This window comes from Magallana gigas, chromosome 2, assembly GCF_963853765.1.
Source record: "Magallana gigas chromosome 2, xbMagGiga1.1, whole genome shotgun sequence".
Classification (NCBI taxonomy): domain Eukaryota; kingdom Metazoa; phylum Mollusca; class Bivalvia; order Ostreida; family Ostreidae; genus Magallana; species Magallana gigas.
In genome coordinates this window covers 26,792,587-26,936,765 of record NC_088854.1, presented here as the reverse complement: position 1 = coordinate 26,936,765, position 144,179 = coordinate 26,792,587, and the positions used below count along the sequence as shown (strand labels likewise).

The 144,179-nt window shown below is 32.9% G+C and overlaps 10 protein-coding genes and 1 long non-coding RNA gene across 20 annotated transcripts; 4 read left to right on the top strand and 7 right to left on the bottom strand.

The window, feature by feature from the left end:
- Positions 1–10,684: 10,684 nt before the first annotated feature.
- LOC136272238 (uncharacterized) lies at positions 10,685–14,740 on the top strand. The gene is made up of 4 exons (XR_010710203.1): positions 10,685–10,968; positions 11,169–11,247; positions 12,089–12,250; positions 13,866–14,740. It is a non-coding gene; the product is annotated as an uncharacterized lncRNA (long non-coding RNA).
- Positions 14,741–38,870: 24,130 nt separating this feature from the next.
- Positions 38,871–41,820, bottom strand: LOC105317311 (uncharacterized). Its single transcript, XM_011413923.4, has 3 exons — positions 41,596–41,820; positions 40,121–40,271; positions 38,871–39,630 (listed from the first exon to the last, which is right to left on the bottom strand). Exons 1-3 carry the CDS (start codon positions 41,693–41,695, stop codon positions 39,066–39,068), a joined length of 816 nt encoding a protein of 271 aa, XP_011412225.3. The 5' UTR covers positions 41,696–41,820; the 3' UTR covers positions 38,871–39,065.
- A 339-nt stretch (positions 41,821–42,159) lies between these two features.
- Positions 42,160–45,732, bottom strand: LOC105317310 (uncharacterized). The gene is made up of 3 exons (XM_020062821.3): positions 45,565–45,732; positions 44,800–44,944; positions 42,160–43,017 (listed from the first exon to the last, which is right to left on the bottom strand). Exons 1-3 carry the CDS (start codon positions 45,677–45,679, stop codon positions 42,474–42,476), a joined length of 804 nt encoding a protein of 267 aa, XP_019918380.3. The 5' UTR covers positions 45,680–45,732; the 3' UTR covers positions 42,160–42,473.
- A 1,569-nt stretch (positions 45,733–47,301) lies between these two features.
- On the bottom strand, positions 47,302–49,822 carry LOC105317309 (uncharacterized). The gene is made up of 3 exons (XM_011413919.4): positions 49,664–49,822; positions 48,319–48,439; positions 47,302–48,108 (listed from the first exon to the last, which is right to left on the bottom strand). The coding sequence occupies exons 1-3, from the start codon at positions 49,755–49,757 to the stop codon at positions 47,571–47,573; spliced, it is 753 nt and encodes a 250-aa protein (XP_011412221.3). The 5' UTR covers positions 49,758–49,822; the 3' UTR covers positions 47,302–47,570.
- Positions 49,823–52,406: 2,584 nt separating this feature from the next.
- LOC105317308 (low-density lipoprotein receptor-related protein 1B) lies at positions 52,407–70,917 on the bottom strand. Its single transcript, XM_011413918.4, has 22 exons — positions 70,712–70,917; positions 65,681–66,152; positions 61,660–61,912; positions 61,291–61,438; positions 60,847–60,960; positions 60,190–60,438; positions 59,689–59,848; positions 59,177–59,317; positions 58,432–58,549; positions 57,927–58,074; positions 57,704–57,826; positions 57,354–57,590; positions 56,726–56,906; positions 56,322–56,452; positions 56,074–56,230; positions 55,592–55,713; positions 55,071–55,202; positions 54,755–54,931; positions 54,018–54,209; positions 53,501–53,698; positions 53,194–53,341; positions 52,407–52,918 (listed from the first exon to the last, which is right to left on the bottom strand). The coding sequence occupies exons 1-22, from the start codon at positions 70,785–70,787 to the stop codon at positions 52,774–52,776; spliced, it is 3,822 nt and encodes a 1,273-aa protein (XP_011412220.3). The 5' UTR covers positions 70,788–70,917; the 3' UTR covers positions 52,407–52,773.
- Positions 70,918–75,722: 4,805 nt separating this feature from the next.
- On the bottom strand, positions 75,723–100,215 carry LOC117681786 (uncharacterized). Of its 2 annotated transcripts, none has more exons than XM_066075900.1 (3): positions 100,066–100,215; positions 78,304–78,891; positions 75,723–76,994 (listed from the first exon to the last, which is right to left on the bottom strand). In XM_066075900.1, the coding sequence occupies exons 2-3, from the start codon at positions 78,803–78,805 to the stop codon at positions 76,528–76,530; spliced, it is 969 nt and encodes a 322-aa protein (XP_065931972.1). In that variant the 5' UTR covers positions 78,806–78,891; positions 100,066–100,215; the 3' UTR covers positions 75,723–76,527. The 2 variants fall into 2 exon arrangements, with proteins under 2 accessions (XP_065931972.1, XP_034303632.2); XM_034447741.2 differs by lacking the exon at positions 100,066–100,215 and adding an exon at positions 83,421–83,773 and having other exon boundaries at positions 75,725–76,994.
- Positions 88,198–95,421, bottom strand: LOC105317758 (uncharacterized). 2 transcript variants are annotated; one of them, XM_011414488.4, is made up of 3 exons: positions 94,889–95,421; positions 89,107–89,694; positions 88,198–88,720 (listed from the first exon to the last, which is right to left on the bottom strand). In XM_011414488.4, exons 1-3 carry the CDS (start codon positions 95,103–95,105, stop codon positions 88,254–88,256), a joined length of 1,272 nt encoding a protein of 423 aa, XP_011412790.3. In that variant the 5' UTR covers positions 95,106–95,421; the 3' UTR covers positions 88,198–88,253. The 2 variants fall into 2 exon arrangements, with proteins under 2 accessions (XP_011412790.3, XP_011412791.3); XM_011414489.4 differs by lacking the exon at positions 94,889–95,421 and adding an exon at positions 90,871–91,012.
- Positions 90,944–105,060, top strand: LOC105317756 (uncharacterized). Of its 5 annotated transcripts, XM_034447738.2 has the most exons (6): positions 90,944–91,082; positions 91,162–91,199; positions 102,324–102,521; positions 102,813–102,908; positions 103,837–103,855; positions 104,847–105,060. In XM_034447738.2, exons 3-6 carry the CDS (start codon positions 102,359–102,361, stop codon positions 104,920–104,922), a joined length of 354 nt encoding a protein of 117 aa, XP_034303629.1. In that variant the 5' UTR covers positions 90,944–91,082; positions 91,162–91,199; positions 102,324–102,358; the 3' UTR covers positions 104,923–105,060. The 5 variants fall into 5 exon arrangements, with proteins under 5 accessions (XP_034303629.1, XP_011412788.3, XP_011412786.3 ...); XM_011414486.4 differs by lacking the exons at positions 90,944–91,082; positions 91,162–91,199 and adding an exon at positions 100,224–102,208 and having other exon boundaries at positions 102,813–102,874; XM_011414484.4 differs by lacking the exons at positions 90,944–91,082; positions 91,162–91,199 and adding an exon at positions 100,224–102,208.
- A 331-nt stretch (positions 105,061–105,391) lies between these two features.
- Positions 105,392–113,610, bottom strand: LOC105317759 (lariat debranching enzyme A). Of its 3 annotated transcripts, none has more exons than XM_034447735.2 (11): positions 113,453–113,610; positions 110,951–111,156; positions 110,557–110,681; positions 110,216–110,296; positions 109,625–109,710; positions 108,959–109,183; positions 108,414–108,488; positions 107,953–108,095; positions 107,592–107,785; positions 107,030–107,203; positions 105,392–106,496 (listed from the first exon to the last, which is right to left on the bottom strand). In XM_034447735.2, the coding sequence occupies exons 1-11, from the start codon at positions 113,462–113,464 to the stop codon at positions 105,823–105,825; spliced, it is 1,995 nt and encodes a 664-aa protein (XP_034303626.2). In that variant the 5' UTR covers positions 113,465–113,610; the 3' UTR covers positions 105,392–105,822. The 3 variants fall into 3 exon arrangements, with proteins under 3 accessions (XP_034303626.2, XP_011412794.3, XP_011412793.3); XM_011414492.4 differs by lacking the exon at positions 113,453–113,610 and adding an exon at positions 112,954–113,037; XM_011414491.4 differs by lacking the exon at positions 113,453–113,610 and adding an exon at positions 112,762–113,034.
- Positions 113,611–113,766: 156 nt separating this feature from the next.
- LOC105317144 (multiple epidermal growth factor-like domains protein 6) lies at positions 113,767–137,543 on the top strand. The gene is made up of 33 exons (XM_066071440.1): positions 113,767–113,886; positions 116,171–116,398; positions 118,900–119,151; positions 119,558–119,695; positions 120,070–120,207; positions 120,634–120,774; positions 121,327–121,464; positions 121,665–121,805; positions 122,359–122,496; positions 122,743–122,883; positions 123,437–123,574; positions 123,775–123,915; positions 124,469–124,606; positions 125,473–125,610; positions 125,811–125,951; positions 126,505–126,642; positions 126,889–127,029; positions 127,583–127,720; positions 127,921–128,061; positions 128,615–128,752; positions 129,619–129,756; positions 129,957–130,097; positions 130,651–130,788; positions 131,655–131,792; positions 131,993–132,133; positions 132,687–132,824; positions 133,025–133,165; positions 133,720–133,857; positions 134,724–134,861; positions 135,728–135,865; positions 136,066–136,206; positions 136,760–136,897; positions 137,533–137,543. Exons 1-33 carry the CDS (start codon positions 113,814–113,816, stop codon positions 137,541–137,543), a joined length of 4,599 nt encoding a protein of 1,532 aa, XP_065927512.1. The 5' UTR covers positions 113,767–113,813.
- Positions 137,544–143,580, top strand: LOC117692237 (uncharacterized). 2 transcript variants are annotated; one of them, XM_066075898.1, is made up of 6 exons: positions 137,544–138,235; positions 139,250–139,345; positions 139,950–140,727; positions 140,841–141,389; positions 141,824–142,064; positions 142,180–143,578. In XM_066075898.1, exons 3-6 carry the CDS (start codon positions 139,951–139,953, stop codon positions 142,671–142,673), a joined length of 2,061 nt encoding a protein of 686 aa, XP_065931970.1. In that variant the 5' UTR covers positions 137,544–138,235; positions 139,250–139,345; position 139,950; the 3' UTR covers positions 142,674–143,578. The 2 variants fall into 2 exon arrangements, with proteins under 2 accessions (XP_065931970.1, XP_065931971.1); XM_066075899.1 differs by lacking the exon at positions 139,250–139,345 and having other exon boundaries at positions 142,180–143,580.
- The last annotated feature ends 599 nt before the right edge of the window (positions 143,581–144,179 follow it).

The window sequence follows — 144,179 nt, the reverse complement described above, 5'->3', positions numbered from 1 at the left end:
ATGGGGTAAAAATACTGTAAATTTCTAATTAAATGCGAGGAATTAACATCCTCGTAAAATCGCGAGAAGCATCCTTCGCGGATTTTAAAATCTCACCATTATTTTGTTAGAGTTGAAAACTAAAAGAAATAAGGAGAAAAATTCATCGCTCGCGATTTTATATTCTCGCGATTTAATACAAACCAGCGGGATCGCAGAATTAAGTACTCGCGTAAAATAAGGAGTTTTACAGTATCATTCAAAATTTGTATTGTGTGAACTAAAGACGCCTACAAAAAGGAGACATCATAATGACATTATATCATTTAAAATGTTCCTGTGTGTAGCAGCTATAACAATTCAAATGTGTGCAAAGCGGGAGGAAACCGCCTAAGCAATTAACAATTTAAGAGTGATTCATCTTTCGAGACTATGACGCAACATATATACATTATCACCAAGATGTTTACCGGTATTTCTGTTGTTGATTCATTCAATTTTTTATTATTTTATTTTTAACTTATTTTGAAAAACATTTTGTTTTTAAATGACTAAACTTGTGTTTCCTATGAAAATCTCATTTCAAAATTATATAAATTACATTTATATATTAATAAGTTACAAACGAATGGAATTAAAGTACTTGACTAATTTTGTTTAATATAAACTGGCATAAAATTACATTATTCGTACTACATATATGCATTTAGGTATACATATACAACATACCTCATTAAACTTAAACTGTTTCGTACATGTTAATCTTCGTGTTGAGGTGGTATGAGACTTGTGTCAATATTAAAGTTGATAAAATACAATACACTCAAAATGCTTTTATCAGCTTAGATTTGTCAAATTTTACAATATTTATCAAATAAATAGATTTAAGGTGGAATGGGACATCTGTCGATATCAATGTGGATTAAAGCACATCATAATTAAATTACTTTTTCGAACTTAACATTGCGGAGTCGGTAGCCGAGTGGTTAAAGTGCAGAACTCATGACCGAATGGTTGTAGGTTCGAATCCTGGCCGCGGCAGGTCGACGTTGTGTCCTTGGGATCCTTGTGTCATTTGAATTTCCTCACTCCATCCAAGTGTAAAATGGGTACCTGGCTATTGACAGTGAAAGTTCTTGTTTGAGCGCTTTAACGGCTGCCGCACTGAGAGACTCTGGAATGCTATAAGGTCTGCTGGGGTAATAATTGTAAAACCGCTTTGAGATTACTTCAGCATAATAAAAGCGCTATATAAGAATTGCAATTATTTATTATTATAACATTATTAACAATATTTAACAAAAATAGCTTTAAAAAATATTTGGAGAGGTAAAAATTGTAAACCCCAGTGGGATTCGAATTCAGGACTTACAGATTTATAGTAAACCATCTTCTATTTTTTTTTTATCGTATATTATATTTTATAAAGAAGATGTTTCAAAGAAAAAGTGTTTGAAAGAAAAATTACATTAACATTTCAGGTTTCTTATGCAATATTACATACACCAGTGAACAGCTGAAAACATCGAACATGGTATGTACTCCTAAAGGATTCTTACCAGTGCTTTAAATAATGAGTTCTCTCTCTTTGGATAGAGTACTTTGTATCGAGAGAACAAAACTAGACACACATTGATGAACGGTGTTTTATCGTGATAGAACATTCCGTTTTAAATATAATCTTATGCAAGTTTATCTGGTTTATGGGTTCCATAAACATATCCATATTTTGCATTGTATATTAAATAAATATAGATTTTGAATACATGAATAACAGGCGTTTTATGTTTATGTTGAAATTTTCAAAGTACTTCTGATTTGTGAAGATTAAAGAAGCTTAAATTTTTAGATTCTTTTTTAGGAAAAAACTTTCTTTTGAGAAAAGCACTAATTGGGTGTAATTTTTCTTATAATAAAATCTTATATATACAGGAAAAGGTGTTTTAAAAAAACTTCTCAATCCATGAAAATCCTGGTTGATCTCAAAACCCATATAACTACACTTAATACACTGACACAAAACAAGGCAAATATCATAATTTCTTAAATCAATGGACTGACTGGCTTTTTCTCATGTACATGTAGATCCTGACCATTGACATTATATTTACATATTTGCACGATCTATGTATACCTTGTCTGAATACAACAACTCGACAGGACATATTTTGATTATGCCAATTTATTTGTAAAATATTTCTGACATGAAACATGCATTCTCACAATTCCCCCATCTCTCCCCACTTTCTTACCACCTCTCCTTTTCCTACCTTCCCTCTTTTTCTCTGTCTTAAAATTTCTGAAATTGATTTCGCCAACAGATCTGTCAATTGTGCTAGAAATGCTTACATGTATTTATATCATATGTGCAAATGAAATTCATCAAGTTAAAAAAAAAACGTTTCTGCTGTTGTGCATTTGCATTAAGCAGTGATATATCAAAGCCGTGGTGGTGTCAAATGTAAATGCAATAATTTGTAGCAATAGATGTTGCAATTGCAACGATTAATGCTGTTTACTGTAAATTCCTAATAAGAAGTGAGGAATTAATATCCGTGTAAAATCGCAAGAAGCAGATATCGTGGATTTTAAAATCTCGTTTATAGTTTTCAGTCACCTGTAAACTATAAATATTGATGATCACAGATTACAAAGCTAATCATACAATTTTAAAAAATTGTATGATAATCATATGTTTCAAACGGTATTATAAGATACAATGTTTATCAATACAATAATATGAAATACGATATTGCATCCTAAGATACTTACAACTTATATCATGATATATAATACTATACATAACTATATCATGATACAATATCATATCATAATGTACAAAAAAATTGATACAATTTCATATGGTATCATTTAACTTTTATATCATACAATACTATTTTATAGGAATCATGTTATATTATTTAACAACAAACACATCTGTGAAGCAAGTTTCAGTGAGGTAGGAGATTTTTTTTAGCATCCTTGATAATGGAAATCAGGCTCTGCATCTAAAACTACCTATGCAGTTCATTTACTCAGATTCCGCATTCAAGCCTGTCTCGTTTATCAGTATCAGAAAACGCATCATCCATGCAAGTTTGGTGAAGTATGGACTAGTAATAACTAAGATATAATCATCAGAGGGCATCTACTCCAAAAAACTTTAACCAACTCTAAAAATCTTAACCTCTTCCAGCATCCAAAATCTTTGTCTTACATTCAGCATTCATGCCTGTCAGGTGCATCAGTATCATAAGACGCACCATCCATGCAAGTTTGGTTAAGTTAGGACTAGTATTAACTAAGATATAATCATTAAAAGGCATACGCACCTGCTTAAAATCTCTAACCAGCTTTAAAAACTCTAACCTCATCCAGCATCCGAAACCTATGGCTCAGATTCCGCATTCGAGCCTGTCTAGTTTATCAGTATCATAAGACGCAACATCCATGCAAGTTTGGTAAAGTTAGGACCAGTAGTAACTTATAAATTGCTATCAAAGGACACCTGCACCAAAAACTTACCTGCTCCAAAAACCTTCACCTCCTCTAGCATCTAAAATTCATGGCCCAGATTCAGCATCCAAGTCTTTCAAGTCCATAAGTAGGTCCAGATGCATCATGCAAGTTTGGTGAAGATAGGACAAGTAATAACTTATATATATGACCTGCAACAAAAACCTTCACCAGGTCCGGCCGCCGACACCGACGCCGTGGATATAGCATAAGCTCCCCTCGACTTCGTCTCGGTGAGCTAAAATGTTATGATAAATATTCGGCCTTTGTGATTTAACATTCTCGCGATTTGATGAAAAACAACTGAATCGGGGAGTTAAGTACTCGCAGAAAATAAGAAATCTACAGTATATGATTTGGCGGCATTGTATCATTAACGGTTGATACAGGTGTATCCTTCTCTCATTTTTCTCATCTAAGGATCACCTTGTATTATTTGATCGCAGATATTAAAAAAAAAGGATATACCCTAATTAAGAATAAAAATATGCCTGCCATTGTTGAAACAATAACATGTTTTATTGATCCCAATATGTATTTTAATGCAAAACTCTGAGAAAACAGATATATCTTGGTAACCTTTAAGTCCTGTATCAGAGATTGAAAGAAAATTATAGATTTAGAAAAGTAGCCCAAGAACACTAAATGGCATCTGTCTATATACATGTAATTAAAATACTTAATTGCTTTCAGATGACACCATCTTTGTATAGAAGTGATTTATTCAAACACATTAAAAGTTTCAAATCTGGTTGTTTAATTTTTTTTCTTTTGCATTTCATTTGTAGCCCATCATGTATTTCTTTAACAATAAAGTATAACAATGAATATTGACAGAGTTCAAAGCACACGGCGAAAATGAAGGACTTATCTTACTGTCTGTTCTTTCTCTTATTGCCGGGGAGTATGATTACATTTATAAAACTGTGAAGCTCAACCTTACAAAGAATCTCCAACTCCTTTCTAATATAAGGACTTTTAATGGTTTTGATGAATAAAAGAAACATGATATTCTTTAAATTATGGACCCGTTGCGGATACATACATGTATATGGTATTTTCAGTCTTTCCATAATAACGTAAATTAAATGAATTAATGTCCACGTACATTCATGTGTTGTATACATGTATCCCCTCATAATTATCCAATCAATTTAAACAATAAAAACTTTCACATAGGTAGAGGAGGCCTGAGCTTCCGGTTAGAGATCTTTACCTTTGAATGTTGTCAATATTAGTTATCTTCATTCTCTCCATCAGTGCCAAGCATGCAACATTCGGTCCAATGCGTTTATTTGCAAGGTCTTTCCCAGAAGCATCTATATTTGCGTCAGCCATGTTTGTTTTAAGTGGAGATACATAGTTGCCTGTGGAGAAGTTTGATTTCGATAACGAGATGGAAAACGCCCTACATACGCATCATTTAGGAAATCGGCCATTAGTACCAAATGCATAAGTTTTAGACCCTTTTCAATTAGTAGATATATTTTATTTGTTTTATTGTCAATTTGCCCTTACAGGAACTGTGACTACAGCAATTCAGCAATATTAACAAAGAAATACAAAAATATCTTTCTTATAACAGTTGTGGTTTACAGCGAATTACAGAATACCGGTAGAGTTTTCAATAGCTTGTTGGATTGCTCAATAGGGTATTCAATTTGGTCAGCAAGGTATCACATCAGGTTTAAATCTAGGTCCTGTGGTTACCCAAGTGTAGATTGTTATTTTGCACTCAACCAATTCATTTGGCACAAAGAAAACCTCTGGAACACTCTCTCCTATTGTTAGCTATTCTATTCATAGACCTTTAAAAAGAATGTTCACCTGGACAGCACTGGATTCTATAGAGCATCAATTCTGCTTGGAGTAATTTGAATTTTGTTTTTCAAAAAAATGTTATTCAAAAGACATTTCTGAAGAAACAAAGAAAAGAGAAAAGCATAACTTTAAGAATTATGGAGATATTTTTTTCCTGCAATAAATCATTAGACATTTTGGTACCCCAATTCCTGGTGCAACATACAGCACTAAGAGTATTTTTGTGCTGTGACTGCTTAATTAGTTAAGACTTTTATAGCAGTAATGTAGGACAACAGGGAGAAACAAAAAAGGCCCAAATGTGCAAATGTTTACTAGATTAACTCACTTTATCGCTGTCATACCTGAGTAATCACATGACCTAGATTTAAACCTAATGTGATACCTTGCTGACCAAATTGGATACCCTATTGAGTAATCCAACAAGCTATTGAAAACTCTACCGGTATTCTGTAATTCGCTGTAATTGATTGTCATTTGTTACTTAGACTGAGAATTTATATGCAAAGTTTGTTACATATTTGACTATATTCATGAAGCAAACATTTTTCCTAATTCAGCATTTTCGTTTGATAAACTCAAACAACAGTACATTTTGTCATCAAGGGTTTATAAGGAAATAAAAATACAGAAACAACTGTTCATATTTCGATAAAACAATGTAAGAAAACAGTTTTCATACGGTTTTAATGTTTCTCATATAAGCAGCGTTGACTCCGTGACGTCACAGATCATCTCGTGCCAAATCGACTTGAATCAAATTAATAAAAACCGTTCATGTGTGAAATTGGGTTTTCCCCATATATATTTCGATAAGTACTTTTGCGATTGCAGTAAAATTTTCAGGATGATGTTTTTTAACATAGATCTCCAAAATATAAAAAAATAGACCGGTGTAACGAAGAATATTGACCCGGGTTGAAAATTGACCCGGGGGTCATTTTTCAACGTTAAATATTGACCCGGGGGGGTCATTTTTCAACGTTGAAAATTGAGACCAAAATCGTGAAATTTATACCCGGGGTAATTTTTCAACGGTATGAGAAAATTTTTTCTAAACTCTGATGACCTCGACACGTTGAAAATTGATCCTGTTGAGAATTGACCCCAACTTCAGAGTTCTGATCTGAACTGGAACTTACTCCACACGGTTTAAATGTACAATCATGCACATATTTGAAAGTTTCAGTTTTAAAAAGTTTATACTTTCCGATATATATGCGGACGTGGCTAATTTCTTTTAGGTTGATATGTCCGATTTATCATTTAAATTTGAGACTGAAAATATGATATCTATTTATTATTACAATACTATGGAAATAAAGCTAAGAAGATGACCGTTTGCTTCTGAATGGAACAGGCTAATAGGGCTAGAATACTTTTTGACAAAGAATTGGTTTTCATCCCCTCGTGTGACAGAATTTAAAGTTTAAACTTGTCATAATCTCTGATAAATATATCTAATTAAAGTATTGCCCGTTATCGTCATTTTTCAAGTAAATCAACAGAGCTCTGACGTTGTATATTTTTCTAATAATTTAAATTTATAACCTCTATACTGTTTTACTGGATAAAGGGTATATATATTTATATTAAGACAAAAGGATATAATGTCATATACCTATGCTAAATTTTAAAAAAAAGTCAGAATATTTCCCTGACAAAATAATAAATGAATGGTTGTCAAATTTTCATCCTTTTTTATATATACTGTGTTATACATATATACACAGCATATACATATCTATACATGTTTTAATTTTTTTTACGACTTAACAATAATTTTTCATAAACTTGTCAGATTAACTTTATTTAAGCACCATCTAATCTGCTTATGCAGAGTCATAGTTCTTTTTAAAAATGCAATTTATTTCTATTACTTTGAGTTTCCATTCCATTCTTTACCTGTAAATTAGAAACACAGGCAACTGGCGTAATATATTTTTTCAAAATTAAAAACATATACCCTCTACAGCAAAAATGTTATCAATTTAAAAAAGTAGGTTTGCATCTAAATATACAGTCGGAGGATGGTTGATCTAATTATATTATATTATCTCGAAGGGAAAAACATAAACTAATTATATTCTACAAGATTATAAATGGTTTAGCACCACAAGATACGTTAGATTGAATTCAATCATATTTTCTTAGGTCGAATGAGCTTTTTTACTATCTACTACTATATACTTATTACAATAGCTTTGCTCCGTCTACATGTAAATTATGGAATAATCTTCACGCAGAAAAGAAAATTTCATCAACTTCATCTTTCTTTAAGTCAAAACTTAAAAAACAAAATATACCTAGAGCTTACAAACATTTCAGTTAAGGCAATAGGAAATATTATTTTACGTTAATTACGGAATAAAGCTAGTAAAGCTTACTTATTTAAGGATTTTTTAACTGATGAAAGTCGATGTTTATACTGTGGGTCTGAATCTGAAGGAACTGAGATTTTTTCTTCTGGATGTCCAAGATACACTCAACAAAGAGACGAACTTTTTAAACAACTTATTGACATTAGCGTACCTTTTTATATGAACTATATACTTTATGGTAGTTCTGATTTTTCATGTAGATAAAATTGTTTCCCATGTTATATTTATATTAGAGCGTTTTTATTCTTTTCAGGTACACTGTTTAAACCTATTTAAGTATTATACATGTATATATACTTAATATATAGTTCCCTTTTATTTACTGTTCTTATCAAATGGGCTGGATCATGAAAATCTCATTCTTATGTTTGTATCTCTGTAAGTATAAATGAAGGTGATAGGTTTGTTAATGTAGGTGTGAGTGAACATGTCTACCAACAATATGTCTTACAATCATATATGGTATATATTCAGATAATTATATAATATTTAAGTATCCCCTGTCTTATATATACACATAATATCAATGATATTCTGTATATACTTGCAAAACTATATTCTTATGACCATAGATAATTTCTTCTTGACTTTTTATGCTTGAAGGGGTTTACATAGGATATGACTGTTATCCAATCCATTCAATAATTTGAACATTCCGTTCAATAAAACACGTTTAAATTAGATTAATGATGTAGGTGGCTGTGGTAGGAAGGTCAACCAAATACCCAAACGCTATTGTATGATCTTCTACTACATATTTCTATTAAAAAATGCAATTTACCAATTTAATGACGAAAACAATTACTGTTAGTAAATTAATTTTAATTTTTTTTTGTGATTAAAGCAATCTAAAATCTATTAAAGCAAAATCATTTTATTGTCATCCTGTACAAAAATTAGGTTTCTAACTTGCTACAGATTCCATAAAGTAGAATTGTTTATGCCTAGAAAATTTCTCAATTTGATGATAATTAGTTACATCAGAAGTTATCCGAACGGAACAAATAAAACAAAAAAAAATATCGGCTTACAAGATATAGTTACTAGTGCATTGTTCATGAAAGAGTACATGTTAGCATATCATCACTTTGTAAACTGTTATTGGCTGGATGGGTGTGAATACAAAATTCAGATAGTCTCAGTTTTACCAAACTGAGTTTGTGCAAACACGAAAATCTCAATACGACATACTGTAAATTTTGTATTTACACCAACCCAGAAAATTTACAATGAACAATATAAAAGTTTCAATTTACTGGGTGAACGTAAAACCAAAATTGAACAATATGACGTATTGTAATTTTTTGAATTATTTATATTTGTACACTTTTCCAGCGAATTAAAAAAAGGAGTTTTACTAAATCGAGTATTTTAACGTGTAACCATGTATACAAATATTCTGAAAAACATATATTTTAAAAAAAATATATAGATATCACACAAAACAGCAATAATACGCGAAAAGCTTATTATGAATAAAATGGTTATCACATATTTAAAGGGATAATATGTAAATTAAAAAAAATATGATTCATGTCTCATTTTTAACCCCCCACCCCCACCCCCCCCGTAGAAACGTGTAAACATGTAAACATGTAAATCTAAAGAATAAACATGTAAATCTAAAAAATAAATATGTAAAGACTGATAATTTTTATTTAAATAAACTCATGTTATAATATTGATTCGTTAATTTGTGCTTCTTTGAATTTTGAACCGGTTTCATAATCAAAATTCCACGATGCGGGTCAGTTTTCAACGGATTAGGGTCGTTATTCAACACCATTGGTCTCAATATTCAACGTTGAAAAATGACCCCCGGGTCAATTATCAACCCGGGTCAAAATTCTTCGTTACACCGGCACTGCAGTTACCCTTTCATAAATCATTAAAAATGTCGCATTCATTGATAAATCATGTGGATGTATTGTTAAACTGTAATTGCACAATCACACAATTATTGTTAGCTCATAATTCTTAATTTGATCTGTTATATTTATTAACGATGCAAAGCGAAGGTTATCAATGATTTTCGAGGGATGTCAATTTCATCGGTTACCTTCAAAAACAGGCACTATTTATTTTATTATCCTTGATGTATATATACTTCCTATAATTATCAAAAGAAAACCCCATGTGAACAAATTTGGCAACAACAAAATTTTGAAGCTATATCTCTAAGTATTCTAATACGTCATTATAAGTTCAACAATATCTACTTTAAGATAATTGGAAACATAAACAAGTACATTTTCGTGTAAGGAAAAGAGATCAAGCAAATCATTAAATTAAAAAGTATTTAATCCCTCACCAAATAAATTGATAAAAAAATATTTGACACGCGTTAATACTCTCTTCTTTTAAATTAAAAGACTCTGGTGGTTAACTTAATGCCATTTGGGGTTGATTTGATTAAAAAATATCTTATTAAACCAAAAACATCATTAGATTACTTGTAGGTAGCAGAAATGACCTGGCTTAGCTGTTTCTGCAGACCATTTTTTCTCCTCTTGAGGTTCCCATGCATTACATATACTAGTATTTGGAAGTAGATTTTCTCTGAAACATAACTGACAGTCTAGGTTATATCATAATTAAAAGAGATTAAAATACTGTGGCCTCAGTTTAAGCAAATGATTTGTTTTATTGATCCCAATGTGTATTTAAACGCAAAACTCTGAGAAAATAGATAAGTCATGGTAAAAATCATGTCGCTTCTGCATCAGAGAATGGAAGAAACTCAAATATTTGCAAAACTGGCCGGACAACATTAAATGGTTTCCGTCTATATAGTTACAATACTAAATTGCTTTCAGATGAAACCATACTTAGATAGAAATGCTCTATTCAAACACATTAAGAGCCCTGGTTTCATAACAATTTTTGTTTTATACGCCTTTTCTGCAGCCAATAATCAATATTGATGCATTACTTTTACAACATATATAAAAATGAATACAGACATATCTTAAAGCACACTGCAAAGATGAAGGTCTTTATCTTACTGTCTGTCCTGTCTCTTATTGCCGGGGAGTATGATTACGGTTACCGCGTGGATAACCAACTACTAAAGTCATTTAACAACGTTGGAGAGAGATCTTGTTGCGAAGAATGTATAGCTTACACAAATTGTCAGTCTGTAAATTACAACAAGAATAACTATTCTTGTGAGTTGAACTATCAGCACATTTCTGGTCCTGGTAAGGCTATTCACGCCGAATACGTCTACATGGACAGATCTCACTGCTTCTCGCTGGCTTCATGTAGTGAGGTAAGCAGTGACCCAAGTTTGGCATTATAACATCACTTTTTCAAACGTGCACGTTATTTTTTTTTCATATTTGCAGTTTCGTTGCTATTGTTTAGCGAAAATATAATATTTTTCTAAGGTATCATATTTCTAACTATATTTTTCTTATATTGAATGTTAAAGACGCATTTGGTAATGATATTTATTTCCATTTTCTCTAGAGATTTTGCAATCTGTCTTGCAATGCCAATGAAAAATGTGCTTTGACCTCAACGAATCAACCTGCTTGTATAATAACAGGTAAATAAATACACGTAACAGTCTGGGATCTTGCTAAGACCTCGAATTGTTTTGTTTGTTTGGCAGATTCTCCGATACGCAGCCTCAAAGTAATTTTTTCATCATAAAAATGTTCTTTATCCTTCAAACTTTGTAAATGAAATTAAAAAAAAGTGTTTGATGATATCCATGAATTTTACTGTAACAGTTATTGCATTTTGGCCACAATGAATATAATGAAATAAATAATGTACTCGTATTCATACATGTGCTTCAGTATACAAGTTAAGATCAAATCAGAAAAAAAAACCCGGTTAAACCGGTGCGTCGGTGTCTCGAACATCTTTACCTCTAGATGATAGGTCTCCGTAAAACGACTAAGCCGTTATTCTTTCAATTACTTTGCGTAAGATTAACAGTACAAGACTAATTAAATTTGTCTATATAAAAAGCAGAATTATGGTACGAATAAAAAATATTTGTTATTGCTGAGGATCGGATATCATAATTAAAATTTTTATGCTGCAAATATCAAAACATGTCGGGTTGATAAGATAAAAAAAACAGTTTGTTAGAAAAATAGAAGTTAACATTTTAAAGTGTATCTGAACATTTTATCACACATTGTAAAAAAGAATACATCATAATGGAACATTAATGTTGTAGATGAACAACGTGGTACAGGTACCTACCAAAATCTTTACCAAATAATAACAACATTTTGTTATACTGAGAAAAATATTCAAATTTTTGCGAAGTATACATGTAGGTAAAAACAACGCCTTAAAATTCCTGAAATGTGAAACAGCAATAATATATCTGGTAACTAATAAATATTATTTTTGTCCCCTGTTTAATATAGAGTGCAACCCGACTTCTACAATACCAGATATTACACCAAAACATGTCAGAAGAGAAGTGGGTCTTTCATGGTGGCTGTGGTGTACGGTACCACCCACTACCAGTATACAGTTATTCACATGTGATACAGACGGACAATGGGTCAAACATTACAGCAGTTGCGGTAAGTAATTAACAGCTCACTTATATGAAATAAATACAGCAATAATAGATGCAGAAAACTTATTGTGTCAGTAAAGATTATTTACTTCAAAAATAATATTTAAAGTTCGTCGAGATAAGTGCTGTGGGAAACATTTTTGAAAAATGTTTATTATGCAAAGAAAAACTTTATTATATTCGTCCCGTCCAAACTTTATTTTTATCAATTTATCAATAATGAATTTATAAACATACAGTTATCCATTGCAGTTCAATTTTTATCTGCAACTCGTTTAATATTACCTCTTTAAACATGTTTAACAAATTCTTGTCGGCAAATACTGTAGATCCCTTAGGAAACGCGAGGAGTTACATGTAATAACGTAAAATTGCGAGATGCACACAATTTTGATTTAAGACTCTCGCTTGGAGTTTCTGGACGGATATAGAATTAAAGACACAAATAAAAATTCGGCATATACGTTTTTTTAATCTCACGATTTGATGCAAAACATTTAGATCGCAAAATTAAGTGCTCGCGTAAAACAAGGATTCTACAGTATTGTCAAGCATAGATGACGGATCATAAAAATATTTACAAATAAATTACGTCACTAATGTAAGAAGTACATGTACTGTGGGTTCTTTTTAGAAAATAAGAGAACAGTGTTACATGTACGGATGATTATATATCAGTAATGAACTGATTAAAAAAACCCATTAATAGGTTATGATAGAATTGTCTTCAGTCTAATGTTTATAAGGGTGTGAGGAAATACATCACTGTTTTAATGAGACAGTTAATCTCTTAGTTTTGCTAAAAATAATCCAGTCTTCATTTGTAAGTTGTGCCATCAATCAAGAAAAAAACTTATATTTTCTTGTGAATAAAACATACAAATCTCAAAACAGTATACGCCTAACTCAATAACACTTCAAAAAAGTTTCCATTCAATTGATTTTTTATAGTCTGTCCCAAGTTCGCATTCTATCAGGTTTTGTTGATGTTTTGTCTATGAAATACACTTACTTTCGTTAAAAAAAAATATAGTTAAAAGGGCATAACCAATCCAATATTTTTTAATAATTAAATATCACCGTTTTTCAGCAGAAAAAATGAAAAGAATGAAAACATAGTTATTTAAAGTGGCATAATCAAACATCTTTATCAGACTCGGATGTAAAGGAAACATCTCGCACAATTACTTTTGTTTTACATAATCATCCGGGTACTTTCATGTCCTTTACAATGCAAATTGCCATAAACTTTATTTATAGCTGCATATTGAAACTTTTAGCGATAGAGGGACATTTCAAACAAAATTACCTTTTCCTTTTTTCATTCCAGTTTAAATATTTAGTTTGGACTCAAAGGTATCTTTGGATATCAACATATTAATTTCGGATATACTTAAAGTATTCTTTTTTATAATACATGTAACTTAGCTTTTTCTAAATATACAAATATTTTCTGAAAACATAAAAGTAACGAATGGTATTAAGACAGAGTTACAAAACTGTAGTTTATCGAAAAATGAAACACAGAATTTTTCCACTGAAAGATGTTACTAAATATTCTTTTTCGGAGTGTTTAATTATCCTCAAAATTGAAATGATTCCTTGTTTCTAAATTTCAGTATGTTGGTATGGAACATACTTGGATGGTAATTATTGCACAAAATGCCCTGCAGGAAAGCATTTACCATACTACAACAAGATAGGATATAGTTCTTGCATTGACTGTCCTGCCGGACTTTACACACCAGGTCCAGGCTATGGCTGGTGCTATAAATGCACAATGGGGTCTTACCAAAGCAGCCCTGGTAGATCTTATTGTGAACTTTGTCCACCCGGTAGTTACAGCATTGATGAAGCAGCAACATCCTGCATTGCATGTCCTGCAGGGCAGCACTCACCAAATCCAGGATCCACCACTTGTATTGACTGTCCAGAAGGACACTACACACCAGCTCCAGGTCATGGCAATTGCATCGCATGTCCAGTTGGATATCGGCAAAATCATATTGGCCAAACAACATGTAATCCATGTCAAGTCGGGAAATATAACGATGCTGTAGGGAAGAAGAATTGTAAACATTGTAAAGAAGGGACCTTTAGCGATTCAGAAGGAGCAGCATCCTGCAAGAAATGTCCTTTATTCACTTACCAGGATCAAACTGGACAATCTTTCTGTAAATCGTGTCTCATAGCATTTTCAGAGGGGTCAACATCTTGCTAATCAACATTTTTTTGCTTCAGATTCTTTTTCTATTGAACATTCTTGGTCTTCATCTGATTTATTAACTTTGTCATGAATTTATTTAGTAGAAATGTAACATTAAAGAGAAAAAAACCAATTCAATTCATTTTACTCGTCAAATAATACGGACGATTCCGATTGGTTTATCTTAATGTCGTTGACGGGAAATAAAGTGGTCCAAAGTTCCCGGTTAGAGATCTTTGCATTTGAATGTCATAAATGTTAATTGCCTAAACTCTCTGCATTATTGCCCAGCGGTCTGCTTAAGGACGTTGTTTACTCAGGGTTTGAGTTCTCAAATCCGGATTGTTAAAAAGTTCAATTTCATGGGTAAAATTTGTTTTAAATACAAAAAGTGTTTATGTAATGAATTATTATTAACATATCAATCGATATTTTTACTAAATTATGGAATTAGGCTCTGACAAAGTTTGACTTTTAGCAAAACAGAGGAAATTCGGACTAAATTTTTCAGATTTTGTTTTCCACTGAAATAGTTTTGGTAGTACTATGATATTTAAAGTTAAGATTTTATTTGTTAGTCAACATAATTTTGCATATTTTCTGTTGGTTTTATCTTGCTTTTTCGTTTAGATAATCGTATGGCACACACTACAAAAATATTGAAAAATGCTTAAAAATGATATGACACCATATCTCAAAATTTTGATCACTGACCTCATATAAATTATATACCAGCAGAGATAGGTCAATATACTTCGTTTAATACTATAACTGTTTTAGCATTATCATTATTCAGTTTTCTGTTATATTGAATCAAAAATGGGTAGTAATTTGAAAACTGATAGAGGAAATTCGGACTAGCATATCTATAAAAATTGTGAATGAAAACTTAATGCTTTGTATCTATTTAATGTCACTACAATTCATAAACTGTATTTCATTTGTAAAAGCGTTAAGCAATTTGTATTATTTTCACAATTAAAAAAATCTGAATCATAGTGTAAAATTTTTATGAATTTTTCTTGAATTTCCCAAATATTTTCAATGGTCATTAACTCAAAAAGTAGGTCATTGACCTACTTTTTTTGAAGGTGAAGAATAACACTACCATGTAAGGTCTATAACACACAATAGTTGGTTTTTCATTATCATCAGTGGAATTTTTTTTCAATCTGACACGTCATCCTGTTGCTTTTACAGCTGAAAGAATAAAAAATTAAATATTTAAATTTGTTACGAGTTTTCTCTTTTAGAATTGAATATATCATGTGGTAACGACCACATATTGATAGAACCGAACTATGCACTCATTTATGGTGAGAAAGAATAAAAAAAAATGACAAACCGTGAACCATCTCAAAGATCCATAAAACGAAATACAAATTCAAAGCAGAGCAACACGGACCTCTAAACAAATAGAGGTAGGATTAAGTGGAGGAGTGAGCATCCACTGCTACTTTAAACTATTTTGTCTGATTTTATGAACACCAAAGTGGTATTTCTCGTTATAGAAAGTTTTATGAATCTGAACAAATTTGTGCTTTGAGATATCTACGTATTTTCATTCGGATCTGAAAATTTTAATGCATTATAATTAATTTTTCTGAAGATATTATATTTTGTAGAGCGTGAGGCAAGGATAGTCGCTGCACGCTAGCGATGTCAATTCTAGATCATTGGCCTTCTGGCAGAATTTCATAACTTAGTACTCTATACAAATATGCCACATTGCTCTATTTGTATTTTTTTTAAACATGTTTTTCATAATGTAACTAATTACTGTTTTTGTAATCTATGAAGTAGAATATTGGATTGTTTAATGTGCGATCAGTTTGTCGAGGTATCTTCAAAAAACCATAAATGTATCTTTATAATATAGCCATTGACGTAAGAGCCCAGCTTTAACTTTTCTCCAGAGCGTATGTCTTATGTCTATATATATCTTATTTATTTATATAAATGACTTTTATAAGACTTTAATAAGATATTGGAACCACATTAAGGGTACCTCGTTCACTCGTTCTTAATTTTAGGTTGATATATCAATTCAAGTACAATTAATAGTGATTTCTATCCATCGAAACAAAATGGCACCGTATCACCATACGCATGTCAAGCCTTTTTATTCTTTGATCTAGAGACAAAAGGCATTGCGTATATATCCGAAATAGACGGTAACGGTCCCTAATATTTTATAACAGAAAAGTTTATAATATATTTGTTTTAAAATATTGTGTTGTTTCGGGCTTTTTTTTCAATTTTTGAAGCTTATAATTTATTCATTAATACAAACCTTAAAACAAGACTTAAATTCATGACGCGGCGTTGTCACGTATATATCATGCTATAAACATCAACGTCTTGTTCGGTGTTCAACGAATTTTAATTTTGATAAGGAAAATTTTGATGTATCATTTTATACAATAAAGCGCCAGTAAGAAGTGCGGTGCATACCAGGGATGGGATAATTGAAAAAAGTATTTGTAATTGAGTGTAATTAATTACATTTTTCAAAGTAATTGAAAGTAATTGGTAATTGAGTCTGTCTTCAATTACAAGTAATTGAATGTATTTAAATACATTCCAAAAATATTGTGTATTTTCAATTACTTTTCAATTACATCTCAATTACTTTTCTCCAAGTTTAAGATATAATAAAGGTGTCTTATAATGATAAATAGATTTTATACATGTTTGCATGGACTTTTGTTTTTACAATAATTAAATGTCCCATAATGTTTCATATGTTTATACAGTATGACACACTGCCCAGAGCATTAGGTAAAGGTCTAATTTTGTGGAGGTGTGAACTCCTCCAATATCCAAGAACCCCAATTGATTTTAGACTGAACTGAACTGATTTTAGACTCAAGGGAATCAAAATATCCCATTCTTGTGAATTAAAGCAATTATTATTTATATACTGGTATGCTGTACTGCCAAAAGTTGTACTTTCTCAATAAACATAGTTTTAATATGTGAATAAAAATAATTCACTACAGAGAAAATATTATTCAGAACCAAAAATGAACTCAATGGTACTTAATGAATTTAATGTTAAAGAAAATTTTCAAGAAATCTGTTCTGAACTGAACTATACAACCTTAAAGAAAATAACCGTACATAATGCCCTGTATATCTTAATGTCGTTAATATATGTATATGTTCTCAAGATTTAAAAATATAAAACTAAAGTAATTACATTTATCAAAGTAATTGAGAGTAATTAATTACATTTTAAAAAATCAATGTAATTGTAATTGCAAGTAATTGATAAAATTGTCAATGTATTTGAAAGTAATTAATTACTTTTCAAGGTAATTGACCCCAACTCTGGTGCATACTGTGGCTTACTTTTGTATAAATACTCTTTCATTGTGGTAAAATATATTTTAGAGCAATTCCGGCTTTTATAAGTAGATGAAACAAATGATGATAAGATGGATGATTTTATACCTTATTCGAAACTTATCAAGGCAAATGTGAGCCACATCCACACTTTTTTAAAGTATAGCATTGCATTTATAATTTTATATGTAATAATACGTTCTTGCTTAAGCTTCTCTTGAATATCTCATAAGAAGTTTTTCCAGCATTAAAGCAATATTTAATTGACACTTTTGCAAATGAAAATTCTTAATTTCAAATGAGGTATAAATGCGTGTTAAAATGAATTAATTTAACGATATTCATGGTAACAGAAGAATATGTATTTTGAATTCAGGAAAACATAATACCTTAAACAAGTTTTTAAAGAAACTTGGAAGAAAATACATTATTTTGACAAACACTTTTGAACTTGCCACGAGCCGTAAAGTGTAAAGTACGTGTATAATTTTGTATTTATTTTATTCGTCCGTTGCATGGAAAGTTAGAAAAGTAGACTTTCGACAATTGTTGTGTCTCATGGAGGTAGCCATTTATATACCGAAACAGCACATTTGAGGATTCATTGATAATGATGGCAATATTATGAGCTATTTAAAATGTATATAGAGAGGAATGTCACTTTTTGAAAATGGCATTTTTCAGTTTACACCATGATACAAGTAGAGTAAAGAGAACCTTTGGAAATTGATTTCTTTTTATCCTTATGAAAAGGTACCTGCAGCCAAGACGATGTGAAACATGTCAAAAAGTTAATTTACCAAAATTTAATGCATCAAAATGCATCAAAATCGATGCAAAAATAACGGAGTTACGCCACTTCAAAGAGGCTATTTTTACCTGCTTTGTGAAGTCTAATCAAGAGAAAACAAAATTAGGCGATAACGAGGCTTCAGCGGCGGAAGTGACGTCACGAGGTCAACGGAAGGGAAATTTCTTTACAAAACTATACAAATTAAATTCGATTTTTTTGACGTATCTAGTTATTTTAAGCATTGTAGTTTTAGAAATTTGTATTCGTAATTATTTCATTACAGTCAGTTTTTTTAAAAGGATTTTAAAATTTGCTATTCTCATCGCATTTTTACCGATGAATACGATATCTTCAAACGCTTGCATGGGCAGATTTATGTTCATTATTCATTTTTTTGATTACATAATATCCTTTCACACACGAGTGACCCGAGACAATGACAGATAAACAGGTAAACTAACGAAGCCACTGCTCCAGACACACGTGTATTTGGGGTATGTATACACATGGTACACGAGTCTGGTGAACAAAGTGTTTGGATCGGGACATACTAAAGACCTCAAATACTATAAAGACCTGAATGACATTTAAATGTATATAAATTATTATAATATATTTTAATGTTTTGCGTCAAATAAAATGACTTTGTGCGTGTGATTATTATATTTTATAATGAAAAGTGGTAGAAAAATATCATAAAATGACAGCCATTTGAATGATTAATGCAAAAATATGAAAGACTTGAAAATTTAAATTGAACAGAAAATTTCAGCTGACCTAAATTTTATATAAATGAAACCTTTCTATGTTCTGCGTCAAAATAGATGACTATTGTGGGGTTTTACCATACTATAATGTAGCTCGGAATTCTTCTTGGAAAAGCCAAAAAAATTCATATCAGAAAAAATGTGCGATATTTTATTATTATACAGATAAGAAACTAATTGCCATTCAAAATAACAGATCGTTGATTTTAGTATAAAAATAATCGATAAAATCAACTCCCGTCAGTACTTCAGTACTTTGATTCCTTGTGTTTTTACCTCTAGGAATGTTAATGTCATTTAAATTTTAAACCATTTCAGTTCTGCAGTAAAAATCGTGCCTCGTGTTTATAGTATATTTCATAGAATCTAGGTTTTTGTAGTCAAATTAGACATTTATTGATTTTAAACCTTAGTCTTTATTAACTGATGGATAATATCAGTTCTAGCAATAAATGTAACAAAAATAAAAAGGTTTTTTTTCTGCTGTTGCAACAATTAACATGCTTAGAAGCGATTTCTCCCTGAGGAGATATCAATTTTCGATCCGCGCCTGACGTAATTATTTTTTTTTTTTGTAATAGCATCAATAGTAAAACAGACTAATAGATACTATTTTATGCAGAATTTTCCTTGAAAATGGCTCGATATGCTATGTTATTTTACAAAACAGTCGCACATGTTTTAACGTGGAATAACACATCGTCATAAAATGGCTGACCTCTGATCTAAACGACATTTCGTCAATCAGTGATTAAAGAATCATGCATGAGACTATCAAATAGTAAAACTAATGTTCGAAGTACATGTAAATGCCTTTATTGTTACTTATGTAATCACTTAAATAATGACCGAATTTACAATTCAGCAATTTAAAACCTTAAATTATGTGATTAAGTATTGATTTTGGAAGTAATTACGTTGGTCTTATTTTCTTATTGAATAAACAGATAAAGTGCAACTTTCTTTCGAGCGCTATAGCTTAAACTGTTATACTGACAATGAATCATTATGAAATCTGAATAAACTTGAACATTTTGACAAAGGATGTAAATAAATGTAAAATGAAATTTCATTATCGTATTTTTAAAAGAATACGAGACAGACTTAATCATGCAGCCATCTTGGACTTTCGCCTTGATCCGTTTTTAATCCCGTGTTTGTTTGTTAAAGAATGCATACTACTTTGATTGTTATTGGTCCGATATCAATATTATTGAATATTCGGGCGACATCATTTATAATTTTATGCCTAATACGAGGAATAGATAATATTATTAATCATTTAACAATGTCACGGAAAAATCATTCGAAAGAGTGACAATATTAACAAAATATTTTTCTTATAACAATAGTGGTTTGATAAATTGCATATGCTGTGCATTTTATATGCAAAATCTGTTATACATTTGACTAAATTCATGAAGCAAACAATTTTCTGAATTCGGCATATTATAAAATACGGGTTTAAACTCAAACAACAGTATATGAATCATCCAGGGTTGATGAGTAAATAAAACAACAGAAAAAAAATGTTTATATATCGATAAATCAATGCAAAAAAACGAACAGTTTTCATACGAAATTCCTGTTTCTCATACAGCGGCGTTGACCCCGTGACGTCACATTTCATATCGCGCCAAATCGGCTTGATTCAAAACTCGTTCAGGTGTGAAATCGGGTTTTCTCCAAATATATCGAAAACAACTTATGCGATCACTGTAAAATTTTCAGGATGATGTTTTTAAACATTGATCTCCACTATATCAAAAACTGACCGGCGCTGCAGGTACCCTTTAAATATTAAAAGTTTATTTTGAGATTTTTCAGTAAATTCTGTGTTTTAGTGAAATAAGCTTTGAAATTTTAGATTGTCATGGCTATAACGTAAAATAAAAACTAGAGAGATTGGACTATTTTAGTTTCGAGTTAATATATTGCATTACAGCAATAATGCAATATTTGATGAAGGGGATTCAAGTTTGTTAAAATGAACGGCCATATCCTCTTTCAATGGGGGATAATGAAGAATTAAAAAAAAAATTAAAAATATTTTATTTTTATACTAATTTGGAAGACAAGTTTATTTGCTTTTGAGTAAGTTGAATTCGAAATTCTGCCAAAAAGTATTGCTGGTGTAATAGAGGTTTTAAAAAGTATGATTTTTGTACGTGACTTTTCATAAAATTATACATTTCCACAACAGTAGTACGTCTGTTGTGTAATTTATTTTAAGTGTTTGCATGTATATACAAGGTGTTTTGATACAGGCAGATACGTCTGGAAAATGTTAACGCCCCCCCCCCCCTTCTGATAAACTCTTTTTTGTCCTGCAAAGTTTGGTAGTTTGGTATTTGGTGGTTAATTAATTGTCACGATCTCTCCGTAGTTTGATTTGAACATATTCTATGAAATTAAAATCATCATTAGGTTACATGTGTGTGTGTGGGGGGGGGGGGGGGGGCAGGAATTGTATGTACATAAAGAACCCCTCTCTTCATGTCCTCCTCGTGGGATTTCCTTCCATTAGTCTTACAAAAATCATTTTACATTTTCTTATAAGTTTGACTATACTATAAGACATTAAATACCCGTGCTCTAGTTAAACAATAATATGTTATACTGATCCCAAAATGTATTTAATCGAAAACAGATAAGTCGTAAAACTAAGTTGTTTTCTCATCAAAGAATGAAAGAACATCAAATATTTGCAAAAGTAGCCAGAGGACACTTCATGGCCTATTTCAAAGAAGTTCTAAAAAGTCAGTTGTTTTCAGAAGAAACCATATTTATACAGACGTTCTATAATTAATATATCAAAGGCTTCTCGTTTCACAAAGTTTTTTCTTCACATCCTTTAATTCTGTAGCCCATTAATTTTGGCTCGATGTTTTCTTTATATATAATAAAAGTAGGAATTTGATATGAATACGGTCGACATAATTTGAAGCACAGGATGAAAATGGAGGTATTTGTCCTACTGTCTGTCCTGTCTCTTATTTCTGGGGAGTATGATTACGGTTACAGCGTGGATAACCAACTACTAAAGTTATTTAATGACGTTGGAGAGAGATCTTGTTGCAAAGAATGTATAGCTTACACAAATTGTCAGTCTGTGAATTACAACAAGAATAACTACTCTTGTGAGTTGAACTATCAGCACATTTCTGGTCCTGGTAAGGCTATTCACGCCGAATACGTCTACATGGACAGGTTCCACTGCTTCTCGCTGGCTTCATGTAGTAAGGTAAGTGATGAACCAAAAATACATGTAGCATTATAACATTACTTTTTCACATGTACACATTTTTTATTTATACTGCTTGTTTGTTTTTGTTTTTTTACCAAGATGTACTTTTGTTACATATTAGCTCTGATTGAGTTTTAAATACTCTATTGATAATGGTTTTTATTTTTATTTTTTCCAGAGATTTTGCAATCTTTCTTGCAATGCTAACATAAAATGTGTTTTGACCTCTATGAATCAACCTGCTTGTATAATAACAGGTAAAAAAAAAAATAACGTAAGAGTTAAGAATCGCTTGTTGTTGTTCTATATTTTTTATACTAATGCAAGCTCTGCTTACTGAGTAACGAAAAAAAACTCCACTTAATATGTTATAAAAATTTGAACATCTAGTCACACAATGTCAAAAGGCATTTCATTATCAAATTTTACATTTACAAATGACAACGGGCACCTGGTGTTATAAATTTTTTATTATGAAAATACAAAAAATTACAATCCCTACCAAATGTAATAACATTCTCTGATTTTTAGAAAAGATATAACGTCGGATTCTTGTGAGGTTAACGATAGTTTAATAAACGCAACCCATTGTGATTTCCCGAAATGTAAATCATCAATTACATATCTCGAAACCGTTAAATTTTACTTAGCTTTGTCTCTTTTGTTAATGTAGAGTGCGACCCGACTGCTACGATACCGGATATTTCGCCAGAACATGTCAGAAGAGAAGTTGGTCTTTCCCACTGGTTATGGTGTACAGTACCACCAACTGACAGTATACAGTTATTCACATGTGATACAGACGGACAATGGGTAAAAAATTACAGCAGTTGCGGTAAGTAACAAAATGAATACACCATGGTTAAGTATAAACACACTTTTTATGGCACAATATTGATCTGACATATACATGTACCTTGAACTATTCTGAGTATGTAAAGAAAAAATACATAATAAGCGATTGAATTTCTTGATTTATTCTTTGTTCTGGGATTCATGAAAATAAATACGATTTCCAGTAATAGTAGATGATAATTAATTGATTTATTGTATAACATAGTTTTAGTTTCGTTTCACTTTAAATATGTTTTCTATTTTATGAAAATCAAATTTGATATCCTGTGCAGTCTATACTTGTAGAAATAAGATTTATGTTTTTTGTATGCATTATAAGTGAAATTGTTAATACTATAAAAGATTGACTCTTAAAGACATTCGGGTCTCTTATTACCCAAAGTTTACAATTTTTTGCCCCTGGAGAAATATATTAAATAATCTGAGATTGTCCTGACACTCTCCCTTATAAATATCGCCATTTACTTTTGATAATTGCTGTTTGTCACCCATTAGCAATTTAAAATTCATCCTGACTCTTGTACCCCCCCCCCCCCCCCTTACATTTTTATGAATTAATGTTTTTCAAACATCGAATGATAAAAGCAGAGCAACAGTCAGAGTAGTCTCAGATAAGGTTTTAGACTTCAAAATGAAGCTAAAACTCCGACATGTCAATTTAAGGGCTATGGTACTCAGGTTACCATCAAGGACTGTGGGCTTCTTGTAAAATAAAACAGCTTATAATTTACAAATATTATTATTTATTTAACTAACTACAAACAACCAAAATCTCTGAAATAGGGAGAATCCAACAATGATATGGCTTTTTGAACCAATAGTATAACAGGTATACTTGGAACTCTCTTGAAATTAACCAAACAGTTTTACAGAAAATTGTATCAGTAATAACGTAGTTAAACAGTATAGACATCAGATGTAACGACATGTTTCATTTATATTTACGTAAAAGTTAACTTGTCTGTTGCGCGTAGAACGTAGTTAAACTCGTTTTGTTTGTTATTTTTTAAATAAAAAATGAATTTATGAAGAAGACTAAATTCTTAAGTGTTCATCCTGGTGTTAGTATTATATGTACATTAACTTCTTTTAAACAATTCGAAAGAATTGTTAAACACCTCGTCGCCATTCTCAGTTTTTAGCATTACTTTCTCATTTCATAACTCATTATTCTGGTTTTAAATTACTTCCGGTGTCATCATAGACTGATCTTTATGTAATGCTCATTAAGAGTGTGAAACAGACGGAGATTCATGTCTTATACATATATCATAAAAATATGGTGTTTTAGTTTCATTTTAAAATAATCTGGTTTAAAATTTCAAAACATTAAATATATGTAACCCGATATTACTATTTTTTTGTTGGTTTACTTAACAAAATTAATACACAAGACATTCGTCGAACGACAGTTGAATAGATACATAGAAAATGTTGCAACATTCTTCCTCTTTTCAACTGAAGAATTTGGAATTAAATATCCAAATAGAAGACTATCATATAAAATGAAAATATAGTTCTGTATATACGTGGTGGAAATATTCACGATGCAGGGATAAAAAAAATGAAAATATTATAAAAAGGTCATGTTCAACCTTAACACAGAATACCCTGACAGTTTGTTTAGCTCACCTGAAGTGAAAGCTAAGTGAGCTTTTCTTTCTGATCAGTTTTGTTCGGCCTCTGCCTGTCTGTAAATTAGTTACATTTCCGACTCCTCCAGAATCACTGAGCCAATTTCATTCATACCTGACATAAAGCATTTTTGGGTAAATAAGAAGATTTCTCTCTTTTTTTTATTGTTTAATTGTTACAAATTGAATTTGATTCGTGTTTCTATATTTCAGTATGTTGGTATGGAACGTACTTGGATGGTAATGTTTGCAAAAAATGCCAAGAAGGAAAGTATTTGCCATACTACAACAAAAAAGGATCTAGCTCTTGTATTGACTGTCCTGCTGGATATTATACACCAGTTCCGGGCCTTGGCTGGTGCACGGCATGTCCAATCGGATCTTACCAAAGCAGCCATGGTAAATCTTTCTGTGACATTTGTCAAGCCGGTAAATACAGCGATGTTGAAGCTGCAACATTCTGCGTTGACTGTCTAGAAGGGCACTACCAACCAGATCCAGGTCAGGGCAATTGCATCGCATGTCCAATGGGATCTTACCAAAGCAGCCATGGTAAATCTTCTTGTGACAGTTGTCAAGCTGGTAGTTACAGCGATGTTGAAGCAGCAACATCCTGCGTTGACTGTCCAGAAGGGCACTATCAACCAGAATCAGGTCAAAGCAATTGCATTCCATGTCCAATCGGATTTTGTCAGGACAAAGTTGGTGAAACGAAATGTGACCCATGTTAAGGATAAAGAGTTGTAAACACTGTTAAAAGGGACTTACAGCGACTCAAAGGGAGCAACTTCCTTCAAGAACTGTCCAACATTAACGTCTTAAAATCGCTATGATCAGACTTTAAAAATACTTTAAACTGTGTCTTTTCAGTGGGCTTTACATCATTATCTGTTTCATTATTTGAATTATTCTTTTCTATTTTAATCTAAATCTTATAACTGGCAAGCATCTTAATCAAAGAGATGATAAATATCCTGGCTTCATGACTGATGCATTTAGTACAAATGTAACTTTGAAAAGGATATTCCATTGTCAAATAATTAATTATTTGGTTTTCATATTAGGGACAGATAAAGTTTTTGATTAGAGTGTAACGAAACTGTTAGACGAAAGGCATTAAAATAAAAGTAATTTGACATAGGTCCATCTTGTACAAGTTTTTTTTAATTTCTATGTGCATTTTTTCTAGGTAGCTTTGTATTTACAATGTTACTGGGAAAATGTGTTAATGTACATGTAGGTCACGTTTATAAACTTGCTCATTAGGAAGTGTCAAATGTCGCCTCTCTGCTAGTTCAGGCCTGTAATGAACAGTGTGTTACTATAAATTTATAAACTGTAACATCATTTCACATATGCATTTTTTATGCTTTATTTTGTTTATTTGTTTGTTTTCTTTATTTGTTTTAGTTTTTTTTTTGCCTGTTGAAACCTGTTCAAACAAACAATTTCACATTTATGAAATTGCAGATGACATGGACCATCTGTGTCAATTTTAATGTGGATTAAAGTATATTAAAACACTTTAAAATATTAAAATACTTTAATTCAGCGGTTTAGAATTTTCAAATTTTACATATTTTTCGTTTTAAAATTTTTGAGAAAGATAATTTTTTAAAAATCCCCTGCGGGATTCGAACGATGACTTACAGATTTGTATTGAAACTCAAATCCATTGCGCTAAGCTGTTAGGTATTAATTGTTGAAAAGAAACTATTCACAAAATTACAGTTGAATTTATTATTTATTACGAGAAATAGTGCGTCACAACATGGATGTTTCCATTAACACCTGAATTGAATTTATATCTTTTTTCTAATAGTGTTGATTTGTGTCGTTGATTAAGAGAAGCATTTGCCTACATAATAATAATATTACCTAAATTGCAATTAATACATTAATTCAGTTTTTCATTAAACATTTCAATGAATAGGAAGTACATTTAAGAAAAATGGTAAAATGTTAACACAAGCGCGTGTGCCCAACTTTTTTAAGAGCAGTGTGAAATGTCTATAGATGAAGACTTCGTTTACACGATTGTTATGTAACTGGCATGGGGAATGAATAAATAAACTGAATACATATCTTAATATAAAGTTGGCGTAGTATATAACTTCAATTTCAATCCTAATTTTCTTATTTTCATATCAATTTTACACATCCTCCAAAAAAAGTGGGGGGGGGGGGGGCCAACTCCATGATAATTCAATTTTTTATATGTAAATTTTAAAACATAAGTTGCTGCGTGAAAAAGTGGGGGGGGGGGGGGGGCAGCCCCCCCCCCCCCCCCGCCGATGCTACGTGCCTAGTTTTGAAGATGTTCAAAGGCAACTTAAATGTTCAATAGTAAAATTGTTCGTTCTCAAGGGTTTCAGAGGGGGGGGGGGCTACAGACCTGGAGGTAATAAATTACACAACCCCCGATAGCCACGTTAGTTCCACAACCACCTTCTCCTAAAAAAAAAACCCATCCTCATCGTTTCTTACCATATAGCAGCAAAAACACAATGCACCTAATTTTATAATCTGTAGGTTTGCTGCGTTTCTCTTTGAACTTTATTCGCAAAATGTTTGCGTTAAATTGCAAACATTAGGCTTTTATTCGCAAACCTTTTGCCGAAATAGATGTAACATTTTTTAATACATTTGTATTAACACTTAAAACACCCCTGCAAAAGTGTTTAAAATGTATCTTTATCGTTGCTTAGTATGCCATAGATCCAGAGGTGCTCGAATGAAAGTTCACGAGACTTTCCCGCGATTTGTTCAGTTCCTGTGAAATTTCGAGCGAAAGTTTATTAAGTGTTCGGATAATATTCTCAAAATACGTAAGTACTGGTCATTTTTTTAATCATATCCTTGTCTTTGTTTTAAAACTTGAAAATCTATTAAGATATTTGTCTTATTTCAGCATCTAGCGGTTATTAAAATTAAACGATGATATTCAGAACAGAGTTATCGTTCGTGTTCAACCACTCAACCCGTGTGTGAAAATATAAACATTGTGTTGTTTAATAAAATCATAGTCAAGTTTGATGCTTTTGGTGTGCAATACTATGCTTTAAAAATGTGCGTCTGTTTTGTATAATAACTTAGTATATCGAGCCATTTTCAAGGAACATTCTGCATAAAATAGTATAGTCTGTTTCACTATTGATGCTATTATTACGTCAGGCGCGGATCGAAAATTAATACTTAAGGGGGACATCGCTTCTATTTTAAGCAACAGCAGAAAAACCCTTTTTTTCTTTTCTTACATTCATTTCTAGAACTTATATTATCCACCCGTTGATGAAGATTAAGGTTTAAAATAAATAAATGTCTAGATTTTATATTTGACTACAAATACCTAGATTCTATGAAATACATGTAGACTATAAACACGAGACACGATTTTTACTGCGAAACTGAAAGGGTCAAATAAAACCTTGTGGTCTAAAATTCATATGACAATAACATTTCTGGAGGTGAAAACACAAGGAATCAAAGTTTATCGATTATTCTTATGCTAAAATCAACAATATGTTATTTTGATTGGCATGTAGGTTCTTAGCTGTATATGAATAATATTGCGCACATTTTTTTCTAATATGAATATTTTTGCTTTCTTAAAAAGAATTCCGAGCTACATGTATAGTATTGTAAAACCACAAACATAGTCATCTATTTTGACGCAGAACATTTAAAGGTATTATTTATATAAAATTTCAGGTCAGCTGAAATTTTCAAGTCTTTCATATTTTTGCGTAAATAATTCAGAAGTATGTCATTTCATGATATTTTTCTACCACTTTTCATATCAAAATATAATAATCAAACGCACAAAGTAATTTTATTTGACGCAAAACATTAAACTATATAATTTATATACAGTTTAAAGTCATTCAGGTCTTTATAGTATTTCAGATCTTTAGTATGTTCCGATCCAAACACTTTTCACTTCCGGTTTGCCAGAGTAAGTGCATAGGAGAGTTGATTAAAATCAACTCTAAAAAAGTTAAATTCAACACTTATGACACATTTATTCTTTATTATCATTTTTGATGACTCTGAATGTGCTACGAATTTTGTCAGTCATGGCTCTAGTGGCTGACTGTAGCGTTAAAATCCGTTTTGAAGTGATTGAGATTGACGTTAGATTTGCCTTTTGTAGGTGTTTCGTATAAGATTGTTCGGAGATGGGTTGCCGCTCGCAACATGCGATGTCCGTAGGTATAGTACTAACGTCTCATGATTATCGTGTAACAGACGTACTTCTGAATTGCGAACGTCCTCTTTCTGTGCCTAGCGACAGCTTCACAGACAATTCCTAGTTTTTACATTTAATAAAGAATATTTTTCTTTCTTTAGAAATGCACTGAAAAAATCTACCGTTAGCAAGTAAATATTGAAACGTCAAAAGAATTCGAAAAAACTTACTATTTAAGTCTGTAACCTCTGCTTTGGTGATAGGACTAGTTAAACTGTACGCCACAATCACAGGAAGAACGTTTTGAAAAAAATAATTTCTTTCGCATCTGTTACCTTAAATGATTAAAATTTTCTTTGAAATCTAGAAGAAAATCTGCACAAAAAACAAATTACAGTAAACGAATTATTAAATGATAATTTTCCTGGCCAATGTTGATATATCTTTGAATGTTGTTACATTTTAAATTTTGTTAAACGTATCTTCGTGAAAGCTCTGACGAAAATTTTCATTGGAAGTAAAAATCCACATCAGCTTATTTCAATTTTGCAAATGTTATTATCTAAGGAGTGACATCATCTAAACTTCAATCATTCTAAAATCAAAATCTATAAATTCTTTTTGGCGTAATGATTTTGATTTCAAATTAAAAAAAAAATAAACAGGTTTTAATATAAGTAAGAGATAATAATCAATATTTTTCATTTATTATCCTGAAATCTTTAGTCATACCCTAATTAAAGAGATTCATGAAAATACTCGTGCCCCTGTTTAAACAGTAAGATAATATGTTTTATTGATCTTAATATGCATTTAAACTAAAAAAAAATATGAGCGTTTCTCCACCAGAGAATGAAAGAAAATCAAATATTCGCAAAAGCCCAGCAACATTAAATGTCCTCTGTCTATATAGTAAGAATACCTAATTGTTTTCAGAAGAAATCATATTTATACAGAAATGCTCTATTCAAACACATTAAGAGCTTCTGGTTTCGTAACATTTTTCTGTTCTGTACTTTTGTAACCAATCGATTAATATTTTATGTATTTCTTATACAAAAAAGGAATAAAAGTGAATACGAACAGTGTTCGAAGCACACTGCAAAGATGAAGGTCTTAATCTTACTGTCTGTGCTGTCTCTTATTGCCGGGGAGTATGATTACGGTTACCGCGTGGATAACCAACTACTAAAGTCATTTAACGACGTTGGAGAGAGATCATGTTGCAAAGAATGTATAGCTTACACAAATTGTCAATCTGTGAATTACAACAAGAACAACTACTCTTGTGAGTTGAACTATCAGCACATTTCTGGTCCTGGTAAGGCAATGCACGCCGAATACGTCTACATGGACAGATCTCACTGCTTTTCGCTGGCTTCATGTAGTGAGGTAATCAGTGACCCTAGTATAGCATTAAAATATTACTGTTTTTCAATTATACAAATAGTTTTAATTTTATATTGCAGTTTCAGTTATTATTTATTATTATTTTTTGCCAATATGTATTTTTGTGAGATATTTTCTTTTGATAGAACGTTAAATACCTTTGGTAATTGATTTTATTTTTATTTTTCAGAGATTTTGCAATCTTTCTTGCAATGCTAACGAAAAATGTGTTTTGACCTCAACGAACCAACCTGTTTGTATAATTTCGGGTAAATTAATAACTTTTTCAGAGTCAAGAATTATTTTTGTTTTTCTTTGTATTTTCTTATGCTGGAAATAGTCACCACAGCTATTGTTGTTTAGTTATGATATTACACGCAATAAATTGGAGGAAAGGATAATTAAATTATTGAATTCATACGAACACCTAATAACACAATTGAAAACAGCTTTTAAAAGTGTTACCAGGTCCGGACTCCTACGCCGGGGTATATCAAATTCAAACGACCCCCCCCCCCCCTTTTCTTGAGGAGCTAAAAATCATTTTATTATTAAATGTTATAGATGAATGACAGGCACCTGTTGTTATATATTCATACCGTTATGAAAATACATACAATTATAATTTATACCAAATGATGATAGCATTCTCTTATATTCAGAAAATTATAAAGTCAGATATCTGTGACGTTAAAGAAAAAGTACGTAGTGCGATTTTTCAACATGTAAGGTAACAATAATGTAACTGAAAACTGTTTTTTTTAATTACTGTAGAGTGCGATCCGACTTCTACAATACCGGATATTACACCAAGACATTTCAGAAGAGAAGTGGGTCTTTCGCGATGGCTGTGGTGTACAGTACCACCAACTAAAAGTATACAGTTATTCAAATGTGCTACAAACGGAAAATGGGTCAATGATAGCAGTTGCAGTAAGTAACAACACACGTATATGAAATGATTACAGCAATAATAAGTGAAGAACTTTTTATGTCAGTAAATTTTATTTCTTTATAATTAAAAGTTTTCAAAAGTAGTGGGGGGGGGGGGACGCTGTTAAAAATATTCTTTGGGGTAAGTAATGAAAAATTACATAATTGTCATCTCTTACAATTTTTTAATGCCTATTTGGGTTTTGTAATAAAAAAAAATTATCGACCTACAATTATCCGTACATTTCCAGCCTTTATAACTAAGTTCTTACGGACGGATATTGTAATGTATTACATGTTATAACGAATCATAAAACTAACTACAAATACATTAATATATTTTTGATTGGGAGATCACAAACAAACTCAACTTATCAAACAAATGATGTAAAAGGTTCTGTGGGATCTATCTAGAAATGAAGAAAACAATGTTACATTGAATTGTATCTGTAATAAATTAGTATATGTACGAAATAGTTGACAACAGTGATAGGGTTTTCTCCTTTTGATTTAATTTTGATAAAATAAAGGGAACATATACGAAGTTATGCCAATAACCTTAACAGCGCATTAAATGAAATGATCAAAGCAATATAAGCTGCAAACAGTCTTTTCGTGTCAGTATTTGATTTGATTTTTTTAAAAGATAAGATTTAAAAAGTTTATTTTTGGCTGTTTTTATAAACTTAAAGCGATAGAGGGAAACATTTGAAAACCGAATAATCTGACATTATTGCATTCCTGTGTATTTATTTAGTTAGGACGCAAAGATATCCATGAATAATTTAATTGTGGTTGTAACGTGCTTTCTGATTGCCTAAAAATATATTTTATATCGTATAAAGAAGGTTGTCTACGTCATAGTAAGACTAACGTCAAAAACGTATCAATCCGCCTAAGGTTACGTTTGAATTTTGTACAATTTTATGTCATTTTATAGAATAATGACTGTTTTTATCAACAATTGATAGCAAAAGAATTAAATTATAAGGAATGAATTCAATATTTATTAGTTTTATACGATATATAATGGTTTGGAACAGTTTTCGCTTTTTTATATACCGCTTCGCGGTTTATAAAGCGTAAACTGCCCCAAACCATTTTATATCGTATAAAACTAATAAATATTGAATTCATTCATTAAATATCAAAAAATTTGTAACAATGTAGTTTTAAAGTTAACTTGGAATAATTTAATTCTGGTTTTAAAGCGCTTTCTGATTGGTTAAAAAATAATTTTATATCGTATAAAGAATGTTGCCTACGTCATAGTAAGACTAACGTCAAAAACGTTTTATTTGTTTTATACGATATAAAATGATTTGAAACAGTTTACGCTTTACGCGTAAACAGCCCCAAACCATTTTATATCTTATTCTACTACAGTTATTGCCGAGATCAAAGAGATGCCGCGGACATTATTCTCCAATATACCACGAACGTCATCAGTAAATTATCAGATCAGAAATACCTATTTGTCTCGCACTGATCATGAACAGTCGTCAAAATGACCTATATCGTCTCTCTTTAGGAGAAATACTGGGCTGTTAGTAGAGTAGAAATAAAGTTCTTGTTTTCGTGAATGTTGCAGGGTAACCTCCTCGGTCTCGAAATGTTGTTTGAAATATAAAAGCCTCGGCTAACGCCTCGGCTTTTATATTTCAAGACAACATTTCTCGATCTCAGAGGTTATTCTGCAACATTCACGAAAACTCGTACTTTATTTCTTAATTAATGAGGGTATTAACTCGTATAACCTGGGTAGGAGCAATTTACGCTTCTTCATAATCCGCATCGCGAATTATAAAGCGTAAATTGCCCCAACCCAGCTTGTACTCGTATAACTTGGGTAGACATTGAGTTTATTTTTTAAATAGACAAGAAGTATTTTCTTATTATAATTATTTTTTTCAATTTACATATATGCCCCGAAAAAGTACATATATGTACCACATAGATATTAAAACATAATTACAAAAAAATAATACTGAAAAATAAAACAAGATTTTTTCATAAAAATGGGTTGCTAATAATTATATTTTAAAGAGTGTAGCTACCCAAAAATGAAATTGGTTCCATGTTTCTATATTTCAGTATGTTGGTATGGAACATATCTGGATGGGAATGACTGCAAAAACTGTCCAGCAGGAAAGCATTTACCCCACTACAACAATGTAGGACTTAGCTCATGCATTGACTGTCCTGCTGGACATTACACACCAGTTCCAGGCCGTAAATGGTGCCAGGCATGTTCAATCGGATCTTACCAAAGCAGCCGTGGTAAATCTTCTTGTGACCTTTGTCCAGTCGGTAGTTACAGGAATGTTGAAGCAGCGACATTTTGCTTTGAGTGTCCTGCAGGGCAGCACTCACCAAATCCAGGATCCACTTCTTGTAAATACTGTCCAGAAGGACACTACACACCAACTCCAGGTCATAGCAATTGCATCCCATGTCCAGTTGGATATCACCAAAATCACGGTGGTCGAACACAATGTAAACTATGTCAAGCCGGGAAATATAACAATGATGTAGGGATGAAGGACTGTAAACATTGTAGAAAAGGGACCTTTAGCGACTCGGAGGGAGCAACGTCCTGCAAACCATGTCCTGCGGGGACCTTTAGCGACACGGACGGAGCAAAATACTGCATAAAGTGTCATGTGCGAAGTTTCCAGGATGAAACTGGACAATCTTCCTGTAAACCGTGCAACAATGCGTTATATGAAGGGTATACATACTGCCCTTTCAGCTTATTTTAGTTTTTATATTTAATTTATGATATGAGACACACATTTCGGCTGGAGAAATTATTTTCAATATTGTATATAATATGGTTTAACGATATGAAAATTCTAGCCAATGCATGCGGTTACTTTTTGAATCTATAAAAAAAAAATACAAACATGGTCTCTGCCTTGCAATGAACTATTCCTATCGTCAAATGTTACGTAAAGACAATTGTTCGTCATACCAGGGCAACGATATCTAGATTCGTGTGTAGAATACAATTACTATAGATAATGACAATAGATAACTTTACCACTAAAGTAAAAAGCTGCTTGGAAAAGAACGTTTGTCCATGTGAAAAGTAAACATTTATTTAAAGTTCTAACTCACTGACATACGTACATGTATATTTTTGATCGTATGTTTAGAGCATATGACTTAATATTTACATTTTCAACTGTCTTTGTCTGTGATAGCATTACGAATCAATTTTGAACCCTAAAACCCAATAACTTCATAAAACATGAGTGACAGAAAATGGGGGTGTCTTATACATGTAGAATAACCGAAAATGGTATTTGAATACATAGCATATGCTACATAAAAAAGGGGGTTTTAAAATAATGTTGTTTTAAAGTTTAAAAATTGGAAATAATATAAAATAAGTAATAAGGAATCATTTTTTGAATATTATGACGTGATATTTCGGTCGGAACGTTGTCAAATCTATCATAAAGCCCTTCGAGCTTTATTGGATTTGACCACGCCCCGACCAAAATTATCACCTCATAATACTCAAAGAATGATTCCTTATTCCATAAATAATAATGAAACATAATCTACTTGTTATAGTACACATAACAAAATGGTATTTTAGACATTTCTGAAATAACCATATTATGGACATTTCTGAATTATGGTTGCACTAAATTGCCCTGTTCAATCACACCAAATCTTAACGTCTCTGCCCTATTGCACACAGGACAATTTTTTCATGATATTTTCATCATTTTATTACTACATGTATTTGCAGGTAAGATAAAAAATATAATAAACTGATTCTACAAACCACAATATTGAACAAGTTTTTTTTTTAAATAATAGAGCCATCCTAACCTGATATTTTGTACATTAAGGAAAATATGCCTGAGTCTTTTCATATAGGTTTTCATTGTAAATTATTTTGTTCTTATTTTGTATTTTATGTGCATTTTTTTCTATACAGCTGTGTGCTTTGTTAACTGGACGAAGATTTATGTAGGTCAAGCTTGTAACCTGGCTCATGTACCTGTGTCAACTGTCGCCATTTAGTAACCCAGGCTTGTGCAACATACAGATTTTATAAACAGTTGTGTCACTCGACAGGTGCAAGCTTTATTGTGCATTTTTCACGGATCATTTTTTAACCTGATCAAATAAACCATTTTATAAATAAAAAAATTGTGGAGTTGAGTCTAACAAAATTTCTTAAATTTTTTCCAATAGAAACTTAAAATGGTTTTGACGAATAAAAGAACAAAAAATTGCGTGCATTATCAACCCGTTGTTATGTATATGCGGTATATTCAGTTTTATCATCATAACATAAATACAATGAATTAATGTATAGGTATAAGCATACACCCCTGCACATCCAAATAATGTAAACATTTTACAGAGTAAAAATGAAAAGATATTTTATGAAGTGTTGCAATGTCTTTGAAGCATTTGGAGAATCTTATCGAAAAGCTTGTCATTATTCAAAATTCAGATACCCGGTATTCCGATGATGGACACATAACATTGACATGAATCAGCAAACTAAAATGGTCTTATATATTGATGTATAATCCACTTATAGTAAATTAAACAGTATTCTTTGTTAGTGTTTTTAGACCATTATTAGCAATTGCTTGTGTTTTGGATAATCCATGCGTGTCTGAAGGTATAACACATTAACTATAAATTCTATTATATGTTCTACAATAATCGCTATCTTCATGATCGGCAGTAACCGTAAACTTAAAGAAAACTATTGTTGTTTAACATCCGTTTTCTTCTTTTAAACATATCTTTATCTATCCTCATAAATTGCGCAAATTAAAAGTGAAGTATCGTGATTCTGAATTTTAGTGCATAGCCGAGCACATGTATATGAAAAAGGTCGGATGTCTGAGCAAAAAGCTATGGAGGGTAATCGTGTTTAAAAATCCAGACCTGAAAAATTGTAAATTAAATATACAATCGTGTTGGTGTGTGAGCCTGAGTATAAATGTGTGTAAATCTGATCGTTTAACCTATACACACTCGGGTATAAACACTTTGAGATTTGACTGAGTTCCTTCGCATATATATGCACATTTTGCAGCTTTCTTGTTTTTGTTAGTTAATTTAACATTCAACTTTGCACATTTTAAATCAATAGTGTCTGAATTTATATCTTAATCCATGGATATAGCACGGTTGACATGTTACAAATTAGCAAATGTAAAGTCTACAAGTTTGTCGAATTTTGACATGACGTTACATGGCAAATGCCTTGCTGCGGGAAAGGCATGCCGTAATCGCCCGAATGGACTAAAATAACCATTTATTAAATTCAGTTACACTGTTTTAATAAACGGTAATATTTTCTTTGGGCCGAGAATATTATTTAGAAAAAAAAAGTTATTGAGGTATGACTGAAACTCTAACAAACAAGAAGAGGCGAATGTTTGTAAGAATGGGTGTCGGTGTGACGAATGCGCTAATTTCTGTTATATATAATTCCTGTGGACATTGGGTCATGTATCATACGATAAGAGTAGAGTTAATTTTCACTAAAAAAGAAATGCCCAATATCCATTCTAATATCGCTGAAATAATTTGACATAATTGGAAAAAATAAGTTGAACACGAACCTTTTCTTCGAATGAGACGGCTCAAGAAATTTCTAAGAGGTAGATATTGTTTGTGCGGCATGGGGTTTGAAGACCGCCGTAAGGCCCATGTAGCTTCGTTGCTTACCGCAATGCTAAGAATTTTGAGAGTGAATTTTATATCCCTCGTTTGTTTTGAATTAAACGACTTGCAAAGAAATTTGGTAATTTTTCGGAAAAATGTATGTATCTATATATATTTTTTTCAAATATCAAAACGACTTCGTTGTGCAAGTGCATGATAAATAATCTGTAGCTGTTATAAAACTTTTTTATAATCATTAATTAAAGTAAAATTTTTGTCAAAAATTGAAAGGTTTTTGGAGAAAAAAAATAGGGATACTAGTATGTTTAATGTTTTAAGCATTATATTTTTTCTTCGAAAATCGAATTTCTGAAATTAAGGAACGAGTGGGTTAAATAGATTTAGTCCACCATGTATATATGAACTGATAGAGTTTTACTCAGTAATTATAAAATATATACTGTAATGACTGTAATTTTACAAAAGTAAGCAGCTGCTTTATGGTAATGTTTACATATTTACAAGTGGCTGAGAAGCTGAAAAGCTTTCTGGAAAATTTTAGATTAACCAACTTCACTGAGGGTGTCTGGATTGAATCGACCTTCAGGACGCCGTACTTATATCCCGTAATTATTACACGATATCAAAACATTTTGCCAATTACTTTTTATCTTCTTTTTCTATATACTACCGACGAAATGAAATATTTATGTAATAGTTTATACACATTTTAATTTTACGACAGGTAACCTGATCTTCTGATATTTTTTTTTGGCTCATTTTAAAGGGGGGGGGGGGGGGGGGGGTACCGCTACTCATATCTCATCTAAATCAAAATCTTAAAACTACTGTTTTCTGATATTAGTTTTTTCTCTTATTGATAACCCATTTTTTTTTGATTAACCAGCAGGCCATTTATTTGACCCGTGAATATTTTCTTTTTTTTTTTTTGGGGGGGGGGGGGGTATGCATTTATACTTTCAAAGAGACCATCATATGTAAAATTTTCCAGATATAAGATATCTGATGTCGATTGCATTATTCACTCGCATCTTTTTGGATTCTCTTGATATAATGGATACCGAGCTCATAATCTATTTTTCGAAAAATTGCACTTCCTAAAAACGTAAAGATAGATAAAAAAAAAGAAGAAGAGATAATATGATATGCAATATTTTTGTTTATTCTCTGCCCATTCCGGCGATTACGACAGGCCTTTTCCTGCAGCTATTTGTGACATCATGAATATATTCCATATATGGTTATGTCAAAATTCGACAAACGTGTAGACTTTACATTTGTTGATTATGTATGTCAACTGTGCTATTTTAGAAAACGGGGATAAAATGCAGAGATTACCGGTGGAAAATGCGTATTATAGCGACAGGTTACGTGTAAATAACATCTGTAGAAAGAATTACATTGAAGGTCTGCGGAGTCAACTTTAAAGTGCTTATGTCCGAGTGTTATAGATTACACGGTCAGAATTACACACATTCATACTCAGATCAGGCTCACACGCCAACGCGACTGCATTATCGGATTGTAAGTTTACTTGACTGGATTTTTGAACAAGATTACCCTCCATAAAAAGCTAGAAAATACTCAGTAGATATTAATATAGAAACACAGTCGTGGTTTATTTTGAATATTTATCTACTATGAAAGTTATACCGTATAAACGAAGCACTATTTGTAAAAATACAATAATGTCACTTTCAAGAAGCAAAAAATTATATATTTCTCCGCATAGTTTGGATTCCAAAATATTGAATATTGTGATATGAGATTCCTAGAGTTTTAAACTCAACTTAAAATCTTTGACAATAGATAGAGGAGGCCCAAGTTCCCAGTTGGAGATCTTTGTCTTTGAATGTTGTCAATATTAGCCATCTTAATTCTCTCCATTAATTCCGAGCGCGCAACGTCCGGTCCACTGAGATTGTTTACAAGGTCTTTCCCAGCAGCGTCTATATTTGCGTCAGCCATGTTTGTCTTGCGTGGAGGAACATCGGTTACCTGTGGAGGAGTTTGGTTTTCGATGACTTGAGATGGAATACGCCCTACATACGCATCATTTAGGAAATAGTCCATCAGCACCCATGGCTGTAATGGTTTTTCTTCCTGTTCAGCATTAGCACCAGAGTTCAACTCGGCTGCATCCATTGCATGATTGTAAATCAATTCCTCTACATATTGACGCTTTCTATATCTTTCTTGTTGCTCTTGTTGAACTTGCAAGGCAGGCCTACCGGTGGCACAATCGGTTGTATTGTCGGATTTGAGAACCAGATATTGATCGCACCCATTTTGACGGATGTGGCATTCGATTGGGATAGTTTCGGATGGTATGTCTACCCGCAGTCCAATGCTGCAATAGTAGTGTGGGATTTTGACATTAAAAAAATTGAAACTTTAAAACGTAACAAAGTATGTTATTATGGTTTGATTTAACTTAAAATGAAAAGTAAAACTGAAAATTTAATAAAGAAACTTCATATTTCTTCAGTTACAAGGTAATTTTCCAAAAAAAGCCTTATAACATTTATATAACTCAAGTATATCGAGTCATATGAAATTAGTCCAAATTATATAAATTGTATGGAATAAGGCATGGACTTAACTTTTATGTTATCAAATATAATTTCAAATTAAAAAGAGCGAAAATATAGCAAGTAAATAAATACAAATACTAGATTCAATATTACTTAAATTTACTTTCATTTACTTGTTTTGACGCTTTGAAATATTTTCCATGTTTAGGTAAAAGAAGTTCAGTTCGACGCAGAGTAAATTCCAATCGCTTTTATGTTACATGCAATACTGTAATTAAGTTACATGTATATTCTCTATAACCTTACTCGCAGCAGTCCAATCCCCGACTGGTACAGCGGCATCTTTGGCAGGCATCGATGAGCTCAAAGACAGAACCCTGTCCGATGCGGACCTTCGTAACTCCTTGCATCTTATCGTAGTGTTCGTATTCACAAAAATATCGTATTGTTTTGAACTCTGAAATATGAACAACAAAACTGTTGTTATAAAGCTTACTGTGATCAAACTTTTATAGCACATTATTTTTTCTATTCAGGAACTTGTCAATGATATTTGTAAGATATCAAATTAATTGAGGTAATTTGTTAGTATTGAGATAAATTGAGCATTAAGCATTGAAGAAAAAAAAATGATTTTTTCTCGATTTATTTTTACTTAAAAGCCATCAATGGTTAACATTTTAAATATGGATTTAACATATGTGCAATATTCGCAAAATGTCGTGGATATCACTTTAAAAAAAAAACTGCACATTTTTATACTTTTATTTCCTAGTTCCTCTGTATCTGCATAAAATCCTGAAGGTTACATCGTGTCGGTATCTATTCCTAAAATATTATTTTGTATGTTTCAAACAATCTTTCTTTAGAAATATTAACAAATGCATATCCTTTGTGTAAAACCTCGAGTAATCGTCTTCAATTATAATGTTCTATTAAAGGGGCATGGTCATCGATTTTGGTCAAAAATTATTTATTCGATTTAAATGTTTACATTGCTTTAATAAGACGTTTCTAATAGTATAGTCAACCAAAATTTGAGTGTCATTCGTTAAGTTATGAGCGAGTTACAGAGCTTGAAATTCTTTGCAATGTAAACAAAGCATTTGTTTACAATTTGAATGTTGAAGTGAATATGCCAGTTTTAGACCAAAAAGGAATGTGTTAAACGTTAGAAACTGTTTATCTATAATTAAAAAAAAAAAAAAGACAGACAAATCAGCTTAAAAAAATATTTTAACTGGTGTATTGAACCTATGTAAACAAAAACAGGGCACAAACTTTGTTTACATGACAAAGAATTGTGAGCTCTGTATCTTTCTTATAACTCCATGAATGACTCTCAAATCATTTGATCATTGAAAATGCATTTTTAAAGCATTATAAATTATGAAATGAGAAAATAAGAATTTGGCCAAAATCGTGACCATGCCCTTTAAGGAGTGTGATTTGAGGCAAAGGCACCATAGCTGACGCATCTCAATTTTCATCGAAACATAAGGTTCGATGAAATAGGGAGAAATACACGACTCTCCCTGTTTATTCATTCTCTTCCTCAGCATCGCGTTCAATGTACCGATACCAGCTTCGTATAAGCAGTTAGATAATATTTAACACAACAATATTTAAAACTGTATTTTTAAAAGCCCCCCCCCCCCCCCCCCCAAAAAAAAACAAAAAAAAAAACATAAAAGGAAATAAACAAACAAAAACTTTACTCTCGATGCCTTTCTTTGTCTTTTCAAGTCATTAAAATTCAATAAAATTACATAACCATTTACCTGATACGTCATGCTGTAATGGTGTAGTTATACAACCCCCTAGACAAGACTGTACGATCGAAAGCACAACTAACAGCAGAGATATCGACGAAATCACCATTTTTAGGTTCTCGAAAAAATAATACAAGCCGGCAGACTTTCACACCTGCAACGGTTGGCGAAAGCAATGTTGCGTTTATGGCACAAGCAATATAAACTAGGCTGTCTAAATCATCATTATTCATTGGAGGTATGCATCTTCACCCTCTTGACCAATGTCTGTCTTTTCACGCATTTCAACCCCCAAAGCTTAGCAAATAATGAGGTCGCAATGTAAGCTTAGTACATCGTGTGATTGATACCTTTTTAAGTAGGGCGGTATTATTAATCTGATGTAGGAACTCGTTGCGAGATATACATCACCACTCTATTAATATTGCAGCAGTTACTTTAGTTGTTTCGTAGTTTCCACATGTACTACATCTTTGAGTTGAAATACATTTTTAAAAAGATCTTTACCAAAGAGGTAATAAAAGTCAACAGTTTGAACACACACACACACACAAAATAAAAATAAAAGAGTGGTGTCGAAATGTTCTTTTAATGTTCAACAGATGATAAAAGTGATGAGTAAAAATAAATAATATCAATGAACAATATTCATATGCAATCTTATCATACAAAATGATTTCAAGAAACTCAAATATGAAAAGATAAAAACAGTGAAAACAATTCACAAGGCAACCATTATATAAATATCATGTAATAGTGTAATAGTACATTCTATTTCAAAGTTCTAAACCTGTCCATATTTTTTTTAAAAAATACGTTAATTTGAAAGTAATATTCAATTGAAACGTTTGGCATGGAAAATGTCATATCGTTAAATGCATAGTAGCTTAACTCATGAAAGATGAAAATAGAAGACCCATCCCCAAGGGCGACCCGAAAAGTGAACCCCCAAAACCGCCGCCCATTCCCATGTTCATCCCGTCCATATTTTGCCCACCGCCTCCCATGTGTCCGATCGGATCTCCAGCGCCACCTGCTGAGTGAGGTTGCGCACCCAACCCCATGCCGCCACCGGCTCCGCCCCCAAACATACTCATCAGCAAGAATGACTCCATCAGTCCCTCGGGCTGTTCCGCCACCCGACCGTTTGGACCCCTCCTACCAGCGCCCCCGAACAAGACGGCAAGGGGGCTGATGGGTGGCGGGTTAAGACCGTGCCAGTACTGCATTGCTTGTGGATACTCTCGATGGGCGATTTGCCTGGCCATTCCTCTCATCATCTCATCGCGCCGGCGAGCGGCAGCATGCGGTCCTATGCTGTAGCAGTCCGTCACATTATCAATGTCCGAAATCAGAGCAATCTGACAACCATCAGCGACTGGGTGGCAGCCTTTTGGCACGTGAATGCGCTCATTAGAAGCCACTCCATACCTGTATAAAAAAAATATTAAAATCAATATGTTTATTAAATAAATTAATATCAAACAACTTATCATTGTTTAATAGTCTAAAATATCTATATACCTGTACATGTTCATGTATTACAACTTGAATCTGAGGCAGGCTAAGCAAAGAGGAGAAATATAAAAAATAAAGACAAAAAAACAGGGCATCCAATATTTTCAAAAATTGTATCAGATAAAATAAACTATGGTTAAAGTACAAGTCGGTCTTGACCAAAGGGCCGCAGGGTCGGGTGATTATACAGCAACGTGCACATGGACAGACATTATTTTGTGCCCTCTGCACGTCCTTGTCAGTTGTCAGATTCCGTGATAAAAGCGTTGTCCGTGACGGGGAAACTGGCCTCAGGGTGTAGGGCAGGTGAATTAATAACTTCTTTTGAAATGTTGTACTGTCTGCACAAAGCAGTAAATTATAATTCGCAATGATGGTTCTTTTTTTATGAGGAATGTGCACATATTTTAAGCGCTACGCTAGGCACGGTAGCGTCCGATGGTTCATTTTCCTAGTATGCGAGATAATTTGATCAAATAGCCATGGTGTACGCTCTCCCTGTCATTATGTGCTGTATATATTTCCTAAAAACTTATACCGTAAGTGTCATTTTGACATTTTGTGAATATTTACTGTAAAAATCTTCGAAATTATCTCTTAGAGAATTTATCAAATGAAGTACCTGAATATACTGCATGAATCAATCAAATATTTTTTAATCTGAACAAAGAAATCAAATTAGATAGCTATGCTTAGCTATTAATTATATATATTTTTTAAGAAAGTAATTCTCCGGTTGTAAGGTGCCAACAGTAAAAATATACTTATTCATTACTAAGTACCGCGCAGTTAAATCCATACACATTATTCTTCGGTCGATATACGGACCCCAAGCTTTCGCTTAAAGCACCATTAGCGGGAAAACAAATGCATACTTATCCCAAAATAACCCAGGGAGGAGTTAAAAACAGTGTAATTTCTGGTAACAAGATAAAACTTCTACACGGTCGCCTTCCTGTCTACTTGTCTTAACAATAGACTAATGCATGCATTTTAAGATAAACAATGCTCTGCAAAGTTTTTTTTTGTTTTTTTGTTTAAAAAGAGTTCAATACATGCTTTTATCTGTTGAATGGATCTTTCTATCATCAGTTCTATGGACTAAATATTTAGAAACTGATGTTCGAACGATCAGGCATTCATTTGCTGTTGTATATTATTTCTCACGGTTACTTTTGCAAACTTTTAAGTTAAGTTATCTACACATGCTAAATACTTTCATCACAATTAAGAAAACTAATTCAAATACAAGTTTACATATTGCATTAATGGTATCAGCGATGGGAAAAACTTACTTTTTTTTAACTTCAACCACGTCTCCGTTGCGCGCAATATGTAATTTGTGAAAAAATACTCTATTATGGCAAACTATAAAGATTGTAATGAACTACTTTTACATTTTTCAGTGGCTTTGCCTGTGTGAACACTACTTAACGATTTCGTACTTAAAAATGACGCTTATGAAATTGGGGAGCAAGCGGGGTTTGCTTATTTAATCGTACAATTGCTGAAAATTATATATTTATTAAGTAATACAAAGGAATCATTCTCTGAATATTATGAGGTGCGTGATCAAATCTATCATGAATTCTTTTTTTAGATTTGATCACGCCCAACCAAAATTATCACCTAATAATACTCGAAGAATGATTCGGAATCCTTATTCCTTAAATAAGTACATGTACATGTACATACCCGCAGCAGCTTAATCCCATGCGAGAACACGTGCATCTTTGACAGTCACGTGTTTCAAACTTTGAGTCTAAGAGCAGTTCGATCTCCACCGTGGAATTCCCCTTTGTCACATTGTGGACACAGTAATGGCGCACACGCCCAGTATCTGTAAACAATTTTTTCTCTCCAAAATTATTTCCTGACAATAATTAATTAGTAAAAGTGCGTTACCATTTAAAGGGCATGGTCCCGATTTAAAAGAAATATTTATAAAACAAAGAACTTTGAGAGCTCAGTATCTTGCATATATCATCAAAATTACCTAAGCAAGGCACTGTATCAATTTAAACGGAAATTGAAAATAAATTTTGAAGGAAAAAAATCGGGACCACGCCCCTTTATATACACTCTAAAATAACTTTCTCTTGTTAACAGTTGAGGGGAGAGGTGTTTATATTAAATTGTTGTTTTGTCAGTATAGGTGTAAAGGAACTATAAGAGTTTAAAGCATTTTATGTTCTTTGTTAATTTTTCCGGAAGATGAATCAGGAAAATCTTCCAATGAGAGAATGTATTATTTATTTTTTTATTCGTTAATTCAAAATTTAATGTAAAATTGAAGGAAAAGCATTAAACAATATCTTTACAACAACAAACGCAATACAATACAATTTGATTGTAAGACAATTTCCCCTCGTTCAATTTATGATAGAGCGAAAGAATAATAGCGCAATTTGCACATTGCCGCCATTAAAGTTAAAAAAAAAAAAGGCTAAGCTAACTTACAGGTTGTTTCGACTTTTGCCGGGGTAACGGTGCACGAAGATTCAACAGAGCCGATCACTGCAAAAAGCAATGCTAAACCTCCGACAATCCAACTGGACTGCATTGTTGGACCCATCTTGCAAAAGTGAGGAAACCCTCACGTCTCCGAACAGTTTGCATTGCAGTCTGCCATTGTAACACCTTAGAACGTCCCTTCTGGCAAATTACGGCACACCCGCAAATACGACTGTGTACAAATTGGATCATGTTCATTTAATGACGATATCCTTGTTAAACAATATATTTCAGCAAGTTTTGATTTCATATTTTTCGTGGTCTGTTTCCATAATTGACATATTTATTTTATTACGTCTTTTTTTTGCGTGTTTTTGTCTTTGGAAACATGTTACAGATTGATTTGTTCGTTAGATTGACATGATTGCATGGAATTAAATGGCCGTTAAATTGTCTGTACGCTGTCGCGCCTTCTGACATCTTGTTACAAGAAGTTGTCGCGATTTGAGGACTTAATTGGCAGATTTACAGCGAATGCTTACATAATACTGGTTGTAATAACTAAAGGTGTATTATCCTATCCATACTTCACAACATGGATACAATTATGTACAAGTCAATTGTGTTATGTATAAATGCAGATAATATAATATTTCGAACTCCAAAACATATAGATAATTCATAGATATAGATAATAAGTTTATGACAAGTTAATAAATATGCTTTTTATTAGAGAGTTGAGACTTTTACAATTCAATGCACTCAACGCAAAACGATGTCAATCTAAACGTAAAATTTATCTTGATACAGTTAGATAAATAAAACGAATGCTTTCGACCTGTAACAAAACAAAATATTTTTAAGTGATCTAAGTAACTAATTAAGACTAATAAAGAAGATAGTGTTTTCTTTTTTTAGTCTACATGAATCATTACACTGTCATCTCCCTCTGTGCATCAGCATTTCTTCTGCTGAGGGCAATTTATACTGATGATAATTCAGATCGTGTCCTGGGTGTTAAAGCTATAACACACGGGCTAAGTCCACTATACCTGTACCGTATGGAATTCATATATTATTCTGATACCTGCGTGTTTTCACCCATCCATGTATTATCTTGGTTTACTGCGGTTGTTGTTTTGTCTGTAAAGCGTTAATATGTTGATGAACAGATAATATGGAATGTTAACATTCAATACACTTGCACATCAGAGATATTTTTTCGCCGTATCACAGATTTTTTTTTAAAAAAAAGAAGCAAAACTGGGTCGGTCGTAAACCAAAGAATTAATTTTTAAACATAATTTACACAAGAGTACACGACTTAGTCTTTATTTATTGTGAACCCATTAATAGTTACACTTCACCAATACCTTGAACGGCATGATGTGCATGTGTGGATGTCGGAGTCACGGTCACTCTTGATATATCGTATTTCATAGGATGCAGAAAATATCATTTTATTGTATATGTAAGAATTTGAAAGGATGGTTTGTATAAATTAATTTTGTAAATCGCTGTATTTACATCAACTTCATGCTTTTGTTTTTTGCAAATAATGTGTTATAATTTCATTTTCAATGAAAATCTGACTTTTTATTGCGAATATTATATACTTGTAATCAACAAACCACAAACAAATTAAAAGTATATATTTTAAAATATATACCCTTTCTGTGGGATTATCTATGAATTTTAATCGGCTGGTTACAGATTAGAAAAAAACACACACCAAAATAAACCAATTGTTCTTCATGGAAAACTTTATTTGTTCACAGCATGGTCTATACAATTATTAAATGACGTCAAACTAGAACAGCATGTACTCAATAAAATCTTTCACGATGGATGCTTGGGAACACTACATCATCGTTTACGTACATGTAAATCCATATAGCAAAAAAAAAACTACTGTAGTTTAAAAAAGACACAGTTAACACACAATATAATCTACTACTTATAAGGACGAGAAAAAAAATGATTTTTATGAATTTCACCTGAGTTGAACTACTTTAGAAAGACCCATCCATAAGTCCATTGTACATGATCCAATTTGACCAGGGGTCGTTATTTGTGTACGGATCAAACAGCTGGAAAGAACTGGACGATCTAGTTGATGCTGAAGGAAATTGAGGGAATTGTGGGTAGACGACATTTGATGTCGAGGCAGAGTTGGCGTTAGACATATCACGCATCAGATCAGCGAGTGTTGTCCGCTTGCCCTGTTGGGCGTTGTTGGCGATTTTGTTGAGAATGTCGTCCAGAGGCCCAGCGCCATTGGAACCATGATTCAGAGTGCCAGTGGTGGATGACCTGTCAATGTGACCTACAGCCACGCCCCCTCTCGCATCTACAGTTGCAGGTTTGGGTTCGGCTGGGGATACGGGGGCATCTGTTGGAAAGGTGACTTTTTCAGAGGGATTTCGAATGGGTTTTCCTGTTACGCAGTCCAGAGATTCGTCAGATATCCTCACTTCCGTTGCGACACATCCGTCGTTTATGATCTTGCAGTTTGGTCGGGGTGTTAAATTTCCAGCTTTTACACCGATTCTAGAAATAGTTAGAATGTCATCACAAAAAATACATTTTTCATAAAAAAAATAAATTAAAAGGATAGTATTACCGACTGAAAGGACTGAATTTGTATAACTGATTTCTTGTTGAATCACAGGGGCGTCGTATCCGCCCTACATTCTATGACATATATATAAATAATACACGGGTACGATGCCCCTGTGGTTGAATATGATATTTTTTTACCCACAACAGTGCAAATGACCCTTTTTGCACTCGCATTCATTACATCCGGTAGTTGTAAATTTAGAACCATCTAGGAAATCGATCCCATTGAATTCACAAATCGGAACCTTGCGCCCCGTCGCTTGAAAAAAAATATAATTATATATGGTAATAAAATCAAAATGGTAAAATGTTGTTTTTTGGTAATATTTTAAAGAAAACACAAATTATATGTATTATAGTGAAATACCCTGTTAGAAGATAGAACATATCGGTAAAACACCGCGTTTTTATTTTACAAAAAAATCTACTTTCATATAAGAATAAGAATGATACATGTAATAATGTATAACTTTTTAATTTATCCTGTTATTTTTTTTGATTAAATCATAAGTGATGATTTAGATACAGTTATGTCAATTGTGTAGTTAAGATTGATTTTTAATGTACTGGTTGAGGAAAATTCTCAACTGCCATGCACTTGTAATTTTAGCATATATGTATACCCGTAAAAAAAATCTTCAATACATAAAATTAGTCATATTTAAAATGGGGTTAGTTTCAGCTCTAAACACAAAACGTTTATCTTTATAATAATTTTCCAATCAAAAAGTATAACATTGCCAAGATTTCCTGATTGAATGTATACTGTAAACTAACTTTTATTCGCGTGCGAGAAATTTTCGCGATGTTAGCGAGAGCCTTGTCGTCGCGAACATTTCTTTCCGTGAACCAGTCCTTTGTCTATAGTTTTTATAACAATACAGGTCTGGATAAGGCTTGGTCGCGAACATTAGTCGTCGCGAACCAGTTTATCGGCAGTTAATTGCGAAATAAAGTCGCTGCGAATAAAAATTGGTTTACAGTAAACTGCCCGTAAATACAAATTGTTTATGAAATAGCTTCATAATCACGTATTAATTCAGTAGAAATATTTGTGAGGGGAACTGTAATTGTTTTTCAAATTAAACAAACGATATAATTTATTAGTTGCATAGCATAACACATAATGTTTCAAACTAAACGAAAAATGTTTTATAAATAAGAAAGTCAATTGTGAATAATGAAATTTAAAAGTTTTCGAAATAAAACTTGGAAGGTTCTCGATCGTTTAACACTGTCACTGATGGTTTTAGTTTAGTATCTTTTTTAAAATAAATAGTAACAATTTGTTATTATTAGAGAGAGACATAATTATGTAACTCGCATATCTACAATATCAAAATATTTATTTTTTTTCAATGGTTGAAATGATTCACAATTTTTCACAAGTTGTTTTGAACTCAAGTATAAACAATATCCCCAATATCTTAGTGAGGATAATGATGCTTGCATGAGAGTATGAAAAGAAACTTATTTTTTTTACCTGTTACATCAACTCGACCAAACGAAGAGAAACAAAATCCATGGATGCTTGGAATAACAAGACAAACGGCAAAAACCAAAAGGATGCAACCCATTGCTGAGATGTTACGAAAAAAGCACGTTGTACTGAAAATAATCTCTATTAAATAGGAGCAGTCAGCTGGTCCTAACAAACATAAATAATTACATCTCCTCCGGAGTTTATCATTTGCCTCCACCTTAAAAGGTAAAACAACATGAAATAAATGTGTTTTAGTGGCGCTGTGGTAATTATGAATACTTGTAAGAAAGAAATATTTGACATCTATTTTGCTTTCATCTTTGTTATCTAGTTTTATATTAGCACGTTTTTTATGTTTCTAAGACATTAGGAAAATTAGGAGAACTAATTTTACAATTAATCATGTAGATTAAAAACATAGCTTTTAATCTACAGCAATTATTCATCCCGTTTGTAAACAAGTCAGACGAGAAATTATTCGCAATAAAAAAATTGTGTAAAATCTTTCGATTATTTAATTTAATTAAAGATAACACGCAGTTAATTTAAGTAAAGATTTTTCTAACTATTTGTTTGAAAATAAAAAAAAATCTAGACGTTTCTTTATTACGAAAACGCAAAGTTCAAGTATTACATGTACATGTACCGATTGGATTTTTGGCAATGTTTCGTCACGAATGAACTTTTGCTACCCGCCTTTGGCACAGTTAATGTCGGTTAAAGCAAGGTGTCCAGAAGTCTTCATTCGCAGGTGTTTTTCATAATTAAAGCTCAAATGTGCATGAATCTTTGTATCTAAAAAAAGGACAAAGTATGTATCACGCGTTTTCGCTCCTGAAATCAAAGGAAAATTAATTAAGATAAATTGCGTAATGAAAGTATGATAAAACTAATGTTCTGGAAGTTTGGTTGGCGAAAACGCTATCTCTGCATGCAGGGCGATGACTGAACCTAGCCAGCGACATGTTAAATAAAATAAACAAGCTCCTAACTATAGCATATGATGAAATGTTGGTGATTTTGAAACGATGCTCATCGTTTTAAACTACACGTTCATTTTGACGATCCTCTCTCAACTATTCGGACCACATGGCTTGAGACAATGGTCGACGTCATTAAGGTGGTATCGGACATCTGTCAATATTAATGTGGAATAAAGTACATGTACATTATTATAAATGATATACTTTCGCTGGTTTAGAATTTTCAAATTTTATAATATTCAACAGAAAATACGTTTTAATTTTTTTTTGGAAAGGAAAACATCTGTAAATCCCCTGTGGGATTCGAACTCGTGACCTACAGATTCGAAGTCTCTAACCCATGCACTACGCTACGCTGTTAGGTTTGGAAAAGAAACTATTTATAAAACTTACACTCGAATTTATTGTTTATTTCGATAATTAGTATGTCACAACATGGAGGTGTTCCATACAACCATAAAATGCATTTGGTTACATCACTCAATTAATATGTAAGGAGTATGACCAGTATCCACCTGAATCAAGCGGTTAACCTTCCCCACCCCTCATCAAACACACACACAAACCCGCAAACAGTAGCCTTCTGACACATACACAACTATTATAATATTATTTTACAATAACATTATTTAAACCACCGTGTTTTCAGACAATTTTAACATATTTTTTCTTGAGGTTTGGTTGACTATATGGCGATATAAATCTTTCCTTGAACGTTCTGCTGATTAGCTTACTGCACATGTGGTACTACACCATTGAAGTCATAATATGATTAAAGTTGCTTTTATAAATTAAATTTGTCAACATATATTATCAAATACAAAATGATAAATAAGTTTCTTCCGACGAAGGGTTTTACAGAATCGGATTAATTTGAACTACTTAGTAATTGATAGCTTTTAAAAAGCCTTAAACCACCAACCACTTTCAAAATTTAAGTCTTTTTGTGACTCATCGATAACTAAAAATAACCTCAAACTAGCTTGCTTACTATTGCCTACTATTCCATTTTCCAAAGAACGGTCGTCTCTATTTTTAATATACTTGTAAATCTCCAAACCATAATTGTGAGCTGGTCCTGACTCCAGGGTATTAAGATGTGATTAATAATTCACGACAGTTTTTTCCTCAGTATTTTTATATCAATTCAGAGAAAATGTTTTGTAAAATGTGTTATCCTCCCTTTGGTTTGGTTTCGTTCTTTGACCCCCCGAGACATTTGATTTAAACAAACTTGATTGTTACCATAATTATGAATTTCACAGTCCTGCGTTTGTTCTCAAAATGAACAATTTAAATATTTTTTGCTTATTTCTATGTATTCTTGATCCATGGTCCCTGTTTGAGATTTCTTTTAGATCCCTAAAGTCATAGTTTTATAAAACTTCATTCTTCTGATCTAAAGAAGGTTATGCACAAGTTTTGAACTGACTGGCCCTGTGGTTGCTGGGTTGAGGTTTATAGACAAACTTATACCAGTACTATTATCTCTCTTTGGAAGGGAGCTAGCCTAGCCATTTATTTATACTTCCCTGAAGGATGTTTTTGTGTCAGGATTGGTTTTCAAGGGCTATAGGTGGTTTGGATAAAGAAAGAAATTCAAAACATAGGTGAGCTATAAAATGTTCAGGTGAGCTAAACCACAGTATGTTTTCCCCCTAAATATTAAATACATCTAAACTATAATGCCTCACACTCAGTCTGATGTCAATGTTTATAATTAAGATTCTCAAAAAGACCCAATACACGAAGAATAGACATGACTGTAATCTATATAATTTTAATTTGTAATTTAAAATTTGATCACTTTTATTGCATAGAATAAGGTAATGGAGATGCACATAAATATACACAAATAATGTAAACTAGCCTACTAATTCAACGAAGAAAAGCTTTTTACAGCATGTATATACATATTGCATCTATTCTACTGAAATATACTACCATATTATCATCTAGGTCTTTTAATGCACGACATACACGTATGTATGAGTCCACGAACCTAGAACGCGGCCATTTGTAACAAATAATGCATAGCATAAGTGGGATTTGGCGGAGAATATTTGGTTATGAACGTTTACGTTTACAAAGCACACAAACATATCACAAGTCTTTGGATTCTTGGAGTCATATATCACTCATGTGAGCGTAATGGTTATTTTCTGTGCTGTTTCCGGGTTCGGCGGCAATGTTGACTATGCCTTTCTGGGGCTCACAGTACACATTGGCCTCGTTTTGGTGAGATTCGTATCTACCAACCACGCCAGTTCTCCTGTAAGCATGGCAAAATGAAATAATGTTATGATATGATATACGTCTGTAATTTTTATAATTTTAAACTAATTCCGGTGCATAAAAATGAAAGCAGTCTCTTTCAAAAACGTAGAAATACATGTATACTAGCAAAGCATATTATAGTATTACATGTATTGCCCAAAAAATTACATCCAATCCCTCCCACAAAAAAATCGTTTTAACCGTTTAAACTCTCTGCATGAATATATTACGATAAATAACAGCATTTAAAGATATTAATTTGAGGCTTACTTTCGTCGACAGTAAAAGAAGACACCAACGAGTACAACGATAAAGACCACTGCAATCACAGCGGCGAGGGTGGCAGCGATGGCCGTGTAGGAGGAGTCCGACTTCCCCTCCCCCTGGGACAACTTAGCGGTCTGTGACCTAGAAGGACCTACGCGAAAATAAAACAATGATTACTAACACTCCATACAGAGTTTTGTTATACCTGCAGCGATACAAAATCACTTAACTTTAAAAAAACCCACCTTAATGATAAGTAAAATAAAATCAAAGTATAAGAGATATCATAAAGTAACAATGAGTTACATACCAACGCACAGTGGAATGTGACCAAAGTTCCACTTTCCATTAGACATACAAATGAGCTCAACAATATCTTCGTCCTTTTTCTGGTAGCCTTCTTTGCAAGAGAAAGTGCATACGCTGTCTTTCAGCCTATTGCAGTCTGGATCAAGTACAACATTGGGAAGGTCCTCCTTGCAGTGGACTTTAGATACCATTGTATCCACTGAAATGTTAGAATACACAATTGGAATAAAAGAATGCCTAAAACTGAAGATTTTAAGTAAATTGATATTAAGTAATTTATTTATCATTTAAAAAATAAATTTAAAAGAAAAATTGGAACTTGATACAATGGATAATTGCAATATTCAAAACTACGTTAAATCAGCTTGAGGGAAATGCAAAGTATACTTTAACTTACAAAACTGATGTTCATAAACGTTGAGTGTTGTAAAATTGCATTTTTTACAGTTTTACATAAGTACATTACAGTCATATATTCGTTGAAACTAGATGGTATGACTTGAGATTAATCAACCCACCTCGAACATCAAACTGTTTACAAACATCAAAAGCATTGTGGCTCCATTCTGTGGACGGTAAACATTTAATCTTCGGTACATTGGCATTCTTTGTGAAGTTATCACTGCACGCGTATTCGCACTCACTCTCAACAGTTGGACGGCAATCGTTTAATAGGTGATGGACTGGGTACATTAATGGACAGGTTTTCTCTGCAATATATAATACATATTATCTAAATACATGTATCCAGCTTGAAAAGAAAAATTTTGGGTTACTGTGAAATGATTACCTAATGTATTCTTACAATCGATCAAGAATTTATTAACAAGACAGTGAGTGTCATTTTCTTACAGATTGCAATGAAAAGTTTTATTACAATAATCAATTTATTGATATCAGCTGTACGTAGTGTGATAATTTGGCAATATATACGCTGTACACGTAACAAGCTCTGAAACACAGACATACACATGTTTATGTGACAATATAAATGAATCTTCACTAATTATTACGTTTATCCTATTTTCTTTTTCATTTCTCTGCGCTGGCAAACATTTTGAATTCAAAATCACCATATGATTATTGATGCTCTTTTATTTGAAAAAAAATATTACCGAGACACAAAATAGTTAGGACTGCATTGTATTGTGTGTTTGCATTTTTCTGGTGTGTCAAGAAATGAATGATATTGTTTTACACTGCATTACATGGTGCATATATCATTTTTTCAGAGTCTAGAAGCAATTCGTTATACCCAGACATAAAAATTTGGGGGGAATAGACCATTCTCCCTCTCTCCCGCAGGTCACAGTAGGGTTCGCTTGATTAGGTAAGAAGTTCTCGTTACACGTGTAGGTGCACGTCTCTGTGGGGAGCTGGTGACAGGTGGGAGACCAGGCACCGTTTGGAACATCCCCAGAACAAGACACTCCTGTTCAAATAATCTTTTATCATAAATAAAGTACGACAGCATCTATCTATCAAGGTACATGTAGATGAAGTGTACATGTATAAAAATAACACATGTATGTAGTGAAGTTGAAAACAACTTGATGAAATAGCTTTCTTGCCTCCAGTGACTTCGCACGTTTCACCATCCGCCATCAAGTCCACACCTTCCTCACAGGCGCATGCGCGGCCAGTGGGGGTAGGAAGACAGAATGTTGAGCATCCTCCATTATTCTGCATACAGGCAGCGCTTTCTATAAGGTAAAGTATAGTACATTTTAACGATGTGAATTGCTCATATATTTTTTGCAAATAAAATACCGATGGAAAAAAATATGGTATGTTCATATATCACTGTCATAACATGATATGTTTCTATGCATGCAACCATCACAAAGTTTTTTTTACGACAAAACAATTCAAGACTTTTCTCATTAAAACAGATCGAGTGAGTTAACAAAACCTCTAAAATATCAGTAAATTATAATATTTCAATATTTTTAATGTAATGTAAAACTTCAAGGACTCATTACGACCTTGACTTCTTTACTTGATAATAATCGAAAGGCTTTTATAATTGCTATAATACACGTGTTAACGCTGATGCTACTTATGTAAACAAGTCCTTAAGAAGGCTACATACTGGGCTGACTATTCCCAGGCTCAATTTCTATGGAGTCTAGACGACCTAGTTCTGGAACATCCGACATCCAGTCCACAACGGTTCCAGTCCCATCGCTGTTTATCAATACTTTGAATACCTTCCTGTAATTGATTTGTTTGAATACTACACAGTCAAGGTTGAAATAAATGTATATTCATGTTCAATATTTGCTGTAGCAGTTCCCTATCATTAAAGTATACTAGTATATACTAACACTTGACAGTTTACCATTAATTGGAACAGTTTGTAGGTCAACACAAAACACACTGAGGGTTAAACATAGTATTACATGTAGTAAAATGACCTTGGTATTATTTAACACACGAATCCTGAAAAATGCATTTGGTATAAGAGTTGGTTACTAATAGTTTTTCATACATGTATTTTGTATCCCAAAAGAATCATACATGTAAATTGTAAATTAATCTCAAATATCTAAAACCAAAATAATAAATTCTTACTGCGTATTCCATGCCGTGTAATAGAGATACGATCCAAACAAATCTATGTCCACAAGTTGCTGATTTGTGACTTTGAGGACCTCTTTTCTATTGAGACCGTATATGTCTATTGACTCTATCTTATCTTGATGACCATCCGCCCAGTATAACCGATTTTCTAAAAAAAAAATTTTAAAGATAAGAAGTTATAAATGTTTTCATCATTAATAATTCTTATAAAAATTGGATTCAGTAATATCAATGATTACCTTGGTAGTCTATAGCAAGGCCGTTTGGCCATACCACATCTTTTGAAAGTAAAACTCTTTGAGATGAACCATCCATGAATGCTCGCCCAATATGGGGACTGTTTTTGTTATGGTCAGTCCAGAACATGTAACTGCAAAATCAAAACGAAACGATGTCATTATGATTAAGGTGTGTCGGGTCAAAGGGCAGTTTGCTGCCAATGTGATTTAAAAGTAAAAAAAAAAAAAAGATAATTATTTTGACGTTGAAGATATAAATTGCTAAAAATTTAATTTTTCGCAACATTATTGTTTAAAAAATATTTAAAAAAAAAACCGGTAAAAGGGGTGGTCAATCACTTATAAAATGGGGGGGGGGGGTGAATCACCAAATCAACACTCCCAAAAAAACAAACTTAACGTACCCTGCAGAAGGATGTACAGCAATTGCACGAGGCGTACCGAGCTGGGTAATTAACTTTTTGTGGACTGATTTCTGAGGATGAAGTATTCCTACGTAACTCTCGTACAATTCACTGGCTACCGCAGTGAAATATATATGTCCTGTAGTAAAGTCCATAGCAATTCTATCGGGGTACACACTTCCTACAAACATAAAATATGAACAACTTTTTAAAAAAGTTTTTAATTACTGACCCGTTGATAAGAAAGATATTTCTTGTTACGTTAAATGACTTATTCTTTTAAAATTTATCAAGTTAAAGGTGTTTGATGTCTTATTTTGACCCGGACGATATGCTATTAAAACTGTGGTGAATTGAAATGATGGTTTAGCATCTTTTGGTTAAATAAATCTTTGCAAAAGCAAAATATTTAAAAGGATACAAATAGATAATGACCCGTAATGATTTTAGAGAAAAAAAGATTAGCGCAATGTAACAATGTAAAGCTTTTTGAATTTCCGTCTCAAAGACTTTATAAAAGCTAAGTATGCAAATTACAATGTTAACCCTTCCTATTGTTTATTAGAGAGCGTTTTGATCAATGATTTACGATAGATTTGCTAGACAAAGTATCTGTTCGATTTTGTACCGGCTTCCATCAGAGTCTTGGTATTTTTGCCGTCAATGGTTGCCTGCTTTATCTGACTGCCCTGACTCTCTATTTCGACCCAATACACCATTTTAGTATTCCTGTTGTATAAAACACAAGCCGGTTTTGATACTTCCGGAAAGTCCAGAGCGGTGATTCTTGCATCCAATAAAGATGCCTGGTATAGTCTGCCGTGTGTGTGGTCCGCTATTATCATGAACCGGTCTCTCAGGGCGTCTTATAATGAAAAAAATAATAGTTTAAAAATTCTTAAAATTTCCAAAAAAATAATGATTTTTAATATCATGTGTATCTCGAGATATATTGCATTTTTCCGAGGAAGTGCTTACCCGATGAACAGTTTTTGCGATCAGATTCCAATATGAATCCAAAATCACATTTACAGGTAGCTTGGGCGGTTGCAGATGGCAAACAAACATGTTCACATCCACCGTTCATTATTTCACAAGGTCCTAGGGTAAAAAAAAATGTTTATAATGAATACATGTTAATATTTCATAAAAATACATGGTTTTTTTTTTATTTATACATGTAGGTATCTGAAGTCGGTACCTCTTTTGTATCTCTGTAGATCTGGATCGTATATTGCCATTCCAGTAATTTTACCATAGTGGCTTGTATCGATTTTAACCTCTGCGTTGTTTCGGAAAATGCTTCCCGACATAATGAAAGACTTTCCATGAGTCCAAATAGCGTGGTCCTACGATAGACAACTCGTAATTAGGACACATACGAGAGAAGTGTAAATAGCTTAAAGGTAAATATATACAGGTCGAGTGGAATTAAAAAATATATATATTTCACCAATAACAATAACAATAATTTTTGGTCAATAATGGAGTTATTAAAAATCAGAACAATTTTGTCAATACTTTATTTTTATTTTAACTTCGTATTTTCCATATAAACCCATGATTTCCCTTTCATTAGCAGTAAACATACTCAGTGCGTGTAGCTATAATTGTGCTTCAAATTCTGGTGGACAGAAAGAGGAACTAGTTTCCCAAAATACATGTAATTAAAACTTTAGAATACTAATTTTCTCCTACAAATGTACCTTGTAAACCATTAGTTCAACCCCGAAGAACAAAACGGAAATGGAATTCAAATGCGTGGTCAGGTCCGAGCCGTCTGTTTTGCAACTGTATATGCTATCCCAATTTATCCAAAACAGTCTGCAAAATACAGTTTGTAACCAAAAATGTTTGAAATTTCATCATGTACGGTAATCACTTTTATTTAAAAAAAAATCTATTTCGAATTCGCATAGAATGGATTCATTGACAATTATTGCTTTTCAATATGTCAGATATTTTTCTCGTCATTTTTAAAGCACTTTAATGACCATGTTTATGGGAACAAAACACTTCCTGTATCAATAGTAATGATACTCGGCTTGATTTCTTAGACATTATTATTTGATTGACATCTTGGTTTATTTGACGGGAAAATCATCAAATACAGGCGACACGACAGGTGTGAATTTATGCCTGTCTTCCTTACATCAAAGATGTGTAGTCTGTCGAACCGCAAAAAAAAACTTCAGGTGCGGTATGTATATTTCACTGAGAGACATGAAATTTTTGACGTTTATGGCACACTTAATGCTTTCTCGGGAAAATGAGACCAGAAAAACTTTAATGTTTACATTTTCATTTCTATTTTTCATCTCACTGAAAATTTTTAAACTATAATTATAACAAATCAACATTTAAGAAAAAATAATCCTTCCACGTAAAACATATTAGTCTCTTACTTATTTACAATTAAAACATTGTAAATTAGCGAAAGTTAATACTTACCTATGTTTCTCTATGTGGTAGAATAAACCGGTAGGCTTCTTTAGATCCCCACTGTTGACGATCACCTTAGCTGAACTTCCGTCTAAGGTTCCAACTTTTATCGTGTAGTTGTTTCCCTTGCCCTCTATCCAGTACACTTCTCTAAAAATCCGAAAAGAATTTTTTTAACATTACGGAGAGAGGATATACATATATTTTTTTTTGTACACTTTTCTAATAGTCCAAAAACAAAAAAGCATTAAATTACCGAGAGCGAATATATACGTATGTATATACCTTTACAAAATTTTATGAACGTGTTTTCTTCAAAACCATTTAGTAAGCTTTTAAGTGCAAATAGTTTAAAAGTTTTATAATTGTATTTACAATTACAAGCGTCAAATTAATAGAAAAGAGAAACTCTTTTTGTACTTAAGCTTGCTAGATTGATCGGGAAACGATAAAACTAATGATATGGCGTTCAAAATTAGCTTTTGCAACACAGAGGCATTCAATCACAAATACAATCAAACCTGTCCAATGGGTTAACATTCACGTAAGTAGGGTTGTCCAGATTTGCATAAAGATCTGTGTGAGCATATTTATCCATTGAAAAAATGCGGATAGAACCTTTCTGCAGAATGTCCGATTCTGACCACAATATATTGTTGTCGAGCCAGTCGTAGGCAAAACCTAAGAAATCAAAATATAATTTACGTCTGCTATTATTTCTGAGAAAAACAAATTTCACTGTGACTCTAACTGTTTATTGTATTGTAATGATATTTGATTTAAAAGTTGTTGAAGATTTTTAATTCGATATCCTTTTAGTATAATGTCACTGTTACACTATTACCTTTAATTTCTTACCATACCTTTAATGAACAGCAAATGCTAATATTTTTTCCGAGATCATGACATGAAGAACTCAAGCTTTGTGGTTGGCATATTTACAATGATGTCAGGAGAACAATGCGTCAAGCCATGTTCACGAAAAAAACCCAACACATTTATATAAATAAATACACACGCACCTGTTACATTTGGACCAGCTTCGGTAATGGGTGTGGTAGCGTTAAAAATCAAGGAATACTGCATCAGTGCATGATTGTCAGAATCAACATAAAACAGCCACTGTGATGCTATATCTATCGCCATGAACATTATACCAGTGAGGTTAGCCACTCTACACGTCATTTCGTCTTTTAGAGCGGTGATATGGCGGATGTCCATGTTACAGACATGAGTACTATTGGCCACAATCAGACCTTTCTGAAGGTTCTCTACAATTAAGGTTCTGTCACATTACAAGAAATTTCCTGATTGCAAAGTGTTAAGGTTAACTTGTATAATTGAATTATCCATGCTGTAAAACAACTTTTATTCGCGTACGAGAAATATTCGAAAGGTTCGCAAGGGCTTCTTCGTTGATAATATTTCTTGACGTGAACTAGTCTTTGCTGCATGAGTGTTGTAACAAAACGAGTGTGGATTGATAAAGCAGGATCGCGAAGAAATAGTCGTCGCAAACCAGTGTATCTTAGGGAAATCGCGAAATAAAGAAGCCGCGAATAAAAGTTGGTTAACAGTATTTTCAAATCGTGCAGAAAAGAGTTCAATTATAAAATCTTGATTCTAATTTGTTTATTGTTGATATGATTACTAGCTTTGCAAAGACCAATTTCTGATACCATTGACACACGCTTTGTTGTTTTCTGCCAGTGTATACCCTTCCTTGCAAACACACTTGGGTCCGCTTGGCAAATGAACACACATATGGGCACAACCATAACTTGAGCAAACCTCTGCAAAAGATGATTCAAATGTATCATATGATATACAAATGAAAGATTTTGTTTGATACGAAGTCTTTTTTTATGATTTTTTATGATATACAGCAGGTTAAAATGTACTGATGAGGTAAAATAAATGACATTGGGTAATCCCTTATAATTAAAAAAAGAAGCTTTTTTACAGGTGAAAACTTGTTGAGAAGTTTAGGAAAAATTAAGTGAATTTGTTGTCGACGTTTATCAATGATGTTCGTTCAAACAGAAAATATATACTTGTAACTAACTAAATTAGCAGACTTAGGGAATACTGAGGTTTGAACTTGAACCCCAGTTGAAGCGTACTTGATACTGGGCTAGTATTTGTTGGATCCCATATTTCGGCTCCCACAGGTATCCCATCATCCACCACGACTATAAGATTGATTTCTCCGGTTCTCTTACTTATCTTGGTGACGGTGTTGCTCGTAAATGACGTCACATACAGAAAATCCTTAATATAATTTATACATCCATGATTCATATTGGCAACTGTTTGATTTTTTATGTTATGAACATGCATTTCTTATATCCGAATATTGTTTATTTAAAAATAAAATTTCTTTCATCAAATAAGAAAAAAGTTTTGTTAAATTTTTAACTTTTACCCGAAAGTAAAAAGTGTTTAAAAGAATGAATGTATAACATAAATATCTTAAAGTGTTTGATTCTTACACCGAATACGACAACTGACGTGAACTTTACAGAGTTCATCCTGGTCAATAGTCGTCTGTTTCTTCCGTTAAAGTCGGCTGACTCCAGAGTATGTCTTCCCGCGTCCACCCAGTACAGAGTCTGCTCCTTGTGGTCCACTGTGATGTCATATACACGGTCAACACCTGACGTAATAATGGATTTTCTATCTTTGCCAATCAAAGAGGATCTCTCAATTCTTTGCGGTTTTCCCATATCGGAGTAAAAGAGGTATCTGCAATTTGCAATGAATGCATCACAAATGTACTTGTTTATCTATTAATTAAGACGGTTTGTACTTACGATATTAAACACACTTTATTTCCAACGAGAAAAGACGTCAGGAATTATAGAAATAGCCATTTCAATACTGTCAATGTGAACTAACTGATATTTAAGTTCACCAAGGAAAGCAGAACATTCTTCCACGGTTTGCTTATCAATCGTCTTCATTTAATTTGGTTAACGTGATTTTAATTCATGATTTAACGAGGGTAATTTTATATAACATTTTGAGTATTGAGTTTATTATTTATGTGTTCATTTGCATATAACTCTCTCTACTATTGTTGATGAACACCTTCATTTAGCATTTCTCGATCAAGGAATTGCATTCCATTTATATACATGCACCATTAGAACAACCCTTCATTGAAACTTCTATTAAAATCAATTTCTGTCTAATGATGTGGATACCATGTTCATCTAGTTTGCCTAAAAAAAATTATATTTGATACTGTTTTATACTTTATAATTATATAAAATGAGTTTTTTGAAGGATGAATATACCTTTTAATAGAGGTTGACTGGTCAACAAATTAATCATTTGATCTTCCATAAATGTTTAGATATGATTTGTTAATTTGTAATGAGCTCCTCTGAAGTCATAAGTCATTATTTTCAGTTACAAAGTGTCTAAATCATTCTATCGTAACATATTTCATATTTTCTTACCATGTTTATATAATTTGTATTTGAAACTGAAACGTTTTAGCGTACGTATTTATGATATTAAATACTCAAAGAAAATTTAAAGTTAGATTATGTTAACCAAATATTTTGGTTGATAAAGTGTTTAAAGTATGTAGGTATTGCTTAACCACAAACTGTCCATTTCTCATCAGTTTAGGCATAAAATATTGTGATTACATATTCAAAATCCTTCTTTTAAAATGAATTGCTTTAATTCATTATTATTTAATTGATGCGCTTAAAAAGCACGCAGAAAGTGTTTTTTCTTATATTTCCCCCCTTTTTAAAAATATTTTTTCAAATAGTGACTTCTATCTACAATATACAGAGAGGTTTTTCCAGTTATATATTTGCATTTCAAAGCTTTGAAATATTGAAAAGGCGTCATTATCACATCAAGAAAAACATGCCTGACCTTTAACGCTCTATAGAGCATTTACAGTTTTGCGCATCATTTGCATGTCATTTTTTTTTCTTTTACTATTTTGATGCACTTTATCTTACATACAAGCCAAACAAAATTAATCTAAAGTTTTTAAAGGGGCGTGGTCACGATTTTGGTCAAAAATTATTTCCCCGATTTTAGTGTTTACAATGCTTAAGTAAGTCATTTTTAATATGGAAACAAAATTTGAGTGTCATTTGTTGAGTTATAAGCTAGTTACAGAGCTTACAATTCTTTGCTATGTAAACAAAGCCTTTGTTTACATTTTGAATGTTGAAGTGAAAATTACAGTTTTAGACCAGTTTTAGACCAAAAATAATGTGTTTAGGAACTGTTCATTTATGCCAAAAATGAATAAGAAGATAGACAAATCAGTTTGAAAAAAACATTCTTACTTATATCTAACATATGTAAACAAAAACAGGGCACGAGGCGTGTTTACATGACAAAGAGTTGTAAGCCCTGTATCTTGCTTATAACTCTACGATTGACTCTCAAAAATCATTTGATCATTAGAAATGCATTCCTAAAGCATTGTAAATAATAAAAAATAAAAATAAAATTTAACCAAAATCGTGACCGTGCCCCTTTAAAGATAAATTTAAGTTAAACATTTGCCAGATATATGTTGTGAACTCTTTGCCGGATAATTAAGCCTGTGCCAATGATGCTGTTTTGCATTCATCAAGGGTGAACTCTCCAAAAATCTTTGTTATGGGAAAAAATGTAAAACTTGTGTTACACCAACTTTCAAAACTATGGTCACATTGGAAAATAATAATTATCTTGAGAAATTTGTTTTCCTGAAGGATATATAGATAATCTTGAAGGATATTTTTTTAAAATCCTTAAATAGTGATTTTTAGATAAAATTAACGTACTTTCATTGGGAATTATATTTGAATGGGTTATCTACCTTCAGGAAATTTCATGTTCGGAGCAAATGTTTTGTTAAAATCATATCAGAATTTGAATTCCCAAATGAAAATTACCTTTCCAAATTTTATGTTTCCATCATTTGTATGTTCAAATCATATCAGAATTTGAATCTTTCCCATAAAAAATGTTCCCACCAGATAATTTTTCAATTCGTAACAGAATTTGAATTCCCAAAGAAAATAAGATAATTCTTAATATCATACAGGAAATTAGCGTGTCCTCGAGGATTGTAATTTAACCTTCATAAATTATAAATTTTTTTATATAGGCGAATATTTCATCAGGCAGATGATATTTACCTTTAATATCTAAATTACAGGTGTTTTTGAAGGACTGATGTGAGTATTAATTTTGACCATGGACGTGGGAGGTTGATATACTCTTACCAGATATACTCTAAGCAGATTTATCAAAACATGTATTGACTGATACAAAAAACGCTATAATTGTTCTATTAAACTTATCAAGATTAAAGCTGTAAAATATTTGGTTCATGGTCTATAGGCGCTGATGTCTCTATTGTGTCGCTACAATGTCGCACATGACAAACGCCGGCATTTTGTAATGAAATTCTATTTGAAAGTCTTTACTAAGGTTTATAGATTTTCTATTTTTAGTATAGTAAAGTTTATAACAGCATTTATAACACGACCATGTGAAAACAATCGACCAATCATATGATAGGGAACAACACGATACTATAATAAAAGTTGTTTTATACCTTCTAGGCAATGTTATGATATTATGGATTTTTTTTAAAGCTATACCTGAGACGGGTGCAAAAATGTCAAATGGACACTAATATAAACACCGGTTTTGGTTTTGTGTATGTTTTTAATTATCTTTAATTTTAATCTTGAAGAATTGTAAATAATGTCACAATAATTGAGCCAAGTTTTATCAAGATGATAAAATTTAATACTCATGTGTTTTTGTAATTCTTATGCTTATGAATGTTATGAATGAACTATAATTTCCCAATTGCCTTCTAAATTTGGCAGTCATTTTCACTTACTGTCTATGCGTTAGGACTCATCAATCAAAAATGAGGAAATATTATCATGTATTGAAAATATTTGACATTGCAATATGTTTTCTAGTGATACGGAAGTCTGCATAGAGTGTTTCCGTACTGCGTTTCGTAAGAAATGCAAGTGTAACATAAATATTTCAGCTTGTATGAAGAAAGCAGTAAGAAATATCATACAATTTTGGCCTAGCCTTTTGATAAGGCCAGTACATGGTATTACAGATCTGATAAGAGTTTATCGACCGAGGACGTTTTTGAAGGTTAATATAGTCTCATTAGGTCTATAAAACGATGTATTGACCGATATCAGAAGGCTGTAATTACAAATTATTACAAATCAAAAAACTAATTCTTTTCAAAAGCATAACAGTAAATATTTTGTATCAAAATGTAAAGGCGTTGATTTTGCTATTGTGAAGTCACAAGGTCGCACATGTCTAAACCATTATTTTGTCATCAAAATCTATTTTTGGAATAGCGAGGCTTACTTTCTATAATTAGTATATCAAGGTTTATAATATATAATTTATAGCACGGTCATATGACAGCAATCAATCAATCATACACTTGGTAAAAAAAAGATATTATGATAACACATTTTTAATCTTAATTCTTACCCACTAATTGGGTCCACTGCGATTCCTTCAGGTCTGCCCAGTCCCTGGTGGATAATTATTTTATATAGACTATTATCCGTGGTGTAGGCGGGTTGCATCCCTATCCAATTGTAGTAACCATCTACCCAATACACCATTTCGTTTAACCAATCGTATGTGATTTGTGCAGACGTTTTTGACACACCTTTTTGAATTGGAACTATAGTCAAACTATCGTTTACCCAAATATTAAAATTCTCCATTCTATAGATACTGTGGGAATCGGAGTCTAAGATGAACAAAGCATTTTTCCTCGGGTCTGAAGCCATGCTGACAATTTTGGCACGAGGTGTGTTGAAGTAGTATGTTTGTATGGGAAGCATTCCTTTCCCAGAACTCATCGAACTCATATTCATATTGTTTGGATTTCCGGCGATCAATGAAAGGTGTCCAGGACTAAAGAGTGAAACAACGATTCCTATTCCCGACGTGTCTGGAACGAAAAAAATTGAGGGAAAAAATGAGAAATACTATATAACAGTATTTGAATAGAGTTCGTTAATGTATAAAATTGACTTTAGATAGATTTCAATTGCTTTTCCTTGTCATGGGAAATAGCGGAATGGCACCTCTTCCAGATCATTGGGGTTTTTTTTCTAGACAATTCGGATATATATTAAAGAATGAAGTTGTCACATGGTTCTATAAACTACAATAACACCTGACAAAATCAAAACAAGACTTATATTTAAACGTTGTTAGATGCCTGCAGAAAAGTACATGGTTAGGTCAACTGAATAAATAAAGAGCACCAATTTGGGGCGAACATTTTTTTATATTAATAATTTACTAAATGCATTGAAATGCATTAAGGTTCTATGATATTTTAAGGTTAACAAAATATCGTAGTAACACTTTCTTCGAAATCTACACAAATCGTTACATACTAGGTATTTTTTGTAAAATTATTCTGTTTTTAGGATTCTTAAAGAACAGGAATTTTACTTACAACGTAAAACATGGAGCATAAAACATCAATCAAACGAATTTATATACCATCTTTATCATTACAAGCACTTTCTGAGAAATAAACTTTGTTTACTAGTATATTTCTTTGAATAAATAACAATTCGTTGAAATTTTTTAAAACTTGATTGAGGGCTGAGAATTTTTCCCGATATTTAAATTAGTACCTTCCCTTTTAACCTTATACTAAATATAAGATCATATTACTTTGCAAAATGGTTGATTGTTTACCAACATAAATCGATCAAGGCAAATATATTATTATACCGCGCACCAAACCTTTAGGAGACACATCTATTGTAAAATAAAACCATGAAAAACGATGACTCAAAATGATTGAGCACATATGGGTCAAAAACTAGGAATGCCTAATAAAGTTTCAAAAGATTCTTGAAAAGTCATATGTACTGTGTAAAATCTTCAAATTATTCGGATATTTCAAAAATTCGACAAACTATCAATTTATCATATAAAAGTTTTCCTAAATACCACTTGTTTTTTTTTTTTTGGATTTGTATAATTATATTTTTTAATTGGTATAAAAATGAATCGTTGATGAAATTGGCATTTAATCTTAAATCAATGCTTTGTTGTGAAATAGGCTTTGTTATATAGGTTTTACGTTTTTAATCAATTCGTCTAATGCAGATCGTGGATAAGATTCTACAACTGGATGGAATGATTCTGGACACAATTTTGGACATGGTTTCCGCATAAATCATGTAATATTTTTTTACATGACATCATGAATCAAGAACACACAGATTAATTACATATAATATTCAAACTTCAATAACTTTACAGTTAGGTAAAAGGTAAACATTTACGCATGTATAAGAACTCCACCATATATGTCAGATTCATACATAATAAATAATAATTCACAAGCTCAGATATATTTACAATCAATCTAAAGCTTTTACTAAAAGAAAAGCGCTTCAAATACTGTATAAATTGTATATCACTAGTAACTCTTTGTTCATTCATTTGAATTTGTTTCACACAAACATATATATTATCATTGTCTAAATTATAAAACAAAAATTCTCCATTCATCTTTAAACATGCATTATCCCACACCCTCTGTTTTCAAGAATTTAGGTAAAAAGGAGGAGGGGTGGTGGTAAAAACATGGTAAAAAGGAGGAGGGGTGGTGGTAAAAACATGGTAAAAAGGAGGAGGGGTGGTGGTAAAAACATGGTAAAAAGGAGGAGGGGTGGTGGTAAAAACATGGTAAAAAGTCGTTGCTGCCTATGCTTTCTTCACTCTTATTCCAAGATGACTTCCTATGATAACAAAATACAAATAGATATGTTAGATATCATATAATAGTATCTTTCTAAAGGGACAAAAATCCATAATAGTTTTCTTTTCTAACCTTTAGCTTTATAGTTGCGGTCTTTGAAAAACCAATTTTCCACACCTGATTAGAGTTTTCTAATTTTGTTATATATATATACAATGTTAACCTATGATGACTTGTATTTAATCTAAAATATGGGTTTTTTTATATCAATTTTGGTGGGGTTTTTTTTGCGATTTTCATAGACAGCCAAAATCACATCCCTCCCACAGAAAAATGTTTCCATTAATTAATAGATAAACTCTAAAGTTTTCTGCATTTTGTTGTGTATTTGTGATTGACACATACATGCATGCAATTCCATGACTGACATTAATTCATAACGCAAATTTTCAACGAAAGTTTGTAAGACACCAAGTATCAATTCATTTTATGATAATTGGAGTCACATTTAATGAACCAAGTTACTGAGCATTATTCTAGAATACATGTTCATAATCCGTCTTTTGTTTCAAATACGAACAGGATTAAACTTTAAGGATGTCTAGTCCTTGCATGTCAAAGAAAGATTTAATGAAAATTTGGATTAATTTAGAAATAACATTAATAATTTTCAAAACTTTAAAATTTATTTGCTTTTCTCAAACTGGGGCGACAGGTCAGTGGTTCAGGCTTCTGATCTCTCATCTACCACACCAAATGGTAGCTTGTATCCGAGAACCTCTCTGTAGTGATAATGTTATTCCGGATTTGTTCTTGTCTTACACATTTACTTCTAGATTAGCGTTCATTCAACACATCCCTTTTTCATTTATCCATAAAGCGGTAAGGTTACGATGTTTATTTTATCTTTAAAATATCATATAAAACTTTTTTTCTACTTATCCATATGTAAAATGTCTGACAGGTGTAAAGGCATAAATAATTTCACACGACGTTTTATCTACATGTCTCTAACGTACTTTCACAAAAAGTGCAATTTTTATGTTATCGATTGGAAAGTTTAGCCACCCTATCATACTTCATATCCTTACTAGCTCGAGAAAATGATATTTCACTACAAAAATTACAATATGGGACAACCATTACACAAAGAGAGAAGTTGAGAGGTTGGTATAATTAAGTTAAGTCTGTGTTTAAATTAACCACGGCAGGAGTTCTTAAATTAAAGCCAAATTCAGCTAAGGGTGATGCATGCAATATGCTTCGTTGGTCACAGAATGACCTTTTACAGTTTTATTGCCCTTCGCACCTGTTGAGCCCCTTAGTCTCGCCGAATACGTAAAAGAAAATTGACTGGTTGATGAATTATGGTCTAAAACTGCGTTAAAGTCCTGTAATTGAAAGAGTCCTTTAGGTGTTTCTAAACGCTGTCTTAGTAATTCACACTCACAAAGCACACGTATAATAAACCCACAAAATTTTGAACAAATTATATTTACAGCATGCTTCATGTTTACAGTAAATGTTGTTAATTTTCAGATTCAAAATATTGATGTGAGTTTATATGCACGATAATTTTATATATTTTTGTCATATTAAATTGATTTGATACTATATATATAAAGCCACTTATCTCATCTCCGAACATAGTTCAAGTTAAGAATCCTATATACAAGTATCTACAGTTTTGACTATTTAGCTTAATATGGTACTTTCATTTCGTTGACATATAATTTGAGTGTAAAGCAAATGTAATTTACCAATGACTCATCTCGTCGTCTGAAAATGAAAGAAAATATAGACGATATCCTCAATATACGCGATATCTTAATTCTCAGAATATCCTTTTATCAGCCTTAATACTTGATGTTAGACATATATTGTTGAATGCAAACGTAACATATTGGTTTTAATCAAACCTGAATAGAAATAGTGTGAAAATTGTAAGACAGTGCATATGCTTCTAAGGCTATCACAGAATAGAGAAGAATGACCCTTTAAATGTTTATATATAAAAATCTTATTGACAATTAATAATGATAGCTAATAAATTTTCATAAATGATAAAAGGAAAATGAATTAATGAAAAAATAATTAAAAAGAAATGAGATAAAACTCTTTTAGTTTAAGAATATATTCTCTCTCTCTCTCTCTCTCTCTCTCTCTCTCTCTCTCTCTCTCTCTCTCTCTCTCTCTCTCTCTCTCATCAGAACATAGTGACTCACGAGCTGTAACTCACCAGTAAGAAGTGTAAAATCAAATGTGAATGAAATGGCAATGCATTGTATATAATTGAGTCTACACTAATTTTTAATTTATCTTAACTATTGTTTTATGATATCTCTTTGATGATATAGGCAATTTACTAAAACTAATATTATAAACCTCAATAGACTAGTGCGATTTTTTGAAAATAAAATAAAGTAAGCCATGTGAATTCAATAAGCAATGGACCAAGTGTAACTTACTTGGATACTAGTAATCAACGATTAATACAATAAACAATGGATCAAGTGTAACTTACTTGGATATCAGTAATCCAGGATTGATACAATAAACAATGGATAACGTGGAACTTGTTTGGATATCAGTAATCCAGGATTAGTACAATAAACAAGGAAGGTAGTGTAATTTACTTGGATACTTGTTAGTAATATATATTGATACAGTGAACACTGAATAAGGGAAAAGGATGTGATTCAAGTAATCCATGATTGATACTGTACAATAAATAATCAAAATGCATCCTTTATTGACATTTTATGATCAATACATCTTACCTGTAATATTTTCTGCTGGGATAAAACTAAAGATCCAGCAAAAAATCAACACAGACAAAACACTCTTGTTTCCCATTCTGGTGTGCCTTGTGTCAAAAAAAAATAATCTGGGCAAAAAAAAAAGAGATGACCGGACCAAGTCCTTATTAGGTGAACGCGAGTTGATTCGTTTTGATTTGAGAGAACATTAGGTGTTTGGTTTGTTTTACTGATGAAACAAAGGTTTTTATCGCTATCGTAACGAAAAACCTTGTAATACATCAATTGCGATTTGAAGATGACGTATCGGGTCCCACTACTTACATGTAAACCTCGATGATTGAGCCCCAACATTTCCTGTTCAAAGTTATTTACGCTTCTAAAGAAAAAAAAAATAAAATAAAATGCACAAACGCCGCTTAATATCTGTAGATTATTTGTTAGATCAAATATTTCAGAAGTATATAGTGTGTTTAACATGTTAATACAATGGTTAAGGTATTGTTTATAACTGTTTTTGTAATAAAATAAAACCCACAAAGGGAATTAAAATGTTCATTTTAATTAGCAACATTCTCAAATTAAAAATTCATATTGAAGTTTTCAATTGAAAAATGATATTGATTATGAATTTATATCTTCTTTCTAATGGCTGAAACATATGATAGTAAGGAAATAAAGAACATTTCACACACTCTTCAATTTCGAACAATACTGTACACTAGTAGTCCCTGCACGGACAGTGCACTACGAAACAAGATGATGACAGATTGTGTTAAACGAGGCAAAGCGCCTGGGCGGCTTGTTACAGCATTGCTGAAAGTCTGATGTCAGATCCCGACACAAATTACAAATCCTCGATGCATGACGGATAATAGCGTTGCCAATTTTTTCTCGAACGTAAGAAACATTTTTGTTTTTTGAAAAAGTATGAAAACTTGACTGACTTCAAGCCATTACCCTCTGCACGATGATTCAACACAGCACTTCCGGGTTGTTTTCTTAATACCAAGTTAGGTACAAGCTCTACTTTTTTCAAGGATAGAAATACAAAAAACCTTAGAACGCGGTATCATCTTTTGAATAAAAAAATCAAGCGGACTTGTTTTCCAATTCGGGAGTAGAAAAACAAATCTCCCAAAATAATACTAAACAAGCACACACTATTCCGAATAGAACAGAACTACTCGGTTCTTTTACTCATTCAACAGCTTCAAAAATAACGAGAATAAGAATGTTGTACTATGTTTGGAATAAGAAACATTTTGATTTACAACAGATTTTCTTTGATTTATAAACTTGGAAAACGTAATGGTTGTGGACACAATCTCGTATTAATTACGCGATCTTTTCTTGTACCAACGAGATCTTTCGTTATTTTGAGATAATGATTTCGTCATTATGAGAAAAGATCGCGTTATTACGAGATCACTCGGTTCCAGTTTGTAATTGATAAATGACAATTGCAAGGGAGCTAACCATGGGTCAATAAATAATGTCCTCCTTTGATTAGAGGTATAGCTAATATTAATGGAGCAACTGTCCACGGAAAACACACCGATTTTTCACAGATCACGAAAAATAAATCAAATATAAATTTAATTTATAAAAAAACCCACCACTTTTTATAAGTAACAAAAATATATGATGCATATGACTTATCAGCCAGAAAAAAATATTAATCTTATTCCGTTTCAAGTTTATATGAAATAAGAAAATTCGGTCCTTTTCATTAGTTTGTAGTAAATTTTACCAAACAATGACTTAATTATATTACACACATTACGATCAATTTTTTCTCTATCTGTATGCAATGGTTATTACAAAATCCCTTTTCATTTCAATTATCATGTATTATTTCAGTCTTAATAAAGGTATATATACATGTATATCACTATGCATGCTCATGTAGAAAAAATAAAATAAAATTCAGTAAGGTAGCTAAATTGTTTGAATCAATGAAAATATATATAATTCAAACATTTCATCATGTCACATGATTTACAAGTAAACACATACGTTCAGATGTATAATTGATAAGAATGAGTGAAAGAATAGAAAATCAGTGCAAGAAGCTTACGTGTTATATTTACTTGGAAGATAATTTATGTATTAAGCACTGTGTCGAATAATTACACCAGTTCCAAAGTGGCATCTTTGCAAACATCTAATTTTTTTTCAGATTTAGAACAAAACGTCTGGGAGCCAATAACACTGTGCCGGATAATTATGTCAGTGCCAAGGTGGCATTTTCGCACCCGCTTAAGATTCAGTATCGTAAAAATTCACATATACCAAATGATTGTCCATTGTCTAGAGAGTTTTATTTAACCACTTTTGTATTACCTAACAGGTAAAATATTTACCTTTAAAAATGAATATCCTGTATGAAAATAATATATACCAAAGGAGAAAAAATTTTCCTACAGGAAATATTGAAAGTCCTCTAGAATTTTCTTAAATTCTTATAAGAATCATATTTCCAATCGGGAAAAATTGGCATTGGCATTATCATCCGGCACAGTGTCCAATGCTCACTAGAAATACCCCATTCTGATAAGTGTCAATATACGAACAGACGCATAGATTATAAAACAAAAAATTAATATCGTATTCGTACTAATATGAATCCCACAATATTTCGTGCCTAAACAAAGAATGTGCTTAAATTTCAACCATCTGCAAAGAATAGTTGCTGAGAAAACTGAAACAAAAATGTTTCGAACAGATGCACGAATAATTTGGAGATTGATTCGTATAATTATCAAACCCATTAATTATAATTATGTGGCATGCTAAATCAAAGAATGTGCTAAAAATCTCAAGCATCTGCAAACAGTAGTTGCGGAACAAAACTGCGACGAAAATGTGTTACAGAGAGACAGTTAGACAAAGATATTAACAGTATACCCCCTCTCCTTCGGAGCGGGGTATAATAAATATTTCCACTAAACATGTAGGACTTAAATCCCTATATCAATTTCCATCCGATCACTGTATAGATGCTTTTAGAATAAAAAAAATTGTGTGTTACATCATCCAGCCATGTAAATACGTGTTATGGTAGATAAACATCATGACATGGGCGCCCAAAGGTTACATTTCCCCTAATTTTCGTTAAAGAAATTTTTTAAGATATATAGACCATTTAGAGCAGCAAACAAGTTCTACGTAATCTGATATAGTATAATGACTGATGCATAGAGTAAAGAATTATAATTTTCAATCCACGTAAGAGAGAACATCTCCAATGTGCAGTCAACCCGATCTGACTATCTTGAAAAGAGAACGGGAGTGGATCGGATCTTCACCCTTGTCTAGCGGAGAAGACCTCTATGTTGATATTTTTGGGAGTTGATTTTAATCAACTCTCCTATGCAGTTACTCTGGCGAACCGAAAGTGAAACAGTGTTTGGACCTCAACACAAATAATCACCGCTGACAAGACGTAGATCTTGAAAATAATAGATAAATTCGGTGTACTGTATGCTGTACCATTGTTTTTCAAAAGAAACGTATTTATAAATACATTGAAAATAGTCAGATTTTATAAAGTATGAACAATTTAATTGTTTTTTGTAGTTGCATGTATTCCTACGCCAGAGTTAAATATAGTCTCGTTCAACCAGACGCTCGGCTGTCTCCGTAAATCTCCGACAAGCAGAGAGTCTCTCTTGGTTGTCGGATATTAAAGGTCTGGTTGAACGAGACTAGAGTTCAATATTGCTTGGATCCAGACGTGTACAATTTTTAGAAACATTTCGATTACTGATAAACGGTTTGATGGAATTAATTCGATCTTTAAATATTACACAATATGATTCATACGGGGTTTTCTCGAAATTCTTGTCGGAAAAGTTCGAGAATTCATATTATAAAAATGTGCGAAATTTAAATACAGATTAGAAACTACTTGCCAGGCAAAATAACATAAATTATCGTTAATTTTAAAATTGATAATAATCAATAAAATCAACTCCCGACAGTACTTCAGAACTTTGATTACTAACTGCTGTTATCTTTTAGATTACAGTCCAATGACCTTTGAATTGACATATCCAACATGCAAACATTAACATGCGGAGTGTATACTATGAGGTACACGGGTGTACACATTTGATGCGGTGGAATGAGGTCGAGCGACCATTTTTGTCTTATTTTTTTAATCATTGTCTTACTAGAATTTCAACGATCAGCTAATGCATACGGGGAAAACACCATTTTTTTTTCAGGAATAATTTCATCGTACACGTTCTTGTTTTCTCAAACACCTATATGCACAATTCCAACGGACTGGAGCGATTTTGACCCCGACGTACGTTTATGATCAAATGCTAGTATCAGTTGATATTTTTGTTTTATCATAACTTATGATAACTACTACAATTACAGGTCAGCTCTCTGTGATTATTCATATAAATTGTAAGGGAACAAACTCTATCGTATACAAATACGGTGATATTATCAGAATGATGTTGCAAGAGCAATAACTCTAAACACAGCACCAGATGAATTAACAGTCAGTGACAAGCATTATTTAATGTATCATCAAAGGCAACTTCAATTTTGATTTTAAGTTGGAATTTTCATCATTAATTTCAAAATTTTCAACTTTAAAGTTGATTTTCCAACTTTAATGTTGGAAAATCTTTTTGTAATCGCGAAGGTTCTAACTTTAAAGTTGGAATTTTAAAGAAGAAAAATCACAACGTGGCACTAATACTAATACTTTAACGATTTATGGAGCCTCCAAGACTCTTAAGATTGAAGAACTTTCTCTTTATACTCTCAAGACTGCAAGATGTTCCTATTTCGGTTTCAATGCTTATCTGTTTTACTATTAATATAATTCTTTTAGTAAATAGGCCATATATATATATATATATATATATATATATATATATATATATATATATATATATATATATATATATATATATATATATATATATATATATATCTTTTTGTAAAATCTCCCGTTCCTATAGTGGCACCTCTCTGATCTCCGGGGGTATTTTCCATTGTAAAAACATTTCTTCTAAGTTATCACCAACTTTTATTTATAATTTCATATCAATCTTTCAAACGTTTTCATCAGGTATTTCTATAAACATGTAATTTCATTTTCAACTCGTCCCTCTTCGACTTCGACATTCATGCCATAGTAATTTTATCTAAATACGTTATCTTTGTTTCATCATAATTACAGAAAATATCTTTATTCAACTAATTTCTGCAATAATTTTAAAATCCTCTGAAGGCTCTTACATGTACCTTACCCATATGGGCCATGTTTGGACAAACTGGAATCTACAATACTAGAACGTCTTTTTAAAGCTTTGAATCAAATGCTCTTTAATGCTATTGAACATTTTAAAACTTTCAATCTAATTTATGTCATTATGTTCTTGCCTTTCATTTGAAAGAGTAGTCAACCACCCATCTTTTCATTTGAACATTATTAAGAGCTCTTTACCCAAAATTGTCTTGGTGCCAAGTTTTGTTAGAATTTAGCTCAGTTTTTTTTTCGAACAAGTTAAAATCAAATTAAATAGTTAACATCGCAAATGGAGCTGCTCAACGCAAACCAATATTGATCAGGAAAGCTCACCTGTGTCGTTTGATTAGCTGAGCTTAAAACGGCTAAAAACTACTATATGCTTGTACAAAGATTCTTCCATTGCATGTTAATTTGATATCAGCCAACTCTATTCGACGTGCATGTATCAGAGTTTCCGTACTAAGTTGACAATGTTCAATAACAATGTTCTCTTTTATAAATACCGGTATGTTTAATATATCTGAGCCAACATGTGGCATGTATAACACTGTTCCATCTATTTATCGTAACAGAGCTCTTTTGTGTCATATAAGACATGTCGAGCAACGGAACCCAGAGTTGTATTCAAACGTCTGACGTCACTAAATGTATACATTCCTTTATAGAATCGTATGTATAAGTGCATGGCATAATTCTGCGACCAATTAAAGTTTTCTTGGTATATTAGTGGCAGCTCGACGTAACTCGGTCGAATGAATGTTCTATTCTCCACATGTATTAAATTTGGATATATTTTGGACAGTTCACATGGCAAAATGGTAGAATGGTAGGCCCATTGGTCATTGTTGAATGTTTCATATCCATCTAGCCAATGATATATGAAGGTTGCATTTGGCGATGAAAGTATGAGTCCATTTGCTAGATTGTTGTCAAATTCGTGACTCAGAGTAAACGGAAATTTCAGTAGACTATCTAAAGATCGTAGAATTATTTCATCTGTATCTACGTAAATACCTCCATATTCTGAAAAAAAAGGAAAAACAGATCACTAGGAAATGGGGTTAGGTAAAAGGATAATGAAGATCGGTATTATTATTCACTTGTGTGAGTAGCTTACATGCATCGAACTTTGTGAATTAAACTAGCATATGAGAACAATAATTTAAAACAAGATGGTCAATTTGAAAGTATTTGTGACTCAATCCAAAGGGGAACATAATCAAAGTACTGAAAGTACTGAAAAGCGCTAACCTAGCTTGGTTCAAAGAAAAGTTACTGTGTGCAAGCGTAGGCGGAAATGAGCCTTATTGAAATTTTGGTTTATGTTTAATGAATATCAATTTAAAGTATCGAAGGCCAGATTTCTTTAAATATATGTTACTTTCTTAAGATGATGTGAATTAAAGCTGAACACGACTTGTATATGGATACCTGCCTGAAAAAAAGATATGTTAAAATCACAAATTATACCTTTTGAACAGTACTTTATCACAATTTTTGACATTTTCTTGCAAAGAATCGATTTTATTTTTCTATATTTAAGCTTCTGAATACGCACTATATTTTTTCATCACTGCATAGCATCCCGTGCTGATGTACGTAAGCCCCGCAAACCAATCGTATCTACTCGGCCTTTTCCGTCACCCAGATAACTGGTTCCCCATACCTCTTACCAGTTTAAATGATGTATATTTCTGCTCATAGAGGGCAGTTATTCCTTGCACCGGAAATAGAAGTCTAACGACAATAAAGCGCTGAGCTATGCTTAGCGCTTTAAAAAGCACTGTTTCTTTTCAAATCCGTATTTCATAACTCGTTTGTTATTTTCTAGCCCTACAATTTACAATATCATGTTAAGGGCAGCATACAAACAGTGTTTTTAAAGTTGTGAATATTTGAGAAAATTTATAAAATGACCACTTAATTATTTCTTTTTATTAATGGGCTGAAACAAAACTACAGTTTTGTAGAAGTTTTAATACAATGCTAGAATATTTACAATGATGTAGACATTACGAAGTGAAACTAAATATATGTAAACAACAAACAACAATAAAAATAAGATCTACTTACTGTCCGATTGGTACATGTGTATAATTCAATATTTTATAAGAGGTGGATAGCATTAATTGGAAATATACCGGTATTTGGCGTGGCTTTTGTATCTACTATCATACGTTGTAAACACCCAATGTTTGCTTACATTTTCATCAATGAATAATATTGTGTAAATAAATATCTCTAAAGAAAAATTGGTATTTATTTTTTCTGTATTTGATTTATAGTAAAACATAACATACAAAGAATGATTAAAATACAAAGAATGATTTACCTTGCAAGATAAGAAGTCTGGCCACATCAGCTTTATGTTCAATTCGGCCAATGGATTTATTATGTATGGTCAACGGAGGGTCCATTTCAACATTGATGACATTGTTTGCGATTACCACTATATATTCCCAATACAATCCTAAAGGCTCGTCGCCATGGACCAATAGCAGACATGGTTTTATATATCTTAACGCGCTTACGAAACTTAGAAAGTGATAAAAGTTCATCTCTCTTTTAAGGAACCACACGTAATGAACAATGTTTGGCACAGCGTTTAAAGTTGAGCAATGATCTCTAATCAAGTTTTTCAGACATTTGGATTTGAACGGGACGTGGAATAATGTCCGATTTGCAATGAATGACCTTGACACTCCTGCCTCCAACATAGAGCAAGACTTGGTGACATCCACTTTGATTGTAGGTATGTCCGTCAATTTTAAATCCTTGCAGTCTACACCACACTGAAATGTCCAGTTTTTAGTACCTGGAATTGTTTGACACATGGTTTGATTGTTGTATGGGACTATATATTTTGCGTACAATGCGCCGTCTGTTTTCTTCTCATCTAAAATGGCGACCTTTATTATCTCTGGAGAGGAAAAAATATATTGGATTAAACTATCGAAAGAAATCTGGGAGAAAAAATGTCAAATATTGATTTGGATTTGAGATTTAGCTATCTAGAATTATAATTACAAAAAAAACAATATGCATTAATCATAACATCATTAACGATTTTGCCCTGCAGTTCTTCAACAAGAATGCTTCACGCAATCGTCGTACAGTTCATTAGCAAATATATATATATATATATATATATATATATATATATATATATATATATATATATATATATATATATATATATATATATATATATAAATCAAAAAAAAGAAAAAGAAAATGAACAGTTCCAAAGTTTCTATTTCTAAAGTTTTTTGATTACAAGTATTTATACTGTGTGATATCACCTATCACTCTTTTTGGATTTTATATATATATATATATATATATATATATATATATATATATATATATATATATATATATATATATATATATATATATATCTCTATATCTATATCTATCTATATGATATTGCTAAGAAAATATCAAATATTTATGTATTTTATGTTTGCTTATCCGCAAATTGATTTCATTTTAGCAAGTAACGTTAACAACTTTTCTTTTCGTACAAAAAGTTATGGAATTCGAACGGTCTGTCTTGATAACTTTTTCTTTGATTTCAATTTAATTCACTGTGTAAAAATCATAGTTTGACTAGTTTAATCATAATTATTTTAATCTGATGGCTGAAGTTTTTTAACCTTAATTATATAATCTTCAACAATTGTTTGAAATGATTTCAGTTGTAAATTATTTACATATTTTGAATTATAAACAGTCTTTCGTCTTTGAATAAAAATATGCCTACTTTGCATATAACCTAATTTACGTATATTTTCAGTTACTAGAATAGATGATACAGGTACATGTATTGTACCAGATGAATGCTTGGCATGCATAGAGAAACCTTTCTATAAAAATAAAGGTGACTCAACAATATCGAAGAATAAAAGATCAATTGCATGTACTTTGTAAAGTTGCCTTGGCAAGCTGTTTCCAAGCATTTTAAGCAATCGACTTGAATTTTTTCCTGATCATTTGAATATAATAAGAGGATGTCAGTTCGGTTATTCTACACTTGACAACATAATAGTGATGCAGGTTTTACTACGAACGTTAATGTGTCGCAACACGATATGTTCTTCGCGTTTATTGATTTCAATACTGTATGGCGTAAAGGTTATGATATAAAGATTTTAAAAGTGGTATATCTGGTAAATGCCTAGTTTCCTTCTAAAAAGCATGTACAATGGTATCAAGTCAGAAGATTTTAAGATGAAACTTCACCTGATTTCTATCGTAACCTTGCAGAACGTCAAGGAAAAAAAATTGTAAACTTCCTTATTTTCCATATACATGTACACCGTATAAAACCTTTAACGTCGGGAGTCGCCTAAAAGTAGGGGGTTGTTTGATTTCCTCTGCAACGGAAACAGAAGAAATTTAGGTCCTTACTTTTGTAGGTATTTATACCAGGTATTTTCAAAAACTTTATACCGCACGGAAGACAGTGATACACAAACTTTATGTGAGTAATTGCTATAAAAACTATTTTAATGGCATAAGCCCTACGAAGTTGCACATTCTGACCTCAAACTTCCAGGTAGCTGTAATTACCATGGTAACTTTCACATATAAGGCAAATGGACACTTTCTTATGTGTAAAGTTTTGAAAGTAATAGCACTTTAAGTACATTTGATCACTTTTTAACAGTAAAATTTCTTTGTGATTCATAAGCATGGGCTATAATGGTAGCAGGCATTTCAGAAAATATGTATGTTACCCGCTAACTTAGCTGCAGGTCTGCAGCTTCCGAATTTTTTTCAGACCGGGAGCTACAGACCTGCAGCTACCGCTAACTCAGGTTGTGTACTTTTCTTCATTGCTAGCTACCATCATACCAGCATGCATCACCAAATAAAACATTTTATTTTTAAAGAAAAAAACCCAGTTGGTGACTATATGTAAAACAAATATATGTAGTGTACAATAGGTGTACAATTATGCTAATTAATGCAATTGAACTGTCAAATTACTGGAATAATTTATCATTAATATGCACAATCATGACTCAATCAGCTCCCAAAATAACAGCAGCAATCATCAACAGGAATATCGCATTTTGCACATACTCAAAAAAAATATTACAAGTCATCGATGCCTTTTTAGATAATCGTATCAATTAACAAAAGCACCCACTTGCCATTCTTCGAAAGGACAGGAAAGGACACCAAAACAGCAAATAATTCCAGTTTGCATCGCTCTCCTTTTTATCACAATTGTAACTACTCGGGCATTTCCGCCGGTGAAAAATGATTATCATACTTATTATAATACAATAGTTATTTTTGGCGTTTTTCGTGAATGTTGTTTTGTACATCATGCGCCTCTGATATGGTTTGAGACACAAAACAAATTATAAGAAAAAGAGAAAAAGACAAGGTATCAATATACACAATTATGTGTCTTTTTATTTGCATTAATTTATTGCATTTCTAGCTACCGTTTATAAAACCCTTTATGTGTTATGTACTTAACGTAATAATAATTGATAATTAATAATTGAAATGACCACCCAATAACACGAGCAAAAAATGCCCTGATTTGTTAAGATTTAATTATCGCACAAGAGGTACATCGTTGTTTTTACTGTTTCAACTGTCTGTAACCCAGAGCAAGTCGTTTATTTTACAAATTATGCATATTTGTTCTACTTTATGGTACTTTTTATAATTTGCTATATATAGTTTCTTAGTGTTTGAGACACAAAGAGCAACAAATGTTTGCATATCACTGTCTTCCTTGCGCTTAATGTGTATTGGGAATACTCATTATAAGTACTTACAAATGCCGTGACCTAAAATTATCTCGTCTCCGAAGCGGAGAAAATGAATTCCCCCGTATGTTGGTGGCGACTCCCCTTCCATATGGCGACTTCCCTTCGTTAGGTTTGTATTAACAGCATTGAAAATTTTACGATTGATAGAAATGGGTTAACTAGCATTATAAATGATATAGGGAACTGTTTGCTTAATCATTGTTAACTTTTCATTTTATTTAACACTGTATTATCATCAGAGTCAGCCCCAGATTTACAACAAGCACTACATCTTGATAAATTTTGTCGCACTGTGAAAAATAGAAACTTACAGTATATACGAGAAAAAAACTTAACGAATGATATTCTGTGAATATCATTCTAACCTGCTCCCAAATCTACTTTTATGTAGAATTGTGATCATTGAATTAGAAGTGGTTGCTGTATAAGTTTGTGGCTCCCGGTCTGACAGAATATGGATGGACGACCTGGGAACTATAGTATGTGCCTCCCAAAAGTAAAAAAAAAAACTGCAATTTACCGCGCACAAACAATTTCGCTAGTTTTGGACTAACTCATTTTATCAACGAACATATTCTGCACTATTATTTGATTACAAAAAATTCCTCGGATATTTTACTACAAATACCGTCACTTAACTTGCCTCTGATATTCTTTTAAACACCATCACCACCCCGTAAAGTGAAGTCGTGCAGTTTGCTTACATGTTAAAAAAAAATGGCGACTCTCGATTTCGACGTGAATTTAACAAACTTAATTTTTCGAGGTCGGTTAGCGTGTTTGGGAGAAAGGCCGAGGCAAGTATGAGAAACAATATCAGTAGTTAATTGCCTGAAGAATTTGATTGTACTGAGTTTTTCCACGAAATACGTGTGTAAATAAGGTAAATCAGTTCAAAAGTAGCGCAATTTTTGTGCGCCGAATATTATATTTTTGTACTATTGTGCATATATGAGAGGCACAGTAGCTCCCAGGTCGTCATCCATTTTTCACCGGGAGTTACAGACCTACACTGAAGAAGTGGTAAAAGGGTATAACTATCTAGGAGTATTTTTTCTCCTTCTGGGTCTTTTTGAAAAGCCAAGAAACATCTAGGTGAACACAAGTTAAAAAAGGCTATGTATATGTATCTAATAATTTAAAATAAAAAATAGATTAGTTGATTTGTCTTTTGATATTCAGCTGGTTTTATTTGATAAAGTTGTCTTACCAGGTTTACTATACTGATGTGAAATTACTGACGTTATTGAGCGTGTTCACTTAAGATTTCTTAAACATATTCTTAATTTAGTAGTAACCCAAACTTCACAGTAAATGGAGAAACAGGTATATTTCCATTATTTATCACCATTTTAATACAAGAATGGTTGGCGTTAAGGCAAAATTGCTTTTATGCCACAAAAATAGGTTATGTTAATTTATGTATAATTATGTATAATTTCATTGTTTCATAAGAGGTGAAACGAATAATAATTGATTACCTGACTGTATAAATCTACACATGGCATCAGCAAAATGCTATCGAAGGTAAATGGCGAGAGAGTAGTGTTTCGAGCATATATTTTGAGTGAAATAAATGAATTTTGACCTAAGTGATGACAAAGGAATAATTGCTAAGAGTAATAGAAGTGAAAGTAATACTGTAACAGACCTTCTGACTGGTAACGACTTGGACGCCGCGGGTGTTCACTCTCAACTCTATATCCGAAAAAGGCACGATAAACATTTGTAAAGTCAAGACGAAACAAAGTAAAGACGATTAACATTAATACGAAGAGAACTAATCGCCGATTCATGACTGATCAGTGACGTGACAGTTCAGAATATTTCACACATTCAGCCTTCAACTAGCTGCTCTTTTTATGCGCAAATTGCAATGTACAGATGACTGATTGTGGGATTAATAGAATCATTCATTATATACTCGTGTGGGATAGTGAAATTCCACCGAGGGGACAAGATTCACGGTCTAGGACGAGGCTTATCCGAGTCCTAAACCGTGAATCTTGGTCCCGAGGTGGAATTCACTATCCCACACGAGTATATAATGAATGATTATTTTTCTCGCATTATATTACCTAAAAAAATGATGTTTAACAACTCTCTGTTATGACGTTCTAAAGATTACTTTCGGTTTATCCCTCCTCGTGCTTCAAATAGTGCAAGTCAATATGAGAGCATACGGCATTTTTTTTTTAAATTAAAAAATATGATAAATAGTAATTAATCAAGCAACACAGTTACTTAATGGATAATCTCCATGCACCATTTTGCATTTCCCTACAGCAGACAACATTTGTTTACGTTTTAAAATAGCGTAGTAATACACAGTGTAAGACAGAAAAATCTCACACTGCTGTCTCACACCGGACAAACCGATCTCAGACCGGTGATAATGCGAGAAATGTTCCTCTTATCTTTTTTATTAGTTTTGTCAATTAAATTTCAAAGATGGGTATTCAGACTGAGGTTTATCCATATTCTTTGAAAACCAATTCCTGTGGATTTCGATGTTCCGTTCATCAATTTAATTAAATGTTAGTAGATAAGCAAATCTAAATAAAATTTGTAGATAGGATTACTGGCAACAATTTAACGTAATTTTCATTTATTCCATGATTTTCACTGAATAGATAAAAATAAGTGTCCACGTTTATTAATTTTGTGGATCCAATAAGCAAATATAGCCGTGTTATCGGGAAAAATGCCAATTAGACAATCAAAATAATTCCCAAATTAGAATTTTCGTAAAACAATTTTTACTTCTAATTCATTGAATATATTTAAGAAAGACAAGTAATCTTTGGTTCAGTATATCACAAAAAATGTTTCCAAGCCTTTACGGGATCAATTTATTTCAATCCAGTAATCATTGTATTGATTTAGAATTGAGAATGAATCTTCTATTCTGTTTTGCCAGCATAATAACATTACCAGGTAATTTCTAAGACACTCATTAAAGGGACTTAGATTCGATTTTAGAACAAAATTGCATTTTCTTTTTTTTATGTACATGAACATAATGGTTTACTTGCGCATTTTGAATGATGACCCCCATTTCAATGTTAGAAATCAAGGTTTAAGAGAGATACAGAGATAAGAATCCATTGTTATGTAAACAAAGCTCGAGTCTTATACATGTGTATTTGTATACAAATAATGTAAAATATGGAGTTAACATTTGTTTGACAAAATGACTCGTGGAAAACAAGATAAACTGATATACTTTGTTCATAAATAATATCATCAATAGAAAATGCTTCATCTGATCGAAACTTACACCAATACATCATATATGTAAACAATAACAAGGCTCGAGCTGTTTGACACAACAACCTCAAGTCCAAGCTCTTGTTAAAATGGTTCTAAACGCGGAGCAAATGCAATTTTCAACTTGTACGATCCTCTCCCATTTAGGGGAGAGATACGCGTACTCTTGACAATGGATTGATACTGGTTTAAAGCCTGCTCTCACACACATAAAAGAAAATCGCATTGAACGGGGATAATTCACATATTCATATATTTAAGCAAAGTAAGAGGTTATTTCCGTAAGCACATGTACGTGTATAAGTATTGTAATTTATCTGTTACAATGTGTCTGAAATACAGAATGATTTTTTATGTGATAAATGATGCAAAAAGCAAACTGTTGGTTGAGAAACCCCTGAACATGTTTTTGAGTACTAGTATCTGATTAAAAAAAATGGACCTATATTTTAGAGGATTTGAATGAAATAATGTATATCTGTAAAGATATTTATTCTATTGATCTCTCATATATCAGAATAGACATTTAACATAACGTTAGTATTTAGATACAGTTTATAAATTTTATCAGAATTCATTTGATTTTTACATTAGATTTTAGATATAGTGTACTAGAAAGAAAGGATATGGTGTTGTTTAAATAAAAACCAAAACAAAAAACAAAAACCGGTGGTACACGTTAAATTGCTTTTATGACAGACGCAAACAAATGAAGCAACAAAAACAAGATATCTGTGAGCCAATGTTCACAAGTGATATCCCCGCTCTGATGTGAATATGCAAAATAAGCAAAGTCGACATTTAACAGAAAGCTGGCATACGAGTGATACAAAAAAATATCCCACAATATGGGAAGCCAAAACAAATAGTGTATTAAATTTTCAAGCATCTGCGATAAATAGCTGTTGAGAAATCTTTGACAAAAATTTGTTTGAAAATTTTTGCTAAAAATAAACAAAGTTGTTATTTAACAGGAAGTTAACGTCCGATTGATACAAAAATACATCCCACGATATGGCACGCCTATACAAATACTGTGTTAAAATTTCAAGCATCTGCGATAAATAGCTGCTGAGAAATCTTTGACGAAAATTTGTTTGAAAATTTTGGCTAAAAATAGACAAAGTCATTATTTAACAGGAAGTTGATGTCCGATTGTTACAAAAAAATATCCCACAATATGGCATGCCGAAACAAATAGTGTGTAAAAAATTCAAGCATCTGCGATAAATAGTTGCTGAGAAATCTTTGACAGAAATTTTTTTGAAAATTTTGGCTAAAAATAAACACAGTCGTCATTTAACAGGAAGTTGACGTCCGATTGATACAAAAATATATCCCCCGATATGGCATGCCTATACAAATACTGTGTAAAAATTTCAAGCATCTGCGATAAACAGTTGCTGAGAATTCTTTGACAAAAATTTGTTTGAAAATTTTGGTTAAAAAATAAGCAAAGTTGTCATTTAACAGGAATTAAGTTGACGTCCGATTGGTACAAAAATATTTCCCACGATATGGCATGCCTATACAAATACTGTGTAAAAATTCAAGCATCTGCGATAAACAGTTGCTGAGAATTCTTTGACAAATTTTTTTTTGAAAATTTTGGCTAAAAATAAACAAAGTCGTCATTTAACAGGAAGTTGACGTCCGATTGGTACAAAAATATTTCCCACGATATGGCATGCCTTAACAAACACTGTGTAAAAATTTCAAGCATCTGCGATAAGTAGTTGCTGAGATAAATGCGACAGACATTTTTGTTACGGACGGACAGACGGACGGACAGACAGACAGACGGACGAACACACAAGAGTAAAACAGTATGCCCCCTCTCCTTCGGAGCTGGGGTATAATAAACATTAAGTAGAAACAACAGGTGGGGATTATCGTTTCAAACATTAAATTAAAGACTCATATGGATTATATAATGACATTTGAATTGAATTCATTTGATCCTTTGTGTTTTTATTTTACTTTGCAAGATATATTGTCGGTAAAAAGAATCATTGAATTTTCATATTTAATATGTACTGTCAAATAATGCAAAACAGGTTAATAAAAATACCTTTTTCAGTGTGTTCAACTAAGAAATAAGATTAGGATGTGACTTTGGTTGGTCACGTATTCAAACCCTGTGAGGCCTTATGAGTTTGTTAGAATACTCATGATCTTGAACAAGCGCATAACTTGTATCCATACTTACATTTTAGTGTTGTTTATTGTTTTATATTTACGATTGTAAATGGCTATTAGACACAATATTAACTGTGTATTTATAAACAAAGCTTTCACCAGAAAACCATGAACTCTTGCAATGACTATGTTACAATGATTTCGTATAAGATATGATGAAATCCTCACAGACTACTTCACTTTACCATATCACAAAGCAATGATTTATTTACTTATTTTAAATTACAGTATACTATAAACTTTATAGCAAGATATTTGATTTATTCTTTGGGAGAGCAGGGAAATAATAACAATAAACATACCTTTCAGACTGAATTTATTAATTTAGTTGCTGTAAATTGTTTCAGCAATAAATAGTAAAAATAACAAATAACAAAGGAGAGCGATGCCTGGAAAATCTTAAACGTTAAAATCTCATATTAATTAAGTGTACATGCACTTGAATTAAAAATGAAAAGCATTGAATGATATTTCATGCTGCAAGTTTCGTGAATAATGCTATCATAAGACGTCCCTCGGAACAAAGCATTTTTGTTTTAATGGGTATATCCCTCCATTGCAGAAATAATTGTATGCAAAGGAGATTTTGGGTGATAAAAGGACAATACATCATGGATACCAAAATAAATAAATGAATACTGTATATGGCACATATACGTTTATATAGTAATTCATATCAATCCGTTTGGTGCTGAAGAAAAATATATGAATGTTGTAAATAAATATCTGCATGTTTTCTCTCAATTTTAATGAAATGTTCTGGTACAAATAACACAATATTTTGAGCTTATATCGGTTTCCCCATATCAGTTATTTAGATACAACGTATAACATCCTAACTAACTTTAAAAAATAAATGGAAAAAATGTATTGAACATTACATGTACATAACATTGTAATTGTGAGGAACATACATTGACTACTTTTAGACTGAAACTTTTTGGTACATTTTTTTGGGGGGGGGGGGGGCAGAAAATAAAGTAACTACATTGTATCTATCTACTAAACAAGATACCTACGTGTCGAAACAAAGTTCTTTCGTGTCATACAAGATGTATCTAGCCACAGAACCCATGGTCGTATTCAAACGTCTTATGTCATTAAATGTATGCATACTTTTGTAGAAACGTATGTACAAATGAATGCCGTAATTCTGAGACCAATTAAAGTTCTTCTTGAATAACAGTGGTAGTTGAGTATAATTTGGTCTGACAAATGTTTTATTCTCCACGTGCAATAAATCTGGATATTGTTTTGACAGTTTACATGGTAAAATGGTGGAATGGTAAGCCCACTGGGCCTTTGTGTATGTCCTGTATCCGTCTAACCAATGAGAAATGAAAGTTGCATTCGGAGATGCAAGTATCAGACCATTGCTTAAGTTATTATCAACGGCGTGACTTAAGGTAAAAGTGTAGTTCAATAAGTTATCTAAAGATCTTAATATAACTTCATCTGTGTCAAGATAAATTCCTCCATATTCTGAAAATAAAAGAATAGAGTTAAAAGAAATCAGTTCGTTCACAGCATGAAACGAGCGGATAATGGATGAGAAAAATCTGATAAACATTTATCGTCTCCATGTTATTTCAAATACAAGAAAAAAATCCAAAGATAAATCAGTGAAGCAAACATGAACAGTACTACATTTCACGTATATTTAGTTAAATATTCAGTTAAATAAAAACTGAAAAACATACAACCATGATTGAAAATAGGTCTAAAATAAGGAAATACTGGTAATACTAGATTTTTTTGTATCACTCAAACTTTTATTGAAGAAAAAACATCAGATGAACATGAACAAAAATAACGATTGAGTTACCTACCTTTCTATATTCAACCATATGAGCATAAAGAATGTTTACCTTTCAAGATAAGAAGTCTGGCAACATCAGCCTGATGTTCAATTCGACCAATTTTTCTATCAAATATGGTTGTTGGAGGAGACATTTTCACATTGATGATATTGTTCGCGATTAAAACAATATATTCCCAATACAGTCCAAAAGGCACCTCCCCGTGAACTAGAACCAGGCATGGATTCAAATGTTTTAAGGTGCTCACGAAGCTTAAAAAGTGATAGAAGTTCATCTCCTTCTTTGAGAACCATACATAATGGGCAATATTTGGCACAGCGTTGGAAGTTGAGCAATGATCTTTTATCAAATTGTCCAGACATTTTGATTTAAATGGGACGTGAAAAAATGTCCGATTTGCAATGAGTGACCACGAAACCCCTTCCTGCAACATAGAGCAAGACTTGATTACGTCCACTTTAGTCGTTGGAATGTCCGTTAGTTTTAATTCCTTGCACTGTACACTGCATTGGAATGTCCAGTTTTTTGTGTCTGGGATACTTTGACACAATGTCTGGTTATCGTACGGGATTATGTATTTTGCGTACTCTGTGCTGTTAGTCGTTTTCTCGTTGATTATGGCGGACTTGATGTTCTCTGATCGTAATAAAAAAAAAGAAATGTATCAGAATTATAAACATTGAAAGAAAATTTGTTTCATCTGGACTTTTTTTTTTATTATTCTGTGAGATAAAATGAAGAAAAAAATGAAATTAGTTAAACAAGTTAAAACGTTGAAATAAAACACAAATCTTATTGTAAAATGTTTTAAAGAAAACTAAAAAAAATAAATAAATATGGTATATTCTGCAAATAAGATGCGTGTATTTTTCAGGATGAAATCAGTATGATTGATCTTCATAAAGTGCAAAATTATGCACTTAATCCATTTGATTTATCTTTAAATAACTGATACAGTTACATGTACGAACGTGATGCATGGTAACTTTGATATGAATTGCATTTATGTCCATCATTTTGGATGAGGTAAGACTATCGGTAAATAACGCATACGAGACTTCAAATATCCTGTTCATAGTAATGAATTTAATCGTCGTATGTTTCATACTTGTCAATTTTATACCAAAGCATAATTATAAAGAGTAAGTTGGTTTTCATTTTAGCTTATTAATAGACACATATTAATTATTGGATTAAAAAAAATAACAACTTGCAGGCGCCCGCAAGTTTTATTTGGTTTTAAATAGCAGGTCTCTCAATGATCGACAAATCAATGACACATTTCCTTTAACTAGCAAAATTATAGCCATGAGGGTACAATGGACCTAACTGTTACAACCGAGAAACTCTGTAAAAGGTTAAAAAGCATGTAAAATAATCGATACATCTTCATAAAAAAAACAAATTTCAAATATCATGAAAATTTAAATCTCATGTGTCAATTTCGTTGTCTTTTCCTTACTGACGCAAACGGGACCTTGAGGATCGCACTTATACGCAACTGACCAAACAAAAAAAATTTAATTTACGAGGGATATAGTCAGCACATTACAGTATGAGAATATTTATACGATCGAACAGAGAGAAATAAAGATTTTTTGGTATCATCCTAAACAAAGTATTAGGACGTTGGTACGATATAGTATTCCCCCGTCGATTTCTTTGCACACGTTTGTAAACTATACATGGTGTAGGCATTCGTTCAGGATTTTATAATAGATATACATAAATGTAAATTTATAAATCGTTGGTTCAGTTAAACCGATTGTTCAGTGCATGTGTCCCTCCATTGAAGATGTAAGCAATACTAACCTTCAAAGATAAAGAAGCTATGGACATCACTTTCAATTTTATATCCATAGCTTGTGTGACTATAACTTGACAACACGAGGTAAAGCACAATAAAAAATGTGGTGAATATCAGCCCAAGGAATAAAATCCGCACATACTCCATGTAATATTTGATGTGGTTTTAAAGATTTAACAACTCATGGTAAATATCCACTTTCGACACAAAAGAAAAGGTAAGATACATGTATCTCCGCAGGGACATGTTCATTGCTTCTTTTTTTACTCAACTTAGAGACTTCGTTCAATTTTCAGCTCGATTGTTTAAATGGTGGAACTGTACCAATAGTGCGGTAAGAAATATTCTTTGAAATCCTGCCAGTTGTACCCATATTTTAGAATCGATACACACGTACTACATGACTGTGTATTTCATTGAGTAATGGGGAGTTAAAATCATCAAAAGTACATAGTTACGCAATGCCTATTCTATGTGGACAACGTAATAATGTAAAATTCAAATAACATTGATTGTCTTTCAGTACAGGTATGCAGCATCTTGAAGGTATTGTAAATTTTAAGCAAAACAATAAAATGTTTGAACAATACGTTTGTGTTTGAACATGGCCTGTATTGTGAGGAGAAATACAATATTTGAAAAGAAATGCAGTACCTAGATGTACGTGTATAGCTAGCGTTTCATGAAAAACAAATAATTGGTAAATCGATCAATGGGGGTTAATGTTAACAATGCCGTGTACTTTTGCTTCAGTTATTTTCAATAGCCTTCAAGGCAGGAGTATGAAATTCAAACTTTGTATACATACAATTCCGAATAATAATGGACTATTTAAATTCGTCTATAAGACAATTAATCAGATTTGTTAAAAGACAGTTGGGACAATAGAGTTTGAAATTGAAACTTCTCTTCAGAGTAAAAACAACAAAGACCTATGTTTGAACCAAAGCGTCGCTTGATATATAACTTAAAGAAAATACACTTTTAAATATGAGTGAATGGTGTCTTAATTAGATGTTACATACTCTGGTTTTGTTTCAGATTTCGTTGTAATTAACGTTTAAAGTTGAGGAGTGTCGTGTTTAAATACTCTATGTTAACTTGACAATGTGCTATGCTCATGCAAAATTAATGCATTTTAAAGTAATAAGTACCATGCTCTAAAAGAGTGTCATAACCTCCCTTTGCGGGCTTAGTACAAATCGTGGTGCAATCACATTAAAGCTATCATAAAAATGTTAAACAATTTGACCTTTTTCATTTCAAGATTTAGTCAAGTTTGGGATTGATTGACATATTCTTTATGAAAAGTACACACAGTTTAATTACAGGTAAACATCCACGTCTTGTGCTGTGATTAAAACCGATGCATAGTGAATGTAATTTTACGTGATACATGTATATTTACACTTAATATATGCTTACTTAATTATGAATTGTTCTGTTTTTTGGATCAAGAAGACGATGATCACTCGATTCTTCTTGATTTGAAATATATACTGAATATGACAATAGTCACCTAAAGACATTTTTCTCGGTGTACTTTTAAGTTTACCGCGATGATTACGTTAAAATGGAATTGATATTGAATTGATGATAGACACAGTGATTTGATGATAATCAATAACTTTGTTTCAATGCTTTTCAGCCCAAGTTCAGAAAAGCTATAAGAATTTAACAGTTAGCAGGTACTCCAACAATTTAAAAAACGTACAATGTAGGTAATGCGGATCCTAAAATCCTTATGTGACGCTGTGACAAGTCAAAGCGTCATGTCTTGAGCCGCTGGAATGCGAGAGAGAGAGAGAGAGAGAGAGAGAGAGAGAGAGAGAGAGAGAGAGAGAGAGAGAGAGAGAGAGAGATTTTAAGTTCACTTTTTGTCTTCAATACTTGGAAACCGTCATAATTTATTTTTACGATTCCAGCCAATAATGCCAAGGTTTGTGACAAAACAAATTCATAGAAATTCTAATTCGTTGAAAATGTTATTATATGACGTATAAACAGTAGATTCTATTTACAGACCAAAAAAAAAATGACTAACATGCTTATGAGGTATCCACAACAGTTCTTATATAAGCAGACAAGCTACACATTAGATTTTACAAGTCGTGAGGAATCTCAATCTCTCTTATTCTTATGATAGTTTATGATACATTTACACACGTATGCACGCTTGGCTGCGTCAGTTTGGCCATTGTGTATGACAAACTGAAGAGCAAGAGCAAGAGAACATGAAAATATGTGTACAATCATGGATATAAATAAATATCACGTCATAAAAAAAAATTGTCCTGGAAATGAACCAAGTACGATGAACTATTTAAGGACCACTGCAACCTATTTTTGGGGATATGTAATTATACATGTTGTAGCCTTAAAGGCAGATGGTTCTTTTGTTTCTTCTAAATGTAGCCAAATTGACCCCTTAATAAACCTTCTTGGTTGTTGTTTTATATATCGGAGTAGCCTAGGTGTCTTTTTTTTTTAATAATAAATCATCAGAAAGTTTCCCGGAATTGTAAAGGCATAAAACATTTATTTAATATGACATTTTCTGCTCACTAACTTTCGTTAAAATGCATGTAACAACAATTAGTTAGAACAGCTAGTTTGTTTTTTGTAATAAATTTATTATTAAAGATACACGTTTACTTAGTCTACTATCATGTTGTTTGAGACAGGTGAGCTCAATAAAGCCGCATGAAACAAAAGTGTAGTATATATATTATAATAAAAAGATGATGGTGTCATGTTTTGCAAACCGTCGAGGGGTGTCACTGTGGCGAGTGTTGTGCATTCACTCATCGCAATAAAATCACTTTGACGGTACATGTCTGTATAAACACGTCAGCATGATCATTTACAGGATTTTTTATGTTTAATAATTAACAACTTCATTAAAACCAGAGACAAAAGAAAAGCACCATGTTGCATGTCAAAGAGAAAAGCTACTAAAAAATTGTTTAGGTTTGTTCCAAAGATATAATTAAGAACTTGTCTTTCTTAGATAAGACCGTTTTCTTTGTAACTTTCTCTTTTTCCTTGTATTTATTTTAGTACCTCAGGGGTGGATAAAGGATTTGAAGTTAGAGGGAGCGCCAGTTGTAGGCAGGGGTCTAGGGGGCCCAGGGAGCGAAGCCTAGATTGTAGAGATATTTTGTAGGTTATAATTGTGTCTTCAGTGTTTGACTTTCGTGTTATTTCTTCTTAATTATAATTAACAAATATATATAGTAAAAAAAATTGTTTCAATGTTCTTTAAAAATTTAAAAACTACAGTAAACCCATGAAGAGTTTCTGCCTTGCAGAGATACATGTAATTTATAAGAAAGATAATGCCTGTAAATTAATAACTTTAAAAATACCACGTTAAATGAAGTTTAAAATGTATCATAACTATGCCAGCTTGTATTATAACAAACATGGAAGAGTCATTAAAAACACAGCATGTTAAGCTACATGTAGCATAACCAATTACTCAAAGGTGGTTGATTGGTCTCATTTTAACCCATGGGGAGCTTGACAAAAATAAGTTTTTTTAGCATTACACTATTGAACCCACAGGTTTTCTCCAAACTACACCGTTGAAATCAATCGAAATGTAGTAAAATCACACGAGTTTCCACAGAGCCGATCATTAACACTCAGAAGTTGTTCAATTTCTTTGGTAGGAGAAATAAAACTTTAACTTTATTTCGACAATCTTAGGGGGAGCACCCCCACCCCATCCCTCTTGAATCCCCCACTGTCTGAACAAAACATCTGTTTGCAATGGTTGGTGTCGTATTGTCCTTTTTTGCAATATATGGTAGTGTATTTATGAACTTGAAATAATTACTTGACTTTTGAAACGAGAGAGAGAGAGAGAGAGAGAGAGAGAGAGAGAGAGAGAGAGAGAGAGAGAGAGATTTAACTAAATCGTTTGTCAATACCTATAACTTCGCATGTCGATCCTCAATACATTAGATAAATATATGGATATACAAACATATGTATGAAAATCATGCTTGTTTTACTTACCCTCTCCTGTGATTCTCTGCAATTGTTGGGTCCTAATGAGGGTGGTCCGTATGAATTGGGGTCTGTTAAGGACCCCCATAGCCACAATGGGGTGAATAACAAGGGTGGGCCGCATCGTAAAAATAGCAGCAAAAATAACAGTGGACATCACAACCATCACAAAGAAGTGCCTCCATTTGGTTTCGGTCGGTTTCGAATCTTTCGCACTATTGAACATTTTCGAAATTCGGATGTATCATGAGAAAATTCTTAATCGGCAGTGATTTTTAATCTCCATTTTTCCAGGAGCCAGCAAATAGGAAGCAGTTCTCCATTATGGCAATAAAAATCAGCCGTCCATTCTTGGCCCTTTCGCGGTCAACATAATACTGCCTTCAGCCGATCAGTAAATGTCGTCAGTATGTTTAGGAATGTGACGGACAAGATTAATGCAAAGGGATACAATAGGGGCTTGATCTGACACTTGTCCTCGGAAACGACGTGGTATCGTGTTGAACCTGTGCACTCCATTTCCTATCCCTTAGTCATTAAATCATAAATTATTACCTACCGTCAATAATTAGTTGATTTTTTTTTATTTTGCTTATTACTAATTGCTACATAAAACAAATTAACACATTCATTTTCTAGTCGCATATTTTATTTACTGCATTCACCTTTCCGGTTTAAAATTCAATATTATTCAAAATTTATTAATTTCTAATCAGGACTAATAATGTGCGTGCCATGTAGAGAGCATCGCAGGTGAAAACAGCACGTCTCTGTATTTGTCATCGCTAGATCGCACTATTCAAGAGTTCAAGTTCATTTGTTTTCCTATTAACATCGATATTAAATGTTACTTGAGATAAAATTATATTATGTTTACATAAGAGAACCAGCCATTTATTATGTAATTTTATTTTCTTTATTCAATTCAAAGATGTGAACAGTCATTTCTCGGCAATTTTCAATGTTTTTGGTTGGCATCAAAAGGCAAATTTTTAAAATAAATGAACTTGTATTGCTTTTTTCTGACGTTGAATTCAAAGATACAATGGATTAAGATTTCTTCACGACTTCAAGTTACATAACGGTATACAAATCTGATTATCGTAACACAATGTAGTGTAAAGTCAGCACTCGTACTACATGCACTTATCCCGGGGGTGCATGTCATTAACTACGAGACAACACTTTTATTGTCGCTATATGTAACTCATCTCAAAGGAAAATAAGATCTGTACTGGACTAAACAAGCGACGTTTCTACAACATGCAATGATTTGTATAACGATGATGAATCACGCAAATATAGTTCGCATATCTACATGTCCGCATCATAATACTTATTTCATATATTATTGTTACATTAAAGTTTGAAAATTCAGAGAATTTAAAACTATCTATAACAAAAATTGTTATAGATAGTTTTAAATTCTCTGAATTTTAAAACTTTAATGTAACATTATCATAAAATACACGATTACAGTATTTGCATAATTAATAATATGTGTGCATGAAATTATGAAATACAATATTAAGGCTTCACAATATTAAGCCACCCACCCCCCCCCCCCCCCCAAAAAAAAAAACAACAACAAAAAACCCCATAATTGTTTTAATCTTTTGATCTTTGAAGCATTTTACAATTATCTTTCAATGCATCTGTCACTAATTATCAATCCCTTCATGACTTTGCACACGTTTTGACCAGCTCATCATTATACATGATTATTAACCATTCAGTCTGGAATGTTCCGGCCCAACATGTCGCCGTTTGTCTCCAATGCCATAAGGTGCGAAAGTGAACCGTTGGTTTACAATAAAATTGTCCTTTTGGCTAGCACGGCCAGATAAAAAAAACCCGATGCCTGCGACGCCTCTTGTTCTTATGTTACAATAGCAGATACACTGCGGTCAGAGACCCTTTGTGGCCTGTATAACTTTTATTTGTCTTTCAAAACGACGAGCGGCTGGTCGGGAATAAAATAATAAACGATTCATCTTTGCGTGAGGTTTGTATTTTTGTGTTTTTTTTTCCTTTTTCAGAAACACAATTATTCAAAAAATGAGTTGCTTGGACCAAATTTTGTCTACTTTCTCTTTGCTTTTACAAACTTTACCGTTGTAAGTTACTGTTGTTGTTTTTGTCTTTTTGCTAAAATAACCCTGGTTTTTTTTAAAAACCAAACGTCATCAAATTTCTAAAAATTATGCTGAAAGTGATGGGATAAAAACTATATTTACATTCATTACTGGTATACTGATAAATGTACGAAAATTATCAATAACTAATTTAGAAAAAAAAATATTGGTGTGACATGTATATGTAAAGGGCCTTATGAGGTGTTACAATAAATGACCTCACGAATATATGTGTGCCTCGGTTGATTCTTAAAACTTGATAAATTTACAACAACATCAGCATTATCACCATGCAGTTAAAATACAGTAATTATCGGTACATTACTTTATGTTTTTGCACAACATACTCCCCTCCCCTAAATAAACAATCTATGCAACAAGTGAACACGATTTTTTTTACAAATTGAGCAAAGATTAATCAAATGCTCTCGACATATGACTCATGTCTTTGACATGGAAATCAGAAAATTACAAAACGCTTGTAACATAGAAAAACATTTATTAGTCAGAGCATGATTTTTCTGACACTTTGTCATGTTACAATATCTTATTAAAATGCGTTTCTGGGAATTTTGAAAGTATTTGTCTGTTGTGTATAAAACACCAAATTTACTTAATTAAAATCGATCATTTGATGATCTATTTGATTGTACAACATTCACATTATTTACTGAATCGAAGTGTCTGCATGAGGCAGATAAGATGTGAGAAAATGCCTTTTCTTGTTAAAACTGAGTTTTTGTTATAAGACAAAAATATTTTTAATATGTATTGTGAGGACATTTGGAGATGAAATAGTCTCGCCACGTTATCATTCATCGATCGTTGCAATCAAGAAATTTCTTTTGGTGTTTTTTTTGGTGATGTTTTTGTTTAGGGAGAGAGTGAAGTAGATGTTAGGGGATGGGACTATTTCTCAATAAAAGTTATTTCCATCGTCTTTTATAATAGTCGTTTAAATTCATGACAATAAACGTAAGATTCTGATAATGATTATTTAAGCAGTTTGTTAGCATAAAAAAGGTACCAATCCTTCTTAATCAAATTCAAAAAAAGATAAAAAAGATAATTACCCAAAAAAGGCAATTGCGCGCATACTGAATACAAAGCATGCAATTATAATTACATCTTAGTGACTTTATTAAATGATTGTTAAATAAATTAATGGTAAGGAACATCAGACCCTTAAAAAGTGAAGAAAATGTTATATTCAATTATTTTCTAACAAATTAGAATAGCATTAACATTTTAAGGCCTCTGGTACAATTAAGATGTAAACCAGTTTAAATTGAACCTCTACAAAAGAATTAAAACATCCACAAAGGGTCCTGAGGTTGCGTCACTTTCTTTTTGCGAGTAAAATATAAAGAGGGTCTTGGACCATGTACGTGAACTTCATTAGAACCATTTTAACAAGAGCTTGGACTTTGGGTAGTTGAGTCAAACGGCAATGTGACGTAGGCCTGTCTATTTCATTGTTGGCCATTCAGCCATGGCTCTTTGAAATCAACAAGATTTGTCTGGCTTTTGAGTTAAGACCACGCAATTGGTGTATAATTCGCTTGAAACAGCGTCATTTTTAACTTGTTTTGATGCAAGACATAGATAGCTACGTCCTACTGAAAGTCCAAGGTCTTGTTAAAATGGTTCTATATCAGTAAGTCATGATAGAGACAGAAGTATGCCAAGCTTTGTCCCCTGTGAGACTTGACCTGTACATGTCCGTGCATTGACCGCCTTAATAGGAACGAATAAATTCATATAATATCAATCTTTCATCTTTGTTGGTGGTATGGCTTTAACATTCTTTTTTTTTGGCAATAAAGATTTACACAACTTCAACACAAAACTCTCGGTAATTCCGTTCATTTGGTTGATATACTTTTCATTGTGGGCAGTTCATCATAGCGATTTCTCGCTGAAGTTGACAGCTCTCTACCACGGCCGCCATGCGCCATTCATTTAGTGAAGCATGGCCAATGTATACAGTAGGATCAAACGTACTGGTAACCTAAATATAGATCTGTCCATCTTACTGTGGAGGGATGTATTTGTGTTGTTTTACGTATCTTACATTATGTATCTGCGTTATTTCTTTCATTACGTTTTTATGAGTGTTTTTTCTCGACTTGTAAAAAAGCATATCCTAAAGAACTTTGCTTATGTTTGATTGTCCAAGAACGGTGTCTGAAAACCTAATGTAGTTAGATTTACAGTAATTGATTTTTGTATAACATGTTGTAGGCAAATTTTTGTAGAGGAGAATGTCCACAGACTACTTTTCCAATGAAAGCGAAAATGATCGCAGTTTATGAAAACTCAAAGGCATTTGAAGTTAGACATTTAAGCTATTATATCTTTTTGTTTATAATAATTACAAAGAATTCGAAATTTCAGTGTTATCTCTATCTCACTGAAAACTAAAAGGTTTGGGCCAATGATCATTAATAGGAGTAAATGCCATTGGAACTGGAAAAAAGTTTACAAACAGCAAGCCATATTGATAAACTCAAGATATCAGATCACACGGGATGAAGACCTCAGTCATGATGAATCTTGAACATTATATGAAGGTCAAGTCAAGGGTATTCAAGAGAATTCCAGTTTTATTTTTATGACCCTATAATCCCGTACGTCGAAAGGAACTTAAGATCGTTACTAAAGAAGATGGCTGGACAAGGCGTGTAAATTGCCCATACACGGTCGGACAAGCTACTGAAAAATTTAAATATCAATAAATCTGATTTTGTTTTTAAAAAATCATTTAAAACATTTATATTTAACATATCATTGATTTTTAACCTATAAAAATGTTCAATACTTGGAATATGTTCAATCAAACAGGCGTATATACGTATCAAAACCTGCAAATACTGTCATGTTTTAGAACTTAAAGTTGTTTATTGAAGAATTTCTACGCACGAGTTTTACGGGCCAATACTTTTGGAATAAGAACTGTAAAGGATTTGTTTAAACTTTTTTGTTAAGGAAATCACTTTAGTTTCAACAAAATTTACCCCTATGTCATGCCACGACTCAACGAAAACCAACGTAATCGTGCTGTTGGGATGCTGCAAGCTGGAATGGCACAAAATACTGTAGCAAGACACCTTGGAGTTCATCGGAACACCATCCAGTCAATATGGAGACGTTTTCAATAATCTGGCAACACTCAGGATCGACCGCGCTCTGGGCGACCTCGTGTGACGTCACGTCAACAGGACAACTACATTAGACTTGTGCTATCGTTTCCAGACAGCAAGTTTGACTGCCCGTAGCATTCCAGGGCTTCGACCAATTAGTCCAAGAACTGTGCGTAATCGTCTGCGCGAGCAAAACATCAGACCAAGACGTCCAGTGTGCGCCCAGTACTGCTTCAACGTCATCGTATCGCCAGACTAGCGTGGTGCACACGACATCTGCGATTCAGAATACAGGACTGGGCCAATGTTCTGTTCACTGATGAATCCAGATTTCATTTGGATCGCAGTGACGGCCGTTGTAGGGTGTATCGTCGCGTTGGGGAGCGTTACCAGGACGCTTGTGTTGTGCAACATCGACAGCGTTATGGTGTGGGGTGGAATATCAGCACGTGGAAGGACCCATCTACAAATTGTCAATGGAAATCTCACCGGCGTACGCTATCGAGATGAAATTATTCAGCGTCATGTGCGTCATGTGATACCCTTCATACAGAGACATCAAAATCACATCACTCTGCAGCGTGGCAACGCAAGACCACACGTTGCAGGTGTAGTTTGTTCAACAGAATGTCGATGTCTTGCCTTGGCCAGCTGTTTCCCCGATTTGTTAGTACGGGGATGGGGGTTAACCAAAGAGAAATCGTTTGGGTGAGAACTTAGTAAGTTGCAAGAACTTGTGTTCGAACCCTTTGTATACTATATATACAATAAAATATGTTCAAACCATCCAAAGATACAGGTCAAATACCAGTGCATCATTTAATTGATCACAAGATCAAGGTCCCTGTCACTCATTTTTCCTTCCAAAACGTATGATATTAAGCAACTTTGGGTAAACATTTATGATCGGAAAAAGAAATATGCTCTTTATAAGTACATGCAGTGTTATTGAAAAAAATTGAGCTGGCCGAACAATAATTTCTCTATTGGTATGTTAAAGAATCTATGTGTTTCAACACTAACCCTCTTTTCGTATTCTTATCAAATAAATCACTTCAATAAAATAATATTAACATTTATGAACTTTGAATTATTATAAACTTAAAAACAACCATTAAGATGTGGATTAATTCTCTCGCATTGATCTTCTAAAAGATCATATTGTTTTTTTATAAACAGAACTAAGGTATCCTTTTTTACATCATATTTGCAACAAGCCAGTTGAAATACGTTATACATTGATCTCCATTATTCATATTTATAAATCATATTCGGTCGGGCATAGCCCAATATACTAGATAAGAAGTAAATTTGCTGCGTACTCAAAAAAGGAAAATGCAGTTGCTAAGCGATGAATTCGAAGTTGATGTCATATTTGGATAATTCAAACCTCCCGAATTTTTCTTTCTGTGTAAATTGTCGATATTGTCTTATGAGAAAAGAAAAAAATTCTCATTTAGAAACTGTTTATCAAGTAAGCTGAGAATGCAGTGAGTTTTTTTAAAAAATATATATCATATTAAACTAAACAAGGTAAAAACAATCATTAATTGTATATAAAACTATCAACTATTTTCACTAAACCCTGAACATTTTTTTCCAAAGTGCGTTAATATCGAAGATATCAACGCACTTTGAAATTTTTTTTGTTCAAAGTGCGTTGACTTGGTCAAAAAATTAACGCACTTTGAATTTTTTTCAAAGTGCGTAATTTTGCAAAGTGCGTTGTAACAAAGGTAACAAAAGAAAAAAAAATAGAAGATTAACATAAGCAGACACTATGTACCGATAAAGTCATTGTGGTGTTGTTGTTGTTTTTTTATCAGAAGGGATATATAATTGTATATGTAGCATATCCCGCAGTATATGCACAGGAAATGTCCAGGATGTCCGAGGCTTTTCCACCCATTCTATTTGTACATTAAAATTTACAACACTCCACATGGATAAGAAATGTCCAGAAAGTATGAGGATGTACTGCCAAAATAATATGTGTTTTGTTTTTCAACTATCGTCTCTTCTCCTTTTAATGCTTTTGAAGGAGGGATTAGGTAAGTTTAATTGATATACACTTTAAATGCATATTAATTATAACAAATATCATTTAATTAACTGATTTCTAAAAATGTTATCCAATAATATAAACGCATACATGTATGTTTTCAGCCTGTGGTGTTCCTCCTGCAGTACCCAGCCTAGATATGAATATATCAGTGGTTGGCGAGTTTACACCGGGTACTGTTCTTCATTTCAAGTGCAACTCAACATCTAAATTGGACCGCCACCACGACACAGAAAGGGTGACGATGTTATGCTTGGAGAATAACACGTGGACCATTCGCGGGGCGGAGAATTGTAAACCAGGCAAATGAAATCTTTTTTCCCAAGTTCTTTGATCCAGCTTCCATGCAAGAGTTTTATCAACTTTTGAATTAATTTTGTTTATTGTTAATGAATAGTTGTTACTACAATGAATACAAATTGAATACTTAGTATTAATTTTGTTTGGCAGTCAATCTTACAAAAAAAATGCATGTACAAGATAACAAGGAAAATAACATTAAAGTTTTAGAGCTTGTGTCTAATCCTTTTGGGTAGGGCCAAATAAAATATGCCCAATTCGGCTTTAAATTTGTAATATCCGTTCAACTGTAGAAAAGTGTTACATTGCGGCGGCCATCCTTCTGACGTCACTAGTTCTTGCGGTGTCTGGTGCGGTGAGTTACATCTTGACCATGATCGTTATTAGAGGTACTGTGTTCGACTTCCTTTATTTAAGGTCTGCAATTACGTCATTTCCATATACTAAAAAAAATATTTCAAGTATATGCATTAGAAAAATACAGCTTATCATGAACGTGTAAAAGGTATGTGTACGTGTATTGTTTTTGTAATACACGATTAACAAATCAAATCATAAATAATAATCAATACATGTAAAAGTAAAACTTTATTTTTAAAAGATGAATCTGGTTTTGGAAATCTTAATTTATATTAAAATACAATCATATGTACCTTGCACAGTGGCGTCAAAAGCAAATTGATAGGGGGGGGGGGGGGGGGTGGCAGACTAATCGTCAGAAATCTTGACCCCCCCCCCCCCCCCAAAAAAAGGAACTAATTCTCAAAACCATGAAATTCATAATCCGTTGGGGGGGAGTTTACTTATAACTAAAAAAAAATCTTACCTACCTCAATTTTTTTTCCAAATCATGAAATCTCTGGCCCTCTCTGATGCTATGTGCCTAATGGTAAGCTCTAAGTTTGCAAAAAAAGTGGGAGGGGGCTAAGCCCCCCCCCCCAGCCCCCCACCCCCCGGTTCCGACGCCTATGTTGTATATTGACTATTTAATGAAGAGGTTATGCAAAATATGAATGTTACTTTTTTCAATATTTGGCTATTTGTACACGAATGTCTATTTCCCTATTTGAAATACACATGTAAATGCCACTCAAATAATGTTTTGGTTCCTTCAAATTGATCCCAATTGAAATTCATTTTTGTGTTGTGTGACGACAGAATTTTTACAATAGGACATTACAAATTGCATATATTAAATGATTTATTAAACAAATTAATTCGCTCTTGAAAATAAAACCCCAAGGAAATATCTTATCAATTCATTTTTGTCAAATCATTATTTATTAATTCATTATACTTTGCTTTGAATTATTAAAGTCCTTGAAAGAAAATCGAGGTAAGACCTACTGCATTAATTTATTAGCTCGTTTATCCATGCTCATACTGAGAGAGAGAGAGAGAGAGAGAGAGAGAGAGAGAGAGAGAGAGAGAGAGAGAGAGAGAGAGAGAGAGAGAGAGCATATGCACTATGTACACATGTACGAGGCCAAGGGAAGTCACCTTCTAGCCACCTTCCTTTATTTATCGCATTGTCTAACTATAACCAAACCAGCTATAGCTAGTTAATTAACGAATTTCAAAACAAGTCAAAGTGCCTATAAACTTCACATATATCATTTGTCACAAGAAGAGGAACAAGTATTGTGTTTTAAATTTTTTATTTAGTTTGCTTTAATTAATTTCATTGCACTCTAAAAACTGTTGTTGCTTTGCATGCCATGGTTGAGTTCTACAAAAGAACTTACGACAAAGTCGTAACTATTTTCAAAATCGTGGAATGATCTTCATTTGACAAAGTTTATATAAAGCTATTTTCATTTCCTTAATCATATATTATTGTAAATTTGTAACCGCTTTCTATATCTTATTGCAGTGTATCATTCAAATAATTTTAGATGGAAAAAAGAAGAATCCAAATGCCCACCTATAATTTCCTATATTTGATCCAGCAAACTTGACCTCTATCTTAACCTTTAATATTGACCATAATTATCATTTACTTAAACTTGTTTGAAATTTTTCATTATAAATGCAAAGAATTAAAAAACACATTTTTTATCAAAAACTTTTAAAATTATAGTTTTTGGTTTGATTATTACTAACGATGGGTAGAAAGATTATCAATACCGTTCTGTCTTTGAAAGTTGTAAAACATGCATACAACCTAGTAATAATCATATGGTTTTCCCACAGTGAAAATAACTACAAGAAATGGAAGATTGTTCGTGTTTTAATGGCAGTTTATTAATACTAACTAATATCAATATGGAATTAAAAAAATCTGATTTGCAGTTCAGATGAATTATGTATTTTTTTTTGTTTTGTAGGGGAGTGTACCGTCCCGTTAAAGGATATGCTGCCGATCTTTCCCAGCATCAGCCATTGTTAAAAATGAAGATCTAAAAAATCCAGCTTTTGTGTGTTGGAGGAGGAGGAGGAGGAGGAGGAGGAGGAGCAGAGATATCTTTTTATCACACATAATTTTATGTTATCTAATTAATTTTTTATTTGTCTTATTCTAATCCAAAATATTTTGCAATTTTTATATCACAAAATGATACATGTATATATGCTTCGTAGTTTTAGCATACAGCCAATTTCTATGTTTATCACATGATATTAAGGGAAACATTTCTGAAATTAAAACAAATAATTAACGTAGTTTTCGTTTTGATTTCATTCTTTAAACACCAAAAATACAATCAGATCTGCGTCAAAAAAATCAAAATAAAAAAACGTACATTTACATACTTTCAAACTTATAAGATTATTATAAAAATAAAATAAAAACGATTCTATGACTTTTATAGAGATGAAAGTGCGAATTGGGCACTTGAATAACTCATGATTAAATGAATACAAAACACATCAATTTGCTGAATCTGATTTATTTTATGTTGTATTAAATGGATTATATGAAAACATGCATTCACAATACAGATATACCGTGACAGCCGATTCATACTTGTATATCCACGCAACTTTTCCTGCAAGTTGTGCAGCAAATAAAAGTTCTGAATTTGTTATACATGTACAGGGCAAAAATCAAAAATACTCAGTGAATTGATGATTTGTAGAGCAGTATTACATTTTGAACAGAAGCAGACTGCATTCATTTACGGTGTCATTTTTAATAAAGATTATAAACATATGTCTAGACCATGCATCGTCTTTAATGGAAAAGTTGTCACCATTGCAATCAAAAGTATAATAATTAATTTTCCTTCACGGCTGTTATTTCAATTTTGTTTCGCACACATTTTAATCTTTTTTTCCCCAAATGATTTCCGACTTCACTTAACGTCAGCTGTCACTTTCTGTATACAGTTGCTGATTGCGTCTCTTTAATCTTTTTGTCTGAGGACTCTCCTCACATTCTGTTCCCTCGTTTCTTTTCTGGGAGGACTTGTCAGTGCTAGCTTTATTATCCAATAACTCCTCTGTTGGACTAGCTGACTCTGGTATGCCCTTTGATTTCTTCAACTTTTGCTCCTTCAAAATTTCTTCAACTTCGTCATCACTATTCGAGGCAGCTATTTCGATATGGCCTCCAGATTTTAAATCTTGATGCTTCTTCTGAGCAGCTATCATTTCCAAAAATTCTGGGTCCAATTCATCAAGTTCATAGCTATCTTGCAAGCTTTTATTTGGTGAAGCTAATTTACTGCCCTCAGAAACTATGCTCTTAATTGGAGATGCTATTTCATCTTCTGAACTTCTTAGAGAGGTGTTCAAAGATGAACTCTCGGAGTCTATATTCACATTTTTAAGTGGTGAAGCTAGTTTCTCGTCTGAGGAATCCGACTTCTGGGCCTCTCTTTGTGCTGCCATGATTTCTTTGAATTCATCTTCTTCATCAGAGATGGAAATCTCGTCTGGGTTGTAACTGGCATTCTGGTCATCCCTTGAGAAATTCAAGTTTTCAGAGAAGAAACTTTCGTCAGCATTACTAGATGAAAGAAAACTTCTTTCACTCCCTGAAATAAAAAATTTCAAAAATCCTAAGAAATACAAATAAAATCGATACATGAAAAATGTAGAAACAGTAAAGTTAACTGGTAATTGTGTGAAAATCAAATCCACTGGTGTACATGTAAGAATCTCTGTGCAGTAGGAAAATATGCAGAACTTAAACTTGTTTTTCGAAGTATCACAGTAGGTATTAAAAACCCAGCTTCTATCCAATATCTACTAACACAGAAGAGAAACTTGGAAAAACTCTCTGCACAATCTGAATAATGATGTTAATCAAAAGATTTATAAACTAATTGCAATTATGAATTAACTGCATATTCCTTATCAAAAGCTAGTAATATTTCTGCCATTTTGTACCAAATTGTATGAATATATCATGAATGTCAAACTTTGTTTGTAATTTCATATAGTTCATTAAACAGGATTCTAAAAAATCAAAGAGGGATGCTTCTTGCAATTTTACACAGATATTAGTTTATTCATGTTAAATTACGAAATTGGGGTACTTGAAGTTCGTAGCTTGGCTATGTTCTACCTGACATGGACATAAAGCTGGGTTCTGATTCATATTCTGTTTCCTCTTCATCTTCCACATCATCATCCTCATCTTCCCCTTCTGTGGCCTGACTCTCTCCACTAGCAGACTCCATAGCAGACAAGTCCTCAGGCTTTATGTGGGAATCTTTCCCCAGGAAAACTGCATTGGGATCTAAATGACCATAAAGAATGTGTAATTTGACTGTATTATGATTTGTGGGGAAAATTAAACCTAAAAAAAAAAATGTTGGTCAAAAGTGATTTATATTTTTTTTTTATTTCCTCCTTCTACGGAACTTTCTCATTTTGTTGTTTGTAAACCTAAAAATAAAAAAATGCTGGCCTAATAATTTTCAATTGCTCTCTGATATTAAAGACCAAAAATTCAAAAGGCCAAAAAAAGTACAAGTGATTTGATGTTCTCAGGTACTGTCGCATCAGTTTATATGCTTTGCTTATTTAATAAATAGCCATATTGAAGAGGGGAATAACTCAACATGACTGCACAATTTTTTCAAATCTCTTGAGAACAATTTTATAGACTATAATACGTGTATGACCTGTAAGGTCTAGCATGGTACAGAGCAGACTTGTTTGGGGGTTAATCACTAGTGATGGAGGACCAGACTTCTTCTTGGATTGGTTTGGATCATGAATTGGGGCAGTCCTCTCAAAATTCTCAGGCAGGGACAGATCTCCTCCGAAATCCTCCAGAATCTTGTTCATTTCTTCCTTCTTTACAGTGAAATCCCATCTGCAAAGGACACAACGAAAAGAAAACATACATTTATAAAATCCAATATAAGTTCTCTCATATTTGCCCCTATTACGATAATGTAACAATCATTTATTAATAAAAAAAACCCAAAAGAATCCTCGATTAAAAATTTGCACATGATGTGTTTTAAATCCAAGATATACCTTTCACTAGAGCCTGGGCCAGGCATGTACCTGGCCATTTTAGTGAGATTCATCAGGTGATTGGTGGACCTCAGGATCACTAGCCACTCGGGATCCAATTCAATTTTGATTGGCTTTTCTGCATCATGTGGTACATCTAAAATCTATAGATACACACAAATCAGCATTGCTTAATAATTAACAATTGAAGATTTAAGATATACAAAAATGGTAATAAAAGCAAATGCAAAAACTTTTGAATGTCTTAGGTTAAAGTAATTCATCAAAATTATTTTATTTTTCTAAAGCATTATAGATCCTTAAAATAATATAATAACAGTCCTCATCATGATTAACTACTTTTTTGGATACGTGTAGATGAAAACCTTTTATGAAAATTGCTCAAATAAAACTCAGTACAAGGATTATCATAGAAAAACTTTTCAATTATTTTATATATGTGTCAAATGAAGACATTTTACCTGTAAAAACTTCCTCCTTGGTAAACATTTATCAAGTGATAAAAACTTTGTAGTCTTCTGATTTCCATCTGAACTCTAAATTCAAAAGTGCATAAACTTCATAAATTATTTAACTGAAAATATCCTGAACCCAATGATATATTGCTTCTGTCTAATAAGAGAGATAACTCTTCAAGGGATGAAAATTTCAGACACTCATACTGCTATTATCAACTAAAGTTTTACTTTTGAAATCTTAATAACAAACATTCAATTGTACACGTGTACTGAAATGTTGCATAATTCATTATTTTAAAACATTTTAAATATTCAAATCCACTCTATCTCATCTTTGCAAGCCAAAGATTTTGGTCTACTTGGCTGGCCAGAAAGTGAAAACTCTTGGCTTAAAAAAATAAAACCACCTTTAAGTGGTTTAATTCATTAATGTTTATGGGTAAAAAAGTGACCATATTTTTGAAGTTATCTATTAGGAATATTTCAAGTACTGTTGGTATGGTTGAATATTTCATTTTGCAGTAGAATGCAGTTCTTTCAGTGATTACCTGATGTTGAACAATGGCAGGAAATTTAACGTGGAGATGAGCAGCAAACCAATAGTCTGGCTTGATGTGAAACAGGAGCTCCTTGGCTGCAGGACTTCCTAGACGATCTTGTTCCACTTCCTCGCGGAAATACTGCTTTTTCTTCAGGAGCATGTTTACATTGCCAAAGTTGTATATTCCTCTAGGCCAGTCATGAGACAGAAATATATCTACAGGTCTAGAAATCTGAAGAGGACAAAAAAATCAGAACATCTACAAATATATACCGATACATACATCAATGCACTGAAACACATATAAACATTTTCTGCAATACCATTGATTTAAGCCTAGTAAGAAAAACCCATTATACTATTTTATCCAACATGTTATTCTAGAATGAAAGATTTCTGGGTAAAATTATGATAAACATAAGTGAAGCTGGCAAAACAATGCTGATAGCTAGCTTCATCAACTGACCTTGCTAATACTTTATTGATTATTCCAAATGCTTAACTTTGATTACTCCTTTAACATGCATTAAATACAGTTGTTGCAATGTGAAGGACAAATATATAAATAATGCACTAAAACAATCATATAAAGATTGCAAAAAACCTGTATCAAATGTTACATTTATGATTTTAACAATGATAAATAATAGAGTGATGATTTTCTAAACAATACCTGTTTCAATCTAAAAACATCAAAACTGCGAACATGATACACAGTTCTTTTGGTTTCATTATTGAACGGACTATGCTCAAAGTGACCTTTAAAGAAAGAGGGAAAATGTTTACACTACAACCAATTTATATACAGATTAAATGATACAAATACACAAAATGAGAAAAATGAAAGCTTGATTTAGCACTTTAACATTTGACAGTAATTTAGATTTTATCTTCAAGTAACCCCACTTTGCTCATCATTTATTTTTTTGTTAAATATATAAGAACTACGAGGAAACATAATAAGGTAAAGACATTTTGTTATTGCTAATTTGTCTACACCACATCAAATGTAATTTGAGAAAATCTTAAATATGTTTTTGATATTGCCTGTTCTCAAAATTAAAATTTCATATAATGACAAGGATGTAAAGAAGTACCTTGTGTACTGAATTTTGATTAAAATAGTGGTCTAACTTTGACATATAAAAGAAACTATGCTCTTTACCAAGTAAAAGCTTGTATAAAAAAAAGCGACCCACACATACAGACAGGCACAAAAACAGTTTTTTTTTAAAGGTCATACAAAAAGAATTAAAGAAATTACCTTTGTTATAATCTCTTCCTTTAAATATTCCAGACAGGCCTCCAATTCGCACCCCTCCAACCTGTATCACACCTGCATAACCTGAAAATATAAAATAAGCAACTCTACACACCTTGCTGAAAAAATAACATTCACATGTGGGTAAATACCAGTGCACTGTACATGTATGTGTATATTCAGGACAAATATCATTTTAAATATGTGTATGTTTGCATACATGAAAGAGGTTTCCATTGAGTTACACATGATGCATTCAAAATGTATTAGATAAATGTTTCAGCATTTTTTTTGTTTGGTTTTGGTTTAAAGTTAATGAGTACTTCTTACAGATGGAAACATACCCATGTAATAAATGTTAGGGGCAACCCAACCACCATATGGTAACTCCTGCAGGTAATTGGAGGCCTCGTGATTCCCACCTATAAATACCGTCAGGTATGGAGCCTTCTTCTCTCCTGAATAGTATCTGTCATTAAATGTGACAAATCAGGGGAACAATATATATCACACAAAATAACTACATTTTTTTGTCTTTAGTTTAGATTTGAAACAAATGTTTTATTGGAGCATGAAGTCATTACTCTTTCAAGTGATGTCTTAAAAAATGTTTAAATTGGAGTATGCAAACAAATATAATACACATGATACATGTACCAGCAAATTGATTCTTTATGAGTACTGGAGATTTTAAATATATAGTTAAACATTAAAGGAAATTTAATTCATCTTACTTACTTGTAAAATGTATTAAGTTTTTGATAGTGTTGTGGCACGGCCATGCACTGTAAATCTGCAACATTTCGCACGGCCTGGAAATCCCCGCATATCAGTAACAAATCAATCTTAATGCCGTTTTTCTTTTCAATGTACTCTAAAGTTTCATAAATTTTATCTAATTCTCCATGGCAGCAGCCTTCCACAGCTATTTTCATCCTGAGTGTCTGCAAAAAGAATCAACTGAATACATCAAAACAATGCCATGTGAAAAAAAAATTATGTAGCGTGTTGCTTTAATGTTGAAATGTAATCCAATGTTTAACATATCATCACAAATTTTGGCTGCATAAAACAATCTTCCCCTATTTATTCATTGCTACATGAGAGGAGATTATCTAACGTTGAGCTCAACACATCCAACAACTTTTAATGAACATATCAGTTTTATACATTTAACATTTTACATATTTTTCCTTTGTTGTTAATGCTATTGGAATGTCAGAGTTAGGATTCAAACTTACCAGTATAAATAAACTAATTAAACTTAATGTGTCATTTCATATTAAGGTTAAATGTGATCTAGCATGTCTACCACAGCTGCCCTTAGACACTTTACAAGATAGCTTTTGGCAAATGGGTCTTAAACTGATAGGTTAAACAATATCTATGGATTATATCAGTGATTAGGAAGGCCAAAAATGTCAATGGGACTATGGCCCCACAGTTATTAATTTTAATGGGCCATTTTCATAATGAAAGGGCCATCTATTTATTCATTGGGGCCATTTTGTAAAATTGAAATTATCAAGGACCAACCTAGAGCAAAACAACTTCCAAAAAAATTTAAAAACTTATCCAATTGGTTAAATTTCATTTATTTGATGTGTTTATACATTTCATTGATGCAATGTTTTGTAATGGTGTTTGCTAAATGATATTAAATAAAATCAGTCTCTGTAGTTTTGTGTTTTTTGGAGGTATTAGTCAAACCCTTTGACCCAATTATTATGTAGAGAATCTTTCAACTTTTAAAGATAACTGTAGGGAAACAGTTTTTCTTATTATTTAAACATTAATTTTGCGAGTTATTAACTAATTACAAGTTACAACTAATTGTAGTATCAACACTTTAATAAATAAACATCGGTTGTAATTTTCAATGCACAGTGTGGTTGCATCACCTGTATTTATAACCCCTAACGATATGCATGGTAAGACAGTCGTCAGTTTTAATAATCACAACAGGGATTAATTGAGTCTGTGAAAACGTCTTACCAATTAGATAATCATCATTTTACTGCATTTGGGGTTAGTTTACATAATTGAGAACTCTTTTCTGAGGAAATTCTGGAATGATCTACCACGCATAAATGAGTGGAAACGTTTTTATTGGTTCTTTATTACTGTTTCACCAAACACGACCAATGAAATTTGATGTTTTAAAATTAATGTATTAAAAGACGATTTGGTAAGTTTCCAGCGGACATCGCTAAAACTTTAATTACCAATAAGAAATTTGAATGCGCACTTCGGCAATATTTGATTTAACGTGCCATTTTTCTCTTAAATGCGACTATGGCACGTGGCGCAGGTCCTTCCCAATCACTGATTATATCTGAAGCTTGCAACATGCTTTTCATACATATATATATATATATATATAGTGGTACATTTTTTTATCGTTCAGAGCAATACAATTTTGTTTTTCCTACATGTACTACCAACCACTCCAACTACAGGTAACTGTTAGACTGTACCGATACGTCAAAGTTAAAATAAACATTTGCTGTATAAGTTCACTGGGACATGCATATAAAGAATACACTCACATAGTTTAGAATATTCAGGATGGCTGTGTTATTAAAGAAAAGCGTAACTACTGAGTGGGTAGGTTGATGTAATTTTCATCACTCAGTTTCAGTCATCTCATTCATTCTTTACACCACAAAGTTCATTACGATCTGATTAAAAGTATTAAACAAATCTGGGTAATTTTCAGTGATATTGCATTGATAAATTACTTATTAATTCCCAGCTCGGTGTTATTGAGCATGGTAGGTCTCATTTCTTTTTTTCAAAAAGTACACACAGGAAGTACATACGATTAGAAAACTTTGGAATAAAAACGGAATGCGTTGTTCCGGACGATGGGGTTGACGTGCATACATGTAGTACAATAGGGTCTTGAAGAATTAAATAACAGGCAAATTAAATTAAATTTTAACAGGCAACTAAAATTTGTGTAGTGTAAAGCTATAGTATTGTCTGTATTAATGCGAACTGATTCGGTCGTGTCGATTGAACTTTCTCAAGAAAATGAGTAACAATTTAACAGACCGAAAATAAACTTCTACATGTACATTGTACAGTATAAATGTAAGCAATGCAGTCTCTTCTCATGTTTTGAACGAAACAAAACAATAAGTTGATCAGAAATCCATCCTCTGTATAAAAACACAGTAAAATAGTTACTTGGTTATCTGGTCTATTACAAATACACTGTATATCTATTCTACATACCTGATAAATCATCAAAAGATCGTTACCATCGGGAACACCAGCTACAAGTGTTTACATCAATGTTACAGCGTCTGACGAGCGCTTTCGGGACGCAGATTCACAACCATACGACAGATATGATATAGAAATTCTTCGTATATTCTCGTTGTTGTAAATTTATATAATTATAAACATATGTGTAATTCGTTGTTATAGGTTTTCCCATGAAAAGTATTAAATCAACCGTATATTTGCCAAAACTACTGTTTTCGGTGTATTTTCCACATATGGAAATACAGATGCGGGGCATGTATTATGACGTCATATCTCATTATCCCAGAGCGACGTGTAGCCTCTTGATGACGTTTTGTATAACAGCAGCATGTTTAGAGAAGATGCATCGTTATTTTGTTTATTGGGATTCTTACCATTCCTCTCCACTGTTCTAGCCTACGGTAAGAATATCTGTTGTTTAACAATAGTTTAACGGGTTTTTAGAGCGGAGTTAGTGAATTCATTATGATTAATGAGAAAACAAATGTTGAATCATGGTCTTCCAAATAGTTGATCACACTAGTGTATCCTGAAGACATTTAATTTATAACTTTATTATGTACAAGAACAATACTACTTTTTGTTTGAAAGAAATGCTTGATGCAAGAGATCTACAAAGTTCAATTAAGTGGGGAACTGTTAAAATCAATAATAAAATCTCTTTTAGTCTGTCCCAAGTTAGTGCTTCCATCAATTTTTGATGATTTTTAATAAAAATACACATACCTGTGAAAGAAATACAATTGAAATCGATGAAAGGGAATATATCCAAGATATCTTCATTGAACAATTATCCCTTTTCACTCATAAAATTTCACAGGAACGAAAACAATTTTCTTACTAGGGAGATTCATAATGGGAAATGTTCACATCTTTTCTCCATTCGGAATACATCGCGCAATTTTTTAACGTTATCATCCGGGCTTATTAATGGCTGATGCAATGCAAAATCTCCGTAGACTTTCAATTTTTGGATGTGTATTGAAACCTGAAGCGGTAGAGGGGGCGTTTCAAAACAGATAATCTGGACATATTTCATATTATAGTGGATGAACGTAGTTTGAGCACAAAGGTATTTTCTATTATTGAAATATCAAGCAAAAAGTGGTGGAAGCAAAAACTCGGGACAGAGTATAACAAACATTATTTAGTTCTTAATAGCACGTACTTTCGGACAGCAGGATTGGCTCCTTTAGTTAGCGAAGGTTTACAACTCATCGAGCTTGTTTTATTGTCTTACTATCAAGTAGATATTTCCCGAGTGTATAGGTCAACTTAAAATCCTCACGTTGCCAGGACCGTACAATTTTTTATCTATCTTATTGACCTCCATTCTCTCTCTCTCTCTCTCTCTCTCTCTCTCTCTCTCTCTCTCTCAAATTAAAAACAAATTACAGCCCCTTTCCCTTCATACTGTTTAGCAATAGTACAGCCATTTTAAGATCCCAAGGTTTAATCTTCTGAAGGAAACCTGTACTCTTCATCGCAACCTTTAAGTAGGAAATCCAGTTTAACTTCCGCATTTATATATCTGCTTCCCCTAACGATTTTTATGCCGCTCTCTTCTTCCGTCGCATTTAAAAAACGCCCATTTTCGGCACTCTGATTACGAATATATATTACCCTACTCCGCACATCAAGAAAGCTAACAATTTATAGTCTGTCCCAAGATATTTATGCCACACATTTTCTTAAATTATTCTATATCTATAAATACCTTTTGGTTTAAACAATTTTCATTCATTTTCCCTTTGAAACGCCCAAATGTGCTGCATAAATATCTTGGGGCACACTATATAGCAGAACTATCCTACACAAAATGTTATTTTTACTCGTATTAAACTTCAAACCGTTGTTTGAGATGTTAACTACACTTACTGTTACTAGTTATGCTACGTGGTTAAATGTGATTTTATTTTCCCCACATCTAAAGACGGTAGTAGATAGGGAAATATTTGAATTTCCATTACGTCATGCAAAATTAAAAAACAAAAAGAATTCCCCCCAAAATAGGAATTTCTTGCAATAACTTCATATAATACATATTAATTGTAATTGTCAAAACGCTACAATTCAAGAATGAAATATTTGCGTACCCAGAGAGGGCCCGGTGTTTGAAACCTTCCCATCCCTTTCCAGTTCTATGCAATTTCTAAATATCAAAGTGGAACATGAGTTATCTGATGATTGTATAAATTATAATGACTCTGATATTGATATCTGAAATGATTGTTTATAAAATAGCAATGTACAGAATACATGTACATTATTGCCGTTTGCTTGGTTTGTTCGATCTAACGAACGAGCAATTAGACGGGTCTCTTTCATTAAGTTTTTAACTAAAGGACAACAAAGTACAGTACTGAAACTAAATATAAAATGATCTGATAGTGGCTGAACAGTGGACAACAAATATTTACGTCCTTGATTTTAAAACAAAAATTGCTTCGGGCGAGCTTAGTGTGTAAAGTCAATTCTTTTTTGTTTTGTTTTACAGAGAACATGGCCGAGAGAGAGAGAGAGAGAGAGAGAGAGAGAGAGAGAGAGAGAGAGAGAGAGAGAGAGACAGACAGACAGACAGACAGACAGAAAAGTACAATCCAAGCACACCTTTAGGGATGTGAAGAAATGAGATACTGCTACTGGCGAGCCTAGCGTGTAAACTCAATTCTTATTGTTTTACAGAGAACCTAGCTTTGAATAAGCCAGCATGGCAGCAATTTCCTTACCCTGGTAGACCATGGGGAGCGGACAAAGCCGTGGACGGACTGAAATCAGATCTAGATGCATATGGAGGACAGTGCGTGATATCGGCTAACTCAAAGTCAACAGCCGAATGGCGGGTAGATCTAGGAGAAGTACTCGGTATACATTACATCTTTATACAACACAGGACTAGTAATCTCGCCTGGGGTAAGAGATAAAATTGATTATATGATATAATTTTTAAAACTGTTTAAAGGGGTTTTTTAAGAGTATATAAATAGAATATAAGGTGGTATGGGACACCTGGTGATATCAATGTGGATAAAAGTACATTTTAATCAAAATACATTCACTAATTAGAACTTCTAAATTTTACAATATTTGACACTTATATGTGTGGTTTTTGTTTGTTTGTTTTTTTTTTTTTTTGGGGGGGGGGGTAAAAATTCTAAAATCCCCTGTTGGGTTCGAACTCATGACGTACAGATTCGTAACCAACGCTCTAAACACATTGCGCTACCCTACTAGGTAACTATTAGTGAAAGGAAAAAAATCTTTAAGGATGACGTTTACTAAGAATGAAAAAAAATTCCACTGATGATAATGAAAAACCATCTATTATGTGTTATAAACCTTTTATTTTAGTGTTATTTTTCATTTTCAAAAATGTAGGTCAATGACCTACTTTTTGAGTTAATGGCCATTGTATATTTTTGGAAAATTAAAGGAAAATCCCTTAAAATTTTACACTATGCTTGAGATTTTCTTAATTGTGAAAATAATACAAATTGCTCAATACTTTTAAAAATGAATTACAGTTTATGAATGGCAGTGACACTAAATACATACAAAGCATTAAGTTTTCGTTCGCAATTTTTATAAATATTCCGGTCCGAATTTCCTCTATCACTTTTCAAATCCCAACCCATTTTTTGATCCAATTTACAAAAAATTGAATGATGATAATACAAAAAAATCTATAGTATTAAACTACTTATATTGATCTTATTCTGTTGGCATATAATTTATATGAGGTCAATGATCAAAATTTTGAGATATGGTGTCTTTTCTCGATTTTAAGCAATTTCCATATTTGTTAAATTCGTGCCATACGATTATTATAATGAATGAGTGAGGTAAAACTAACAGAAAATATGCAAAATTATAAAGACCAAAACATAAAATCTTAACTTTTACAATTAGATTACTGCCAAAAATGTTTTAGCGGAAAACAAAATCTGCAAAATTTAGTCCGAATTTCCTCTGTTTGGCGAAAAGTCTGTTATTGTTTGGGCATAATTCCATAATATAGTAGAAATATCGAATGTTATGTCAATAATAATTCATTTCACAAGTACTTTTTGTATTTAGAACAAATTTTACTCATGAAATTGAACTTTATAACAATCCGAATTTCAGAACTCAAACCCTGAGTAAACAACACCCTTAAAATAAAACTGAATTTTATTGTTTATTTTGATAGGAAGCACGTCACAATATCGAGGTGTCCCATACCAACTTAAACATATTTTAATTGAATAGAATTATTTAGGATTGATAAACAGCGGAGGCTTTGTTAAGGTCAGACGACACGTTCCTCAATTTTAGATAACTTTTTCCAGGAATTTGTTAATGATTTACTACTACTTTGACAAGCTTTCTTGCAAAAAATTAGGGTACCTTACCAGGCGTTTCTGCAAAATATTAGAGTATGCAATTTCCTTTATGATCTTCTTGAAAATACACTTGAATTGCTGATATAACAAAAAATACATCTACAGCAGAGCGAAATTCACTATATTATAACTATATCTCCGCCGGGGCGGGGCTTTGAACTCACGACTTCTAGAATCTATACGCTTCTGACAGTGAGCGGCCACGGTTCTAACCACTCGACCATCTAGACGTACAATCAAATCCAAGTAAATTTTGATCATTTTTAAAGTAATTATAAAATTCTTCTTGATGTATTGAACCTCAATGTACACCAAATATACCCGAATAATCGTCAATAATATCGGAACGAAGTAATTGGTCTGATTGTCTAAAATTTTGTGTATTTCGCGATTTTTATAGAAGATTATCAATTCCACTTGCCCTCTGTATTTATAAAGTTTTCCCAGGACTAGGATCAAATCAGTTAAATATATAAGATAATTCACCCAAGATTGAATTATCATTCAACTAGAGATATTGTAACATTACGATGTATCGATAATGTTAAATCAAAATATTGAAATTTCGCTAGGATTCACGTGTCATATTAATAATTTTATTCATAAATCTGTAACCACTAATCTACCTTGAGCTCCAAAATAAAACCAAAGATTGATATAAGCCCCAAAATATGATTTATGAAACTGAATAGCATACATATGTCAACGTGGACAATTAATTGGCGCTTGCGTTTTGAGAAAATGAAATAAATAAAAACCAATTAGTATAATTAGCCTTAATAGTGAAAATATACAATATACGTGGCGGGGCAATAAAATACTGTTACATTTGTAGATGCTAAATTTCAATTTTGGATCTCTAATATCTCGATTCTGAGTGAGCTCTGGGTTTTTTTCTAATTAATATTAAAGGCCATGATAGTTAAAAAAAAATTGTCAACAATGCCTTGGATGCGAAAGATAGTTAATATTATTGATGATGTTTTTTCTTTGTATATACATGTATATGTATATCTTTGAAAAAATTTACAGATGAGGATAATGGCCAGGCTGGTAGATTCCTGGGATACTCTGTTTACGTATCAAACTCAACCAATAGAGAGGACGGAGTGCTGTGTTTCAAGGACACCAACTACACTAGAGCCACAATCCCCAACCCTACAAACATAACGTGTATCACACATGGGAGATACGTCATCTATACCAACAACAGGACCCACCCTCCGTACCCTGCTGGGTATAGCCAGTATGCTTTCAACGATATATGTGAACTTGAAGTTTACGGTAAGAAAAAAAATTAAATACAACTAATTTAGATAAACTACTTTTCGGACACATATGTCACAGTGAACAACCACATATTTTATATAATTATACAAGTTTATTTGAACAAATAAAAGATAATTACAAATGCTGCATGCTTAGCTTAGCTCTCGTTAATATTCAAACTGACCAAAGCTGAAATGCTTTTACTTAGTTTTATTGTATTAAAAATGATTAATCTAGATATTTAATTAATATTTGAAGTAGTATTTTAAAATTAAAACCAACAGCAAATAGCAACAACTTATTTGTCAATGTTCCATGTTCGGAACGGAAACTCAGAAGTGATATTGTTGTTAACAAAAGCCAGGGTCAGAATGATGTGCAATCAATATCGGCTAATTCAGTATTATTCTCTTTTGACCAGGGTGTCCTACCCCCGGATATTACGGCGAGGACTGTTCCTTACCGTGTCCACAGAACTGTCAGGAGGGCCGCTGTAACATCGTGGATGGAACGTGTCTGGGCTGTATCCCTGGATACACCGGAACGGCGTGTGATAAAGGTTTAGAATACTAAAGAAATACAATTGCTTTTTCCATAGAGTTAAGACCTTTTGCTGTTTCTTGCTCATACATACAGCATACTTATTTACCGATGATATTTTAACTATATATACAACAGAGCAATGTCTTCTGAAATTTTACCTTGGAAATCATTATTGCTTACAAATAGAAGATCGTTTGTTGATGTAAATGCAATGTTTACAAGATTGCCGAGGGAGTACGATTTTTCTTTACGAAAATAAACCAAATATGTTTTATGTCTTAATTCTACAACATTTATAATAATGTAACAAAATGATGATAAAATTAAGTAAACATATATTATTTTCAATAAGATATGGAGATACATATATTATTTTGTTTCATCTTGTAGAATGTGCTGATAACAGATTCGGTTTTGAGTGTAATTCTACGTGTGGAAAATGTTTGAACGGTGAGCAGTGCAACCACGTGAACGGAAGTTGCCCAAACGGATGTGACGAAGGAGTGTTTGGTGATAAATGTGATAAAGGTAAGAATTATGCATAATGCACAGTTAATATAACGTTTCTTTTGGAAACCAACACTCACGAACCAAAAAGATAGGGAATGATATTTGAAATATTGATTGTTTAAATATAATCGCTATTTTTTATGTTTAGACGATCGCATCTTTTTGAAGATAAACGTCCAGATTTGTTCATCGCCTTTATTATTCTCTTATTCAAGGAATTTTCGCCTCTTTCGCCCTCGTTATCAGTGGGCGAATTGAAGACTCCGAGAATTCCAATGTCTCAAATTATCTCTCCTTAAATCTAAACTTTGTTTGGGCAAATTCAAGACGGGGCGAAACCATTTACAAGTGGTAAAGGGCGAAAATAACATGGGGCGTAAATAATCATGTATATTGTATACGATCCTGTTGTACTTAGTACACTTCTGTCTTTTCATTTTGCAGAGTGTCCTGTCGGATTGTTTGGGTACAATTGTCGTGAGAATTGTAGTATGAACTGTGGAGTTCCGGGGAAATGTGACAGGGTCACGGGAGAGTGTAGTGGAGGGTGTCAGCCAGGATGGAGAGACCTCCAATGTAAAATCAGTAAGGTTTTTTTCTGTTCTGATTTGCGAATTTGTGCATGAGATCAGTAATTTAGATAAGTCTCAAAATAGTTCTCATAAATGAAGACATTACACCAAGAGTTTACTAAATACATTGCTTGGCTTTTTTAAACAACCATGTGAGGGAGGGTATATCGACCAGGATTGACCTCAAATGTGATACAAGTAACCACTTTTCTTGCATTTTGGAAACGATCGGGATGACGTTCCAAATCGTGTTTTCACAACCGTAAAACAAGCATGTGTTTCAATAAAAAGACAATGAGTTCAAATATTGGATAGATTTATTTTCTTTTTTCAGGTGTGCAATAAATTTGTATCATTGAAATTTTATCATGATTAACTCATTGTGTAGAATTATGTATGGAATTTTCATTCAAAGCTAGGTGAGGTGCAATATTATAAATGAATGATTAAAAAAAGCAACATGCACATTAGACAGTATCTTTCTTTTTTAAAAACACAAAAAGGGGGAAACGACATTTAATGTATTGCACACTTCGCAACAATCATTTGATTATAATCTCTACAGAGTGTAAGGCGGGTGAATTTGGTCAAAACTGTACCGAGTCCTGTGGGAACTGTGTACAGAATGAAGCCTGCCACCATGTCAACGGCTCCTGTCTTAATGGATGTGATGCAGGATATGAAGGAACTAACTGTACACAAGGTAAATCAATTCAAACGGGTAATTTTATTCCAAAGAAAATGGCACTTTTTGGGTCACATGAGTAACTCAGTCACTGTAAGTTATGCTACTGGTACCGTTTACAAGTTGAAAAGGGCGAAAATAACATGGGGCGTAAAAAATCATGTGTACTGTATACGATCCTGTTGTACTTAGTACACTTCTGTCTTTTCATTTTGCAGAGTGTCCTGTCGGATTGTTTGGGTACAATTGTCGTGAGAATTGTAGTATGAACTGTGGAGTTCCGGGGAAATGTGACAGGGTCACGGGAGAGTGTAGTGGAGGGTGTCAGCCAGGATGGAGAGACCTCCAATGTAAAATCAGTAAGGTTTTTTTCTGTTCTGATTTGCGAATTTGTGCATGAGATCAGTAATTTAGATAAGTCTCAAAATAGTTCTCATAAATGAAGACATTACACGAAGAGTTTAATAAAAACATTGCTTGGTTTTTTTAAACAACCATGTGAGGGAGGGTATATCGATCAGGATTGACCTCAAATGTGATACAAGTAACCACTTTTTCTTGCATATTGGAAACGATCGGGATGGCGTTCCAATTCGTGTTCTCACAACCGTAAAACTAGCATGTGTTTCAATAAAAAGACAATGAGTTCAAATATTGGATAGATTTATTTTCTTTTTTCAGATGTGTATTAAACTTGTATCATTGAAATTTTATCATGATAAACTTATTGTGTAGAATTATGTATGGAATTTTCATTCAAAGCAAGGTGAGGTGCAATAATATAAATGAATGATTAAAAAAAGCAACATGCACATTAGACAGTATCTTTCTTTTTTGAAAAAACAAAAAGGGGGAAACGACATTTAATGTATTTTACACTTCGCAACAATCATTTGTTTATAATCTCTACAGAGTGTAAGGCGGGTGAATTTGGTCAAAACTGTACCGAGTCCTGTGGGAACTGTGTACAGAATGAAGCCTGCCACCATGTCAACGGCTCCTGTCTTAATGGATGTGATGCAGGATATGAAGGAACCAACTGTACACAAGGTAAATCAATTCAAACGGGTAATTTTTATTCCAAAGAAAATGGCACTTTTTGGGTCACATGAGTCACTCGGTCACTGTAAGTTATGCTACAGTTTTGTTTTTGGATGCAAAAAGTTTATTGAATCGAACGATCCTGGAATATTGTAAATGGTTTCATAAGCCCTGTAATTATAATATGCACATGGATATTCATTGTAAAAGCCACACTGCAGTTAATCAGTACACTTCTGTCTTTTCATTTTGCAGAGTGTCCTGTCGGATTGTTTGGGTACAATTGTCGTGAGAATTGTAGTATGAACTGTGGAGTTCCGGGGAAATGTGACAGGGTCACGGGAGAGTGTAGGGGAGGGTGTCAGCCAGGATGGAGAGACCTCCAATGTAAAATCAGTAAGGTTTTTTTCTGTGCTGTTTTGCGAATTTGTGCATGAGATCAGTAATTTAGATAAGTCTCAAAATAGTTCTCATAAATGAAGACATTACACCAAGAGTTTACTAAATACATTGCTTGGCTTTTTTAAACAACCATGTGAGGGAGGGTATATCGACCAGGATTGACCTCAAATGTGATACAAGTAACCACTTTTTCTTGCATTTTGGAAACGATCGGGATGACGTTCCAAATCGTGTTTTCACAACCGTAAAACAAGCATGTGTTTCAATAAAAAGACAATGAGTTCAAATATTGGATAGATTTATTTTCTTTTTTCAGGTGTGCAATAAATTTGTATCATTGAAATTTTATCATGATTAACTCATTGTGTAGAATTATGTATGGAATTTTCATTCAAAGCTAGGTGAGGTGCAATATTATAAATGAATGATTAAAAAAAGCAACATGCACATTAGACAGTATCTTTCTTTTTTAAAAACACAAAAAGGGGGAAACGACATTTAATGTATTGCACACTTCGCAACAATCATTTGATTATAATCTCTACAGAGTGTAAGGCGGGTGAATTTGGTCAAAACTGTACCGAGTCCTGTGGGAACTGTGTACAGAATGAAGCCTGCCACCATGTCAACGGCTCCTGTCTTAATGGATGTGATGCAGGATATGAAGGAACTAACTGTACACAAGGTAAATCAATTCAAACGGGTAATTTTATTCCAAAGAAAATGGCACTTTTTGGGTCACATGAGTAACTCAGTCACTGTAAGTTATGCTACTGGTACCGTTTACAAGTTGAAAAGGGCGAAAATAACATGGGGCGTAAAAAATCATGTGTACTGTATACGATCCTGTTGTACTTAGTACACTTCTGTCTTTTCATTTTGCAGAGTGTCCTGTCGGATTGTTTGGGTACAATTGTCGTGAGAATTGTAGTATGAACTGTGGAGTTCCGGGGAAATGTGACAGGGTCACGGGAGAGTGTAGTGGAGGGTGTCAGCCAGGATGGAGAGACCTCCAATGTAAAATCAGTAAGGTTTTTTTCTGTTCTGATTTGCGAATTTGTGCATGAGATCAGTAATTTAGATAAGTCTCAAAATAGTTCTCATAAATGAAGACATTACACGAAGAGTTTAATAAAAACATTGCTTGGTTTTTTTAAACAACCATGTGAGGGAGGGTATATCGATCAGGATTGACCTCAAATGTGATACAAGTAACCACTTTTTCTTGCATATTGGAAACGATCGGGATGGCGTTCCAATTCGTGTTCTCACAACCGTAAAACTAGCATGTGTTTCAATAAAAAGACAATGAGTTCAAATATTGGATAGATTTATTTTCTTTTTTCAGATGTGTATTAAACTTGTATCATTGAAATTTTATCATGATAAACTTATTGTGTAGAATTATGTATGGAATTTTCATTCAAAGCAAGGTGAGGTGCAATAATATAAATGAATGATTAAAAAAAGCAACATGCACATTAGACAGTATCTTTCTTTTTTGAAAAAACAAAAAGGGGGAAACGACATTTAATGTATTTTACACTTCGCAACAATCATTTGTTTATTATCTCTACAGAGTGTAAGGCGGGTGAATTTGGTCAAAACTGTACCGAGTCCTGTGGGAACTGTGTACAGAATGAAGCCTGCCACCATGTCAACGGCTCCTGTCTTAATGGATGTGATGCAGGATATGAAGGAACCAACTGTACACAAGGTAAATCAATTCAAACGGGTAATTTTTATTCCAAAGAAAATGGCACTTTTTGGGTCACATGAGTCACTCGGTCACTGTAAGTTATGCTACAGTTTTGTTTTTGGATGCAAAAAGTTTATTGAATCGAACGATCCTGGAATATTGTAAATGGTTTCATAAGCCCTGTAATTATAATATGCACATGGATATTCATTGTAAAAGCCACACTGCAGTTAATCAGGTGACCGATAAGGCCTAAAGGCCTCTTCTGTACATATATAATTTTTAAATTGACTATGTATGCACGGTCACTAAGTTTTTTTTGTTTATGTACATGTATTATGTATTATTTCTGTTTTGCAAATTTGTGCATGAGATCAGTAATTTAAATAAGTCTCAAAATAGTTCTCATAAATGAAGACATTACACCAAGAGTTTACTAAATACATTGCTTGGCTTTTTTAAACAACCATGTGAGGGAGGGTATATCGACCAGGATTGACCTCAAATGTGATACAAGTAACCACTTTTTCTTGCATTTTGGAAACGATCGGGATGACGTTCCAAATCGTGTTTTCACAACCGTAAAACAAGCATGTGTTTCAATAAAAAGACAATGAGTTCAAATATTGGATAGATTTATTTTCTTTTTTCAGGTGTGCAATAAATTTGTATCATTGAAATTTTATCATGATTAACTCATTGTGTAGAATTATGTATGGAATTTTCATTCAAAGCTAGGTGAGGTGCAATATTATAAATGAATGATTAAAAAAAGCAACATGCACATTAGACAGTATCTTTCTTTTTTAAAAACACAAAAAGGGGGAAACGACATTTAATGTATTGCACACTTCGCAACAATCATTTGATTATAATCTCTACAGAGTGTAAGGCGGGTGAATTTGGTCAAAACTGTACCGAGTCCTGTGGGAACTGTGTACAGAATGAAGCCTGCCACCATGTCAACGGCTCCTGTCTTAATGGATGTGATGCAGGATATGAAGGAACTAACTGTACACAAGGTAAATCAATTCAAACGGGTAATTTTATTCCAAAGAAAATGGCACTTTTTGGGTCACATGAGTAACTCAGTCACTGTAAGTTATGCTACTGGTACCGTTTACAAGTTGAAAAGGGCGAAAATAACATGGGGCGTAAAAAATCATGTGTACTGTATACGATCCTGTTGTACTTAGTACACTTCTGTCTTTTCATTTTGCAGAGTGTCCTGTCGGATTGTTTGGGTACAATTGTCGTGAGAATTGTAGTATGAACTGTGGAGTTCCGGGGAAATGTGACAGGGTCACGGGAGAGTGTAGTGGAGGGTGTCAGCCAGGATGGAGAGACCTCCAATGTAAAATCAGTAAGGTTTTTTTCTGTTCTGATTTGCGAATTTGTGCATGAGATCAGTAATTTAGATAAGTCTCAAAATAGTTCTCATAAATGAAGACATTACACGAAGAGTTTAATAAAAACATTGCTTGGTTTTTTTAAACAACCATGTGAGGGAGGGTATATCGATCAGGATTGACCTCAAATGTGATACAAGTAACCACTTTTTCTTGCATATTGGAAACGATCGGGATGGCGTTCCAATTCGTGTTCTCACAACCGTAAAACTAGCATGTGTTTCAATAAAAAGACAATGAGTTCAAATATTGGATAGATTTATTTTCTTTTTTCAGATGTGTATTAAACTTGTATCATTGAAATTTTATCATGATAAACTTATTGTGTAGAATTATGTATGGAATTTTCATTCAAAGCAAGGTGAGGTGCAATAATATAAATGAATGATTAAAAAAAGCAACATGCACATTAGACAGTATCTTTCTTTTTTGAAAAAACAAAAAGGGGGAAACGACATTTAATGTATTTTACACTTCGCAACAATCATTTGTTTATAATCTCTACAGAGTGTAAGGCGGGTGAATTTGGTCAAAACTGTACCGAGTCCTGTGGGAACTGTGTACAGAATGAAGCCTGCCACCATGTCAACGGCTCTTGTCTTAATGGATGTGATGCAGGATATGAAGGAACCAACTGTACACAAGGTAAATCAATTCAAACGGGTAATTTTTATTCCAAAGAAAATGGCACTTTTTGGGTCACATGAGTCACTCGGTCACTGTAAGTTATGCTACAGTTTTGTTTTTGGATGCAAAAAGTTTATTGAATCGAACGATCCTGGAATATTGTAAATGGTTTCATAAGCCCTGTAATTATAATATGCACATGGATATTCATTGTAAAAGCCACACTGCAGTTAATCAGTACACTTCTGTCTTTTCATTTTGCAGAGTGTCCTGTCGGATTGTTTGGGTACAATTGTCGTGAGAATTGTAGTATGAACTGTGGAGTTCCGGGGAAATGTGACAGGGTCACGGGAGAGTGTAGGGGAGGGTGTCAGCCAGGATGGAGAGACCTCCAATGTAAAATCAGTAAGGTTTTTTTCTGTGCTGTTTTGCGAATTTGTGCATGAGATCAGTAATTTAGATAAGTCTCAAAATAGTTCTCATAAATGAAGACATTACACCAAGAGTTTACTAAATACATTGCTTGGCTTTTTTAAACAACCATGTGAGGGAGGGTATATCGACCAGGATTGACCTCAAATGTGATACAAGTAACCACTTTTTCTTGCATTTTGGAAACGATCGGGATGACGTTCCAAATCGTGTTTTCACAACCGTAAAACAAGCATGTGTTTCAATAAAAAGACAATGAGTTCAAATATTGGATAGATTTATTTTCTTTTTTCAGGTGTGCAATAAATTTGTATCATTGAAATTTTATCATGATTAACTCATTGTGTAGAATTATGTATGGAATTTTCATTCAAAGCTAGGTGAGGTGCAATATTATAAATGAATGATTAAAAAAAGCAACATGCACATTAGACAGTATCTTTCTTTTTTAAAAACACAAAAAGGGGGAAACGACATTTAATGTATTGCACACTTCGCAACAATCATTTGATTATAATCTCTACAGAGTGTAAGGCGGGTGAATTTGGTCAAAACTGTACCGAGTCCTGTGGGAACTGTGTACAGAATGAAGCCTGCCACCATGTCAACGGCTCCTGTCTTAATGGATGTGATGCAGGATATGAAGGAACTAACTGTACACAAGGTAAATCAATTCAAACGGGTAATTTTATTCCAAAGAAAATGGCACTTTTTGGGTCACATGAGTAACTCAGTCACTGTAAGTTATGCTACTGGTACCGTTTACAAGTTGAAAAGGGCGAAAATAACATGGGGCGTAAAAAATCATGTGTACTGTATACGATCCTGTTGTACTTAGTACACTTCTGTCTTTTCATTTTGCAGAGTGTCCTGTCGGATTGTTTGGGTACAATTGTCGTGAGAATTGTAGTATGAACTGTGGAGTTCCGGGAAAATGTGACAGGGTCACGGGAGAGTGTAGTGGAGGGTGTCAGCCAGGATGGAGAGACCTCCAATGTAAAATCAGTAAGGTTTTTTTCTGTTCTGATTTGCGAATTTGTGCATGAGATCAGTAATTTAGATAAGTCTCAAAATAGTTCTCATAAATGAAGACATTACACGAAGAGTTTAATAAAAACATTGCTTGGTTTTTTTAAACAACCATGTGAGGGAGGGTATATCGATCAGGATTGACCTCAAATGTGATACAAGTAACCACTTTTTCTTGCATATTGGAAACGATCGGGATGGCGTTCCAATTCGTGTTCTCACAACCGTAAAACTAGCATGTGTTTCAATAAAAAGACAATGAGTTCAAATATTGGATAGATTTATTTTCTTTTTTCAGATGTGTATTAAACTTGTATCATTGAAATTTTATCATGATAAACTTATTGTGTAGAATTATGTATGGAATTTTCATTCAAAGCAAGGTGAGGTGCAATAATATAAATGAATGATTAAAAAAAGCAACATGCACATTAGACAGTATCTTTCTTTTTTGAAAAAACAAAAAGGGGGAAACGACATTTAATGTATTTTACACTTCGCAACAATCATTTGTTTATAATCTCTACAGAGTGTAAGGCGGGTGAATTTGGTCAAAACTGTACCGAGTCCTGTGGGAACTGTGTACAGAATGAAGCCTGCCACCATGTCAACGGCTCCTGTCTTAATGGATGTGATGCAGGATATGAAGGAACCAACTGTACACAAGGTAAATCAATTCAAACGGGTAATTTTTATTCCAAAGAAAATGGCACTTTTTGGGTCACATGAGTCACTCGGTCACTGTAAGTTATGCTACAGTTTTGTTTTTGGATGCAAAAAGTTTATTGAATCGAACGATCCTGGAATATTGTAAATGGTTTCATAAGCCCTGTAATTATAATATGCACATGGATATTCATTGTAAAAGCCACACTGCAGTTAATCAGGTGACCGATAAGGCCTAAAGGCCTCTTCTGTACATATATAATTTTTAAATTGACTATGTATGCACGGTCACTAAGTTTTTTTTGTTTATGTACATGTATTATGTATTATTTCTGTTTTGCAAATTTGTGCATGAGATCAGTAATTTAGATAAGTCTCAAAATAGTTCTCATAAATGAAGACATTACACCAAGAGTTTACTAAATACATTGCTTGGCTTTTTTAAACAACCATGTGAGGGAGGGTATATCGACCAGGATTGACCTCAAATGTGATACAAGTAACCACTTTTTCTTGCATTTTGGAAACGATCGGGATGACGTTCCAAATCGTGTTTTCACAACCGTAAAACAAGCATGTGTTTCAATAAAAAGACAATGAGTTCAAATATTGGATAGATTTATTTTCTTTTTTCAGGTGTGCAATAAATTTGTATCATTGAAATTTTATCATGATTAACTCATTGTGTAGAATTATGTATGGAATTTTCATTCAAAGCTAGGTGAGGTGCAATATTATAAATGAATGATTAAAAAAAGCAACATGCACATTAGACAGTATCTTTCTTTTTTAAAAACACAAAAAGGGGGAAACGACATTTAATGTATTGCACACTTCGCAACAATCATTTGATTATAATCTCTACAGAGTGTAAGGCGGGTGAATTTGGTCAAAACTGTACCGAGTCCTGTGGGAACTGTGTACAGAATGAAGCCTGCCACCATGTCAACGGCTCCTGTCTTAATGGATGTGATGCAGGATATGAAGGAACTAACTGTACACAAGGTAAATCAATTCAAACGGGTAATTTTATTCCAAAGAAAATGGCACTTTTTGGGTCACATGAGTAACTCAGTCACTGTAAGTTATGCTACTGGTACCGTTTACAAGTTGAAAAGGGCGAAAATAACATGGGGCGTAAAAAATCATGTGTACTGTATACGATCCTGTTGTACTTAGTACACTTCTGTCTTTTCATTTTGCAGAGTGTCCTGTCGGATTGTTTGGGTACAATTGTCGTGAGAATTGTAGTATGAACTGTGGAGTTCCGGGAAAATGTGACAGGGTCACGGGAGAGTGTAGTGGAGGGTGTCAGCCAGGATGGAGAGACCTCCAATGTAAAATCAGTAAGGTTTTTTTCTGTTCTGATTTGCGAATTTGTGCATGAGATCAGTAATTTAGATAAGTCTCAAAATAGTTCTCATAAATGAAGACATTACACGAAGAGTTTAATAAAAACATTGCTTGGTTTTTTTAAACAACCATGTGAGGGAGGGTATATCGATCAGGATTGACCTCAAATGTGATACAAGTAACCACTTTTTCTTGCATATTGGAAACGATCGGGATGGCGTTCCAATTCGTGTTCTCACAACCGTAAAACTAGCATGTGTTTCAATAAAAAGACAATGAGTTCAAATATTGGATAGATTTATTTTCTTTTTTCAGATGTGTATTAAACTTGTATCATTGAAATTTTATCATGATAAACTTATTGTGTAGAATTATGTATGGAATTTTCATTCAAAGCAAGGTGAGGTGCAATAATATAAATGAATGATTAAAAAAAGCAACATGCACATTAGACAGTATCTTTCTTTTTTGAAAAAACAAAAAGGGGGAAACGACATTTAATGTATTTTACACTTCGCAACAATCATTTGTTTATAATCTCTACAGAGTGTAAGGCGGGTGAATTTGGTCAAAACTGTACCGAGTCCTGTGGGAACTGTGTACAGAATGAAGCCTGCCACCATGTCAACGGCTCCTGTCTTAATGGATGTGATGCAGGATATGAAGGAACCAACTGTACACAAGGTAAATCAATTCAAACGGGTAATTTTTATTCCAAAGAAAATGGCACTTTTTGGGTCACATGAGTCACTCGGTCACTGTAAGTTATGCTACAGTTTTGTTTTTGGATGCAAAAAGTTTATTGAATCGAACGATCCTGGAATATTGTAAATGGTTTCATAAGCCCTGTAATTATAATATGCACATGGATATTCATTGTAAAAGCCACACTGCAGTTAATCAGGTGACCGATAAGGCCTAAAGGCCTCTTCTGTACATATATAATTTTTAAATTGACTATGTATGCACGGTCACTAAGTTTTTTTTGTTTATGTACATGTATTATGTATTATTTCTGTTTTGCAAATTTGTGCATGAGATCAGTAATTTAGATAAGTCTCAAAATAGTTCTCATAAATGAAGACATTACACCAAGAGTTTACTAAATACATTGCTTGGCTTTTTTAAACAACCATGTGAGGGAGGGTATATCGACCAGGATTGACCTCAAATGTGATACAAGTAACCACTTTTTCTTGCATTTTGGAAACGATCGGGATGACGTTCCAAATCGTGTTTTCACAACCGTAAAACAAGCATGTGTTTCAATAAAAAGACAATGAGTTCAAATATTGGATAGATTTATTTTCTTTTTTCAGGTGTGCAATAAATTTGTATCATTGAAATTTTATCATGATTAACTCATTGTGTAGAATTATGTATGGAATTTTCATTCAAAGCTAGGTGAGGTGCAATATTATAAATGAATGATTAAAAAAAGCAACATGCACATTAGACAGTATCTTTCTTTTTTAAAAACACAAAAAGGGGGAAACGACATTTAATGTATTGCACACTTCGCAACAATCATTTGATTATAATCTCTACAGAGTGTAAGGCGGGTGAATTTGGTCAAAACTGTACCGAGTCCTGTGGGAACTGTGTACAGAATGAAGCCTGCCACCATGTCAACGGCTCCTGTCTTAATGGATGTGATGCAGGATATGAAGGAACTAACTGTACACAAGGTAAATCAATTCAAACGGGTAATTTTATTCCAAAGAAAATGGCACTTTTTGGGTCACATGAGTAACTCAGTCACTGTAAGTTATGCTACTGGTACCGTTTACAAGTTGAAAAGGGCGAAAATAACATGGGGCGTAAAAAATCATGTGTACTGTATACGATCCTGTTGTACTTAGTACACTTCTGTCTTTTCATTTTGCAGAGTGTCCTGTCGGATTGTTTGGGTACAATTGTCGTGAGAATTGTAGTATGAACTGTGGAGTTCCGGGGAAATGTGACAGGGTCACGGGAGAGTGTAGTGGAGGGTGTCAGCCAGGATGGAGAGACCTCCAATGTAAAATCAGTAAGGTTTTTTTCTGTTCTGATTTGCGAATTTGTGCATGAGATCAGTAATTTAGATAAGTCTCAAAATAGTTCTCATAAATGAAGACATTACACGAAGAGTTTAATAAAAACATTGCTTGGTTTTTTTAAACAACCATGTGAGGGAGGGTATATCGATCAGGATTGACCTCAAATGTGATACAAGTAACCACTTTTTCTTGCATATTGGAAACGATCGGGATGGCGTTCCAATTCGTGTTCTCACAACCGTAAAACTAGCATGTGTTTCAATAAAAAGACAATGAGTTCAAATATTGGATAGATTTATTTTCTTTTTTCAGGTGTGCAATAAATTTGTATCATTGAAATTTTATCATGATTAACTCATTGTGTAGAATTATGTATGGAATTTTCATTCAAAGCTAGGTGAGGTGCAATATTATAAATGAATGATTAAAAAAAGCAACATGCACATTAGACAGTATCTTTCTTTTTTAAAAACACAAAAAGGGGGAAACGACATTTAATGTATTGCACACTTCGCAACAATCATTTGATTATAATCTCTACAGAGTGTAAGGCGGGTGAATTTGGTCAAAACTGTACCGAGTCCTGTGGGAACTGTGTACAGAATGAAGCCTGCCACCATGTCAACGGCTCCTGTCTTAATGGATGTGATGCAGGATATGAAGGAACTAACTGTACACAAGGTAAATCAATTCAAACGGGTAATTTTATTCCAAAGAAAATGGCACTTTTTGGGTCACATGAGTAACTCAGTCACTGTAAGTTATGCTACTGGTACCGTTTACAAGTTGAAAAGGGCGAAAATAACATGGGGCGTAAAAAATCATGTGTACTGTATACGATCCTGTTGTACTTAGTACACTTCTGTCTTTTCATTTTGCAGAGTGTCCTGTCGGATTGTTTGGGTACAATTGTCGTGAGAATTGTAGTATGAACTGTGGAGTTCCGGGGAAATGTGACAGGGTCACGGGAGAGTGTAGTGGAGGGTGTCAGCCAGGATGGAGAGACCTCCAATGTAAAATCAGTAAGGTTTTTTTCTGTTCTGATTTGCGAATTTGTGCATGAGATCAGTAATTTAGATAAGTCTCAAAATAGTTCTCATAAATGAAGACATTACACGAAGAGTTTAATAAAAACATTGCTTGGTTTTTTTAAACAACCATGTGAGGGAGGGTATATCGATCAGGATTGACCTCAAATGTGATACAAGTAACCACTTTTTCTTGCATATTGGAAACGATCGGGATGGCGTTCCAATTCGTGTTCTCACAACCGTAAAACTAGCATGTGTTTCAATAAAAAGACAATGAGTTCAAATATTGGATAGATTTATTTTCTTTTTTCAGATGTGTATTAAACTTGTATCATTGAAATTTTATCATGATAAACTTATTGTGTAGAATTATGTATGGAATTTTCATTCAAAGCAAGGTGAGGTGCAATAATATAAATGAATGATTAAAAAAAGCAACATGCACAATTAGACAGTATCTTTCTTTTTTGAAAAAACAAAAAGGGGGAAACGACATTTAATGTATTTTACACTTCGCAACAATCATTTGTTTATAATCTCTACAGAGTGTAAGGCGGGTGAATTTGGTCAAAACTGTACCGAGTCCTGTGGGAACTGTGTACAGAATGAAGCCTGCCACCATGTCAACGGCTCCTGTCTTAATGGATGTGATGCAGGATATGAAGGAACCAACTGTACACAAGGTAAATCAATTCAAACGGGTAATTTTTATTCCAAAGAAAATGGCACTTTTTGGGTCACATGAGTCACTCGGTCACTGTAAGTTATGCTACAGTTTTGTTTTTGGATGCAAAAAGTTTATTGAATCGAACGATCCTGGAATATTGTAAATGGTTTCATAAGCCCTGTAATTATAATATGCACATGGATATTCATTGTAAAAGCCACACTGCAGTTAATCAGGTGACCGATAAGGCCTAAAGGCCTCTTCTGTACATATATAATTTTTAAATTGACTATGTATGCACGGTCACTAAGTTTTTTTTGTTTATGTACATGTATTATGTATTATTTCTGTTTTGCAAATTTGTGCATGAGATCAGTAATTTAGATAAGTCTCAAAATAGTTCTCATAAATGAAGACATTACACCAAGAGTTTACTAAATACATTGCTTGGCTTTTTTAAACAACCATGTGAGGGAGGGTATATCGACCAGGATTGACCTCAAATGTGATACAAGTAACCACTTTTTCTTGCATTTTGGAAACGATCGGGATGACGTTCCAAATCGTGTTTTCACAACCGTAAAACAAGCATGTGTTTCAATAAAAAGACAATGAGTTCAAATATTGGATAGATTTATTTTCTTTTTTCAGGTGTGCAATAAATTTGTATCATTAAAATTTTATCATGATTAACTCATTGTGTAGAATTATGTATGGAATTTTCATTCAAAGCTAGGTGAGGTGCAATATTATAAATGAATGATTAAAAAAAGCAACATGCACATTAGACAGTATCTTTCTTTTTTAAAAACACAAAAAGGGGGAAACGACATTTAATGTATTGCACACTTCGCAACAATCATTTGATTATAATCTCTACAGAGTGTAAGGCGGGTGAATTTGGTCAAAACTGTACCGAGTCCTGTGGGAACTGTGTACAGAATGAAGCCTGCCACCATGTCAACGGCTCCTGTCTTAATGGATGTGATGCAGGATATGAAGGAACCAACTGTACACAAGGTAAATCAATTCAAACGGGTAATTTTTATTCCAAAGAAAATGGCACTTTTTGGGTCACATGAGTCACTCGGTCACTGTAAGTTATGCTACAGTTTTGTTTTTGGATGCAAAAAGTTTATTGAATCGAACGATCCTGGAATATTGTAAATGGTTTCATAAGCCCTGTAATTATAATATGCACATGGATATTCATTGTAAAAGCCACACTGCAGTTAATCAGGTGACCGATAAGGCCTAAAGGCCTCTTCTGTACATATATAATTTTTAAATTGACTATGTATGCACGGTCACTAAGTTTTTTTTGTTTATGTACATGTATTATGTATTATTTCTGTTTTGCAAATTTGTGCATGAGATCAGTAATTTAGATAAGTCTCAAAATAGTTCTCATAAATGAAGACATTACACCAAGAGTTTACTAAATACATTGCTTGGCTTTTTTAAACAACCATGTGAGGGAGGGTATATCGACCAGGATTGACCTCAAATGTGATACAAGTAACCACTTTTTCTTGCATTTTGGAAACGATCGGGATGACGTTCCAAATCGTGTTTTCACAACCGTAAAACAAGCATGTGTTTCAATAAAAAGACAATGAGTTCAAATATTGGATAGATTTATTTTCTTTTTTCAGGTGTGCAATAAATTTGTATCATTGAAATTTTATCATGATTAACTCATTGTGTAGAATTATGTATGGAATTTTCATTCAAAGCTAGGTGAGGTGCAATATTATAAATGAATGATTAAAAAAAGCAACATGCACATTAGACAGTATCTTTCTTTTTTAAAAACACAAAAAGGGGGAAACGACATTTAATGTATTGCACACTTCGCAACAATCATTTGATTATAATCTCTACAGAGTGTAAGGCGGGTGAATTTGGTCAAAACTGTACCGAGTCCTGTGGGAACTGTGTACAGAATGAAGCCTGCCACCATGTCAACGGCTCCTGTCTTAATGGATGTGATGCAGGATATGAAGGAACTAACTGTACACAAGGTAAATCAATTCAAACGGGTAAGTTTATTCCAAAGAAAATGGCACTTTTTGGGTCACATGAGTAACTCAGTCACTGTAAGTTATGCTACTGGTACCGTTTACAAGTTGAAAAGGGCGAAAATAACATGGGGCGTAAAAAATCATGTGTACTGTATACGATCCTGTTGTACTTAGTACACTTCTGTCTTTTCATTTTGCAGAGTGTCCTGTCGGATTGTTTGGGTACAATTGTCGTGAGAATTGTAGTATGAACTGTGGAGTTCCGGGGAAATGTGACAGGGTCACGGGAGAGTGTAGTGGAGGGTGTCAGCCAGGATGGAGAGACCTCCAATGTAAAATCAGTAAGGTTTTTTTCTGTTCTGATTTGCGAATTTGTGCATGAGATCAGTAATTTAGATAAGTCTCAAAATAGTTCTCATAAATGAAGACATTACACGAAGAGTTTAATAAAAACATTGCTTGGTTTTTTTAAACAACCATGTGAGGGAGGGTATATCGATCAGGATTGACCTCAAATGTGATACAAGTAACCACTTTTTCTTGCATATTGGAAACGATCGGGATGGCGTTCCAATTCGTGTTCTCACAACCGTAAAACTAGCATGTGTTTCAATAAAAAGACAATGAGTTCAAATATTGGATAGATTTATTTTCTTTTTTCAGATGTGTATTAAACTTGTATCATTGAAATTTTATCATGATAAACTTATTGTGTAGAATTATGTATGGAATTTTCATTCAAAGCAAGGTGAGGTGCAATAATATAAATGAATGATTAAAAAAAGCAACATGCACATTAGACAGTATCTTTCTTTTTTGAAAAAACAAAAAGGGGGAAACGACATTTAATGTATTTTACACTTCGCAACAATCATTTGTTTATAATCTCTACAGAGTGTAAGGCGGGTGAATTTGGTCAAAACTGTACCGAGTCCTGTGGGAACTGTGTACAGAATGAAGCCTGCCACCATGTCAACGGCTCCTGTCTTAATGGATGTGATGCAGGATATGAAGGAACCAACTGTACACAAGGTAAATCAATTCAAACGGGTAATTTTTATTCCAAAGAAAATGGCACTTTTTGGGTAACATGAGTCACTCGGTCACTGTAAGTTATGCTACAGTTTTGTTTTTGGATGCAAAAAGTTTATTGAATCGAACGATCCTGGAATATTGTAAATTGTTTCATAAGCCCTGTAATTATAATATGCACATGGATATTCATTGTAAAAGCCACACTGCAGTTAATCAGGTGACCGATAAGGCCTAAAGGCCTCTTCTGTACATATATAATTTTTAAATTGACTATGTATGCACGGTCACTAAGTTTTTTTTGTTTATGTACATGTATTATGTATTATTTCTGTTTTGCAAATTTGTGCATGAGATCAGTAATTTAGATAAGTCTCAAAATAGTTCTCATAAATGAAGACATTACACCAAGAGTTTACTAAATACATTGCTTGGCTTTTTTAAACAACCATGTGAGGGAGGGTATATCGACCAGGATTGACCTCAAATGTGATACAAGTAACCACTTTTTCTTGCATTTTGGAAACGATCGGGATGACGTTCCAAATCGTGTTTTCACAACCGTAAAACAAGCATGTGTTTCAATAAAAAGACAATGAGTTCAAATATTGGATAGATTTATTTTCTTTTTTCAGGTGTGCAATAAAGAACAAGGTACACTTAGTATATTATTTTGGCCTATGAAAATCATAAAAAATGAAGCAGCAGCTAAACTGCCATCACCCCTCGAAGTTAAATCTGGACAACCCCCGTGCTTGAAACATGCATGGGAAATGGCGCCAAAACGTCACATATCAGAATTATAAATTCCAAACTTAACCTGGATTTCACTTTTTTGCAAAAAACTACGAATTTGTACACACGTATGTAAATATTTTGATATGTGCACAGGCAACGCGATAGATAATACTTGTATATGTCAAAGCTATTGCAATTACTAGTCGAAAAAAACATATTTCGTAAATCGCGTTTGCTGTGCTCATAGTGAAATTTAAACATTTGTCATTTCCGGAACAAGTCCCGTGGCTTATATTTTTAATGAAAAATCGCCAAATTATGTACCATGGGATCTACAATTGCTGCATTTCAAGTACAAATGTAGCAATAATCCAAATTTTAAAAATATATTTGATTAAATAAATGCAAAATCGTAATCATTGTAATTCGGAATTTTTAATTTCGTTCGGCGGTTTCTGTCGTAGCGTACCAGACGACAAGTTCGACAATCGCAATGAATAGATTGAATGAATGACGGTGCAGTGATTGACGGAACTATGTTCATTATCGATACGTAGACATATTCAACACAACTGATGTACCACTATGGGATTGTATTAGGTAAGGATTGATTGGCGATCTTATGAAAACAAGGAAAGCAACAAAATGCATGTTAATCCGAGATTCCTCTGACTTGCAACCCTGACCCGACGCCGCTAATTTTTTTGGCGTGTGTTGTAGAGATGGGGATAAAAATCAAACAAACTAGTTGTCACTGTATAAAGATATGTCATTTTGCATGTCCCTTTCACCAGAGACATAAATAACGTCTCTGCTTTCACGTAACAGGCCTATCTGCTTTTGGAAATAAGATAAAAATATTTTTTTTCTGTAGGCCCAGTGATGCTATTTTTGATGTGTATTTATGAATATATTCATGCAAAACTATCAGGTGTGAAAGCACGTATTAAGGCATATGTGGCATGTTTCTGCTAGGCATAAGGGAAACTGCCCAACCACATATGCAGTAGCCAAATCAAGACTATTACATGTAACTTTGACCAGAATTTGCAATATGACAATCTACAGATGCGTACTATCGATATTAATGCTACATTTATCGCATGATTGTGAGGAAGATACAGAGATTTATTCATCCAGGGAAAATCATATTTCTCGAGGGCAATGCCCAAAGGAAATATGGTTTTCCCTGGATGAATGAATCTTTGTATCTCCTGAATGTTTATGCAATAAATTGTTTATTATACCGAAAAAACAGGTGATTATATAATACACTGGGTTCTAAAGGGTTTTATGCTATTGCAAAGCAATAACGTAGTAAATGTTACATGTAACTGATTTCTTTCTGTTAGTTTTCTGATATAAAAGGTATTTGTACAATTATTTAAGAAGAATTTTAATCATTTGAATCCATCGTATGCATGCTCATCCTCAGGATTTTTCATATGAATGGAATAAAAAAAACAAAATCAAAAAAATAGTTATCTTCACTTTTGCCACACATAATCTATAATTACAGTATTATCACATTTCAACTGAAACTGTAAATGCTAATAAATATGAACAGATGTTTGAAGCCATGTAAGTAATTGTACATTTTTCTACATTCTACAGAAATCGGATGTTCATGTTTGTGTGACTTTACCAGTGTTCAGAGGTCAGATTAAGTTTATTTCCATAGTGATGATGAAGAAATAGCAATAAACAGAGGTACGATAAAATAACTTAATAGCAGTTATAATTTAATACCTGCAATCCTTTATAATTTTACCATTTATTTTATATTATTTAAAAACCGGTATTAAGGTTTCTCCATCCAGCTTGATAAATGTTATTAAAGCAACATAAACTAATGTATAATCATAATGCAAAGATAAAGTCTATTCTAATATAATGGAAGAAAAAATCATTTTTGGGGGGAAAATATGAAATTTAAAAACTTTGCGCAAGTCAATGAAAATATTAGTTCCTGTTGGACTAGAACCCAATATCTTGGGGTCCAAAGGATTGGCAGTCAGATGACTAACCTTTGGAACTGTCAAGTAATACACTTGAAGTGGTCAATATTTTACATGTACCGGTAGCTAGAACCATATGTTGAATTTGCATGTTGTAATGCACTTCTAAAAAGTACAGGTCACTGGGTGTGGAGGAACCTTAAAGATATTAAATTGAATTTCTTTAAAAAATTTCTACAGAAAGTTCTTTCATCATTGCAGATATTAAATGTACATCTGTCATATACATGTAGCATTATTATACTTGTACAGTAATGTGATTGTGTGTGATTAATGACTTTTTAATATATTTTTAGAATGCCTAAGTTCTACCCCTGCTTGCTGTGCTCCAAAAGAACATCACAACAGGACAGATACAGGATAAAGAAGGAGCATGCAGACTTCATCAAGAGAAGACTCCGTATGGATGTTTCTGATGACAGCATGCTGTGTAGGAAATGTCGTCACATGTGTGAAACAAAATCGACAAGAGATTCTATTTGCAACAGCCCTGAGCCAAACAAAATACAGAAAACATTATCAAAGCAGAGTATGAAGAGCCCTCCTTCAGTAACACTGTCCATCCCAAGTACTTCTACAAGTCATGCCAACTGTGTAATATGTAAAAAGCCAGGGCCAAAGCTTGTTGTTGTTCCTGAAAACACTCGTGTAAATGTATTCATCCAAAAAGAAACATTTGTTCCACCTGGTTCTAGATGCTGTCCTAAACATATATCTGATGGAGATCTCAACACTGAGGCATTGCATCTGTTGAAACAAACAAGTTCTGTCTCCAATGTCAACAGGACCACCATTGTTGGAGTTTTAAAACAAACCAGGGATGTAGCAATCCAAAATCAGAACAAGAGACTGAATTTTGATGATCCACATGGAATGCAAAATGAAGATTACTACAATCTAACAGGTGTTACAAAGGATCAGTTTGATGAATTGATGACGTACTTGGTGGAGACCAACTTAAGATCATCCAAGAACAGAAGTACTAGAACATGTGTAGCATTATTGTTGACGAAACTTAGATGTGGTTTAAGTAATCAACTACTTGGAACCTTATTTGGCATGAAAAAATGGCAGGTATGGACATGTTAAGTGAGACAATACATTTAAGATTTCTTATTATACATAAAAAATAAAAACTCGTACGTGATTAAATGTACATTAATTGAAACTGGGTTTTCTATTTCCAGGTTCGACGTGCTGTTATATCTGCGAAAAATGCTTTGATGGAAGATTTTGTGCCAAAGCATTTGGGGTTCTCTCACATATCAAGGGAGGATGTCATTAATCACCATACTCGTCCCCTTGCCAAGGAACTTCTATGCAGCATGTCAGATAATCCAGTCATTCTTGTACTCGATGGGACTTATGTATACCTCCAAAAAAGCGGAAACTTTTCTTTCTCACGTCGTTCCTACAGCACCCACAAACACCGGCCATTAGTTAAACCGATGATGATTGTATCAACTTCTGGATATATAATTTCTGTATTAGGTCCCTATCTGGCAGATTCCAAAAATTCCGATGCAAAGATCTTAAGTCACATGATCCAGACAAATGTAGAGGACATTAGGAAATGGGTAGAAGAAGACGATATTTTTATTGTCGACAGAGGTTTCAGAGACGCAGAAGCTTTGCTTGATGACTTGGGGATACATGTTGAAATGCCATCCTTTCTGACTCGTCATTCAAAGCAACACTCAACAGAAGAAGCCAATTCAACCAGATTTGTGACCAAGGTACTTGTACAATATAACATGCCACAATATAATACTGATTCAATTTGTTTATGTTGTTGCAGGTCACCTTTTTAAAATTTTAAGCTTAAAATGTTATTGATGTGTTTTAGTACTGTATCATATAGTACAGATGTGTTGTGAATCCAAAGCTTAAGATATAACAAACTTTTCCTTTTAGTTACATTGCACTACAGTAAAACTCATATTTATTTCAAACACACATATAGGGATTTCTTGGATATAACGAGGTTTTTATTTGAGTCCCCAGCACTTATTTTTTAAAAAAAATTGTTATACGTATATTACGATTAATGGATATAACAGTGTGAAGTTGTTGCCCCTACGACTTCGTTATAACCGAGTGTTACTGTATATTTAATTTGCATGCATGTGTATTATATATGCATATTCATAGTATGTGTTGTGTGTTACAGCTTAGATGGGTTGTCGAGTCAGTGAATGGCAGGCTCAAGACATGGAATTATTTGAGCAGGACCATCCCCAATACACAGATACCACATATTGGCGATTATGTCCGCATAGTAAGTGCAATCTGCAACAAGTTTAGACCAGACTTAAGCACTGGAATTGAGGAGGAAGATGTTGCCATGGCTGCAAAAATGCGATTTCTTGCAAACGGAGTGAATGAGTTAAAGGATTATGTTGAGACAAGTGGTGAGCATCATCTTGAATCTTGATTATGTTTTCTCACAAGGTTTTGGCAGGATTTTCAAATATAAAAATTGGTTGAGAATAAATTGAACTTCTATTTGAAAATAATATTTTTAAGGTTTAGAGAAGCGGAGCATAAGATGGAAGAAGATAGACTCCCATGATGTAGTCTTCCCTCATTTGACAGAGGAGGAAATACGCCAGTTAACCTTAGGTGTGTACCAAATAAGATTGGCAAAGTCATATGCATATGAACATTTTATGGAAGGAAGGTATGAAATTTTCATCAGTGATGACTTTGATGGAATCCTGTGTGCCAAGATTCAAAGTAGACACATTTCCGCAAAGAAATACTTACTCTGGATAAGACATGATGATATCAGTATCAAATCTTGGTTTTGCAAATGTAAAGTTGGTACAAGAGTTGTGGGCATGTGTGCTCATATTACCAGTGTGATTTGGTTCTTGGGTCTTGCTCGTCATGAGGAAAGTGGTGTCTGTGGTGTGCGCGATTGGTGTAGTTCTGTTGAGGATGCTGCTGCACTCCCAATTGATGAATCAGAAAGTGAGGAAGAAAATGAAGAAAGATGTTTCATAACAGAAGAGGAGTGAATTTCAAAGTGACTCATCAGTCAATAAATCAGTCAACAAAACATGTTTGGTAGGAGAATTTTTCTGAAATTTAGTGTATGATATCTGTAAAAATTAGTGATGATTACAAAGTACCTGAATGTGTATATTGCTGTTTTGAGTTCATACCTAAATGCAAGTATATTGTTGATTGATTTATTTGTACAATTATTTTGATTGCAATTTAAGATTATAAGCAAATCAATTTATGACAAAGTTGCAATATCAAATGATTTATTGTATGAATATTGACAACCATTATATAAAACCATATATGTGTAAAATAAGAATGTCAGAATCACATTGTCTAGAGGCTTATTTAGTAATGACATGCTCTTTGATTTCTAGCTGTATAAAGTATAATGGATGTGCTTTTCAATAATTGATATTGTATGTATACAACAAATATTGTTCAAACGCTGTATACATTTTGTTCATAATTGTGTCTCATTGAAATGAAATACATGTATAGGGATAACCTAATTTTCTTTTACCCCTCTATTTATATGCTTGTTTATCTTTTAACTTGTAAAGTATGCTACTCTCATAAATACATAGCATATCTTTACTATAAAATTAAAAATATTTTAAAGTTAAACATTTTCAAAGCAATTCATATCAATATTGCCTATTTTTGGGCATTGTACCACTGTATTTGAGATCAAACTGTAAAAATGAACAATGTGTTATACTTTGAAAAAAATATTTTAATTAAACCTCCATGGAGTCCAAACCACTATCATTTTATTTTAGTTTTGTTTTATTGTGGTTAAAATCATTGCATGTAATAATTTAAACCAATACTTCACACCAGCTTTCATTGAATATTATTATTGACAAATGTTAAAAAAGTAATAGGAAACTTTGTATTTAAGTGCATAAAGGTCAAATATGATGTGTTATACATATAAGTGTTTCTCTTTTTAATTTAACAATAAATATATATACATAAGGTCTTTGATACAAATACAGAACTGTTCATGGGATACTATTATCAATGCAAATATAAGCCAACTCATCATATAAAGTACATTGATGTGTCCTAGGTTACATGTACTATCTTGTAAAATGCGCCATGGATTTGATGAGGACTTCAGCAGACATTAACAACTAAGGAAATTGCATTATTTGCAAGCAAATGTTATGTAATCATTGAATCATATTAATATTAAAAAACAACATTTATTTCAAGTTTTTAAAAGTCAAAGGAATCATTTGACAACCCTTGATTATGGTCCTTTTTTTACCCCCCCCCCCATACTTTGGACTGTGAATAGTTAACTCCTTAGGTAGCCAAATGAAAACATGTACAGTTTTATATTGTAGTAAAAACTCCACAATTGTGTAATGTGCACCCAGGTATCAATTTATTAAAAAGTTTTTAATTTAATTTATTTCGTTGAATATTTGAGAAGAAAGCGAATTTTATTGCCACTAAGGGCATTAACGTTAAATAACGTCATAATTTTGCAAGTCATCTTTCTTTCC

What these genes read in the sequence shown, in the direction of transcription:
- LOC117681786 (XM_034447741.2), bottom strand. Translation starts at nt 83,565, where the DNA reads ATGAATCGGCGATTAGTTCTCTTCGTATTAATGTTAATCGTCTTTACT. An exon ending in AAGTCGTTACCAGTCAGAAG is followed by an intron (nt 78,892 to 83,420) that starts GTCTGTTACAGT and finishes TTTCCTCTCCAG; the next exon opens with AGATAATAAAGGTCGCCATT. An exon ending in CAGACTTCTTATCTTGCAAG is followed by an intron (nt 76,995 to 78,303) that starts GTAAATCATTCT and finishes CTTTTTTTTCAG; the next exon opens with AATATGGAGGTATTTACGTA.
- LOC105317756 (XM_011414484.4), top strand. Translation starts at nt 102,100, where the DNA reads ATGGATAAGAAATGTCCAGAAAGTATGAGGATGTACTGCCAAAATAAT. An exon ending in GCTTTTGAAGGAGGGATTAG is followed by an intron (nt 102,209 to 102,323) that starts GTAAGTTTAATT and finishes GTATGTTTTCAG; the next exon opens with CCTGTGGTGTTCCTCCTGCA. An exon ending in GGCGGAGAATTGTAAACCAG is followed by an intron (nt 102,522 to 102,812) that starts GCAAATGAAATC and finishes GTTCAACTGTAG; the next exon opens with AAAAGTGTTACATTGCGGCG.
- LOC105317308 (XM_011413918.4), bottom strand. Translation starts at nt 70,787, where the DNA reads ATGGGAAACAAGAGTGTTTTGTCTGTGTTGATTTTTTGCTGGATCTTT. An exon ending in AAATACTAGCCCAGTATCAA is followed by an intron (nt 60,961 to 61,290) that starts GTACGCTTCAAC and finishes CATCTTTTGCAG; the next exon opens with AGGTTTGCTCAAGTTATGGT. An exon ending in GCCTGGGAATAGTCAGCCCA is followed by an intron (nt 55,203 to 55,591) that starts GTATGTAGCCTT and finishes TTTACCTTATAG; the next exon opens with AAAGCGCTGCCTGTATGCAG.
- LOC105317144 (XM_066071440.1), top strand. Translation starts at nt 113,814, where the DNA reads ATGTTTAGAGAAGATGCATCGTTATTTTGTTTATTGGGATTCTTACCA. An exon ending in AGGAACTAACTGTACACAAG is followed by an intron (nt 123,575 to 123,774) that starts GTAAATCAATTC and finishes TTCATTTTGCAG; the next exon opens with AGTGTCCTGTCGGATTGTTT. An exon ending in AGACCTCCAATGTAAAATCA is followed by an intron (nt 123,916 to 124,468) that starts GTAAGGTTTTTT and finishes TTATCTCTACAG; the next exon opens with AGTGTAAGGCGGGTGAATTT.
- LOC117692237 (XM_066075899.1), top strand. Translation starts at nt 139,951, where the DNA reads ATGCCTAAGTTCTACCCCTGCTTGCTGTGCTCCAAAAGAACATCACAA. An exon ending in CAACCAGATTTGTGACCAAG is followed by an intron (nt 141,390 to 141,823) that starts GTACTTGTACAA and finishes TGTGTGTTACAG; the next exon opens with CTTAGATGGGTTGTCGAGTC. An exon ending in GGATTATGTTGAGACAAGTG is followed by an intron (nt 142,065 to 142,179) that starts GTGAGCATCATC and finishes AATATTTTTAAG; the next exon opens with GTTTAGAGAAGCGGAGCATA.
- LOC105317758 (XM_011414488.4), bottom strand. Translation starts at nt 95,105, where the DNA reads ATGTTCAATAGTGCGAAAGATTCGAAACCGACCGAAACCAAATGGAGG. An exon ending in GCAGAGAATCACAGGAGAGG is followed by an intron (nt 89,695 to 94,888) that starts GTAAGTAAAACA and finishes TATTACGATCAG; the next exon opens with AGAACATCAAGTCCGCCATA. An exon ending in CAGACTTCTTATCTTGAAAG is followed by an intron (nt 88,721 to 89,106) that starts GTAAACATTCTT and finishes TTTTATTTTCAG; the next exon opens with AATATGGAGGAATTTATCTT.
- LOC105317759 (XM_034447735.2), bottom strand. An exon ending in CAAGGAGGAAGTTTTTACAG is followed by an intron (nt 108,096 to 108,413) that starts GTAAAATGTCTT and finishes GTGTATCTATAG; the next exon opens with ATTTTAGATGTACCACATGA. An exon ending in CAGCTTTATGTCCATGTCAG is followed by an intron (nt 106,497 to 107,029) that starts GTAGAACATAGC and finishes TTTTTATTTCAG; the next exon opens with GGAGTGAAAGAAGTTTTCTT.
- LOC105317309 (XM_011413919.4), bottom strand. Translation starts at nt 49,757, where the DNA reads ATGGGTTGCATCCTTTTGGTTTTTGCCGTTTGTCTTGTTATTCCAAGC. An exon ending in TGGTCGAGTTGATGTAACAG is followed by an intron (nt 48,440 to 49,663) that starts GTAAAAAAAATA and finishes TTTTTTTTCAAG; the next exon opens with CGACGGGGCGCAAGGTTCCG. An exon ending in GGTCATTTGCACTGTTGTGG is followed by an intron (nt 48,109 to 48,318) that starts GTAAAAAAATAT and finishes AACTATTTCTAG; the next exon opens with AATCGGTGTAAAAGCTGGAA.
- LOC105317310 (XM_020062821.3), bottom strand. Translation starts at nt 45,679, where the DNA reads ATGGGTCCAACAATGCAGTCCAGTTGGATTGTCGGAGGTTTAGCATTG. An exon ending in GGCAAAAGTCGAAACAACCT is followed by an intron (nt 44,945 to 45,564) that starts GTAAGTTAGCTT and finishes AATTGTTTACAG; the next exon opens with ATACTGGGCGTGTGCGCCAT. An exon ending in ATGGGATTAAGCTGCTGCGG is followed by an intron (nt 43,018 to 44,799) that starts GTATGTACATGT and finishes TTTTTTATACAG; the next exon opens with GTATGGAGTGGCTTCTAATG.
- LOC105317311 (XM_011413923.4), bottom strand. Translation starts at nt 41,695, where the DNA reads ATGGTGATTTCGTCGATATCTCTGCTGTTAGTTGTGCTTTCGATCGTA. An exon ending in ATTACAGCATGACGTATCAG is followed by an intron (nt 40,272 to 41,595) that starts GTAAATGGTTAT and finishes TTCATATTTCAG; the next exon opens with AGTTCAAAACAATACGATAT. An exon ending in CGGGGATTGGACTGCTGCGA is followed by an intron (nt 39,631 to 40,120) that starts GTAAGGTTATAG and finishes CTACTATTGCAG; the next exon opens with CATTGGACTGCGGGTAGACA.